Raw genomic sequence first — 144,179 nt, 5'->3', positions numbered from 1 at the left:
TTGCATGTGATACTGTAAGTAGGTTTCCAACTTACAGTATCGCATGAACAAAATAAATATTTCAGTAGTCACTATTTTGTGAGTAGAGCCGTCATTTTGTTATGTATTCTCTATTATATATACATCAACTAATCATTTTGTTGTGTGTCCAGTGATGAACATCCTTGCTTGATCTAACTATGGCTATCTGATTTCTTCTATGGTCACACATAAGAATGCATTTTAGTGGGAAGGCACTTACAATGAATGTGGACAATGTGAAATTCCTTTTATAGTGAAGGAGAAACATCCAAAAAGTTTCAGTGCAATACAGTGTGCAGATTGTAAATTATTTATGATAGTCAACCTTTGCTTAGAATAAAGTTGTTTTGTTTAAAAGGTTCAGATTTATAGGGCTTCAGAAAAACTGTTGTCAACCTAATGGTCCAATCCTATTCCAGTGACATCAATGGGAGTTTTGCCTCCCATCTTCAGTGGGGAAAGGATCAGGCCCAAGTTGTAATAGTGTTTATTGAACAGTATATGTATTTTCTATAGTACCTAATAACTAAGTGTTGGTACCAGTCTGACCATGCAGTATCTAAGTTCTAACAATTCCTGCAAAATCATAAGGCTGAAGCACCACCATACTTACATCATCACATATTTTTGCATAGTCATGTAGTCCTTTTGCAGTATTTGTATGCCATAATAAAAAAAATGAGTCTCTGAGACTCTGTTGTGAATTTATATTACATCAAAGTTCATGGGGAAAACTAGTGATGATTCAAAGTCATGACAGAGAACGAAAAATCAAAGCTATTTTTAAAAGTCTTAGTAAAATATTAAGTCTGATTAATCTTTCACGTATAATTAAATCGAGAAACTAATGTAGTTCTGAAGTTACATGCTATGAACTACTGATTTCTTTTCATTAGATGGTACAAATAAAGGTTGGAGTTAGTTTGTATATAAAGTAATGATACTGAAAAGTTACCTAATGCAAACAACTAGTAGAATTGTCTTTGAGCTCATGGGTTTTCAGACATCAACTTAACTATAAATAGTATAATTTTGCCATGTTTAGAGAGAGAAACTATTTTAGGCATTTATAGCACATCTATTACAGTATCAGCTGGGGCCTGGGCACCTGACAAGTTGGGCACAAGTGGCTAAAATCCACCTTTATACCTTTCTTAATCCTAGGGCTGCCAGGGACCAAAACAGCTCCCACAGCCACTTATAACAGTCACAGGGATGTTCCACTGGTTAGACATCAGCAGAGCACATAGCATTCAAGCACCGCTGCCTAGACCCTGTCACACTCCTGACCTGTCCCAGAATATCCCCATCCTATCCCAAGCTGCCTCATCATCACCTCTGGATTCTCCCATGCTCATCAACACTTTAGAGATGGTGCAAAGTCACTTTGTACCTCTTCAGTGGCCCAGGGAGCATAACAGGATCTGAGGATCTGATTTGTTATCTTAAAAATTGTGTTGGCTTTGGAGGATTTTAAGTAAAACTACTTACACTTATTCCTGCTTAGAGGCAAAATTGGGTAGTTGCTAAACTCCCTGAGATTGGTTGGGTGTTTGTGCTAAACCTTCCTCCCTACTCCTCAGTTCAACATACAGTACTTTGTTTACTCAGCAATAGATATTTTGGATCCAACAACATAAGGAGTCAATACCCTCCATTTACCTCTTTTTTTTCATCAGTAGAATTATAATCAAAGTACATGCCTAAAGTTTTAGTTAGTAGGTGGTTGGCTTTCAGATACCAAATGATCAAACCCACTGTAATGCCAGTCCTTGGTATATATTTAATGTTCCCCACGGTATATATCATTACAAGGCATATACATAGGATTTCCTTTATATAAAGACAGTGATATTGACTCTACTGACTTTTTTTCTCCACCAGGTTCTTGGTTTCGCTGCCACTGCTGGATGTTGACATGCAACAACTACTGAAGCCTGGGGCATCTTCAAACGACTCAGAGAACTGCGATAGGGAATGTGACTTGAGCTCCCTCTTGTGGAAAGATATTGGAATTAAACTTTCATGATTTTAAAAAACAAAACAAATTATGGCAACAGTTACCATGCCATTTGTTGCTACGTTCACCCCTCCAGGAAATGAAGAATCTGACTCTCTAATCGTGCTACATTATAATTATACAGGGAAGCTTATTCTAAAAGAAAAGGCAACTGATCACATAGGGTTAACAACTGTTTCATTTCTGATCATATGTAGTTTCATAGTCCTGGAAAACTTGATGGTGTTGATTGCCATATGGAAAAATAACAAATTTCACAACCGTATGTACTTTTTTATTGGTAATCTAGCTCTCTGTGATCTGTTGGCTGGAATTGTTTACATAGTAAACATTCTTATGTCTGGAAAAAGAACTCTGAGCCTGTCCTACACAATCTGGTTTATTAGGGAAGGAAGTATGTTTGTTGCCCTAGGAGCTTCCACTTTAAGCTTATTAGCCATAGCCATTGAGAGACATTTAACTATGATTAAAATGAGGCCTTATGATGCAAATAAAAAGTACAGAGTCTTCCTTCTTATTGGAACATGTTGGCTTATCTCAGTTTCCCTGGGTGCCTTACCAATCCTCGGCTGGAACTGTATCAACAATTTACCAGACTGCTCAACAATTTTGCCTCTTTATTCCAAGAAATATGTTGTATTTTGCATAAGTATCTTCATAGCCATTTTGGTGGCAATTGTTATCCTTTATGCACGTATTTACATACTGGTAAAATCCAGTAGCCGTAACGTCACTAATCATAGTAACTCAGAGAGATCTATGGCACTACTTAGGACAGTTGTTATTGTAGTTGGTGTTTTCATTGCCTGTTGGTCTCCATTATTTATTCTGTTGCTTATAGATGTAGCCTGCAGAGTAAAAGAGTGTGCCATTTTATACAAGGCTGACTGGTTCATTGCTTTGGCTGTCCTCAATTCTGCAATGAATCCCATCATCTACACTTTAGCCAGCAAGGAAATGCGTCGGGCTTTCTTTCGCCTTGTTTGTGGCTGTCTAGTGAAGACTAATGTGTCTAGATCTTTGCCTATTCAGCCCACTCCAGATCAAAGCCGAAGTAAGTCTAGCAGCAGCAATGCACAGAAACCAAAGGATGATTTCCCACAGATTAGTGTTCCCTCAAGTATAACTGAAAAAGATAAATCACCATTTCAGAATGGAAACTTGTGCAAATGAAGGACTCAGCAAGTCAAGGACTCGTCTATGGCTTTTTAGGATTCAATTACAAACTTTCATTTTTCATGCACTTAAATCATAGGGGAAAATACTAACCACTTATTTAACTGAGTGTCTATTTATCACATGACTTGTTTTGGTTTGGGTTTTAATTCTGTAAAAGATCTGACTCAGAAAAGCTTTTTCTACTACCCAACAGTCTGCACAAAATTCTTGTGTATCATTATTACATGTATAACATCAGTGTATTTGGTAAAGTCTGATCTTACAGTACATCTACATCACGTACAAGAAACGTCAGCTATTATACATATCCTACTATCCTGTTTATTGTTAATTGGGACAAAGGTTACTTACATTATACAAAGTGCATTATATTTCTCTATACATATCTTGCTATTATGTTAATAGCCTTACATGTATGTGGTATAAATAACTGTATATTTGTACATTTCTTTATTAAATAGTAATTGTATGGCAAAACTTTGTATTATGCTACGCATAGTATTACAGTATATAATGCAATAATACAGATTATACAAATATGTAGAAATTTCAAATAGTATGTTTGAAAATGTATGAAGTAGTAATCCGGAACTGAGCAGATGAAGATGCTATGTCTACTCAGTACTTTTTCTTGCACCCAGTAACCACAGATTGCTCATGTTTGCATAGTAACAGTATGATCACTAGGGCTGTGGCCAAATTTTTTTAGTTTATTTTAAGCAAACTGTAGCAAATAACCATTGACAGTGAGTATATATGTTTGTTATTCAAGGTAGTTAAAATATGATCTAACAATTCACACATATATCAAGTGTAGGTACTTTTTCAATGCATGTATTTTTACTTACATTTTTAAATACTGTATATTGCAAACAGTATGTTAACCTGTGAAAGTCTCTACGAAGTGGCATTCTTCCACAGTTAAAGCAGGCTTCCTTTTAAAAGGCAATGGACCATGACAAAATACTTTCAGAACCTCTGGAGTTCCATCCAGGAGCTAGTACAGCGTGAAGCTGTATTAACAGCTTCTAGGGACAGATCCAGCTCATGCAGAACTGTTCGTTTGGCATCATGCTGCACAAGAGAAGGGATATCAGAGTTTGTTCCTCTGGATGTGGAATGACTGCCCATGAGTCCACTGGGGACCAGTCCCTCTGCACCCACCTTGGCACCCCAAATCTATCCCCTCTGAGGACTTTGTGGACTTTTCCTGTCCCGCTGTCCCCTTCCAAATGCATTCTCCCAAGAGGAGGTAGTCTGCTCCATTGTGATTAACAGCTCATAAATATATGGGCCCAGAACCTCAGCTGGTCTAAATCAGCATAGCTTGCTTGAAGTCAGTGCAGCATGCCTGATTCAAACACAAGTATAAATGAATTGTGCTTTAAGGCGAGGATTTTTCAAAGGGACTTACGTGAATTAGTGCTCGAATTAGCTCCCATTGACTTTCAATAGCAGTTGAGCACCTAACTCCCTTGGACCTATTTGAAAATCCCAGTTTAAATTAATTAAACCAAGCATTAGAGTCATAGAGTTTAAGACCAAAAGGGACCACCAGATCATCTAGTCTCAGTGGCTGTATATCACAGTCCCCCACCCCACCCAGCACCCACACATTAAATTCAACAGCCAAAATTAGACCAAAGTATTACAGCCCACAGGAGACTAGACTATTATGTGCCATAGGGAAAGAAGAGGTGCACCACTGCCTGAAGCCCCTACAATGGCAGGAAATCACTAAGTAAGATATCGTAATCCTCAAACAATCATAACCCTTCTTAATTCACAACTTACAAAAACTGGTGCTTAGTTTTTTTCTCTTATCTTAATTAAAGCAGCTGTGTTTAAAGAATATGTCCAAGTATGTACAGTGCATAAACCGTGTAATGTATGTAGCAAACACCTTTCAACATATACTGTTTTGCCTTTTCATTGTCAAGTGCAAGGTAAGCGTCTACGTGTTAAAAATATCAGCAGTAGTCTTTTGACAGCTGTAAAAAGAAAGAGGCTGATTTTGCAGCAACTGTGAAGATACCAATAAATATGAAATGACTTGTATAAAATAGAGACTGCCCAAAGCAGTGAGTTACAATTTATTAGCCACTTGAAAGAAAACCTTGGCAAAGAGTGGCAAGAAAACAAGTGTAATGACATAGGAGACTGAACTGTGACTATGAAGTGAATCAAAGCTGTAGGATTTGTATGTGTATTCATTATAAGCTGAACTGTGGCTGTATTATAGTTTCATGGTTTACCTCTTTACATCTTGGAGTGATGTGTGGTTATACTCTCCGGTCTTGGACAGCTCTCTTGAAATGAGTGTCATTAAAAAAGTTTGCTAAAGTCCTTCTGTTACCTGGTTCTTCTAAATGTTTGATTTGTTTAAATGACCAGTCTTCCCCAGCCCAAAAGCTGCATTCTCAGCTATTGTAAACAGGAAGGGCTTTAGCAACTCAACTCCCATTAGTGTGAGGGAAAGCAGTGTGGTTGTTGTCTGGCTATGTGGAAAGAATGACAGGAGACATTAGATATGGGTTTAATCAGGCCACAACTTTATTATTAGATGTCTGGGACTAACCTGGTGGATAAAATGTGCAGTGCAGGTGAAACCCCCCACAATTCACCCGGGGGGGAGTGCTTTTTTCAGTCCCCCTCCCCCACCTTTCGGTTCATGTGCCTCCAGCAGATCCACTGCCGGAAACCTCCAATTCCAGCCAATTCCGGGGGGGAGGGGCTTCCACCATCTCCCTCCCCCCCCCTTTCATCCAGGTCTCTCCAGCAATTCCCTTGCTGGGACCTTACCGACCGCCCCCCCCCTCGTAGGAGGGGTTAAGGTGGACTATAATTATGGGTGGTTGGCTCCCTGCTGTACCAATCAGAGGAGTCCCCAGCTGCCCCCAGCTCACTCAATTACCAAGCACCTCTCCTTAATTCCTTTTCCAAGCCATTTATCTGTTCTTTTGTGCCTTAGTTTATGGAGTACCTGCACTGAACATCCACTATACACTTAAATAAAGAGTTGCGACATATGGCCTACCGCCCATCATGCTGTGCATAAACAGAGCCCACCTGAACCTGCTGCGAGGAAGGCAAAAAAACCCCACTGCACCTGGCCAGTATGGTCATAAGGGAAAAATTCCTTCCCAGCCCCCATTAATGGGGTGACTAGCATAATGCCCACCGCAGATATAGCTAATCACCGGCATATTTCTGACCTAAATAGGGAGGGAGAATGGGTGCTGCCTAGCCTGTTCCAAGTGATGAGGGGAGGGTCCAGGCCCAGGCTGACCTTTTTAAACCCCTCATTCCTAGGTAGTGAGTCATCCACCATGCTGACTGCTTTTCCAGCAGTTTTATGTCTCCTTCCCCCCCACCAAGCCCGAAAGCATTGCCCTCTTCTTCTGGCCAGCCAGACAACACCGTCCCCCTGTTGCTTAAAGTGCAGGGCAGTGAAACTTACCCCATGCCTCAAGTTAAGAATGTTATGTGTGTCTCCATACTTAGATCTGAAATAAGAATGAAAATACATACAGTAGAACCTCAGTTAAAAACACTTCGGGCATGGAGGTTGTTAGTAACTCTGAAATGTTTGTAACTCTGAACAAAACATTACAGTTGTCCTTTCAGAAGTTTACAACTGAACATTGACTTAATACAGCTTTGAAACTTTACTATGCACAAGAAAAATGCTGTTTTCCCTTTATTTTTTTTTAGTAGTTTACATTTAACACAGAACTATACTGTATTTGCTTTTTTTTTTTTTTGGCTCTGCTACTGCCTGATTGTGTACTTCAGGTTCCAAATGAGGTGTGTGGTTGACTGGTCAGTTTGTAACTCTAGTATTCATAACTCTGAGGTTCTACTGTCGTAGCCAAAACCCACATACATGTCCATAAGCGTGAGCTTAAAAGCCCAATTCCATTCTAAGAAACTATTTGAGTTAGCCCAATCTACAAGTTACATAAGCCATTCAACTGTTTGGGGTCTCCTGGTGCTGGGTTGACATGGCAACCTTCCACTCAACCCTGCTCTCTCCCCCTGATTCTGGCAGTGGATTCCAATGGAGAGGAAACTAATCATTCAGACACACACTTCCTGCAGCTCAGCACTGTGCTCATTTTAAAGCTAGCTATTCAGCCTGTGCATGCCTATGCAATAGCCAATATTACAATATATGAGGCAGTTATACACAAATGGATAAATCTAGCTCTATTCTTCATGGGAATTCAGAGCACTGCCCACTGCAGAACCAGCATGGCTCTACTGTAGATAGGGGAGCCTGGATTTAGGAAACCCACCTGGCAGTGCAAACAGAGTGGGGATTTAGGGGCAGGGAAACTAGGGGATTGGCAGTGATGATGGGACTACAGGTGCTGTGGAGGAATCCATCCTTAATTCTTTCACCCCAAACAGCAAAGAATATCTTCGAATGCAGTCCAAATAGCTGGGTCTGCACTGGGCCAAGAGTTGCACTTATGTGGGATCAGAATCAGACTCTTAGTCTGTAGCTGATTTGTTGTACACAGAGGAAAATCCACAAAAGAAATACACGCTTCACACTCATTGTTGCATGAACTGGAGCCTTTATTTTTGTTCCAGACTACAAAAGAAACCACCTAAGGAAAAGAGCTTTCACAAGAGTTGTTATTGCCAACAGTCTTACAGCGTTACAGTATTTTAAAATCATTAAGTACCATAAACATTTTAGAAAACTTTTTTTTAAATCTCAAACCTTTGAACCAAAGTTATGATGTAGCAGTCACCTTTCAAAGAAATGGAACAAGAATTTGTGTTTGTATAGCAAACTTAGTTAAATTATAAAAGTCATGCTTGAAAGCGCTGTATTTACACAAACAAAATGTCAACCAAATATGATAGGCTTTGACTCTGTTGCAGTCAAAGGGAGTTTGTCCTCTGATTTCAATGGGAACAGGCTCAGATCCTTAGTAATTAAGTTAAATGCTCTAAGGGTTTGCTACACAAGCAGAATTATGCTATTTCATAATAAAGGCACATTTCCCAGTAACCAATTATAATTAGAAGTGCAGTATTGCCCAAAAGTTCATTATTTTCATCTGCCATACTAATGAAAATGAAAACAAATAATGTTCACACAACTCCATCTGCTATCATAAAATCCACAAAGCTATGAACCCCTGAGAGGGGTTGATCAACTCTCACTGGGCCATACTCTTTGAGCTGAATTCCACCAATGTAAACCTGGTGTAGCACCATTTAATTTAATGGAGTAAGTAGGATTTACACCGATGTAATCAGAGCACAATTTCATCCATTGACTTCAGCAGGAGTTGTAGGTTCAGCCTCTCTCAGGAGCCTGGACAGCCCTTTCCAATGGTAAAGCCCATGGAAGTGGGCTAAATTGGAAGAAAACTCAAGGAGAGTTTTCTGAGTTTTGCCAGTATTGTTTGCCCAGACACAGAATGAACTGAGCTGTGGGCCTGCCCACAAACCTAAGGATTCCCCTAGCATCTACAGTAGTGCTGCCTCCACTGTCTCTATAGCTCCAGTTCCCCATCCACACTCCCTAGTGGCATGGCTGCAAGGAGCATCCCTGGCCACAGCTACTTCTGACCTCCCCTTAAAGGGGGAAATTCTACAAGAAAGCTAATACAAGGTATTGCCTTTCTCAAGTAATCTGTGAGATCAGAGGGAGGCTGGGTTGATGTGCAGTGATCCAACATGGGGCTGCCCACTCCCCACCCCGCAGCACACCCAATCAGTGCCCTTCCTCCTGCATGAATGCCAACCCTCAGAGTGCTCGCCATAGTGTCCAAGAAAAGAATAGGATGTTACTGTGGAGTTGGCTAACCCACCAACTTCATCCTTTTGCACACGAGAGGGGGAAATCTCAGCACACAGACCAGGATATTATCTGGCCCAGAATCAGAACATATAGCAGCAATTATTTGTGTTATGGAAATGGTATTTGGCAAAATCTTATTAATGGGGTTTGCTTCTGTTCTCACATGGATTCTTATAAATCAACAATAACTCTGTTGGAGCAAATGGAGCTACTCCAGTGTAACTGAGGCCAACTCATAACATATTATTTGGCCCTAGTGTCATTTTATTTCCCTAGCATGTTGTAATCTAAAATAACTGGGGTCAAATTCCACCTACTCTGCTGAGATGAGCAGTTCATTGACATCAGTCAGCCTGCTCAGTGAAGTAAGCCCTGTAGAATTTGGCCCTGGTTCACACTGGGCCTGATTCTGATCTCTCTGTTTCTGCTCTAAATCAGGAATGACTTCAATGAAGTAAAAAATGAGTTAAACTAGTGAGTGGAAAACCTGGATAAAGGGATCAGAATCAGGCTCACTGCCTACATTTAAAGTTTGTCTGTATGTGTGGCCAAGTTCTCCAGAGGGATGTGATTTGTAGAGTGGTCTAATCTTCTGTGTTCTTACTACCCCATATAGGCCATGCTGGCACACACTGAAAGGTACCTAGTTAATTGGCTACCTTTTAGTTCATGGCAGAAGAGTCTACATGGGGCAGTTAGAGCACCACATGTTACAGCACTCCACTATTCACTATTTCTCTCTAGAGTGCTTTGTTGTGCCATGTACACAAGTCCTTAGATTTGATAAAAGTAGTGGTAAGTTCATTATTTCCTGCACAAGTTGGAAAATCAAAAATGGGCTAGGTGACTAAATTCCATGGCTGAAGGATTTCCTAAGATTTCCTGGATTTCAATTCAGCTCTAAAATCAAAGTGGCCACTAGTAGTGGACTAATAAATACTTGGGACATAGTAGAACATTTCATGATAGGTTTCATTTTGGACTCACAACAGTTCCAGGGACAATAAACAACCACAGTATTTCCACACACCACTCATCTTTACAGAGAGACCAGTCTGTGCAATTCTCAATCAAAAATGTTTCTAAAGAGTAATACATATTGAATATTTTTTAAAAAAATTCATGACTGAAAGAAACATATTCATCTTCAAAAAAACCTCAGCTTGTGCCAGGATTTAAGTTATGTTTGGACTAGAGCACTTCACTTGGAAGAGAAGCCATTATTACACAAATCTAGTCACCGGGGGAAACAATCTATTTCCCATACCAACTATATTAATTATTTTTCATTAGTTTATAATGTATTTTCATTGGTTTTTAATGAATATTTTCTGGGTGGTTATTTTTACCTCACTAAAGACAGAGGAGGAACTGGGGGGGAAAGTTGTTGAATAGATCTTCATGTTAGGCATTAACACATTTTAAATTTAGCCACTGTATTTCTTAAATTTGAGGCTATCACATGTGTGAGAGTCAAATATATGATTTAGTGAACAGTTCCCCCTACTTTGATCAGCAGCAAGGTAGATAACCTTCACAAAAGTCTAACTGGAAAAAATATGTGAAGTAAAAACTCAATATTGTTGGTAAGTGTTTGAGGTGAGCTCTTTTATTTCGTATTCCTGGTGTGGGATTTTCAAAAGGATTGAGCATTGGCCTAACTCTGCTCCCAGTAAAATCAATGGGAGTCTGACTTTAGTGACAGCAGAGTTGGGTGAAGACTGCACGTCTGAAAGTTCCACCTTAGTGTACAGCATTGTTTATATATATTTACACTTATTGTACATATTTGGCTCTATTCACTGTGTCAAGTAGACATTGGAGTCCAGATCCTTAAAGGTATTTAAGTGTGTAACTAGTTGGACAACTAAATACCTTTGAGCATCTATGCCTTGATGCCCTGGACAAAAATTTGGAACATGGATTTGTAACTAAATGTTATTAAACAGTCACAAGTTGCAAAGTCCTGATATAAAGCTGCAAATTTCCTGGACACTGCAAAAATGTGCCAGCTTTAAAATGGGGGCATTTATCACTTACAAATATATAAATATGTATAAATTCCATTAAAAATAAATTGTAGCTGGCATCTGGCATTTTGTCTGCCAGCAATAATTGTACAAGGGTATAAATATTAATTCTCCTCTCCTAACTGCACAGCATGGACCCTGCAGACTATCATGCTAAGAAATATGAGAATGCCATTCCATGAGGGGAATAAATAATAAACCCCAGGCACAGAACATATAAAACTGGCAGGTGATACCTGCCAGATTTCTAGTATGTACCTACATCTTCTTCGTGCACTGCTTTATTTTCTATTCATACCTTATAATCCTTGTTCAGTCCTAAATTGCAATCTCCCATAGAAACCTATAGGAGAGGGCCACACAACCCCATGATGGGACACTTATGGAGTTTCCTTCTAATACTCTCCTCAGAGGGGAAGGGTTTGGGGGTTGTAGAAGAGGCAAAAGGCATGGGCCTCCAAACCTTCAGGCTGACCCCATTGATTTCAATGGGCTTTGGCTCAGCCGTCCCAGGAGCAATGGCACCATTCGCTGCTTACCATGCAGCTCCTTAACACAAACCTTAGGACAGATGCCATAGCAGTTAGTGCTGCTTGGGACAGCATTAACTCCCATTGGTGGTATCTGTGTGGTCTGCAGGACAACATGCTGTGGAATGCTGACTGACTCTGTCCTCTCCTGTGCCACACACCATCACCTGACCTACAAAATCTCAGCTCTGAGGGTCTTCCCCAGGCAAGGAGGCAGCATGCCATGGAAGCTGGCTCTCCTTTTGTGCTCCCCATCCAGACATGGCCAGCCTAGCTCTCCCACGCTTGCATTATTGAAGATGACCACAGGAGTACTTTTCGGGCAGAACTCTCATGGAAGTCAAGAGCTAATGGTATTTATTGTTTTCTTTGTGCCATCTAATGCTTGAAATTTCTGCAGCAAACAAAATGTCTGACTGAAACTTTGGAAACAAGGCTGAAATTCAGCTGCCAGAACTAATAAGGCCAACTTCACTGAAAAATTTGCATTGATCTCAACCAAATAATTCTTGCACACCTACAGTAAAATTAATGTGAAACATTTGGTTTACTTAAGAATGTCTTAGTAACATGGCCCTAAGGCATGTCTATTGCACATGGTTCATACAATTGTAACATAAATGCAAACCAAACTGATGGGCAGATTCTAGCTGTCATCACACATAATTTGGAATGTGTCTAGACAATAGGCCTGATACTGCAAGGTACCAGTAGCTTCCTACATAGTTCTGAGCATCCTCAACTACCCCTTAGGAAGGAAAGGAGGACACTCCAGTGTTGCAATACTCATAGTTTTATCATGTGTCTCGCAAATTTGGCTCTCTTTTGTTTGTTTGTTTTGTTTTTGTAAAATCCCAGCTCCTGGAGTCATGGGATGATGTGCTAATCTCAGCTTTCATTCTAAAAAGTAGCCTTTGTTGCTGCAGGGGGGAAAAAAGCTTGAAAACATGAAACCTAAAGCCTCAGACACCAGAAAGAAAATAAAAAGAACCCACAATTCTGATTTTTAAAAATCTCATAATTTTAAGGCCATATCCTGATTTTTTGGACCTGACTCATAATTTTTGAATGTTTGGGGTTGGCAACACTTCACAGGATTGAACTCTCCAACATGAAGGGCTTAATCGTGCCTCCTTCCACAGAAGTCAAATTGCTCACTGATTTTAATGACAGCAGGACTGGGCCCTTCGTTCATATATTTATATCCTTATTCTATTATTTTCACAAACAGGACCAAATCCAATGAGCAGCAACAAGAGCAGGTGATGGATCACACAAGGATCCATTCCAGGAATTGAGAATCACCATAGCACAGGAACAATAGACCCACCACCGCCCCCTTTTCTCCAGTCACTCTCCCTACCCCAGTACTACCTCACCTAGCGAAATTGTGAGCTGGGCAGATTTGCCACATTTCCAGCTTCTTCATGCCACCAGAGCTGCTCAAAGTAGCTTAATTATAGTGGAAGATGTAGCCCATGAAACATATTCTTGAGAATTCAGTAAAAGCGCTCCATCATTCTGTGTCTCCTTGCCACCTACCTGAAGGCTGATTTCCAAAGCATGTGTTAAAGCTTTCAGAGGGCCCATTTACAATTTCAAAACATAAAGTAAAGGTTGTGTTTGTGTGCAATTACAATTACATGGTTACAATCTTCCTGCAAATCTCTCATGTTTTCACTGTACCCATGTGATCTAAAAAATGGTAAGTTAGGAAAAGGGTCTGTTACATGCAGCTGATTGATTGCCAGTTTATGAAGGCTACAAATGGGACAATGCATACGATTTTTTACAAGTTTATTTTAATGCGTTTAAAATGCTTTCATTCATGCACCATCTCCCATCACTTTATTCTGTGGGCCAGATTTCCAAAGGTATTTAGGCAGCTAAGGATGCAGATAGACTCCTAATGGGATTTTCAAAATCACCTAAGCAGGTGCCTAGCTCTGAAATTGTGTGAGTTTTAAGTACCACAGAAGCCACTTTTCTCCTTGTGTTGTACCATGCTAAAAGTCTCCTGTGAGGTGTTTGGAGGCAGGTGGGATCTGATTCTCCATAGCCTTACACTTTTTGCAATCATCTTACACTTGTGCAAAGTACCAAGTGCAAAGTGTTGTGGTTTCACACAAAGTCCTTAAAACCTAAAGAATGAAGTGTTGACACACCGGTGCATTTTAAATAAAGTGAAATAAATGTGTAAAAATCTTTTAGTGTCCCAGCAGTAGTAATAATAAATAAACATGTAAAAATGGATTGCTATTCAGTTGTTTTGCGGGAAAAGACTGTTTTTTAAAAAGCTAAATAAACTAGAAGTCTGAACTTCAAACATTTACTCAGATGATTAGTCTTCATTTATGCAAGTAGTCTCCATGCATTATCTCCTGTATGCTACTGACATAACTAAGGGCAAGTCTACACTACAGTGCTACATCAGCGCAGCTGCACTGATGCTGTAGAGCATCTGGTGAAGATGCGCTATGCTGACAGGAGAGCGCTCTCCCATCACATACTGCACCTCGGCAAGAAGCTATGTCGGCAGGAGAGCATCTCCCACTGACATAGCGCTGGTGTGGCAGTGCAAAACTTGCGTTGCATGGGGGCGAGGGGGCTTTTTTACACCCCTGAGTGATGTAAGTTAGATCAACTTAAGCCAGGGGTTCTCAAACTTCATTGCACCCTTCTGACAACAAAAATTACTCACGACCCCAGGACCAAAGCCTGAGCCCACCCAAGCCCCACTGCCCCAGTAGGGGGGGCTGCAACCTGAGCCCTGCCACCCAGGGCCGAAGCCCTGGGGCTTTGGCCCTGGGCAGTGGGGCTTGGGCTTCAGCCCTGGGCCTGAGCAAGTCTAAGCCAGCCATGGTGATCCCATTCAAAGGGGGTCGCAACTCACTTTGGGGTCCCAACCCACAGTTTGGGAACCGCTGACTTAAGTGGTACTGTAGACCTGCCCTAAAAGTTTGCAGGATTGGGGTCCATGTTTTTCCTTTTAAATTCTGTACAAACAACTTTAGTTTTTATAGTTAGTTACACTCTGTTATAGCAGAATAAACCAAACAGAATTGCTAGCTAAATTCTAACTAAATCCCTCAGGAAATGTTGGTATTTCACAATAAATTTCCATTCTGCACAAACAGAGAGTCAAAATAGCAAAAAATTTCATGGAACAAAAAATTTTGAAAAGGTTTGAATCGGAAATGTTGAAACAGAGAATTTCGACAATTTCAATTTAAATTAAACAAATCAACATTTGAAATGGCATTTTTAGTTTCAAACCAACATTTCATTTTGACATGTCAACTCAAAGTGAACTTTTTCCCTTTGATTTCCCCAATCGTAAATTCAAAAAAACTTTGTCTAACTCTACATTTTTCTGCAGAAATTAGACAAAACCACATTTTCTGACAGGAAAATTTTCATCTAGAAAGTTTCAACCATTTTCACTGTTGAATCTTTCCTACGCGTGGTGATGCACAGACCAGAAAGAATCCAGTTTGACTTTCAATCTCAGGTAGAGATTGCAGGGCTACAAGTTAGAGACAACATTGTTTTACTAATAAACTTCAGAAATGTGATATGGAATTATTGAGAGACGATAAAAATTGAACCACAGGCTGTGCCAGATTAAAGCGTAGGCACTATTAGGGACATGTCTCATGTCCCAGCTCCTAGAGTGACACAATGAAGTCAGAATCTCAGCTTTCATTTGATTTTTAAAATAGCCCTCATGAATGCTAAGAAAAGCTTGAAATTGTGACCCAAAGGTAACCAGTGCCTGTCTGAGTCTATACAGAACCTGAAACAATAACTCTCAGAGGTGTGCTTGTCCCATACATCTTCACTCTGACACTTGCTGCTACCCTAAAGAGGATAGCATGTGAACCCATTGAAGGGTGTGCCTGAGGCCTTGGATTGCCTTAATTTAGCCCTAACCACAAGATGCCAATATTACAGAGTCACTTTGCACAATATAATCACAGAAAAAGCAAAACAAGACTTTTCTTTCCTAAAATCATGGTCATAGATACCAGACAGAGTGCTACTTAATGTTGTGTATTTGGTTGTCGTCAGGGCCGGCTCTGGCTTTTTGGCCGCCCCAAGCAAAAAAAAAAAACAACGGGGCGGCCAGAGCAGCAAAGCAAAAAAAAAAAACACCTGCGGCCGGAGCACGGGTGCAGGGGGAGGGAGCAGGCGGGAGAGAGAGAGAAGGGGGCGGCCAGGGCTACAGCAGGGGCACTGCCACGCGGCCCCTCCTGCTGCGCCGCCTCCTGCCGCGAGGGCTCCGCTCCGGTCGGTGGGGAGGGAAGGAAGAGGACTGCCCTGCAGGGTGCTCTGGTTCTCCGCGCCGCCGCCCCCTACAGGGCGGCCGGAGTGGAACAAGAACAAAACAAAAAAAAGCGGCCGTGCCGCCCTAGGATTGGGCAGAATGCCGCCTCGAACAATCTGCCGGCCCAAGCACCAGCTTGCTCAGCTGGTGCCTGGAGCCGGCCCTGGTTGTCGTGGTAATAGAATCTTGTGTTGCTATGGCAACTGAGTTAGATTATTAGGGGATAGCCCAGCCAGTTTTTGGCTGGCTGTTGGTTAGTTGTGTGTGTAGCAATAAATGGCTGCTCCAAGGTTTACAGCTCTCTGTGTCTCCAGTGATTTCTTCCTAAAACTGTTGCCCCCAAAGATATAACAACGTGGCGACGAGGATGGGATATCTGTGCTGCCCCAGCAACAGAAAGAAGTAGAAGTTAAGGTACAAAAACAAACAAACCTTGTTTGCTGCTGGAAGGGGTGAGAACTGGCTTGTTTGCACTGACTGTGCAAACTGAAACTAAAATCATGGCTACACTTACAGGGCCACTGGAACCTTTTGAGGAGACTATAGTGCAATGGCATGTATATACTGAGCATTTTGAGCTTTTTGTTATTGCAAATGACATTACAGAAGAGAAGAAGGTGCCAATAGTCTTAAGTGTTGTAGGGGCTAAGACCTACTCCCTGCTACGCAGCATACTACACCCTGTTAAGCCAAAGACTAAATCTTACAGTGACATTGTGGAAATCCTGGGGTCCCATTTTTCTCCCAAACCACTGGTAATTGCTGAAAGATATAGGTTCCACAAAAGAGACCAGAAAGAAGATGAAACAGTTGTACAATTTGTAGCAACTTTGAGAAAGCTTGCAGAACACTGTGAATTTAAGGAGATGTTAAATGATGCCCTACGTGACAGGTTAGTGTGTGGCCTGCACAGTGAAGCTATACGGAAGAGTCTATTGACAGAGGCTCAGCTTACCTTACAGAAGGCCATTGATATTGCTGTCTCCATGGAACTGGCTACAAAGGAGGCACAATCCATCGGTGCATCCCCTAGGGTGCATAAGGTGTCACAAGAACCTACCCACAAAACTGTGGGGAGTCAGGAATGTTACCACTGTGGTAAGCCGGGTCACCCAGCATCAGAATGCTGGTGTAAGGACCTGGTGTGTCGACACTGGCAAAAAAGGACACATTGAGTGTGCCTGTAAACAAAAGAAAAAGAGGCCTGTGGTCTGGCCAACCAAAAAGGGAAATCTGCCTACCCTAGAGCAGACCCAGGATGACCAAGGAGATACCCCCTCACAAGAAGAAGAGCCACTCCATGTTTTGTCTTTGGCAGTGGGCTCACATGAATACTGGGTAACCCCGTTGTTGGACGGCAAACCTATACGCATGGAACTGGACACCGGTGCAGCCGTTTCGCTGGTCTCAGAGACTGTGTATAAAGAAAAGCTACAGCATCTTCCGCTTAAAGCAACAAAAACAGTGCTGAAGACATATACGGGAGAAGCTGTGCCCTACTGACGTTAAGATGGAGCTCAATGGACAGGCTGCTAAATTGCCACTGTTTGTGGTGAGAGGTAATTACCCAGCCTTAATGGGTAGGTCTTGGCTTAGGAAGATCCAGCTGAATTGGGCAGAAGTGCACCGAGTGACTAAAGAAGAAACCGGTCTGACTGCTATACTAAGGAAACATGCTGTTGTTTTTGGAGAGGATCTGGGAAGTATGAAGGGAATCACTGTGACATTGAACATTAAACCTGACAGTCAACCAAAATATCTGAAAGCCAGAACTGTGCCATATGCCATCAGGCCGAAAGTTGAAGCGGACCTGGAGCGCCTGGTCACAAATGGAGTCCTGATACCAGTTACCCATAGCCCATGGGCAACTCCTATCATTCCAATAGTGAAGAAAGATGGCTCCCTCCGGATTTGCGGTGATTTTAAAGTCACTGTCAATCCAGTGTTATGTGCAGAGCAATACCTGCTTCCCCGCATCGATGACCTCTTCGCAGGCCTGGCTGGGGGACAAAAGTTCAGTAAGATTGATCTGAGTCAAGTGTATTTACAGATGCACGTTGATGAAAAGTCCCAAGAGCTGTTGACTATTGTGACGCATAAGGGGCTTTATCGATACTGTCGCCTACCCTTCGGAATAACATCTGCTCCCGCCCTGTTCCAGAGGGCTATGGACCAGATTTTGTGTGGCTTGCCAGGAGTCCAGTGCTATCTGGATGACATCCTGGTCACTGGAAGGAATGAGGAGGATCACCTAAAGAATTTAGAGGCTACCCTACAAAGACTGGAAGAGTATGGACTGCGAGTCCGCAAAGAGTCCGTGAATTCTTCCAGCCCTCTGTTGAATATTTGGGACACATCATTGATGCTACAGGTCTTTGTAAGGCCCCTGCCAAAGTTAAGGCTATTGTGGAGGCTCCCCCTCCTCGAAATGTTAGCCAGCTTCGCTCGTTTCTAGGACTATTGAACGATTATGGAAAGTTCATCTCACAGTTAGCCACACTGCTAAAACCACTTCACGAACTCCTTGGCCAGAACAAGGCCTGCAAGTGGACTGAAGCCTGTGATGTTGCATTTAACAAAGCTAAGGATGCACTGCTAAATTCTGAAGTTCTGACGCACTTTGATCCATCCTTACCCCTACTGTTGGCCTGCGATGCATCCCCTTATGGAGTGGGAGCAGTCGTGTCACACATTATGCCTTCGGGAGAAGAGAGACCTATTCTTTTGCTTCACACACTCTAAGCAAAGCAGAAACTAACTATGCCCAAATCAAACGTGAGGCATTGGGAATCATTTTCGGAATTCGGAAGTTTCATCAGTACCTGTTCGGACGGAAGTTTACTCTTCTCACAGACCATCGACCCCTGACTTTAATTTTTGGACCTCTCACAGGCATTCCTCCATTAGCCACTAGTCGTATGCAACGGTGGGCATTGTTGCTTTCCGTGCACACATATGAAATCAAATATCAGAAATCCACTCTGCACGGCAATGCAGATGGTCTTTCAAGGCTGCCTTTGCCAGTCAACCGTCGAGATATTGCCCAGAAGGAAATCTTTTACTTTAAACAGGTAGAGAATACACCCATCACCGCTATTCAGGTAAAGAAGGCAACTCACATTGACCCAGTATTGTCCCAGGTTATGGACCTGGTGATGAATGGAACATCTTGATGAACCTCTCTGGTCTCACACGACCTTGTTACCTACATGTCCAGGAGGACGGAGTTATCAATCCAATCTGGTTGTTTGTTGTGGGGGAGACGTGTCATTATCCCACCACAACTGAGATCACAGATGTTAGAACAGCTCCATTCCGGTCACTGTGGAATAGTGCGCATGAAGGAAATTGCACAAAGCTATTTTTGGTGGCCTGGATTGGACAGTGCTATTGAAGAGAAGGCAAGAGCTTGTATGTCATGTCAGGGTGTGAGGAATGCACGCCAGTGGGCACCCCTACATCCATGGGACTGGCCTGAAAACCCGTGGCAACGTATTCACGTTGACTTTGCTGGCCCCCTTGAAGGAAGCATGTTCTTAGTGGTGGTAGATGCCCATTCAAAATGGCCAGAAGTCTCTATAATGCAGTCCACTACTGCAGAGAGTACTATCCAAAAACTACGAGGACTCTTTAGTCGTTTCGGTCTGCCAGAACAACTTGTGAGTGACAACGGACCGCAGTTCATCTCTCAGGAGTTTCAAAAGTTTATGAAGGCAAATGGGATACACCACATCACTTCAGCTCCATATTATCCATCCACCAATGGATTAGCTGAAAGATTTGTGCAGACAATGAAACAAGCTTTGAAATCGGCAAGGGGACAATTATCCATTCAAAAGCGTCTGGACACCTTCTTACTATCCTACAGAAACACACCTCATGCTATGACCAAGGCATCCCCGGCCTTTCTAATGATGGGATGACAGCTGCGCACTTGCTTTGATCTGCTGAAACCTTCTGAACCCCGACAAATTGTGCAACGTCAGCAGCAAGATCAAGTCATCAGGCATGCACCCAGAGCAAAAGACCGAACTTTTAGCCCGGGACAGCCGGTTTTGGCTCGGAATTATACTTCTGGAGCTAAATGGGTCCCTGCCACTGTCATCGCTCAAACGGGACCTGTTTCCTACACAGTCCGGACTGCAGAGGATCTCACCTAGTGGCGACATGTAGATCAGCTGCTGCCAGGTCATACCAATCCTCAGGACACATCTTCAGTTGAGTTGCCTGACTTCACCACCTCCGGCGAGACACCAAATCAAGAGTCACCTGTTCCTGACTTTTCCCCCCCATTACTGCCAGCGGCAGAGATACCCCTCTGCCCGGCACGAGCTGATACCCCATCCTCACCCCTTCGCCCTACGAACCCTGAGCCCATTGTCAGGCCCGCGCCCAAGACAGTTTTGGGTGCAACAACACCAGAAGTCCGCCGTAATCCACCTAGAGACAGAAGGCCTCCTCGTCGGCTGGATCTTTAGCTAGCGCGAACCCACGGTTACGGGGCAAAATAATCCCCGGGATTTAGCCGGGAATGGAGGCAGTTAGTGTTTGTTTTATTTTGGGGACATTCTTATTAAGGGGGGAGGAATATGTTGTGTATTTGGTTGTCGTGGTAATAGAATCTTGTGTTGCTATGGCAATGGAGTTAGATTATTAGGGGATAGCCCAGCCAGTTTTTGGCTGGCTGTTGGTTAGTTGTGTGTGTAGCAATAAATGGCTGCTCCAAGGTTTACAGCTCTCTGTGTCTCCAGTGATTTCTTCCTAAAACTGTTGCCCTCAAGGATATAACACTTAAGTATCTCCATATTTCAGCCTTCTGTATTCCAGCATCGAACAGGGCAGACCTAATCTGAAGATTTCCATCCATGCCATGGGAGACTGTTATGATGAATCTGACTCCTTTTCTGTGCTCTCTGCTCCTACCCAAACCTACTGTTCTGTGCAGAGGAGATGGGAACTGAAGCAAACAGCTGTATCATCACAGCAAGGAGGAAAAGGGAAGGATGCAGCCATAATTCCCTGCCTACTAGGAGGCATAAAGAAGAACTACTTCCCCCCACATATAGGGAACGGGGGGGAGAAAGAAGATTTGGGTGTGGTCTGATGGGGAGAAGGTCCAACTGCTGCATGGGGAAGTGGTGGTGATAATCAGCCTCTGCGGCCTAGATGTAAAGATGTGTCAGGGAGTGGTTAGTGGGGATCCAAGAGAGAAGCCAGATGAGTGATTTAGTGTGAGATGCCAGCTAGGGTGAGTCTTGAATGGCTAAAGGAGTTCCAGGAAGGGATCAACATAGGCTGGGAAGTTTCATGGGACTGGGTAGACAGGGTGATAGGGGCTAGCTGTGGGCTGGTCCCATGGCAATGCATTGGGAAGTGAAACATGCTGAGATGGAGAAATTAGAGGTGAAAATGTAATTTTGAATTCTCAAAAACCTTTGAAAGTCAATTCTTCCTCTGATAGCTCTTTTCAGGTAGTGAGCTCTAGACCAGCTGTGGGATTCCTTTTTGAAATTAAAGATTAATCCTAAACAAACTTGCAAAGTAATGACCTTTGCGTAGTCCATGGCACAAGGAGGACATTATTTGGGAGTTTTAAAACTGCCATCCTAGGAATGGATTCTAAAGCAAATCCTGAAGTCAACTTGGCCCCATTTCAGCAAAATACTTAGGCACATGTCTAACTTTAAGGACATGACAGGTCTATTGACTTCAGTTGAACTAATATACTTGAGGGTAGACATGAGTGTAAGTACCTTCCTTAATCAGGGCCTTTATTAATCAAATCCTGAAACTTGGTTTAAATTTCTGACTTAGAAATTCTGAAGTTTAAATTTTGCTCTCAGTTACAGTGGTGCAACCTTCACTGAAGTCTATGGGAGTTGCATCAGTTAAACAGAGAGCTGAATTTGGCCCTCAGTTAGATATGTATAACTGAAAGACAAAGTCCATTCCAAAAGAAAGGCAAATTAATGAAGTGTGTGTGTGTGTGTGTGTGTGTGTGTGTGTGTGTGTGTGTGTGTGTGTGTGTGTGTGTGTGTGTGTGTCAGAATGCATTTTTCAATGTACACTTCCCAATACCAAATGTTAATGAAATATCTGCCAAAAAAGCAACTCTAATGTATATCTATTTTTTCCACACTGCTAATTAGAGACAACCAATAAATTTATAAAAACAATCACTTGCTAAAGGTTAACTTGAAGCTGTACTTTAGGGAGAGGCACATAAAAACTAAGTGAATCAAAGTTAGATCATTTAAATGGACTAACATTCTAGGTATTCATTTTTGTCATTGTTCTATGAGAAAAAAAAAACTTTTTTGTGTGTGTCTTTGACCAACCACAAGCATCTTGCACCAAATATATTTAAAAAACAAGCAGTTTGAACCCTCTTAGTCAATGTATGACATCTCATTGGTGACTGGCAGTCAAAAACAATTAATTCTTTAGCACAAGAAGTGAACTATTTGTAAATAATCTTAGTATTGAATTTAATAAATCAAAGCTGCAGAATATTAGTTCAATTATATTATTGTTAGAAAAATCAAATGCATACACCTTGTACACAGAGAGATCACACCAAGTCATTGTCAAAGCAAGTTACACATATCTTGAGTAGCATCATATAAGAATTCAAACTGGACATCAGAAAGAGAAAATGCTTTTGAACTCAGTGACACTGAATAATGCTTTTAAAAATTGTTTCAAGCTAAATTTCCGTTAGAATACGAGCTGCTGAATTTAATCCCCTCGACTGGTATTTAACCAATGTAATCCGCCTGTGTTCTCACCATAATTGTGCTTATTAGATAAAATTACAAATAAGACTTCTAATATTGTATTCTCAAGGAAATGAGACTGTTGAATTCTATTTTTATCTGAACAATCACAATGGGCATCTTTTTCAGTTAAAAACACATGGCACAGAACATTAGTTCCATACCTTCAACAGACTGACTTGAAAAATATAAATATATTACTGTATTTATATATAATGTGTGTATGTACACTGTCAATATTCACATTAAAGAATCAGAATAATTTTATTGAAATTACATTTTAAGAAATCTATCTGTGTTTTTAATCATACTTCATGTCTGCATAAAGCAGTAAGAAATGTCAAGTGGTACTGTACGGGATGGGGCTTTTTAAAGCTCAAGAAAACATATTGGTGATAGATAGATAGATATATGTGTGTATTTTTAATGTACATGTTTCCAGGTTTGCAGTGTCCACTGCAGTGGTTATAGCTTACAAATGCTGAACATGTCACCCTGGGTCACTGTTTCCTCTCAACTGGCTGCTGGAGGCAGAGTTCACTTCCAGCGGAAACTATTGGCAAATTGTTCTCAAGATGATGGTTGATGAGATGGCTTATGCTGTCAAATACACGATCCTTTGTACGAACCTTAAAAGAAGAGCATGGAAAAGTAAAGGTTAAATATGGACCAATCTTTCCTTTACCATTAAACTAAAGTTAACTGAAAATAAGACAAAATATTTTCCTTTTATATCTGTATACACGCGCGCTCGCACACACGCATACACACAAACACTTTTAAGGGTCTGAGCCGCCTCCCATTAAAGTCAATGGAGGTTTTGTCATCTCCAAATTAGTTGTTTCACCTCCTACTCCCTCACTTCTCTCCAAACTTCTGTTTTGCCTGCTCTCTTATTGGCCACCTTTACTCACACTGAATAGGCCGGGTTGAAGATTTTCCATCACAACTTTTTTCAACAGAACATTGACCTTCTGATCAAATTAAACATTTTGGAGATAGTGTTTGCTCTCTACAAACACTTCCAATTTTTTGTTGAAAAATTGAAAACCAAAACATTTCAAACAAAATCCAAACCTCCTGGGGACAGGCAATTTTTGGCCCAATTTTTTTTTCATTTTTTGGTGCCAAAATCTGAAAAATATTTGGCTTTTGGTTTTTCATCAAAAAGTAAAAAATGTCTGCTGAAAATGTAGGCAATACTAATGAAATATTTTGTGTTTGTCAACAAAAAATCCATTTTTCTGACCAGCTGCATCCTGAGTAGACCCCAAGTTGTCTATTACCACATGAGGAGCCTCACTTATTTAAATGAGGTTAATCCCAGAGAAAGGTGTCCCTCAAGGTCAGTAAAGGTAGCAGATCCTAGCCCTATCCTTCATACACTTGCATGTTTCATACTGCACCTTCTACTTAGATGTCAGTGGCCTCCCTCTCTTCTGTCTCAAAACCTGCTCAAGGAAATATTCCAGCTACAAAGACCATTATCTGTATTTGGCTCTGTATATGTTTCTGGTCTGCATAGTACCCAGTTGTGTCTTTGGACTGTAAGCTCTTCAGAGAAAGGAACCTGTTATTTGTCTAGCACAGTGGTTCCCAAACTTGTTCCGCTGCTTGTGCAGGGAAAGCCCCTGGCGGGCCGGGCCGGGTTGTTTACCTGCCGCGTCCGCAGGTTCGGCCGATCGCGGCTCCCAGTGGCCGCAGTTCACTGCTCCAGGCCAATGGGAGCTGCTGGAAGCGGCGCGGGCCAAGGGACGTACTGGCTGCCGCTTCCAGCAGCTTCCATTGGCCTGGAGCAGCGAACCGTGGCCACTGGGAGCCGCGATCGGCCGAACCTGCGGACGCGGCAGGTAAACAACCCAGCCCGGCCCGCCAGGGGCTTTCCCTGCACAAGCAGCGGAACAAGTTTGGGAACCACTGGTCTAGCACATTTTACCAGTATTCTGTACAACTGCTGTACTTCTTCAATGATTAAATAAAAAAAAATCTAAAAAATCTAAAAGGTTGCGAAGTCAAGCACTCAAAGGTCAGACAATGCCAGATTTAAGGTTGCTCTTGTGCGTATGCATTATGATAGTCTTTAATTACATGATAAAATACTATTTTTCCCCCGAGGACTCTTGCATCATTTGTGTGAACTGAGATTTTTCAAAGGCTTACAACTTGGCCAATTTGGGGCAGATTTTCACAGGAACAGCAAAAGGCACATCCCTGACACATAGACAAGCTCTTGCCAAATTTCAAGTCCCTGCTTCAAAGCGAGGAGCCCCAGATGGTTGTAAGATTTTTTTTAAATGGGGAAAACCATGTATTTTGTCTAATCTCATGCTCAGAAACAGCTGAACAAATTGTGCTGAAACTTTTAAAACAAAAATCATCCTGAGGTAGATACCCTCTTTTTATTTATTTTTTCTTGTCTCTTCCCTATTTGGGGGTCAACAAATCCAGATGCAGACACACAGCATATTTAGTTGAAGTTTTGCAAAGTTGTAAAAGGGTCTTATAACGGGAAGTGCCAGGCAACCTTAACTATAGCAATGCTACCAGCTCTGCCTATAACAATAACGCTGCTGAAGAAAGTCTGCAGACTTTTATGATTTCTAGAGTCCAACTAGCATTCCAAGTACAACATGATCTAGGAGGAAAACCTCAGTTCCCACTAGTTGCTTTGAAACATCAGCTTTATGTAACCTATCAGGCCCATATTTTCAGAACTAAGGGCTTGTCTTCACTGCAAGCTTGAGTTATCTGCATTCAAGTTAACTCCTCTTGAGTTAGCCTAACTCAAATGAGACCAGTCACATTGTGAAACAACTCTCTCTAGCATCGGCAGCACTCAAGCTTCCATCCATATCCCCTGATGGCCCGCTAGTTCAAATTTAAAACACCACTTAACTTTAACTAGAGATTTGTGTGTGTACATGGGAGTCAGGCTGGAGGTAACACTCAAATTAGACTTTAAGATCACAGTGCAATGAAGACAAGCCCTAAAAAAAGGCCCCTGAATAATTTGCACACAAATGACCTGTTGGGTGCTGTTTGTATGTAAAGTTATCTCAAATAATTCTGAAAATTTGGACCTCAGTATGTCTAAGAAATGCAAACTGTGGAAAAATGGCCTCTTCAGGCTTGCAATATGTTTGCATTTTGTTAGCTATGCTCATGACGAGCCACAAATCAAGCTGCCAAAGGGCTGAGCTAGTGGCTCACAAATCATAAAGCCAGCACAGTAAAGTCTAAATACAGAAATAGGCAAGCTGCTCCTATGGGAGCAAATTTCTCAAGTGGTGTGTAACTTGCAGTTAATACCTCCTTGAGGTGACTCTTCACTGAGCAAGGTCCTTGAAATTGCTGATGGCTCCTGAAGAGACATGCAAGACAAAAAATCCACTTGGAGGAGAATTGCAGCTGTGCAAGATGCACATGACCCCTATGCCCTGACTTGGCCAATGTGACCCCAAAGGTGGGACGTGATGGCTGGCAAGAGGGCATGGCCAGTTCTCTCACAGGTTGAGCTGATTTGTTCGTTTGGAGCTCAGCTGCAGTTTAAAGCTGCCTAACGAGTGTTGGACATGCAAACACCCCACCCAGTGAATCCCCACTGAAGTGCAGGAGCCCCCATTGAAACACAGGGGTGAATCAAGCCCAATAATATTTATTTGTGTGAGGCTAAATTATTTAATGTGTGTGAGGCATTTTGAAAAAGCGATACAGCCATGGTGGTTGTTGGAAGGCAAGGGGTGTGGGTAGGTGGTGATAACGGTGATAAGTGCACACAGCCAAACACTAGCCACTCAGCACAGTGCCCTCCATCCCTAAAGTATCAGTGTTTTTCTATGTGGACATCCAGAATCTGATAAATAAGTACGTGAAGTATGAAATGTGTAAAATGATGCTTTGCAATGAGGGAAGTGGTGGTGGGGGATATGTTTCCATTTGTATTGAAAACTCTGGGGCTAGATTGTAACTTGGACTGCAAGCCTATCCAACGGAACACAGAGGGAGTGCACCAGGGCCCACTGCTTCCTGAGTGCCCCTTTCTGGCTTCAGGGAACTTGGGGGTGCCCTGCCTCAGTTTCCCTTGAGTCAAGGCCCCTCATTCAATAACTCCACTAGAGGCTTTCTTGTGGCCAATAATACCCCTTCTTGGCATCTGGGTTTATTAACATAAACAATTCAAACTGCCCTCAATCCCAAAATACATTCTATTATTACAATACCTGTTCAGCTCTGCCAGTCCCAGAACACCTGTTCAGTCCCAGCCTGCTTTTTATCAAGTAGCCACTCCAGCCCCTTCTAGCTAGAGTCTGACTCTGCTCTTCCCAGAAGAAACCTTCCTGTCTTCCTATCTGCAGTCCTTTCTTCCCCAGAAGAGGGTCCAGCACTCTCTCAGTGTGCTCTATTCTCCAGCTTGGGAGGTCAGCAGGCAAACCCCTCTACTACTCCCCTGGTCCTCAACTTTCTTCAGCCCTCTGCCTCTGGCTTCCAGGCTTGAGCCCTCCCACATGGCCAAGGCTCTGCTGCAGGAACCTCCTGCTAACTGCCACTCTCTTACCACCTGCAACTCTGCAGCTGCCTCTCACTCTCTGTCAAGCAGCAACTCCCAGGGCCTCCTGCCTGGAGAGTCAAGTTTGGAAAGGCCCATCTCTGGCTCAGGGAATCTCCTCCCCAGCCAGCAAACAGCCACTGGCTTTCCTCCTTTTAAACCTCACACTCAACATAAGTGTAATGGAGTGGGGCTAACTGAACAGAGCTGGCTGACCCAAGCCCTCCTGGCCCTTAAAGAGGCAGGCCACCCTGTTACAGAAATCAGAACCTTCTTCCATCTCTGCATAGGTTACATGGATCTTGAACCCAGATGGGTATGAGATAGTAGGTAAGACATCTCAACTACTCCTCACCTGCAGGAGGTATGTTGGGAAGGTAATGACAGGATCCTTGGCTCTTCCATCACTTCTTGCTGGCTGGCACTGAGCAAAGGGGTGGGATTGGGGATGAGTGCTGTAATTTGCTAAGTATTGGTAGACCAACAGCAAATTACTACTTCCCCAGCCCCAGAGCAAGGAGGAAGCAGCGTAGCCATTGTGACTCAGAGGTGCATTACAAATGGACTCAAGTGGAGAGAGGTGATGAAAGGAGATCCTCATGCAGGGAGGGGAGCAGGATCATGTTTCCTTAAGGGGAAGGAGTGGAAGGATGTGAGGCCAATATCCTGGTTGGGCACAGAAGAGAATATGTGATGCACCCCTGTGTAGCAATGGCCCCATGCTCCCTGCCTACCAGAACTCCAGCTGGGACACTGCATCTGTGCACCAGCCATATTGCAGGCTTGTGCATTAAAGGTATCATAGGACCCTACTATTTAATCCTCATGGCACCCCACTCAAGTGGTAGCTATTTGTATGTGTATTGCAGATAAACCAAAAGGTCCTTCTGCAGGGTCACAAAACACTGGTAAACTTTCAGTCAGAGAGTCGAAGAGGTTCCTATCTCAGAGATTCAGCACTCATTTCCGCTGGCTTGCCAAGGCTGACACAAGCCCATGTAACCTCAGGAGTAATCCAGTTATAATGGAAAACATCTTAATAATATTCTTTGACTGCCCTCCTGTGGCAAATACAATGACAGCATGTACAGCAGCCTTCTCTAGTCAAAGCTTTTGTGAATCAAACCTGCTGGCCTTTTGCAAGTTTCTCTGTGGAAGTCAGCAGGAGTAAGGCCCAACAGGATTGGTCCTTCTGTATATATACCATATACACTAGTTTGTCAGGAACCTGTTGCTCTGATTCTTATGATTTAAACTAGCATTTTACACAGGAATAGAAAGTCTTGTATTAAGTGCCAGACTGGCTAGCCACTAGGAACAGGGAACTGAAATATGTTGCTTTCCACCCTCTCATACCAAGTGGAGCCCCTTCACAAACTTTCACAGATGCATAGATTCCAAAGCCAGAAAGGACCATTGTGATCATGTAGTCTGACCTCCTCTGTAACATAGGCCATAAAACTTCCCCAAAATAATTCCTAGAACAGATTTTTTAGAAAAACTTCCAGTCTTGATTTAAAAATGGTCAGTAATTGAAAATCCACCATGACCTTTAGTAAATTGTTCCATTGGTTAATAACTCTCACTGTTAAAAATGTGCACCTTATTTCCCAGTGAATTTGTCTAGCTTCAACTTCCAGCCACTGGATCATGTTATATCTTTCTCTGCCAGACTGAAGAGCTCATTATTAAATATTTGTTCCCCATGAAGAGAGTTATAGCCTGCAACCATGTCACCCCTTAACCTTCTTTTTGTTAAGCTAAATAGATTTTGCTCCTTAAGTCTATCACTGAAAGGCATGTTTTCTAATCCTTTAATCATTCTTGCATCTGTTCGCTGAACCCTCTCTAATTTACCAACATCCTTCTTGAATCGTGGACAGCAGAACTGGACACAGTATTCCAGCAGCAGTTGCACCAGTGCCAAATATAACCTTTCTACTCCTCTTCGAGATTCCCTGGTTTATGCATCCAAGGATAGCATTAGATCTTTTGCCCCTAGCATTACGTTAGGAGTTCATGTTCAGCTGATTATCCACCACAACCCTGAAATCTTTTTCAGAGTCACTGCTTCCCAGGATATAGTCCCCTATTCTGTAAGTATGGCCTACATTCTTTGTTCCTATGTATATATATATTTACATTTAGCTGTATTAAAACATATTATTTCCTTGCATCCAGTTTACCAAGTGATCCAGATATCTCTGAATCAATGACCTGTCCTCTTCATTATTTTCCACTCCCCCTATTTTTGTGTCATCTGCTTACTTTTTCAGTGATGGGCAGCTACAAAAATACCAAGGACCAGTTTTCATGCCCAGCTCCGGCTACTTTATATTGCTCTGCTGCTAGAAAGCCAATTTAACCAGCTAAGGGAATCCTCAGGTAGCAGAGAGACAGAGTATGCCATTTCTCTCCCAGGCCTGAGTGAGAGCCTATTCCCAGAGAAGGAAGTCACGCCCCTATGCTCTGGAGATCACTCTTATCAGAACAACTCATTGGGGCCTCAGGCAGCTGGGTGGAAATAAGAGCAGTGCAAAGGCTGTTCTAACTAATACGAGGGACCAGACTGCTCCCCAGACAGCCATGGGATCTGGGGGCCACAAATGTAACTTAATACCTTTGACTGCCCCTGTATTGCACTAAGGACTAGACTAGAGGAAGTGGCCTCAGAGCTACCTCGCCATGTAGAAATGCTGCAGCAGTTCTTCAGCTAAGCGTCGTGAGTTGAGATTTAAGGTTAGGTGATGGGAACCTTACAAATGCCTGTAATAACAAATAATTGTTATAAATAGGTTTCATTTTCTGGCTTACAGAAAATATATAGAGTCGGACTCTTTTTTACTCTCATCCAGGAGTCAACACTTACAGTTCCTTCCGGATCCACTAAAAGAAGATGTTTGGCTTGTCTATTGTGCATACCAGTCAGCACATAGGAGCCTGGATTTGTGGTGCTTTTCCTGACCAGGAAGTCTCCACATTTCTTTAACAGCTGTTCTGCTTCTTTCCTACTCATCTCTCCTTGATACCAAGGCTCTGTATTCAGCTCGTTCATTATAGTGCAGTTAGCTGCTCTGGGTAATGGAGGACTGGTACACTCGACCGAGGGAGCCTTATTCAGCGCAGGCACAGTGGCCTGGTTCTTGAGAGCATCTTCAAAAGGTTCTGGTTACAGGCACAGAAACAAGTGCAAGATCACTCACAGGTAAACTGCATTACAAAAAAATACAATTCCGGTCATTTTAACCCTGGTTTATTTTCTTGTAATAGCCACTTCCATTTATCCTTAAGAAGAACAAACACAGTATGGTGTATTACTAGTCCCACTAGTTTATATAATATATTAAGAACATAGAGAATATTGTTTGTAAACAAATATATTAAAAATCAGAGACAATTTTGACTAATTGCTAAGGGTCACATATTTGTAGGTTCTGGACAGGATCAGAGCTCTCTTATTGTTTAGCCAGTTAGAATCATAGAATATCAGGGTTGGAAGGGACCTCAGGAGGTCATCTAGTCCAACCCCCTGCTCAGAGCAGGACTAATCCCCAGACAGATTTTTGCCCCAGATCCCTAAATGGCCCCTTCAGGGATTGAACTCACAATGCTGGGTTCAGCAGGCCAATGCTCAAACCACTGAGCTATCCCTCCCCCTGAAGTTAAGAGGACTTCATTTTAAATAAACTGCATAATCTGCATAGTCACATATATTACACAGATATCTGCTCTCTTTTCAAAACAGAGTATTAATTTAACAAAGATCCCTGATGTTTAATTACATACTATGATAAACTCATGAGTCTACATCCTAAATTAGGAAAAGAAGTCTAGGTTAGATCAGTGTGAGCTAACACATGTTACCTAATCCCAACCTTCTTCCTAGTGTAGATGCAGGTTAACACCTTTTACCCTGATTTAGCTTCAAAACTATAAGCACCCATAATTTCAACCTCAGAAAGATATGGATCACCTTCATTAATTCAAACCATTTTAGGAATGAATAAATGGCAATTCTGTTGGTCCAAAATAAAAGACTAAGTATGTAGGATCTGTCATTAGAGGTGAGAGTTAAAAGGGAACTCACTCATATCAAACAGATCTTTTCTTGGACTGCTGTCTTTGGTACACTCTTTTGTTCCACTGAATGCACTTTCAGCATCTGCCTGAAGTGCAAGTAGAGCTTCCATGTTTATATGTTGGGTGTTCACATAAGCTGGCACCTCTCCTGTTGGGGTTACCTGAGGCTTCCCTTCTGGCACGCTGTAAATGTCCAAGGACCCTGGAAAATTCAAAAATTCTCTTTAACATAGCATTTGGAAGGATAAAGCAGTATTGTTTAGAATAAACATAGGAGGTGTCACTAACCAAAGTGCAGACTCAACAGTCTCTGGAAAGAGAGATGAAAAGACAAACAACATGCCTGTCTATTAGAGCTTGGCACAGTGGAAAAATCATTCTCGAATAGTCATTCAAATTCAAAACTGATTTTGATTTGACTGCATTCATGGTCCTTTTGTCTTCACTTTCTGCCTATTGTTTACTAGCACAAATACAGGAGGAAAGTGAGTTTTAAGCCTGACTACTGGCTGTATTTGATTGGAATATTCAAAACTGGGGCAGCGTTGGTTAGTTACCTATGTCATGTGATCAGAGAACTGAAGTAAGCTAATCTGATTTAGGTAACCAAACAACACAGCATCAGTTTTGAAATTTAAATATCAAATATCTGAAACAATACTGCAAACTAGCCAAATGAGGGGGAAATTTCATGAAGACATGCAAAAAAATTCTGAATAATGAATATATTTCAGAATATTATGATTTGCTCATGACGTTCACAAAAAGCAAAACAGGAAAATTTTAGAAATCAATTATTTTTTACAAATAATTTGCTCAACTCAGCTCATAGATGCACATACGTGCATGCACAGACACTGTGATGGACTGTACCCCTGTATTCACCCTTTGACCATTACTGTAATAATCTTTGTACAAAGTATGCCTTGTAAGGTATCCTTTAAAAACTCATAATTTACTGGTCAATAATTGTCCTGAACAACACTGTATATAAAATTCCACTGTACAGTGTTATTAACACATGTTCCAAACCACAACCCTGCCCAAACAGAAAATGGCAAACAGGTCTGTCTCAAACAAAAGAATGTGTGCTCTGCTTAATTTGCATTTAAGCAGAAAACAAAGGGAGTTCCAAGGGGTGGGAAAACCAGCAGGAGATATAATACCCTTAGGCCAGGTCTACACCCAGCCGCTAGTTCGGCGGCTGGGAATCGAAGTTCTGGGTTCGATTTATCGCGTCTGGTCTGGACGCGATAAATCGATCCCGGAAGCGCTCGCCGTCGACTGCGGTACTCCAGCTCGGCGAGAGGAGTACCGCGGAGTCGACGGGGTGCCTGCCTGCCGCGTGTGGACCGCGTCTGAACCGCGGTAAGTTCGAACTAAGGTATGTCGACTTCAGCTACGTTATTCACGTAGCTGAAGTTGCGTACCTTAGTTCGAATTTGGGGGGTAGTGTAGACCAGGCCTTAGACTTTTTGTCTCCTGAATCTCAGCTGGAAACATTTCTGAGAGGGGGAGTGACTATAAAAATGACACCCCTCCTCCTCCTCTTACTCTCTGTCCATCGATTGACCGCACCAGAAGGACAAAGGAAGCAGCCGTTACACAGAAGACGGGGCCCCTGGTCTAGAAATTTGCCCAGCAAGACTATTGAGAGCATGTGGTGACAGAAACTTTGCTTTGAATGTAACATAGTTTGTTAAGTTAGGCACTAGTTGCGTTTTATCTTTATTTCTCTTGTAACCATTTTATGCCTCATTACTTGTATTCACTTAAAATCCTAGCTCTTTGTAGTTAATAAACTTGTTTTATTGTTTTATCTAGACCAGTGTGTTTGAATTGAAGTGTTTGGGAAACTCCATTTGAGATAACAGTATATGTGTATATCATTTCTATTAATAAAATGGCAGACTTTATATTAGCTTGTATTGTCCAGGAGAGGAGTGGGCAGTAGAAGATGTACAGTTCTGGGGAAAAGTCTGGGACTGGAAGTGTGCTGAGGTCACCTTCCCGTGTAAATCAGGTTAGTGAAAGCCTGAGTGTGACCAGCAGGTTGCAAGTGCACACAGACATAGCTCGGAGTGACTTACATGCTAGAGCAGTGGTTCTCAAACTTTTGTACTGGTGACCCCTTTCACATAGCTAGCATCTGAGTGCGACCCCCCCCACCCCATAAATTAAAAACACTTTTAAATATATTTATCACCATTATAAATGCTGGCCGCAAAGTGGGGTTTAGGGTGGAGGCTGGCTGTGAGCAGTCCAGGAGTGGAGGCAACAGCAAAGCAGTGTAAAGGTTAGAAAGCCTGGGTGTCACAGCTATTCATCAGTGCAGAATGTACCCTGGGTATAACTCACACACACAGACCTACATTGTCAGAAGTAACTACTGATTTTGGTTGCCTGATTTGATTTGTAGGACCCAACTGGAGACACCTTCAAAAGGTCAGATTTTCAGAAAGTGCTGAGCACCCACCTCCTGAAAATCAGGCCCCTTAAAGGTGTGTCAAGCTGGGCAGCCAAAGATTAAGGCATCCAAAATCACTAATCATATTTGAAAACTTAGGCTTTTATATACATATATAAAAAAACCTAAGTTTTCAAATGTGATTAAATAAACAGCTCTGGGAACTGAAATCCAATATATATTCTGAAACACACACACAATCCAATATATATTCTGAAACACACACATATATATTGGATTTCAGTTCCCAGAGCTGTTTATCCAATACCTTTCACAATCACTGATGCTAAAATCCACTTTAAGAAAGAAAATAAACTATCAATTAACTATAGTGTCTTGCTGCGAGATTTCCATGTATCAGACTTTCACTGTATGGCCCCAATCCACCTAATCAAATCCAACTCTATGATTGGGGCCTATATAATGTCTACACTAAAAAACAAAACACAGCAGTGTTTCAGAGCCTGGCTCAACTGACTTGGGCTCACGGGGCTTACACTGCAAGATGAAAGATAGCAGTATAGATGGTTCCTGCTCAGGATGGAGTCCAGGCTCTGAAATCCTCCCCACTTGCCAGGTTTCAGAGCCCGGGCTCCAGCCCAGGCAGGAACGTCTACACTGTCATTTTTAGCCCCTTAGTGTAAGCCCCATGATCCTGAGTCAGTTGACCCAGGCTGAGACTCTCAACAAAAAAACAAAACAAAAACAAAAAAAAACCCAACCCCGCAGCAGCAGTGCAGACATATCCTTTGAGAAGTATAATTACTTTAAAGTTTAACTCACCTTGTTTAACAGGAGCATGCTGCCAGTCTTCACTGAATTTGTCTCCGAAGTGTCGACTCTGGTAATATGTTTGTTCTCTTCCTGCTGCTGCTGCAGACTAGAGTGGACATACAAACAACAATTCTTCAACTACTCCTTCCTTTAAAACACTGTGATGCACTGTTCATCTTTGAGGCTTTGTTCGGTTCTGTTCTACTTACACCTAGTCTTCTTTTCATTCCTTATGCATGACACTATGATTGAGCATTCTGTCTTGAATGTGTTTGTGTAGGGGAATGATAGTGTGAGTGACCTTCATGAGAACCTCACTCCTTCCTCTTTTTATTCTATAAAATATGCAGCCTTCTTTATTTGGCAAACCCTGACAACCTATTGAGGATGCGCTGCAGAAAACAGGTGCTAGAATACAAGAATGAGCAAGCGTCTTCAAAAGGATTAACAGAAAGATTCACTCACTGGTACCTACTGACTGTATGGTGGGAGGGGGTTCTCAACAGACAAGGTATCTCTGGGAATTAAATAGAGATGTGCTGCCAACATTACAATCTTTGGCTCAGATGCTGAGTGCTGTTCCACTCAGACCAGCAGAGATCCACTGATTTCAGTAGAGTCTATATGGGCAGCCTCTTATAGCTGCTCAGCCCCACTGAAGTCAATGGGACTCCATATAGGTGCAGGGACCTGTCTTCATGGATCAGCTTGAAGGAGCACAGACTTTGAGCCCAATCCTTGTATTTTTGCCTGAATGAGAACAGTAGGATTGGCCCTGTAAGGAAGTGCCCTGTTCTTAATCCAGCGCACAAACAACTGGATGGCATCCAAACTACCCTTTCCTGGGGTTTCCTTTACTGTTAACCGAAGGGGACACCACCAGCTTGAAATATTAGTCAATTTAAAAACTAGGTAAAAGTAGTTTTAGGTGCTACCCCTGCCCATGAGTCCCTCTGCCAATTGGTTTGGTTAGAATCAAAGTATCCTGTTTCAAAAAATGTTTCTCTCCCCTGTTGTGGAGGGGGAAAGTCATACATACAGCAGGGGATAGTGACTGTACAGGAGAAATATGTCAGCAATGTGAAATGAGTCGGCAATGTGACGTGGCCGTGAAAAAAGCTAATGCGGTCTTGGGATGCATTAGGCGAGGTATTTCTAGTAGGGATAAGGAGGTGCTGCTTCCGTTATACAAGGCACTGGTGAGACCTCATTTGGAGTACTGTGTGCAGTTCTGGTCTCCCGTGTTTAAAAAGGATGAACTCAAACTGGAACGGGTACAGAGAAGGGCCACTAGGATGATCCGAGGAATGGAAAACCTGCCGTATGAAAGGAGACTCGAGGAGCTCGGTTTGTTTACCCTAACCAAAAGAAGGCTGAGGGGGGATATGATTGCTCTCTTTAAATATATCAGAGGGATAAATACCAGGGAGGGAGAGGAATTATTTCAGCTCAGTACTAATGTGGACACGAGAACAAATGGATATAAACTGGCCGTCGGGAAGTTTAGGCTTGAAATTAGACGACGGTTTCTAACCGTCAGAGGGGTGAAGTTCTGGAACAGCCTTCCGAGGGAAACAGTGGGGGCGAAAGACCTCTCTGGCTTTAAGATTAAGTTTGATAAGTTTATGGAGGGGATGGTTTGATGGGATAACGTGATTTTAGTCAATAGGTCAATAACGTGCCATCGCTGGTAATTAGTATCAATGGTCAATGCGGGTCTGGCTGGAGAATCTTGCCCGCATGCTCGGGGTTTTGCTGATCGCCATATTTGGGGTCGGGAAGGAATTTTCCTCCAGGGTAGATTGGCAGAGGCCCTGGAGGTTTTTCGCCTTCCTCCACAGCATGGGGCAGGGGTCGCTTGCTGGAGGATTCTCTGTGACTTGAAGTCTTTAAATCATGATTTGGGGACTTCAACAGCTGAGTCAAGGGAGAGAATTATTCCAGGAGTGGGTGGGTCAGCTTTTGTGGCCTGCATCATGCGGGAGGTCAGACTAGATGATCATAATGGTCCCTTCTGACCTTAAAGTCTATGAGTCTATAAATAGTAAAGCTGATATACGAAAAATCAGTTGCACAAAGCAAGCAAATGGAAAAATGTGTAAAAAATTCCCCTCCCTAAGCATGTTCAGTTATAGCATTCTTAGGTGTTCCATGTAATAATAATAGGAGGTGGGGGGGGGGGAACAGGGAGAAATATGATTTATAAGGAAATGGTACCTCTTTAAATAAACCTTCTATCAGGACATGCACTTGAGCTCGGCTATTTCTGGATTTGCTGCTGCTGCTGCCTGTGCCTCATACAGAGGCTCAACCTTTTTTATGTCATGGGTTGGAGCTAACAGGACCCACCTGATCCAGTTGCCTAGGCCAGCCAAGAGAATAGCTCTGCATCCCTATGCAGGCTTCTAGGCCCAGATCCACAAAGGGACTTAGGAACTGTGACATTGAGCATCACAACATCTAACTGTTAGGTGCCTAGAAAAATCACAGGAACAGCACTGCAACCCACAAAACTGAGTTAGGTACCTCGGCTCCTATTCAATGAATGGGGAGAGATAGGCAGCTTAGAAAACAACCCACAAAGCCACCTAATCTAGCCAATAGGAGATGCTGATAAAATGGATGGGTATTAAGCCCCGCCCCCTCACAGAGATAGGTGCCTAAACCCAGGTTGCAGGGAGGCACCTAGCTCTGCTAGTGATCCACAAAGCAGGGGAAGATAGGCACTACTCCACCTAACTAACATGAAGGGCCCAATCCACTAGGTGTGCTCAGAGGCCACCTAACTCCACACAAAACAATGGGAGAGGGGACGTGGAGGAGGAGAACCTCTCTTATAACCATTAGCCCAGTGGTTAGGGTATTCACATTGGATGTGGGAGACCCCTGGTTCAAGTCACCTCTGCCTGATGAAGAGAAGGGATTTGAACAGGGATTTGCCACTTCTTAGGTGAGTGCCCTAACCACTGAGCAAGGGGATATCCTGATGAGGAGCTCTTAGTGAAGTTGTTCCACTGAAATTATATAATTGAATAATTAAATGTTAATTGGACCAGAGAAAGAGGAAAAATCACTCTACAGTCCAGCCTTTAGGGCTTTCAGAAAGCTCCATAGGGCTGGTCCAAAAGGGAACAGTGTACACTATCTTTCCTTCTGTGTGTTAACAGGGAGTGGGGACTTTATAATTCCTCCCTAGTTACTTAGCTATGTCCTATTGAGGACAACAAATGTTGGCCAGTGACCACTCCCACCTAGCATTCTGTGATCTGGAAGGCTATGATTTTGCCTGTCTACTGAGCAGGTGTAATGGGTAAGAGGTCATCTTCAGCCTCTTCTCCCCCAGCACACCCATTGCAGGATGAGCCAGAATTTAATAATAAACAATATAGAGCCATGTTTCATTTCTTATTCAAGTCCATGAATGAATATGAAGCAGCAATAAATAAGGTGCCACAGAACAATGCAGCCATATATGAAAAGTTACAAGATATTTAATATTGTCAGTGCATTGATCTGGAAATAAAATGCTGCTTTCAAATTTTTGATTGAATAAGAAACTAAGCAGGTAACATGTCACTGACCTGAGCAGTCTCTGCGGCATTTGGGATCCTAGTTTTGAATCTAGCATCAATAAAGCCACCAGTAGGAGGCATTTTATTAGGAATGCTGTTGTAATAGGGATGTTCTGCTGGCTCTCCATTTTCCTCCATCCAAGGTTCATCAAAACTCTGCATCCTGTAGAAAGGGATGATGTTACTCATCTTGCAGCACTCGAAGCGCTATAGTACTAGCTACATGGGCCATATACTACCCAGCCCTTTGACAATTAAGCGACGTTTACAAAATAGGATGAACCAAGCAGCACTCCACCCCTGTAATGAGGCTGATCCAAAGCCCACTGAAGTTGATGGGAGCCTTCCACTGACTTCAGAGAGCTTTGGATCAGGTCCTACATACCCCTATTAATGACAACCATTAAAAACTTCTTTACAATACCTTACCATGTTATTGGTAGTATTATTTGTGTGATTGATTGGCTGATGATAAAAAAAAGTATCCTTCATAATGTCTTGGGGCCTGATTCTGATCTAAATAACCCTGCTGTGAATCAGGAATGACTTTGGTGAATTCAACAGGCCCAATTCTCTGTTTCACTGCACATCAAGCTGTCATTTACACCAGTGCAAAGGGAAGGTAAAATTCTTCCAAATCAGAATGGTAGCATTCTACACTCACTATGCGTAGGGTTGCCAAAACTCCAGGATTCTCCTGGAGTCTCCAGGAATTAAAGATTAATCTTTAATTAAAGATTATGTCATGTGATGAAACCCTCAGGAATACATCCAACCAAAATGTTGCTCACACCAATGCAGCTGATATGGTGCTAGCGTTGGTGGGAAAGTTTCTAAAAATGTTACTGTAGACAGAGACTGAGGTGGGGGAATGGGATGTGAAAATCAGTGTGAAGGCTGAACCATAGGTTAATTTGGTAATCCAGTTCCCCTTTTAGAACAATCACACATAGGGTTTCCTCCCACTCGGCCCTTCCATATGCACTTTTTTCATGGGGGGGGGCAGTCTGACCTGTGCCAGTCTATGTATGTGTTTTTAGAAAGCCTGTTTCTTTGACTTTAAGTAAGGGTTATGATGATTTTTATGACTTGCAGCAAAAAGAAAAATCTCTAAAACGAGCAGACCAAAATCTGTCATGACCATTCATGACTTTACAAAGAAACCCTGCAGGATAGATTCCAACCTTCCTGGGAAGTTCCTCCACTTGCATTACTTCAAGGCTCCATCCACACTGGGTATAAAGCTGGATTTAAAAACAAATTTTAAATAGATTTAGGCTAACATGGCTTAAAGACCTTCAGTGTGGATATGGGCCAGGGCATAGCCATTTAAAAACCATGCTTAAAATAGTGCTTTGACCTGGGGCCAAATATAGAGATGACTCTTAGCTGGTGTAATTTACAACTTGTTCTGGTCACTCACTATGTAAATTAAACCAATTTAGCCTCCCTTCGTCTCACTTAGCGATGTGCAATATACCGCCTATAGCACACATCACCTCTGAATTTGTGCACCTGTCTCGATCTCTAACAAGCGTTTGACTAGCCAGTATGGGCAGGACATTATAATTTTAAAACAGTTGATCCTAGAGGCCATGTTTAAATGTGATTTTAAAATGATTATGGCCCATCCACATTGATCAGGCAATCCATGTTTCACTCATTTATCAGGAATCTGTTTTAAAGTGTGTTTAAAATCCAGTTCTTCTAAGACAGTTTCATCCACAGCACAGCCATAGATTCACCCCTCACTTTACCAGCTGGTGAAGGAAACTGAGGAACTAGAAAAGATTCTACTGCAATGTTACTCACCTATCATGGAGAGCAGGTATCTTAGAGGGACACCGTAAATATTGCTTAAATCGAAGTTCAAATGCTTGCCCTATGGTGCTGATAATATCCTGGGCCAGGTCATCACAGCATTCCAGTATATGGCACGCTAGAGGAAAGAAAGGAAGATGCCGACATTTACACAACATTATTTTTACAGTCTTCACTGTGATGCAGTAATTAATGGCACAAGGACCTCCAGGCCAAGGACAGTTGTTCTTTTCATGACATATAAATTTTATTAAAATCTGAATGAACAAAAATAGCAATTAGCTACAGCTAACTTAAGACATTGGCTTGATTCTCCTCTCACTTACACCATCTGAAATCAGGAGTGATTCCACTCCAATCCAATGGAATTATCGTACAACGGTGTAAAACTGGTGTAAGTGAGACCAAAATCAGGGCCCATAATTTGAAAAACTCCTTCAAGAAGAGAAACCTTAATGAATGTCATTCATTATCACCTGACTGTAACTGCGTGCAGCAAGTTACAGGAGAATTCTGAGCTTTCTATTAAAATAAGGAGATAGACACTAGAGAACATTTTCAGATCATTCCAAATTAAACTTACCTTTATTTCTCTTCAATCTGTTTTCTGTAATTGTATTGCCATTTTAGTTGATTTTCTAATCTACTTATCATGATGTGTGCCTGTGCGACAAAGTTTCCAACTGGTTCTGAACTTCCGCAAAATGAGGTGTGAGGGAGGTATTCATATACAAGATACCAGCCAGATCTTTGGCCCTGCTATGGCTCCAGTGATGCAAAGGTGTGGTGTGTTGGCATAACTGGCTATCTGGGAAATCCCCGAGTGGCATACAGCCAATACAGCAGCTCGACACTGACCCCCCTCTCTGCACTCTTCCAGGCTGATACTCTGGAACTGTGTGGAGAGAGGCTGGCTACACCAGTTTTACACCTGCTGGGGGCCGAGAAACCCACTCCCTTTCCACTAACTAAGCAATAAGAATCTGCGCCTGCAATATAGCTGGATCAAAGTTGGCTCGAGTATGTCTACACACGCTGCAATTACACTTCCTGATTGCAATGTAGACAAGCCTGCATGTCCAGTGCCTAGCACAAGGGGATTGGGGCCTCTAGGGACTAATGTAATACAAATTAGGAATGATGCTGACATTTGTGTGTGCTTGTACAATTTTGTTAGTAACAATCACACAGCACTTGAAGAGCATCTACACAGTGGTCCCACACAGGCTGGCATACAGGAAGGATTTGTGCATAGACCAGGGTAGGACATCATGAGATCTGCAATTATGCAGACACAGTGGCTGCAATTCCTGCCCATAGAGTTGTGTGATGTCTTGATGCAGGGCAAATGTTCCTGGCCCTGGGTTGCAGATTAATTTTTCCCCCAGGACACTTCACCTGCATAAAGACTGAGATGGACACCACTGGCTTATGAAGTGAATTTGCCTTACATGAATAAACTGTACGACCAGCTGTGTTAGTCATTCAGCACCAAGGGATTCCCTAGGCAATGTGCGGAGGTCTCCAAACGTGTGGACTGAAAGAAGTGAAGTTGAACAAAGGACTATAATATGTATGCATGCAATACTGGAAGTGGGTATTTAAAGAGAATATGTTGCCTGCTGCTAAACCTGTTGGGAGCTGAAAAGAAACTTAAGTCATATTAAAAATAACATAATGGATAAACTGTCTCCTTAGATACAAGGATGGCTTCTGGGCAGGTGAGAAGTAGAGGCAGGATCCACAAAGGGACTTAGGTGTTGCAACCCTCAGCATCGCAGTGCTTAACTTTTAGGTACTGAAAATCACAGGAATAACACTGCGATCCACAAAGCCAAGGGCTGGTCCACACTAACCCCCCACTTCGAACTAAGATACGCAACTTCAGCTACGTGAATAACATAGCTGAAGTCGAAGTATCTTAGTTCGAACTTACCGCGGGTCCACACGTGGCAGGCAGGCTCCCCCGTCGACTCCGTGTACTCCTCTCGCGGAGTAGGAGTACCGGCGTCGACGGCGAGCACTTCCGGGATCGATCCGGGATCGATTTATCGCGTCTAGACAAAACGCGATAAATCGATCCCAGAAGATCGATTGCATACCGCCGGACCCGGAGGTAAGTATAGACGTACCCCAAGTTAGGCCCTTGGGCTCCCTATACAATGAATGGGGAAAGATAGAAGCCTAAGAATGGGAACCACAAAAGCCAGTATGCTAGGTAGGAAGTCACCTATGCTAGCCAATGGGAGATGCTAACAACAGGGATGTGTTCTAAACCCTGCCCCTCTCTCAGAGATAGGTGCCTATCTCCACTAGTGATCCACACACAGGAACCAGCCACCTGGAGTCAGGTGGCTTAGGTGTTTACTTGTGGTAATGAGTTAGGTGCCTACCTTACTCCATACAAAATGGCTGGAAAAGGGGGCAGTGGTGCTCACCTTACTTACAACTTGTAGCCCACTGGTTGAGCACTCACCTGGAGATGGGCAATCCAGGTTCAAGTCCTCACTCTGCCAGAAGGAGAGAAAGGATTTGAACAGAGGTCTCCCACCTTTCAGGTAGGTGCTCTAGCCACTCAGCTACGGGATATTCTGATGGTGGTGGACTCCCTCAATCTCTCCTGTTGAAGCTGTTCTACTGTGGACAAATAATGAGAGAGTCATTGGAGCAGGGGGATTGGACCCTAGGTCTCCCCTCCTCCCAGGTGGATGCCCTAACCACTGGGCTCTCTCTTTCTCTCTTGCCCAGTGACTATTCAAGTATTTATCCACAGTGGAACAGTTATTGGCCTCAGATTAGGCTTTGCATGTGATTTAGGCAGCTGAATGCCTGTCTTCCCCTGATTCGTGAATCACTCTGGGGCTTACACAGTATAGGCACCTGGGCACCTAAAGGGAGGCAGCAGTGCATATGCCCCAGGGTCGAATACTTGGGCGCCTAGGGAACTTTTACAGAAGGAAGTTAGATGACGAGTGAGCTTAGGCACCCACAGGGTTAGGTGGCAGCCAAGCAGGAGTTTCATGAATCACAGTGGTGCTGGGCACTGAGACATAGGCACCCAACTCTGGAGTTTAAGCATCTAAATTGCTTCCTGGATCACACCCTTAGGTTTCTTATACAAAGAAGGAGAAGTTTGGCTCACACTGAGATATTTCTTTAGGGTTTGTTACAAACTGGTGACTGGAAGACAGACAACCGCTGCACTGCAAGAGTGAGAGCATTAGGCTGTGAGAGGACAAGTACCATTTTAATCTTTTTAGGGAAAGAATGAGTCTTCTTATATGTGTGTATAATGTGGAGCATGCTGTGGGTGCTAATTTAAATGATAACAACATTTTCATCAGTGATGTATAAGTACATATAAAATCACTGCTGATAAATGTTGTGGGTGACACGAAGACTGGGAGGGTGGTAAATAATGAGGACAGGACAGTCATACAGAGTGCTCTGGATCACTTGTTAAACTGGGTCCAATTCAAACAAAATGTCTTTCAGTACAGCCAAATGCAAAGCTATCCATCTAGAATCAAGGAATGCAGGTCATACCTACAGAATGGGGGACTGTATCTTGGAAAGACATGATTCAAAAAAGGATTTAAGGGTCACAGTGGACAAACCTGAACATGAGCTCCTAAAGCAATGGTGTATCAATTGGATATTGTGAGGGGGTGAACCCCATCATGGGCGAGAAAAGATTAAGGGCCAGTTAGGCACATTCACTCCACCTGCCAGAGGCTGTTGGAAGCTAGAGGCCTCAGGAAGACTTAGGACAGGACTTGACACCAGAGCTGGGGAAAAGCAGTGAAACCGCTGGAACCCAGGGCCCAGAAGATAGGTGGATACTTTGGACTCCGCTTGGACATTTTGTTACCCTAGAAGGGATTTGGCACAATGGAACTTCCCACCACAAGAGTAAAGATTGTCTGTATGTGAGATAGAGCCTTCTTCTCAGCCAGAGAGCTGGGTGGTGTGCAAGATGGCCTGAAGGGGACACTGGATATGAAAACTCCTGCTATATTGAGGGGGCACTCTTGAGGTGAGAACGCACCATTACAGATGTATAATAAAAGGAGTAGTGAGGAGGTGATTTTACACCTGTACATGGTGTTGGTGAGGCCAATTCTGGAATTCTGTGTCAAGTTCTAATGACCACATTTTAAAAAGATTATTGAAAAATTGCAGAGTGCAGAAAAGAGCCACAAAATGATTTGAGAGCTGGAGAAAATGCCTGACAGTGAGCGACTTATAGAGTTCAGTCTGTTTAGTTTATCAAAAAGAAGATTAAGAGGTGACTTAATTACAGTGCATAAGTACCTTCATGGGGAGAAAATGCCCAGCTGTAAAGGGCTCTTTAATCTAGTGGAGAAAGGCAGAACAAGGACCAATGACTGGAAACTGAAGCGAGAGAAATTCAAATTAGAAATTAGGCATATATTTTTAACAATGATGGTGATTAACAACTGGAACAAACTACCCCGGGAACTCGGAACATAGAGGATTCTCCATCTCCCGATGTCTTCAAATCTAGGCTGGATGCTTTTCTGAAAGATATTCTATAGCCAAGCACAAGTTACTGGACTAACACGGGGGTAAACTGAGTGAAGTTTAGTGACCTGTGATATGCAGGAAATCAGATTAGATGATCTAATGCTCCCTCTGGCCTTAAACTCTACCGGAGAATCTATTTATTATTAATATATTATACATTATTTTGTAACTTAAACTTAAAGCCTCACAAAGCTTTCTGTAATACAAGCAGATGGTAGCCTTTTGTACCTGTCTTTCTAGATTATGATTTCTTCTCTCTCTTTCTGTAATTTGCTTTTATTTATGAGAATCAGAACTGGATCATAAATCCCATTTGTTGGAGGCAATCACTAACAGGTGCCTTAGAGAGAAACCATTGTCTGACCTCAGGGAAAGTAGAAGGAGAACTAGGTAACAGCTTGAATACAAGATCAGAGACAAAGAGGGTTATGATCTCCTTCCTCACGACATTCAGCAAAGAGGCTAGGAAGGTCCAGTCCAGGCACGAGGAGCATCCAAATGATCTGAAATATATTAATCATGGCAAAAAATCTGCTGGACTAATGTGTGTGGCTGCTGATTATTGCTGTGCTGATTGTTCCAGTGATCATCCCTAATGTCAACTTTTTATTGTGTTGCATTTACTTTTTCTGGAAAAATCCAATAAAATGAAAACATGAATTTATATTTTTTAATGGAAGGCACTAAATATAGAAAATACCTTACCTCTGCGATTAACAGGGTCCTTAGCTACATATGCAACATAGTCTGTTGTATCCTGTAAAAAATGGATATATATATATAATGAATTTGCTTTTGCACTGTAACAAAAGAGCAGAGCATATCACATAAGTATTTCCCATGAAGTGATAGCCTGGTGGTGAGGGTGGGACAGATAGCTAACCCACCATTTTACACACAGCAATATGACTGAGTACTTCCTCTGTATGGAATCACTCTGAAGGCCATGTTCACAATATAGTTAACACTATGCCATCAATATCCACGTTTAAGCATGCTAGTCTGTAGCAGGCTTCCAGCATGGTTTCCCTGACCAGTGTGGACAGTTTTTGCAGTCCTTTCTTATATGTGAGTTTACTCATGATATAAAACCATGCTACAGACTAACTCTCAGGTAAACCTAACACAAGGATGCAAATAAAATGGGAATAAGGAAAAATAAATTTTTATTTTACATGTCTTCCAGGCTACCTTTTTATGTTCTGTGACTACCTTTAACTAATAAATAAGGCTAGGGAATGCTGGCCAGATAAGCAAAATCCTTTTTAAAAAGCTCTTCCATCTTGCCCTTAAGCACAGCTAATGCTGGCATCTATTCAATTTTAATGTGGACAGGCCCTAACTATGCCCTGTTGAGCACCATATTAATATCCTGTTTGAACATCTACAGCTCAGACAGCAAGCATGTGCAAAAGCAACTCTTGTTTTATTCCAAAAACATTTACAGGATTGGTTCTGATCCCACTCACTCTGGTTTCACTCCATTGACTTCCAAAGCATTACCCTTAATTTACACCAGTGCAAGGACCTCTTCCAAAGCCCTCGAAATCAGTTAAAAGACTCACATTGACATCAGTGGGCTTTGGATGAGGCCCCAATTGAGAGAAGAATCAGGGTCTCGTCCAAGACACTCAATATCTAAAAGATTGCCTGAAGCCATGGGCGGTGGGTAGCATAGGCAGGGGAAGGCTGTGCCTCCCCAAACAGCCTGGTGTGGCCCCGCCCATGCTCCACCCTGAAACCCCCTCCTGCCTGCTTCCAGTTTCCTTCCTGCTCTTCTGTGGCCAAGAGGCTAGGGCCAATGTGCACAAGGCCCGGGGCTGGGGGCACTGGGGTTGGGGGTGCTTCAGCTGTGCTGCTTGCATGCCCGGTGAGCTGGGGCTGCTCCGGCCTCGCTGCCTGCCTGCTCAGCGCTGGGGCTGGAGCCGGGGACAATCCAGGGCTGGGGGCACTCCGGCTGCGCTGTCTGCCCGCCCGGTGCACTGGGACTGTGGACACTCCGGCCCCACCGCCCACCTACATGGCACGCTGGGGCTTGGGGCGCACGGGGGGGGGCATCAACCATGGAGGGGGTGCTCCACGCTCCGTCGGGGGAGCAGAAGGGGAGGAGTCGGGCCTCCGGCAGAGGGAGAGGGGGAGCGGCTAGCCTCTCCCAACGGCACATTCACCCGCCACCCATGCCTGAAGCTCTGGTATGAAGACCATAGTTGACAACTATGGCACAATGGAACTTCCCACCACAAGAGTAAAGCTTGTCTGTATGGGAGATAGAGCCTTCTTGAGAGCCAGTCTAAGGGCAGGTCTTCACTACCCGCCGGATCAGCGGGTAGTGATCGATCTATCGGGGATTGATTTATCGCGTCTCGTCTAGACGTGGATAAATCGATCCCTGGAACGCACTCCCCATTGACTCCGGAACTCCAGCTCGCGAGAGGCGGAAGCGGAGTCGACGGGGGAGCAGCAGCGGTCGACTCGCCGCCATCCTCACAGCCAAGTAAATTGACCTAAGATACACTGACTTCAGCTACACTATTTGCGTAGCTGAAGTTGCGTATCTTACGTCAACCCCCCCACTAGTGTAGACCAGGGCTGAGACTGTGGAACAAAATCCCACAGAAGTAAAGATATCACAGACTTCAACACCTTCCGCTCCAAATGCAAGTCACACTTCTTCAACTTCGCCTACCAAAACAAAACATTATATTGCATACACACTTCTCCTGGGGAAAGGATGAGAGCAAGAACAAACCACATGTGGCAGATGTTAGTCCCTGTGACAGATATGGCAATTTCCTACAATATCCTTGAAAAAAACCTTAATGGGTTAAGTTTAAGTATCTTTTGAGTCCACTGTATTAAATGCAAAGGTTATGTATTATCGTGGGCCGGGATTGTATGTAACCTCTCTAGGGGGTAGATATGATGTGAACCTTGGGAAGTGTTATGAACTTCAAAGAACTGTACTGAACAATGTGTAAGAATGGGCTTTTGGGGACAAACATTGTCAAGTGATTTACCTGAGGAATCTCTAAGGGGAAATGAATGCAAATTCCCTACCTCCAGTTATACAAAAACTCAGTCTTTTGAAGTTCCACCCTGAGGAGAGGGCCATTATCTGCAGCTTACCTGTTCTTGGAGTCTCAAGATCAAAGGCCCAAGCTGCATACAGGAAAGACTAACCTGTTCGTGGGGGTGGTAGTTCTGAGCTAATGCTGTTATGAATTTGTGACCACAGAAAAGCTCCATTGTGGGGTTCGAAGCACTGACTCTTAATAGAGCCAGGAGGAGTTGGGAGGGGTGAACTCTGATAAACTTATTAGAATGTGTGTAGGTTCTTTTGTTGTTTTAATGTTTTCTCTGTACTGCTTTCCCCTTAAGAATAAATGTGCTTGCTTAGAAAGAGTCGTGTAGTAACTTGTGACTGCTGGTAATTACAGCTGTTCATAGCCTCTGGAGAGAAAGCAAAGTGCAGACACTGGCCTGTTTAGGCAGTCTGGCTTGCTGAGAATATCACAGTGTAGACAGGGAACTGTGCAGCCTGCAATAATCACTGTCAGGAGGGAGAGAGATGTGGGTCTCTTCCCAAGAGAGGTGATGGTTGAGGAGCTGGGAGTTTAGAGTGGGTGCCCTCAAGGGACCACTGTGAGGGAATACTGGTGCAATTGCTCTGAACTGTAACACTCACATCAGTTAATGCACTACTGCAATGCACTCAGATACCACAGTAAAAGAAGGTGTATAGAACAGAACAGAATAGCCCTGTCTCTCTGTTCATGCATCTCTAATACTCCCAGTGACCTGATGTATGGGGAATGACTTTGGTGGGAGTGGTGGTGGATTTCACCCCTGAAGAGGAAAGAAAACAATCAATACATTTATATTGGGATATATGCTAGGCTGGTTTGGTATGTCAGGTGTATCAAGCAGTAATTAAGTTTAGCTGTGAGAGACAGGAACCACATGAGCAAGCTCTTTCTTTTATTTAAAGTTATCCCAACTAGGAGCCTACTGTGACAAGCCTGCTGAATGTCAATGGATGCTCACACCTACTCTCCTCTCCACCCCCAGGATGAGCTCATCATGCAGTGGTCTTGTTGTGTGAATGCTACTTTACAGTTTCACCAGCTCTTGTTGGCTCCTGTACTTGGTACGATTTGATTTCTCAGTGACTCAGTGGCATGACTTTCATCTCACTAAAACATTTGATAGACCTTGTTTATTTCAATTCAAATCTCTTACTGCTGTGCTGGTAATGCTGTTACCTGGTAAATCACTCTGCCAATGGGTGGGGGTGTTTCTAGGACTTAGCATGTGGGATGGCAGATGGGGTGGCAAAGAACTTTCCTATGGAGGCAGGCAACTGTACTAATCACTCCTCTGCCCGCTGCAGGAATTGTTCATTTCCAGTATCCATTGCAAGCTGTGGTATTTCAGAGGTGCTGTTGATCAATTTTTACTCCCTGAATTATTATTTTACAATGGCCCAAATTTATCCCTGCTGTATCCCCATTGAGTTTAGCAGAGTTACATCATGGATGAATTTGACCCATTTAGCATATTGATAACAGTCAGTTTGCAAACATGTCAAGGATATTTTGCCCTGAAGAGCTGGTGTAGTTAACTCATCTTGCAGTTGAGGTGGGAGAGCTATTTAATAGAGAGGGCTATATGTGCCATGTAAGTTGACCTGTCCCTGACAACAGGGACTGGGTTGATCAATCTAGAGCAGGGATCGGCAACCTCTGGCACGCGGCTCACCAGGGTAAGCACGCTGGCGGGCCAGGCCGATTTGTTTACCTGCCGCGTCGGCAGGTCCGGCCAATCGCAGCTCCCACTGGCCGCGGTTCGCTGTCCCAGGTCAATGAGGGTGGTGGGAAGCCGCAGCCAGCACATCCCTCGGCCCACGCTACTTCCCGCAGCCCCCATTGGCCTGGGACGGTGAACCGCGGCCAGTGGGAGCCGCAATCGGCCGAACCTGCCGACGCGGCAGGTAAACAAACCAGCCTGGCCCGCCAGAGTGCTTACCCTGGCGAGCTGCGTGCCAGAGGTTGCTGACCCCTGATCTAGAGTAAAGGTTTTCAAGACTCAGGAGGGACTTTTACTGTTTTAAGTTTTTCTCAATTCTTCATAGATAGGACATATTCTGAAGCGTATTTAGTATGAAATTGGGAGGATAGCTCAAACAAATATGTAGATAAGTAAAAAGCCCAGATCTGCCCTCTGAATTGAATGTGAGTTGCACGGAGGCATCTGAGAGGAAAACTAAACATGGCAAGTGTAGAAATGCAGAACTGGGCTTCTCCTAAAAGCCACATCCTCTCCTCAAACATATGAGTGGAATAGACATATCTGAGGACAGTATTTGGCTCTCCGTTTTCATAAGATAGAGTTGAGGAAAAAGAAAGGAAAGAAAAATTACCTGGGGCTACGAGGCTAGAAATACAGCCACATCCTCAGTCCTTTACTGCAGGAAGGGCAAAATGGATAACAATCAAGATGAAAAGTAAAAGGATATCCATATGAAAATACTGTGCTTACTTTGAAAACCACAGGGCCCTACTTACAGGATTTATAAGATTTATATGAAATGCTCCAGGCCCTTTGACACTTTTCCTGACACTCATTCATAGAGGAGGATTTGTGACTGCCTGTCAGTGGTTTCCCTCAAAAAGAGCTTGATGGCAACAGTCCAGAAGAGCTTACAAAATAAGAAACAGAAGCTATCATGCTTATATTTTCCTTTGAGTAAGACATGAGATAAATCCTGGCATAAGGTCCTCCTATAGCAATACGTATGGAAGGAAATGACTAAAGAAATGCTTACCGGATCACCTCCAGAGGCAAAGGAAATAGACTGCATATGATGATTTGCTATGATCTGTTTGGATCAGAAAAAAAACAAAAGTATGAGTCAGTAGATTCTCTTTTGCAGATTACCCCCTTTGGTTTTTTTTTTTTTGTGTGTGTGTGTGTGTGTGTGAGAGAGTGAAGTAAAAACCGAAAACAAGATCAAAATAAATTCTTGCCTTTCATCTGTGAGGAGTTAGTCACAGAGAACATGCTGCTGATGTAAACAAGCTTAAGAATGTTAGATATCCCTACTTCAGGTTTTCCTTAAGTTGAAGGACAATGAAATTTTAGAATAGCAATGAATGAACATAAAAATGTGCCCAGCATTCAAGTAAATTATATAGTCCTGCCATACAGTATCTTATCTGAAAATACAGTTTCCTGAAGATATTTTGGAGAAACTTTAATCTGTTGAAGTGAGTTTTTGTCACAGGTAGTGATGAATGTAGCAAAAGGGTACACTTCACCCAAAATACAGAGCTTCCATATCCTGCATGGCTATAGAGGGCAAATGTTAGGGGCTTCCATAACCTCCTGTGGATTTGAACATTGTGGACACCAGATAGGCTCTCTGGCTCAATGGGGTTAACTGTCAGAGCAGTGGAAAGGGAGTGGGGGGTCATAGAGAGAGGCATTCCCTGAGCTGACTAATTTTCCTTTCCCCTTTTTCCCCTGCACCTGAAAGACCATGCCTAGCAGTACCTCCCTCTCGAGAAAAAGGCTGTCTCTTGGAGTTCCTTCGCTGAGTCAGAAAGGGTCAGAGAATAAAGTGACGTGCTTCCTCCATGTAACGCATGCTGCCTTCATAATACTTCCAGCCCCATCTGCTCACCCAACTATAACCTTTAAATAGATCTTTCATTATTTTTATTCTCAGTGGAGGACTGTATTCCTCTTTATCCCCAAGGGAAGGTTTCTCTCCCCACTATCGCTCAAAGACCTGCATCACGGTGGTCTTTGTACCAGGAGGTCTGAACAGTAATTCACTCCGTGTCTCAATGTCACTCCTAACTAAGGTTACAAAGTAGCAGCCGTGTTAGTCTGTATCCGCAAAAAGAACAGGAGTACTTGTGGCACCTTAGAGACTAACAAATTTATTTCAGCATAAGCTTTCGTGGGCTACAGCTCACTTCTTCAGATGCATAGAGTGGAACACACAGACAGAAGATATTTATACATTCAGAGAACATGAAAGGTGGAAGTACGCATACCAATTGTAAGAGGCCAATCAATTGAGATGAGCTATCAGTAGCAGCAGAAGAAAAAACTTTGAAGTGATAATCAAGATGACCCATAGAAGGTGTGAGGAGAACTTAACATGGGGGGGGGATTCAATTAGTGTAATGTGTAGTGTAATGACTCCTAACTAACATGGTCAACTCAATGGAGCAACTCAACTGGTCCCTTACCTCCCTACTCCAAACTAAGAATGCTGTTTTTCCATTCTCTCCAGTCCAAAGCTGATCCACGAACAAGAGACTAGTAACAAGAATCAAGCCTGTCTTTCTTGGATAGCACCATAAAGAACTAATCAGAAAGCCACTTGGCCAACCTTGCTTTCAGTATTCTGAAAGGTATGCCACAGAAAGCAGACCACATTTTTATACATTCCAGGAATGCTCTCTGGGGTAATCCAACACTCCTAGTATAAACCAGAAATGAAGGAGCCCTCCACCAGAGTGCTGGTTTGTCAAAGACCCCTTCATTTCCCAGTCCTCCATCATCATAGCTTGTGTAGTGAATATAGATACACATGATATCAGTCATCTCTTCTATTTCCAGTTAATGAAACTATATTGTGGAGAGAAGCCAAAACATTTGGGGTTGACCCTCAGCTGGTGTGAATCAGCATAGCTCCATTGCCATCCCCAAATCTCTGCTGCTTTACACAGAGCTGAGGCTCTCGCCCTTTATTTAAAATGACTTCTTATTTTTAAAATGCCTTCCGTTTTTTGTATGTTTTGCAGATGGGTCATACTAAGGGAAAGCTCCTTGTGCCAGTAGTGAAAGCTGGGGACAACTGCCCTTATAAAAAGTACTATCAGATGCTTTAATAAGGTCCAAAACACTACAACATGCCATAGTGCTGCTACTACAGTGCTTGAGCTAGTACTGTAGTAGAAGACTACAGCAGCTTATCTATAAGATGGTGGGGAAAAGACAAATAAAAAGTAAGAAACCTTTCAGGTGTGTGTGTGTGTTTGTAGTTTATTTTTTATCTTGCGGCACAGCAGGTTTTTTTCCTTGCTGTATCTAGGCACATCTAGGTACGTAGCTCACAGCAAATAGCACAGCAGTGATTATGCAACACTATCAGCTTTCTCTATATACATAGCGAGCAAGATTTTTTCTCATCTCATACATCATTCACAACCCACTGCAGTGATTCCCCAGAGTCAGTATATACCTTCAGCACAAAGGAGAAGAATAAAGGGGTTGGTTGACACAGGCTTCCTTCTTCTGAAAGGCAGACATTTCACTGAAGTGAAAACCCCCCAAAGCAGGATTTTTAACATCACCTTATGAATAGAATGCCTTCTAACACAATATATAGAAAAAGAAAAAAAAAACACTGGGGATAGGCATTCATCTCTGTAGATTGGTCAGAACCAAAATACCTCCACCCAAACACAGCCAAAGTTTGGAACTGGACCTTTTTCTGCCAGAAAACGCCATTTCACATTGTAAAGTGGACCTTTTGAGAGGTAATGACAGAATTACTGTGAAAACATTATTTTCACCAATCTATGTTAAATGTGTAAACAAACTAATCTATTGCACTTTACATTTTCATTCCTTTTTTATTTGATAAAGAAATAATACTTTAAGCACAGGAGCATTTTATCAAGTAGCAAACTTTACACGATATGCTCTTCATCAATGGACTTAGGGATTTTTATACACAAACCTGTTTTGAATCAGGAGTCATTAGATTTAAGCTGGTGGTGGATATATTTAGAGTTATGTTCATTCCTGCAAACTGAAGATTGCTCTTTCCCAAGACGCTAGAGAGAACTTTGCTTGGTGGCTGTGAAGTAAAGTAATACATTTTAGTTGATTCGCGACGACAACTTACTGTAATGGATTGCTAAACTGTATTATACTGTTCAGCCACGTGGGGACACTGTGTAACAAACCCCATTTAAACTAACCTCAGCCATTCCTGGCAGTTCATTAAAGGATCTTATGGAAGGCTCATATCTGGTGTACCTCTGAGAAGGGAGCTCTGTAGCCAGTCTATACCCAGTACAGGAGCCTGACTTGCTAATAGCAGCCCTCCAACCTCCCCTGTACAAGGTGTACATGGCACACTTCATGCAGGCTCAGCTGACATCTTAAGAGCTGCTATTCAAGAATGACAACTTTTACTCTACTCTAGTGATCACTTCATTTGGGCAGCTATTTTTCTCTGTAGGTCATTCCTCATAACACAATTAACAAAATGGTTAAAGCATAAGTGTGGAATATAGCATCAAACCATAGATTGCAAAGCATTATTACTGTGCAATTGTCAGTGGGGATCAAACCCTGGACTTACAACACCAAAGCACATAGTCTTAATATTTGAGATGAAGGAATAACTTTGTTAGCTATAAGTAAGTAGCAAAGTCTTATTCTCATTAGAGATAGAAGGAGATATAACTGCATACACTAAGCCAGTGTACTTCACATAGAAGAATTTTTATTACTATGTAATAAATCCATATTACAGACTAGAGACAAGAATTTGCCCTAGCCATGTAAATTAAGATACATGAGCTGAAACTGACAAAAACATGAGAGTCACCGTGAAGACAGGGCGGGGCACAGACCTGCAAAAGTTCATGTGTTTTTTGTTGCTGTTGTTAAGATTTAGCTGCTACCAGCACCCTTTCCCTTTCCAAAGGGTTGGTTTGTTTTAAAAGTAGTTCGAGAGAGTGCTGAGAGAATGCGGAAATGGTCAACGCTACACTCGGCTGATGCAGCAACTCATGGTGTCGGACGCCATCAGGTGGTCGAGGGACATCGGCAAAGTAACTGAAATACTTTCCTCATGGATTTTATTTTCTAAATGGACAACCTACCTAATTCTCAATTACTGTGGGACAATCTCCACTCATTGATATATTTTGCTTTCCACAACCAAATCTCTGTACAATTTTTCATGAGTGATGAACCCAAGTATTCAGATTCTAATCTCTCAACAGGAGATACTGCTCTTAGACACACTGATTCAGCAAGATGGCTCATTGGGCACTAGGAACTTCCTTTCATCCATTTTCCCAGTGTTATTTTGTGGCATTTTGTTTTTCAAGAAAAAAGACATTTGCCTTTCTTTTACTTTCTGATTAAAAGCCCCCATTAAAAAGGCTGAATATGGAAGATATTCTTTGAAAAGACAATTCTGTTCTGAAGCAGATTCTATTGTCGCTGTGGTATTTGTTGTTTTAGTGTTTGCATATGTCTCACTGGGAGTTAAATACAGTACCCCCGTTGTGACCACGAGAGCTAAATATATATTACATGGCTCTCAGCTACAAGAAAAAGGCCACATTCAGCAAGGACGGTGTGTGGGTTCTTGTTCTGAACCCTCCCTCATACATTCTATTTCTGTTGATAGTGCAGCAGTTATCCATTTCAGATACAAGCTCATGTCACTGCAAACTAGACTTCCTAAGAGCTAAACTGTGGCTTTGCCACAAGCCCTGAGTCAGGGGCAGTTCATAGTTGTGCTGCTCCAGAGATAGAGCCGGGATCGTACTGGCACTCAGAGTCACAATATGGTGCCTGGATGGTTCTTTCCTTGCTCCAGGAGGGCAACAGTTTGTGTCAGCCATATACCTAGCACAGTGTACTTCCCCCTTTGCTGTGGCCAGTAGTGTGGGGGCAGACCCAAGACTTCACCCACTCCCCAGCCACTTCCCCACCCAGCTATGCTACTAGCCATGATATGGATATCCCAGGCAGGGGAGGAAGGAGTATCCTTACACTCCCTTACTTTGAACTCTATGAGCGATGCTGACCGGAAGGGCAGTCGGTGCAATCTACAGTGGCTGCACACAGACAAGACTCTGGAAGATTCTGCACCTGCAGTTCTCAGGCTGACTTAAACACACCTGCCCACTGCATCTGGTTTCTGCTATGCTGAACTAAGGAAATATGTGTCACTGACAAGAAAGAAAGAAAAATACCTTTCTTTTTTTGAAGGCTGCTTTGGCTCCAGGTACTGCTTCACAAACACGGCTGATTGCTTCCCTGTGGAGACAGAAAATAAGCTTTATAGGAAATGGATGTGTTGGTTTCTTCATTATATGTTCAAATTGCACTGAAGGGGAATATTTGACAACTTAGTTCTTTATGGCATTCAGTCACAAGTGAAGACCCGATAACTAGTGAGTCAATTCGTTCTTTTCTCACCAGTAAAGATATCATCTCTGATCAGCTTTAAAACAGACTCAATTTTTTTTAAAAATACAACCTGCCAAAAACATTTCCCTACTACCTTCCTGCCCAAATGTGGAATTTTCTCCAAATTTGGATTATTCTGCTCTGAGGTACAATACTCATTTTTGGTTCAAGGTGCAATAACATGAGAACCATCAAGGATAAAAATTGACTCTTTACACCATTGGAGAGCTGGTATATGCTGCACAAGTCTCATTTTTTTTATCCTAGTGAGATATCAGGTCTTAAAACAATGCTACTATTAATTATTAAACACCATTTGAGACCATTTTTAATATTTGTGTTTATTTTGTTTTTTCCCCTAAATTTAGAACATAGAGACGGTTATTTTCCTCCCCCTCTGAGGCTTGTGCAGAGCCAAGCCAGCCTGGTTTCACATAGTATCAAAACTCTCTAAAATATTTCTGCAATCATTTTGCTGCAAAATGTATGTTGTAAAGAAAATAAATGACAGTGTGTTGTGGTGTAAGGATTTTACTGGTATTTGTTCATTATGACCCACATAACTTGTGGCATTACTGTACCACAACAAATATCTTTATATCACCAACATTATGGTTTTTTTCTAATCAGACTTATGTAATTGGTAAATTAATGCTGGCAGGCTAAGTGAAAGAAACATACACTCACGAGGAATTTGAATGAAGAATATGATTGTATTTCAAAATGAAATTTTGCTGATCATGCAGCTGTAAGTGAATGTCTTTAGGCCCTATCGGTTTTAAACAATAGGTCAAATGCAACAACCAAATTGTTAATTCTTGAAAATCCATAAACGTGCATGCACAGTCCTTCTTAGTCATGTTAATATCAGTGTTGTAATGGATGTAGCCTTGATTGATGCAATACATTGTAATGGCTCCACTGGGACTGTTAAAGATAAACTGCAAAATATTGTTTAACAATATTAAATATTGAGGGAGATTTCAAATTATTAACAGAATAGTATGTGTATACTTCCAAATGGACAAATGACATTTATTTTATACAACCAAATATTTTTTTAAATAACAAAATTGGAGGGAACCCACCGCAAACTCGAAAGCCCACAGAGCCAGAAATAACCAAAATCTCAAAGCCAACCTAAAGGATCATTAAAAACCGAAATATTACTTTAATTCTACTCTGACACAATCTGTGTTACTGTTTCAACCCACAGTCTATGTGAATGTATGTGATCAGTGTGCATATGGGAGGGGGTGCACACGTATGTGCAAGCGCACACACAGAGACTGGCCTAACAAATGAAGTTATTGATTTATTATGGAGGAATCAGTAGTGACTCCATAGTTAAGATTGGGGCATGCACTGAAATAAAAATTTGGCCACTTTTGGAGGGGCACTTTCTGTGCCCCCCTTGGCCTGAGGCGCTGGCTCCCCTCTACCCCCCCATAGCCCTGGGGCCTGTGGCGCTCGCTCTCCCCTGATGGCTAGAGGAGCTGGTTCTTCCCCTCCTCCCCCACGGCCCCAGGGCTGGAGGAGCTGGCTCTCCTCTCCTCCCCCTGTGGCCCATGGAGTTGGATCTCCTGCCCTGACCCGGGGCAGGAGGAGCTCACTCTCCCTGCCCCGGAGGAGTTCTGTACCCTGGTTTTGTTGACTGGGGGGGTCGTGCCCCTGCTTGCCCCCCTTGCGCATGCCCCTGGTTAAACTTGTGTGGCACTTCTCACCTAGGGCCCAAACCAATGCACCTGAAGTCAGTGGAAAGACTCCCATTAACTTCAACAGATTTTGGATCAGGCCCTTAAAGCAAGACTAAATCCCTCCATTTCACTGTCCAATGATTGAATTTAGTCTCCAAATCTATCCCAGTTCAGAACCCCGATGAATTTTCTGCAATGTGTTTTGTGTAAAATTGTTACTAACTCTCCCAGATACAGCAGTTAACAATCAGGCCAGCTGGCAAATGACACCTGACATGACTCACAAGCACAGTACAACAAAACATCCCACTCCTAGACATAATCCCTGCACCTCAAACAGAGGCTACTTTTGAAAAAGTAATGTCAGACAGAAAATAATATTTCCCTTGTTCATAACAACTGTTTTCATTAACCCCAGAAAAAGCCAACACATACGTCTATGATCCAATGCTGCCTCCTTAGCCCTGCTGCCCAGCCATGAGCACCCCTGGCTCCTCAGATAGGCTCCCAGCAAGCCCTGGATCCTGCAAAAACAGTGAGGAAGACTGGGTAGCAGCTGGGAGTCCTTCTCCCCAGCCCCTGGCAGGCTTCCCAGACTTACTCCCCATCCCTTCCCAGTGTGCTTCAGAGCAGGTCTGGGCAGTTCTTCAGCTACTCATCCACTCTGACTGCAGAGATACAAACTGTGCTTATCAGGTAAATTTTCCAGCAACTCTCCCTGTCTGCTCTCACAATCTCCCAGCTACTATCAGCAACAGAAGGCGTGGAGGGGACAGGGAGAGTTGCAGGCAAATTTTCCTGACAAGTGCAGCTTGCATCTTTGCATTGGAGACATCTCCATCTCAGATGCTGAGCTGGGGTCGGTACTTCTTTGGTTGCCTGGCCTCTCTGCTGGCCGGCTACTGAGTGTCAAGAGAGGAGCCCTACACTAAGGAAACTCAGTCAATCCATCAGATTGGGACTCCTGCTGGCTACCCTTATCAGGTCTGAAGTTGGGGAAGTGAATGTACTGGAATGAGAGGAAGAAACCTAGCTTGAAGGATTGGCTGGCTGGCTGTATCACCAGCCTCCTGTTGGAACAGCCAGCCAATCGAAGCACTGCACACTTTAGCTGGGAAGTGGATCTGGAAAGGGGGATGGAGGACAGCTGGGGAGCCAAGATGCATATCAGCTTAGGCAGTAATAACACACTGCAGACTTCCAACTGCAGGTACATCTGTCCATAAAACACCTTAACCTTGCTGAGCTTGGAGTTCAGGTTGTGTGTCTGAGTGTGTGAAATGAAAGAGAGTGTGCTGTGGATCTCAGGAGGACAAGAGTGCATTTGGGTGTTATGATATTGAGCTGATAAGACATGTTGAAACTAGTCTGGACCGTAGTATTGTTTTAACTAGTGACTTCCTTGATTTTCAGTAAATACACTAGAGCAACCTCAGTTCTAAAGTTAACAATGGTTTTGGTGGGGATATTAGGAGCTTTGAACGAAATACTAGCTTATCTTTGAAGCATGCTGGTGAAGATAGTGGAGCTGGAGAAGAAGTTCTCCAAGCAATTTTGCCTGTGGAAGACAGGATGGCCCAAAGAAATCTGGGGTCAGCTGCTCAGCAGTGATCCTTACAGCTGCTGCAAAAAGGTGTAGCATTTACTTGGCCCGTAGGCATGCAGGAGCTCACGTACTGAGGTGCTCATATAGATCCCTGATTAGATAAACAGATGAAAGAAAACAGCTTGCTGGTCACCTCCACTTTGGACCTAGGAGGCGGGGAAGAGACGGGGCAGGGCAGGGCAGGAAGAAGCAGGGAGGGGTTGGGGCATTGGAGGAAGGGGTGGAGTGGGGGCAGGGCCTTACCAAAGCTTGGGGGGAGCACCCCCCGGCAGATTAGAAATTAAGCGCCTGTGCCCCAAGGTCTCTGCCAGTCTGAAAAATTCCTTCCTGACCCCAAATATGGCAAATCAGTTAGACTCTGAGTGTGGGTGAGAACCACCAGCCAGACACCTGGGAAATAATTCTCTGTAGTAACTCAGAGCCCTTCTCATCTAGTGTCTCATTTCCAGCCATTGGAGATATTTGCTAACAGCAGTCACAGATGGGCCATATGCCATTGCAACCTCATTATAGCATCCACTCCATAAACTTATCAAGCTCAGTCTTGAAACAAGTTAGGTTTTTTGCCCCCACTACTCCCCTTGGGAAGCTATTCCAGAATTTCACTCCTCTGATGGTTAGAAACCTTCATCTAATTTGAAGTCTAAACTCATTGATGGCCAATTTATAGCCATTTGTTTTTTTGTGCCAGTATTGGCCATTAACTTAAATAACTCCTCTCCCTCCCTGGTGTTTGTTCCTCTGATATATTTATAGAGAGCCATTATATCTCCCCATACCCATCATTTTGTTACACTAAACAAGCCAAACTCCTTAGGTCTCCTCTCATAAGAAACTAGGGGACAGGGATGAGAGGAAGAAACCTATTCCTCTGATCATCCTAGTAGCCCTTCTCTGCATCTGTTCCAGTTTGAATTCGTCTTTCTTAAGCATGGGAGACCAGAACTGTACACAGTATTCCTCATCTGGACAAGGTCTCACTGATGCCTTGTACAATGGTAATAACACTTCCTATCTACTGGAAACATCTCACCTGATGCATGATTGTATTAGACTTTTTTTCACAGCTGCATCACATTGGGGGCTCATGGTCAATCTGTGATTGACCAATACACCGTGGGCTTCTCTTCTGTCACTTCCAACTGATAAATCCCCAGTTTACAGCAAAAATTCTTGTTGGTCCCTAAGTTCATGATCTTGCACTATTAAATTCCATCCCATTTCTATTACACCAAAATTCCTTGTATGATATTCCGGTCCTCCTCTGTATTGGCAATACCTCCCAACTTTGTGTCATCCACAAATTTTATTAGCACACTTTTTGTGCCAAGGGCATTAATGAAAATATTAAATAAGATTGGTCCCAAGACCAGTTCCTAAGGAATTCCACCAATAACCTCCTTCTGCCCTGATAGTGCTCCTTTCAGCATGACTCATTGTAGTGTCCCCTTTAACCAGTTCCTTACCCACCTTTTGATTCTCATATTAATCATCATCCTCGCAATTTTGCACCCACCATTCCCTGTATAGGCACACATCAAACCAGATTAACTGTGCATACAGCTGCTAGTTTGAGCGTGCACTTATCTGACTTGTGCATACAAACACGTATCTGAACAGGAAAATACAGAGGTTTGTGGCACATTTGCATGACTAATCAATTGCATGGACTTTGGAAAAATTGGACATAAATGTAATTTCTTGCTTGATGTGGAAAAGTGGTTTTCAATAATATGTTTAAAACTTTCTGGACCCCATGCTCTTACGGTAACCAGGCACTGATTTCAGCTATGTACAACATAGTGCAGCACTTATCTTGATATCTTGTAAAATTTGTTTCTGTTGCAGACTGCAGTAAGGACCACATACTGAGTTCTAAATCTGGCCCTAAATATTTTCTGCTTTGCAGATGGTCATATCTGAAGTAATTTTCTCAGCACAAAACACACTGTATGTTTTCAGTATAGATTTCAGATGGCAAGTGTATCGAGTGAAATGTTGTCTATATGCAATACTGAATTTCTCCAGTCTTACCTACAGTGCTCCATGATGATCTGACATTATGGTGAGAAAGAAAAGCATGTCTTTCACATTGGCATCATGTTCCATTTAAAAGGCCATAGTCCTGTTGTTTGTTTTTCATAAGTTTAACCATCATACTTTGTGTGCACTTCTAGCTCTAAGGAAGCTGGAAACTGTTTCTTTATTAAACATTTTGTTTTGACAATCACACGAATGTACCCTTGCTTGTTTTATTTTGGATTTTTTAAATTTATTTCACTCCCGCAATTGATTACTTTTTATGAAAAGAGAGTACTGAAGCTATTGTTTTGTGGGAAAAGACAGACATGTAAAAGTTGCATTGACTTTTCAATTGAATTTTAAGAAAAAAACTGGTAGGTCACTTTTGAGACTAGAAACCCTGACCAATTTGCACACACAAAATGACTTGCATGCCACGGCCATAAAACTTGCTGTTTTTTCTCTTGTCTATCCATGTTACCCCATGCTTCCATCTATATCTTTGCCAGCCTAAACAAAGAGACAAACTATTGTATGCAACAAACATTAAATTAATTTACTTAGAAAAAGAACTGCACATTTTTGGACAAATTGTGGAGTCTGCCACTATTTATTTCTGAACACTCTATCTTTGCCAATCCTTTTAATAAACAAATTACATAGCTACCACCTGCCAAGGAGAAAAATGGCCTATATTAAAATTAATATTAACACTTTAATTCTGAATAAATCCCACAGAGGCCAAAAGTAAACTTTCAGAAATATATTTAATAATCAGAATATTTGTTCATTTACAAAACAGGCACAGTAAATTTGAAGTGTTTGAAGTGGTTAAGGGAGGATTAAGAAGCCTTAAAGGCTAGTGCTCACATATTATAGTTAGTGGTGCTTTAAAGGCAGAGAGGCAAACGGGTGGGGTCTGATAGAGGTGAGGATGAAAAAGTAGCTAATGAACATGGAACTGAGAGTATGGAAGAGAATGATGAAAGGACGGTGGACAGGTCTCGTGATATAATGGTGCAATGAATAATCCTGGAGCAGAGCTGCTTGTACAAGGGGTGAAAGGATCTAATGATGTGAACTCACAGAAGAGGAATGTGAACTAGCCTACTTATTCCAGGTCACAGAAAGCATGGAACAGAGGGGAGGATTTATAGAATAAACTGGTGGTGATGAATATGGCAAACAAATTGTGGTAAACTTATACAGCAAGATATAAAGCCATTCCTCTTTTTCTTCCCTTCAGCTTCTCAGTTTGTTTCTTGCAATGTGGGATTCTCTCTATGTGTGATAGATCTGTAAGGGGGAAACAAAAACAAGCTGGCCATTCTATCCTTAACACATTTTATAAACCGTATACACAATCAGGACTGTGTAATCGACTATAATAAGAGAAATACATCTTTGGCAATGATTAGCTACAGAACATAACTTATGGTTAGATATATGTTGAACTACACAATAGTAATTCAAGTGCATTGGCACAATTAATACTCTTGATCTCAGAGTTTTCTATATGCATTTGAAAAGTGTTTTCTAAATTAATGACAGAAGTCAGTGCACTCAAGCCTTAGGCTATTTCAGAGCACCCTGTGTCAACAATTCATGGATGCTTTTTTAATACCTTCACTGCCAAAGATATTTGTTACCCATTGATTTGGTTTAGTGGTGTTCAGTTATTTTCAAACTTCCATAGATGCATATTTATTAAGCAACACACCAGACAGAATATCTTAGAACAACCAGTACTTTTCACTCATGTCAAGCCTTTGTGGGAATCTATTCACATATTTACTAAATTCCACACAAAATGTGAATAAAATGCAGATTTATAAAACCAATGTCTTTAGGCTAATATGAGCTCCAGAAAATCCTACTGTTTTATACACCAGCAGCATAGAGAATTACATATTGTTAAATCCTACTTCTAATAAACTAGTTTAAAAGTGTGATGGTGTTCTGATTTTCAGAAATGTGGAATTGTGCATGCAATTACACACCTAATTTGTATTTATAACCACACAATTTGCATGCACACTGGGTCAGTTTTGCACCTAACTGGCATCTTAGGAGCATACACATCTGATTTTTGTGCACAGCTATGGCAACTGTACATGCCAATTAGACACAGAACTCCATTTTTGTGCACACAGTTGTGTGCATATTTCTGACAATAACACCCTTTATGTTTAAGCATCATACAGACTCTAAAAGCCCTTCCAGTACAAGGAGTAAATTTTCAAACAAGCTTCTAAAAACACCTTTTAGTGTACACAAATAGTGTGTGTGAAAAACCCTGTATTTGCAATAGGGATTCTCTTTTTGGAAGATGAGTTCAGTGATGCCAGCAAACTAAAGGAAGAACCTAAGTCTAGATCCGTTTAGTTAAGAAGGCATAATTCTCTAACCTCCTTTGCAGGCCATTCCAGCATGGCCTCTGGAAGTGTAGACCAGTGGGGAGGACAATGGATTGAGACACAGAAGACATAAACTCTATTCCTAGCTCAGCCATCGGCTCACAGTATGACAGTGGGCATAGGAATTGTCATGAAAGATCAGACCCAAAGTTTGTCTAATCTAGTCCCCTGTCTCTAAGAGCAGACAACACCTGTCACTTCAGAGCCCTTGGTAGGCAGATATGGGATAATCTTTGCCCCAGGTGACTCCCTCATTAATTGCTAGAGATTATTTTAAATCCTGAAGCATGAGCTTTTACAACTCTCCCAAAATCTCTTGGTTTTGGATTAATGATTATAAAACTGGCTAGCCTTATTATTCATATAAATGTCCAATCCCTTCTTTGCTGCCTGATAAGTTCGTGGCCTCAACAACATCTGGTGGCAATGAATTCCACAGACTAATTATGCATGGTGTAAAAAAGTCACTCAGCTTCCCCACACCTTGGTTTTCCCCATGTGTTTGAAGTCCCATGGCCCATCTGCTGTTAAAAATTTGACAGTCTCCTAATTGTCAAATAATGACTCCACAGTTAACTTTGCACTGAAATTTGCCTTTAAAAGCAGGAATAAAACCCCTCTGCTTCACACTAACTACTAAATGAGTCCCCAGTTTTTATCTGTTTTTGCTCCAGTAAAATGTTCAACTTTCAAAATGTATCCCTGAGAAGTCTCACTTCTTTTTGCCTCCCTCTGGCTAAATCCACAGTTGCCATAAACTCCAAACATTACACACACAGACATTTTCATAATATCTCAGAGACAGGACACATTTTGTATTTTATACAGCAGTACAGACACAGTTATTCTTGAACTGAATTTATTTATCTCTGCTAAGAAAAAGCCAACAGAATTGCTCAGGTTCATCAACCTCTTGTCTGATAGATCAGGGTGCAGCTACATCCATAGGAGAGTTGGCAGCTCCACGTCTTTGGCAATTTGGTCTTCAACTCTCCCCCAACCCTGTCCTCTCTGTAGCTCTTTCTTACTCACAGAGGATAGCAGAAGGAGACAGGGAGGGCTGCCCAGGCTTAATAAGTTATCATTATTGTCCACTTTTGTTCATTATTGTTGAACTACCATAGGTCAATCAAATTAATCCAACACTACTGAAAAATGTTTCCATTAATAATAAATTAAAATTAAAGATGCTTACAATGTAAAGCACATTAAAAAGCCTGTTTGTTCCAACACATTTGCATGCTACTTTATGGGAGCTAAATGGGCAGATGTAAATTATTCCCCATCAGTATTTGTTACTCTGTTAAGCATGAGTATCAGGTATTATAAATTATTAGTTATCCGGGTATTATTCATAATTCTGGTGCATATGAGTAACAGTTATTCACCTATTGGGCACATTTCCTAGTATGAAACTCAACAACAATAAATTACTACTTCTACTACTAATCTGCCTTCCATTGAAGGTTCTCAGAGTATGTAAAGCATGGGCTAGACAATGACTTTTGAGTCACAGACCTGAGGAGGGGGCAGTCTGTCTGGAGCTGCACTGCCCCAAGCTCCGCCTTGCATAAAAATGGGGCAGATTGCTCTCCTTCCACAGCCTGCTGTTACAGGTTATGAGCACAGCCCTGTCTCCTCCCTGCCCTGAAAAGGGGAGCACTAGCAAGCAGTCCCTGTGCTCCCCAGAGCTCAGCCCCTGTGTAGCTATTCAAAGGGAGAAAAGCTTCTTGATCATCCCTCTGTCCATGCACGGGTGTGCTGGGGTTACATACAATCTGAGTCTATGTATGACACACCCCCTACAGTACCATCCAGATGGCAAAATCCATGGTCCATTAACCACAGGTGCTTTCCAAGCAAAAGTAATATTTTCCAAGTAGCTGAGGGGTGAGGAGTGGGGAGGAATTCAGTGACTACATAAGACTTATTGTTTGAAATACATGTTACCTAAATTTCTTCATAAGCTATAGTGGAGCCATTTTCCCCTCCCTTCTTCCTTCCTTCTGGGTGATCTTTGCTGGCAATAAGTTTCTGTAAAGAATACAAAATATGTAAAGAAATACTATATGAATTGAAATGTCATCAATATAAATTAGTGGTGGGCCTGAGCCTAGTTCTGTACCTTGGATTTGGATTTTGAATACCTCCTCTCCAAAAGTCGGGGCTGGGGGAATGGATGGAAAAGTGTGTATTTATGGTTTTGGTTCAGCCCCTTATGAAGGTAGGGTCCAACCACAAGATCTGGATCTGGATTGTGAGCAGGGTTCAATACCTTATCCCCACAAAGCTCATGGGGGACTAGGATCTGGATTTGTATTCAGGCCCATCGCTAATATAAGTTATTCCACTCCTGTGATCTACTTATTAACAGAACATGCAACATAATGTTTCACTCAGTATGGTGAGATGTTCTTTCAGATGCTGCATGCACTAAAGTAATTGCACTCAATTAGCTAACAACAACACTGAACATGCAGGCTTGTAATCCAGATACCTGTAGTATGACAAACTGTACATGCAACATAATTATAATTCGGTCCATGCATGCAACATGGTAGCTAAAGCTCATTATAATATAACAAATTTAACAGTAAACACACAGATGTAGACACTTGTGTATTAGATGAACAGTAAACATTGCACGTGTTGCAAAAATATTTTACCTGATTATTTTTTTAATAAAAAGTTTGAGGACACAAATGGGCTGGCCAAAAAACTTTAAAGGTGGCCCCTTTCAGTGGCGATGGTGGAAGGAGTCATGGTGAATTTAGGACCAGTTGCCAGCTGCAGTTAGTTCAGTTGTCTGGCTCCTTCTCTACGTTGAAAATGAAACACTTCTGTTCATCCCGCTGCCCAAGCAAGTTAGCATTACTTCATGTGTGTGCCAAGAATTGCCAATGCATAGTTAATTATGCAATTTGTGGATTCAGTTGGCTTTTATTTTACCATTATCTGTACCTGCTGACACTTCTGCTTGCACTTTCATTTAAACGTTCAAAGATTCATGTGGAGATTACAAAAGAATAGGTACAATACAAGTGACAATACAATAGCACTCTAATTCTCACATTTGTTCTGTAGTAGAAGCCTCTGGCAACTTCATATTTCACAACGATCAAGGAAAAATCTCATTCAACTTATACTTACCTTTTAATTTCTGCATAAGCCATAGCCACAGAATAATATAATACCACCTTTTTCTGGGTAGCACTGAAACTGTTGATACCCTTCTAATAACAGCATGGTAAATGGAAGCATCTGTTCATTGATTTCACTTAAGGAGAAAGTATATTAACTATTAAATATTTAACATTTTAATTTTTAAGAATGATAAACAATTCAAGTTAAGTGTTAGACACACAAAGCGCCAACTGAAACACAGTGAAAATAGCTTACATTTTTCACAAGTGACCTTAAGAGAAGGAAGATCCCTAAGCAAATCATATTTATTCTGGGCCTTCAAAAGGTGCAGCCAGTTTTTCATGTGTTTGTTTTGCCCAAGCATATACTTGGATTTGGGTATCTAAATACCTGGTTAATAATAATAGGGGGGATGATTTTCAATACTTTTTAGGGGATTTGGACACCCAAGTCCCATTAAAATTTCTCATGGGACTTTGGCATCTAAATCCATTAGGCAGCTTTGAAAATCTCAGCCAGTATTATTAATTGTTTGCACTTCTACAGTCCTTTCCATCCAAAGATTTCAGGTGCACTTTACAAGCATTAACTTATTTAGTCTCACAACCCTGTGAGGTCAAAACAGATTAAGTGGTTTGTCCCAGGAGACACCAGAAGCCAGAATCTATAGAACCCAGGATTCTGACTCTCAGTTTTGTGATTTGGCTAAAAAAACCCTTTCTTCCTCTCTGCAAGCATGCATCAATGTAGCAGGTATGCACAAATCTATATGATTTTGCATAGGCAAAAACTTAGATGTGACACATTGTGGGCACAATTTTAAAAGCTGCTTTAGAAATTTTGGCCCTTGAGATCAACAGAACCTCCCAGTGAATTACAACTTTGTTTTCATTTGATTACGGGCAAGACTGTGGAGTCTTTTACAATCATCATGATGAGCACTTATTAGACAAGCCATAGACTTCAATAGGACTATTCATGTGAATAAAAGTTTGCCAGTAGAAGGAGTCACAAACCATCTGGCCCAAAGATAAATTCTATACACCTGAACAATATATATGATCAAATATGACATTTACACAATCTTTTAACCTGACCTCTTGTTTAGGAACTTTATCTCCCTCCCATTCCACCCCATGGTGTTATTTTAATGTGCAATAACTGTGTTACCTATTTAATTTAAATTTTCTGAGCTCTTGGGTTTTGTGCCTCAGATAAAGCTACTCCTTGGCCCCTTTACCTGTGATCATGTCCTCAGGAATCTCTTACCTCTCCTTACTCATTATTGATTTGGAAAAAGACAGGAGGAAGGAATTACAGGGTCAGATTTTTCAAAAGAGCTCATCTCTTTTCACTATGTGGCCACTGATGGTGATTCCTAAATGGGAGCTGAGCTCTTCAGAAATCTGGCCCCAATTGTAAGAACTGAAATCTTTTGAAAATCTGCCCCACAGAGAAGAGGAGTGTGCAATGACAGATATCATGGTACTGCCACGGGAGCAACTGTTGATGTAATGTTAGAAAGGGAGTGACTACGCTACTGTCCGTGCACACATTCATGTGACAAGCCTTCAGCATGGCCACCGGGAAATAGATGTTTCCAGAATCCTGGCAGACTCTGACTGGGCTCATATTCTCAAACTGGACTCCATAGTGCTTACTAAACATTACCTGACGTCAGAAGTTATATCAGGCCAAAGGTGGAGCCATTTCTTCTTTCAAGTCTATAGGATTTGCAAGGAGACCTCACAGCAAAATGGCACCAACTAAAGCAAGAGCAATCCATGCTTACAGCCAGCCAGGAAGGTTGCATTATAACTAGAGGTCCATACATGGATTTGAACTGCTTAGACATTTGAAGCTCAGTGTAGCTTCTCCTGCCAAGAGGAGTGGTGCAGCCACGCTTACACAGCATGACTCTCTGTCCCCTTCCAGTGGCTAGTCATAGAGCAATTTATGGAACCTGGGCTCTTTAGCTCAGGCAGTAAAGGCACCACAGGTCCCAGCTTCAAACCCTGCTGCCGATGATCCACTACACAAGGGTTTTCAAATTTTAAAATGATTCTCACTGGTGAAGGAGCTGCAGAGAAATCAGCTAACAAGCAAGCACTGATAATGCCTCACTTGGCAGGCCCAGTAGCACAGCAGGTATATAACATTTATACAAGAATCAAGGACAGTGATTCAGAGCATTTGGCACTGATTACGGATGAACTATAGAATTACTACAATCCAAGAATAAATGTGACTTATTAGAGACTTCTGTTTTCTATTTGTAAGTGAGGTCAGCAGGAACCAGTTGGTGCATATGTGACATTTTACCATGAAGGTTAAAGCTCAAATGTGAGTTTGGGGAAATATGTCACTTCTTAATCAAACATAAGCTTGTATGATGTGAAATACAAAATTACAAAGTGAGGCAGAGACTGCGTGTGGTGATTGCTTTAACCGCAACCCAAGCCATAGGCATTTCTAATGTCCGTGATTATTTCTAATGTTAGTGAAATGCAGATTCAGGTTCTAGCATCTGATTCAAAGCTCATTCAAAGCTCCAACTGACTTCAGTGGACTTTGGATCAGACCCTATGAATGAATCCGAGGAGTGAGTCTATGTGGCATCATTTTTTTTAAAAAATCAGAAACCCCAAGCAACATAAGGTTTTCTGCCTGCAACTTTTCTTATGTTTTAGAATCATAGAATATCAGGGTTGGAAGGGACCTCAGGAGGTCATCTAGTCAAACCCCCTGCTCAAAGCAGGACCAATCCCCAGACAGATTTTTGCCCTGATCCCTAAATGGCCCCCTCAAAGATTGAACCCCCACCCTGGGTTAAGCAGGCCAATGCTCAAACCACTGAGCTATCCCTCCCCCCACTATAATTGAGAGGGTCACCCTAAACTGAACCTTGCTTGCTAAGCAGGGGGTATATATGGAGATATACCTATCTCATAGAACTGGAAGGGACCTTGAAGGTCATTGAGTCCAGTCCCCTGCCTTCACTAGCAGGACCAAGTCCTGTCCCTGACAGTTGTTTGTTTTAGATGTGGTCAAAATAATATGAGCCAAGGAAGTGCCCAGCATGTGATCAGCTATGCTACAACTTCAACAGAAAAATGTCATTTTCTAAATGTATGTTTCACAGTTAAAGCCAAAAAATAACCATGAGCTCAGAGAACACTGAAGCAGTGACATTTTGCATGTAAAAATGACTGCAGATTATACTGCTTTCTGATTGGCAAATAAAGGTTGAGTTTTAGGGGCAGAGTGAGTCTTTAAACTAGTTACTGGAGAAAAAGGCAATGCTAAACCAAGGAAAGTGTATACCAAAAAACAAGTGCTTCATATTCAGATATAAAATACCAAAGCAAGTAACTATTACAAATTGTTTTATAAGCCAGTGTCACTTAACTTTCGAAGTGGTAAGTACAAATGTGCCACCTGTGTCAGAACTAAAATTCTGTCTGGCATGAAGTCACTTAAAAAAGGCCATTATTGTGAATACTGGAGAAACACATGCAGAGAGACCATGGAGACAGCTTACAAGAAATATTCTCAAATGTCTTCTAAGGCTTAGAATGTTTGACACGAAAATACAATGTTCTGTCATCTCTCTCTCTCTCTCTATTCCCCTCATCATCATAGTATCTGAGCACCCAGTTAAAGGACTCATAGGGTATGCCTACACTGCAGCTGGGACTGGGAGCAAGCCTCCCAGTCCGGGTAGACAGACTCATGTTACTTCAGCTTAAGCCAGCATGCTAAAAATTGCAGTGCAGAAGTTGTGGCTCTGGCGAAAACTCCGGCTAGCCACCTGAGCTCAGACACGGAGGATCGGATGGGCTTGAGAGTTCGAGTCACAACATCATACTGCTACTTTTAGTGGGCTTCCAACTGCAGTGCAGTCATACCCATGGGGGCAACTCAAAGCTGGTGCACACAGGTGCAACTCTCTTAAGTCAGTGAAATTACACCCATGTACAAGAGCTCTGAATCTGGTCCATGGAATCTACAAGAATGACATCCAAGCACGAGAGGTATTAGTTTCATAACAGATTCATCATGTCTTCTTTGATTGAGATAGACGACTAGAAACTGGGAGGTGTTTTCCAGAATCACCCTTCACAACCCATCTCCCTGAATTCAAAAAGACAACAGTCTTCTCCACTAATCCCATTTTATATTTTTCTTTTCAAACAGAATGGTTTATTGCCATGGATCTGTGACACCTGATTTGGCTATGGTTTTTGGAAGCTGTACTGTCCAAATGCTAGAAGATACCGGCATCTTGCCACATTGGAGGCCTGATTCAAAGTGAATGGGATCAGGCCCTAAAACTAGAATGTATACAAACAAACATTTGCTGTATTTCTCCTAAAGAGTTTCTTTATAAATAAAATTATTCATGGATAATGTTTTAAAAGAAGTATAATCTTTTAGTGATGAATTTAAAAAAATGCTGTGCTTACAAATTCTAATGTCTACCCAGTATATGTTTACTATTTATTATGGATTGTCCAGAAAGAATAATAGGCTTGTATTTGTTTCTATTGCCATTCTACTGATTTCTTTCCATTTATATTTTCTGTACTATAGATTTTTTAATTTAAAAAAATATTAACCCTTCTTTTGTGTGGTTTCAGAAGGAAAAATTTAAAATATATACACAGAAAATTCCTAAGGCTTTTTAGCATTTCAAGCATTGAGGCCCCAATTCAGCAGTCCATCCCTATTCAGTGAAGTATTAAGTATTTGTTTAACGGTAAGCACATGCTAAATTTCATTTACTTCAATGGGACTTAAGCACGTACCTAAACAAGTGCTTTGCTGAACAGGAATGTACTTAAGCAGATGCTTAAATGCTATGCTGAATTGGGGCCTGAAAGGGCAGAAGAACAGGCAGAAAATACTCCGTAAGTTCCTTTGGAGCTACACTGATATAAGATGCCCACTTTTAAATGCAAGATATAAGAATGGGCCCGAAGAGTCTAAACATTCAGTTACATATTTGCTCTTCTCCAATCATATGCTTGACTGTTTGAAGATAATACAAGAGTTAACTATGTGAATTTATTTGCAAAAAGTCTTACCTTGTAATCTGTGTTCTTGTATTGAAGTCAAGAGATCTCATTGAGCGTAAGACCTCTATACACCCCAAGTACTGCAGGAAGAAAGAAAAGTTATAAAGTATGTATTATACACATTGCTGAGCTCTAGGAGAAGAAACAATTAATCAAGAAAAGTTATTGTGCAATCTTTGTTTTACATCTGATTTATCATTTGTAAGCTAGCTTTTCATAATTAGGTTCTCTGGGTCACAGGGTTCTTCTACAAATACTGCATTTTATTTACAATTTAGGTATATGTCAACATACCTTTTTATGCCTAATCTCATCTTAATACACAGTACATAATGTACTGCTTAGTAGTTCATTCACATTCATATTCTTTACTAGGCTTGAAGATATTCAAAGAAATACAAATAATATCAATATAAAAAGGGGTTAAATTGAAAAATATGCCAAGCTATTGTCATGTCTATCATCAATTTGTTATAAACAAATCCATATATTACGGGCCAGATGATCAAAAAGTCAGGCATTCAATTGCATGTAACTACACCCCAAATCAGATATTTGAAAGAGTAAATGGTCAGTGAGAAAAACAATTGAGTATTTGCATGTGCAAACATCTGGTCTGCACATGCAATTGCAATAAGTGGATGTGCACATTATCTGCCCTTCCCCAAACTCCTATCTTATGGTCACAGATATGGGGTTCTTTATAAAGCAGATGATGTGAAAAGCAACATGTTAACCCTTTAATCAACTGCTTGTAAATTCAGTTCAGAAAACCCCTGAAAAGACATATGGACAGCCGTCTATCTATTGTTCTAAAGATAATCCTGCAAAATTAGAAATATCTTACTCAAGCAGATTCTAGCACATGGCTGTCTGAATGCAATCTGCCTTGCTGTCGTGTTAAAAAAAAATCTAACTGCAAAAATAAAACGGGTGGAATTCGAAAATGTTCTAGGAAATGGTCATGCCAAGCAGATCACTTTCAGACAAATGCAAAAAAGTATTATTGACTTGATTGAAAGCAAAGCATGTAATTGTACATGAAAACTCTCCAAATTATTATAAGCCCACATCAGGTATTTCCATGTGCAAGTGACCAGTTAGACATAGATGCTCTGATTCTCCATTAGGTCCAACCTCTATCCCACCAGTGGAAGACTGAGCATGACAGAACTCAGTTCTACCACAACTCCACCTTGCCCCACACCAATATGACTCTTCCTCCTGCTTACGCTAGGAGTGCAAAGGGAGCAGGGGTGGGAGATGGCTATAAATTCCCCCTACGCAGGGGGAATTATCCACTGCATATCTCTGGCCAGTTTAAAGCTACTTTGCACAAGCAGTAAAGTGGCCTTAGCAGACTGGAGAATGCACTTCTATAATTAGTTATTTGCGTGAACAAATACCTCCTCAGCACATGGACATTAGGTGCACGATTATCCACTGGACTTTTTGAAAATCAAGCCATACAAAATACATAGTTAAAGAGAGAGATCTATAGATAACAGGCCTGATCCTTCGCTCTAGTACATTGTTTTTACACCAGTGTAACTCCAATGAAGTCAACTGAGGTATGCTGGTGTTAAACTGGTGTAACAAAGTAGAGAATTAGACCAGCATTCTTTGGAATAATGGATAGATGGGTGTCCCAAAGTCTAATCAAGAATTTTTTTGTACTGAAGTTATGAATTTCTGATTAAATGATTATTATGTTGTAGGGCTGTCGATTAATCGCAGTTAACTCACGTGATTAACTCAAAAACATTAATCGCAATTAAAAAAATTAATCACAATGAATCGCACTGTTAAACAGTAGAATATTTAATACATTTAAATTGGTATTTTTTGATGTTTTTCTACATTTTCAAATATATTGATTTCTATTACAACACAGAATACAAAGTGTACAGTGTTCATTCTATATTATTATTTTTATTACAAATATTTGCACTGTAAAAATGATAAACAAAAGAAATAGTATTTTCCAATTCACTTCATACAAGTACTGTAGCCCAATCTCTTTATCGTGGAAGTGTAACTTACAAACACAGATTTTTTTTTGTTACATAACTGCACTCAAAAACAAAACAATGTAAAACTTTAGAGCCTACAAGTCCACTCAGTCCTACTTCTTGTTCAGCCAATCACTAAGACATACAAGTTTGTTTACATTTATGGAAGATACTTTTGCTTGTTTCTTATTTACAATGTCACCTGAAAGTGAAAACAGGTGTTCGCATGGCACTTTTGTAGTAGGTGTTGCAAGGTATTTATGTGCCAGATATACTAAACATTCACATGCCCCTTCAAACTTTGGCCACCATTCCAGAGGACATGCTTCCATGCTGATGATGCTTGTTAAAAAAATAATGTGTTAATTAAATTTGTGACTGAACTCCTTGGGGGAGAATTATATGTCTCCTGATCTGTTTTACCCACATTCTGCCATTTATTTCATGTTATAGCAGTCTCGGATGATGGCCCAGCACATGTTCATTTTAAGAACACTTTCATAGCAGATTTGACAAAATGCAAAGAAGATACCAATGTGAGATTTCTAAAAATACAGCACTTGACCCAAGGTTTAAGAATATGAAGTGCCTTCCAAAATCTGAGAGGGACGAGGTGTTCCTGTTCATGGGTTCATGTTCGTGTGCAGCATGCTTTCAGAAGTCTTAAAAGAGCAACACTCCGATGCAGAAACTACAGAACCTGAACACCAAAAAAGAAACTCAACCTTCTGCTGGTGGCATCTGACTCAGATGATGAAAATGAACATGCGTCGGTCCGCTCTGCTTTGGATCGTTATCAAGCAGAACCCATCATCAGCATGGACGCATGTCCTCTGGAATGGTGGTTGAAGCATGAAGGGACATATGAATCTTTAGTGCATCTGGCATGTAAATATCTTGTGATGCCAGCTACAAAAGTGCCATGTGAACGCCTGTTCTCACTTTCAGGTGACATTGTAAAAAAAGAAGCGGGCAGCCTTATCTCCTGCAAATTGTAACCAAACTTTTTTGTCTGAGTGATTGGCTGAACAAGAAGTAGGACTGAGTGGACTTGTAGGCTCTAAAGTTTTACATTGTTTTATTTTTGAGTGCAGGGTTTTTTTGTACATAATTCTACATTTGTAAGTTCAACATTTGTGATAAAGAGATTGCCCTACAGTACTTGTATTAGGTGAATTAAAGAATACTATTTCTTTTGTTTTTTTACAGTGCAAATATTTGTAATAAAAATAAATATAAAGTGAGCACTGTACACTTTGTATTCTGTGTTGTAATTGAAATCAATATAATTGAACACATAGAAAACATCCAAAAATATCTAAACAAATGATATTCTATTATTGTTTAACCACGCAATTGATCATGCGATTAATCGTGATTAATTTTTTTAATTGCTTGACAGCCCTATTATGTTGCTTTTTACATTATCTGGAATCTTGACAAAGTGTCTTATAAAGGAGCATACAAGTTTAGAGAGTTTCTTGTTTGTTTTCATATGTCCAGCATATATTGTCTTTTAATTTATCTCTATAAAAGGTTATTGGAGTCATTATATCTTGGAGTAAAATTAAAGATGGAGTAAAATGAAAGATTGAGTGACTACTGTGAGTTAGTTGATTTTCTGTTGTTGTAGTATAAGAAACTACAGTTTGGGGGATAGATTTGTTTCAATATCTATTTTTTGTACCATTACACTTCCCTTGTATCTCACCTTCTGGTTTTTGAAGTTTGTAAAATCTTGATGCAAAAGGCGTCAGCAAATATGAAGCCAAACTTTAAAGGTCAGATCCTCAGTTGTTTTAAACGAGCACAGCTCTACAGAAGTTAGTGGAGTTACACTGATTTACACGAACTGAGGATCTGGCCTAACCACCTAAAATTAAAAATGCAAAATATATTTGAGAGACCAACTGCATGTTTCTGCAGGTGCCATTACCTGTTTGTATCCACATATTTTGCATGTGCAACCCAGGCACCTACAACAACATTTTCAGGCTTTAGACCATAAAGTTAAGATGCTAAATTTATATTTAGGTACCTCTGTAGGTGGCCTGATTTTCCTGGGGGCTGAACACCTAAAGCCCATTCAAGTAATCAGCTGATCTCAATGAAGCTATGCCAATATACATCAGCTGAAGATCTTTGGTGCAGCATATTGAGGAGTGTCTGGAATTATTTAGAATCAAACTCTGAGAGGTAAATTAACAAGCACACACGCACACGGCACTGTAGGAATAAACAACAATAAAGTAGTGTACCTTACTTTAATGGAATTGTTTTTCTATTTTCTACAAATTATGCCTGATGATTCTACAATACGCTGATGATTACCTGTTTATAAATACCTAAAAGGGAAAATCTAGAAAGAAGACTGTGGACTTTTCATGAATCATGGAAAACCAGCATGGTAATACAAAATCATGGGGGCTACTAAAAGCAAAATGGTAAGACTTGCAGTATTCCCTATGTATCTAAGCTAAGATGGCAACTCAAAAAAAATTTTTTTAGATCAGAAGATGCCAACCCTTAAACATCACATGTTTTCAAGTAACAAGATGGCTGTAAATACTAACTGCCACCAGAAAGTACAGATAAAGTCCCAAGAGCCAACAGCAGGACGTATGTACATCTCATATGTTGTCATCCTCAAATCACTCCCCAACACTAATACTGACCGCTGAGAAATATCCACTTGAAATATACATACAAGGATCCACCAAAAGATAAATATAGTTAACTTAACAAAAAAACACATACATTCATTTATTTTAATTTGTACTCTCATTCACTGAAAAGAGTAACCTATCTTTTGCTCCTGGCACTCCATGAAACACTTAAAAATGCAGTTATAAAAACAGACTACTCCTGTAACCTCCATCCTTCACCCAATACTTAGCAGCTAAAACATACTGATAACCTTAACAAGCTTCCACCAGAGTCTTACCAATACCTCACAACTCAGGAAAACTCGTAGGGCTTGCAGCACATTCTGGAGTAAGATTATTCTGGACTAGCACAGAGCACGTTCCAAAACTATGGGACTTTTGTGAACAATGCAATGCTGGCTGATCCCTCTGTCAAGCAACTGTGGCAGTTTGGCCTGGAGAAAGAAGCAGTCTTTCCAATAGGTAGGTTCCAATCCACTTAGGGTTTTGTAAATCAAAATCAACACCTTAAATTCTACCCAGTACCTAGAAGGTAGCCAGTACAGATCCCAAAACATGGCTTCTCATGTTGCTAGAAAGATGTATCCATTAGCAAGCAAGATGCTGAATTCTAAACAAGCTGTAATTTCTGGATAGATTTTAAAGAGTGGCCATATGTCTCAGAGAACTTCTTTCAGGCCACCTGAAGTATCCCTTTCTTACATCAATGTTATTTTTTAAATAACTAGAAAATGTTTAGTCAAGACTTATTGCTAGACAGGATAGAAATTTTTCTGTGTTTACAGGGAACAAACGGTACCATGGAATGAGTGTTCAGTGTAATCAAGTGTTTATAGTGAAGAGAAAAGTCGAAAAGTGTAAGCACTATCAGCCAGTTTTTGCTCAAAGGGAATGTTAAAAATTATTGTTCAGTGTTTCAAAGTAGGCTTATTCATCACACTACATTTCTGGAAGAAATCCTCCACGCCAAGAAATAGGCACATGTTACTGTTGAGTCAGAATCTGGCATTAGAAATACCAACATTGTTAATAAAAATGTACAAAGATGTAGCCCCACGTAGAGTGGATTGCAACATTCTAGTCTGGCAGTGACAAAGGCATGGATGACAGGTGCAACATCTGCATCCGAAAGAAATACCAGAGCCTCCTGGCCATATATAGATGAAAAAAGCTTACCTGCCCATAGCTGCTACTGGATTTTCGAATAGCAGGTGGGAGTCCAGGCAGATTCAGGGCCGGTGCAACCCATTAGGCGACCTAGGCGGTCGCCTAGGGCACTAGCATTTGGGGGGCGGCATTTCGGGTCCTTCGGCGGCGACCGGATCTTCGGCCGCCCCGGTCGTCGTCAGCATTTAGGCGGAGGGAGCTGGGGGGGGGGGCCACCTGCAGCAAATAAGGGGGGGCAGCACGCAGGGGAACTCCCCGCCCCAGCTCACCTCTGCTCCGCCTCCTCCCCTGACCACGCTGCCCCGCTCTGCTTCTCTCCCTCCCAGGCTTGCAGCGCCAAACAGCTGATTGGTGCCGCAAGCCTGGGAGGCGGGAGAAGTGGAGCAGCGACGGCATGCTCGGGGAGGAGGCGGAGCAGAGGTGAGTTGGGGCATGGAGCTGCCGCACGGCTCCCCGGGCCGGGGGGAGCTGCCGCAGGAGGGGCTGCTGCAGGGGGGTGGGCGCCTCAGGGCGGAGGGGGGGAGCTGCCACGGGGCGGGGCGCCTTAGGGCGGGGGGGGGGCAGAGAGCTGCCACAGAGCTCGCGGGGGGGGGGGGCGCAAGGTGGAAGTTTCACCTAGGGCGTGAAACATCCTTGCATCCGCCCTGGACAGACTACTATATTACACAACTCTCTCACAAATGTTGAGCAAACCCCTTCAATCAGTCCGAAACAGGGTTAGAACGCCCATCCTCCGCAGCTGAGCTACTGGGACATCAATACCTAGCTCACCGGTACTATACAGGTCTTCCTAATGAGCTAAAATGGACTAGCAACATTTGCTTAACAAGATGATTGTCATCAGTGAAGTCCCATAGCTCATGACATTACAGATTGTACCAACAGTACATAGCACCATGGACAAACTATGTCAGAGATAGCATGGTTGTGTTAGCAAATAAGACGTGCACCTGCCATGTATAGCCTTTAAGTAACCCAGTGCCTTCAGATCCTAACACATGTAAAGGCTGATATAGTTTTTGTGTAAACTACTGACGATAGCTCGGTGGTGAAGTAGCCTCAATGTTCTTGGATTCTGGGTTGAAATTCATCTAATATTTGAAAGAAGAATGGTCTAAAATATATTGGAACATACTCTGTAATAAGCCCACTAGAAGCACAAGTTCTTGATGCTCAGGCTTAAAGTATATTTCTATTTTGTAAATAGAAAACTATGTAAAAATGGCACATACGTACTCACCACATCTGTTCCTTGTGTGTAGTCAAAGTGATATCACTTGACTTTCATTATTAAATTGAGTTTGTGCTGCATTTTACTCTTCTTAGTACTACACAATATGACTAAGAGTGAATGAACAGGATTTGGTTCCTGTTTGTGCATCAACAAGATTGTTCACTAAATTCTAGCTGCAGGGACCATCGTTAATAGCTAAAAGGCAATGGGGTTGTGAAAATGTCACTAAAGGGGCGGTGCATAATCTGAAAACAATAGGATTATACATGTGTAACTCAGGGAATAATTTAAAGGCTACAGGGTTGACCAGGTGTAACTGAGAGCCTAATTTGGGCAGTATACATTTTACAACTGGTGTTGATACATGATCATAAAAGAACCCAGACTGATTCTCAGGTCCCAGGTTGAGTTTCCAGGGTTGGCAGTTACAAACATCTTGTATAATGAGCATATTTGTACTTGACATCATTGAGAAACAATAAGCTTACTGCCCTGCAATGCCATTTTTACAATCTCTTTTCATAGTACAACTGCACTTAAAGTGCATCCTGCCTAGACCACCACCAAGGAAGCATAGTCAACAGGTTGCTACCCTTTTAGTACTCAAGCCACAAAGCTATTTTGGTAATTAATGTTTTTAAATTGTTGTTTTAACTGAACATTTATTCTGTTGAGCAGCTCACTAATTTGCACTGATGGCAATTGGAAAATACATTGCAAGTGACTGAATTTAGCCAATTAGTAAGAACAGATCATAAAAAAGTAGAGATAATGCATCACAAAATACATTTGGTCATTTACTTCACAAGCAGAGCATAGCTTAATTTCAAATATTTATGATACTTCATAGCATATCTTTCTAGTAAACTCTGTATTTGTAAAACTAATGATGTCTTAGTCACATAACCCTTCTATAGCAATTGCTATTAAACTTTTGTGGAGAATTAGGGGGAAATCACTGATTTCTGTATTTTGAGACACTTCTCAGGTTATACAATCCATGCCAAAGCATAGTCCTAGGCCTGGTGACTGACAGCTTGTTGGGAACCTCAGAAGACTGGGCCTTCAAAGATATGGTAACAAGCCACTAGGCAGTGTTTGTCTAAAGAAACACAGTACCAATATATCCGTTGACAGTTTTGATGGCAATAATATTGGAAATGGATTTCTAGGATTTGAAATAATTAGCAAAAGAGGTGACCTGTTTTGTTATTCCTTGCAGGGTATTTTGCTCTACTTATAAAAATAGATACCTCTTTCACTCCAGACTGAAAGAGCTTTGAGAGTACACCATTGTCTCCAGGATGAATGTGCAATTGCTTTAAGTTCTTACGTGGCCACGTCTGCTATCCTTACTTGAGTAATAACTTATTCTGGCATTAGTCCCATTTAAGTCAATGGGATGACACATGAATTAAAGCATTACTCACTGTGACTTGAGGGGGGACAAACCAGGCCAAAGTGATTATCCCAAACTATTTAATTTATTTGAAATACATTTTTCTTAGCAGATGATCCCTCATAGATATGCCTTAAAGCAGTGGTTCCTCAATTTTTCCATCCTGTGACCCTATGTTATAAGAAAAGAACGTTTCAGGCCTCCCTCCTCGACCCCTCCATAGTTTTGGGATCCTACTTCCATCCAGCCAGTGTAAAAAGAGAGATTGGTCACGACCCCTAGAATGAGAACTCATGCTTTACAGGCACTCCAGATAAAGCAGAATAGGAGAATCTCTGATCTGTTTTGTGGGAAATAATCTTTATAACGGGTAAATTGTCAAGTTCTTACTTAGGCAACCTCCTATGGAAGTCAGGGTTTGTCCTCTCACTCCTCAGAGCTAAATTGTGCCTTAAAAGGCATGTCTGTAAGCTGGATGAGATGTGGAGGAGCTATGCTACAGTTGGAATCCCAGGAAGAATACTGGCTAACTCATTCAGACTCCCTCCTGAGGTTCTCAGGGAACGTATGATGCAACAACACTTTGTCACACTTTAAATGGATAGTGTTCACTCCCCTGCATCTGGCTAGCACCTCCTCTGGTGAAGAAGTAAGTGGCATGGCCTCAAATTCACCCTGTCCCTTGCCACTAGACTCCGTGGTGGCTAGTACCACTGGCAGCATGGAACAGTGACTCTACATCACACTCTGACCGGCCCATGCACAAGGTGTAAGCTCCCTGCACTCTTCTTTACCTCCCACGTTTGTGAACCCACACACAACCTGGTGCTACATTTGGAACAGAAACAAATGTCCTATAACAATTAGGAGGCATTTGTATCTGGGATGTTTTAAAGTGGGTGGAATACGGGCCTGGTCCCAGATTGTGAATGGATCTATTGAGACTGATTGCATCATTTAGCATACAGCAGATAATGATACTAGAAAATACTGCAGGTAGAAGTAAGAGTGGAGGTCTGAGAGTAGGAAGTAAATGCAGGTGAGTAATAGCCAGTCTGTTTTAGGTCAGCACTTAGAATTTAGTTTTTCTGGCGCTTTAAGATGTAAATATTTGGCTTTAAATGTTCTATTTAGGTTCTAAGTGAGATAGCTATTGAAGCCTCCCCTATTTTGAGTCCAAATATATACATATAACATTGTACATTATATAGTAACAAAGTATTTATGTATCAGAGGAGTAGCCGTGTTAGTCTGGATCTGTAAAAAGCAACAGAGAGTCCTGTGGCACCTTTAAGATTAACAGATGTATTGGAGCATAAGCTTTCGTGGGTGAATGCCCACTTCGTCGGATGCATGTCAGTATTTATGCAGTCAGATTCCTTGACTTCTAATGGCCCCTCTTCACAAAGATGCACTGTGCCTCGTGTAAAGAAACATATAAATTTGAAGAGAGCTGATTAGTTACGACTTTTTTTAACTTGAAATTTTTTTGTCTTCACATCAAGACTTCAGCATATTTTCTAAGGGTTCAGCCATGCATCATATTCACATTGTGCTCTGGGGGGCGATGCAGCGGGGCATCTAGTCCAGGGGAGCTCCAGGCAGAATTCCCCCTGCAACTACAGAGGGTACAGGGAGAGGGAGCCGGCTGCTCCATTCCTTCAGGCAATGCAGCATACTCTAGCTGCTTTGCTGTTTGGTGCATAGGGTGCCACAGAGTACACTGAGGGAAGCATAGGGACTGCACTGTGACAGGCTCTTGCACAGGCTGGGGGAGATTTCTTGTGCATTCCCATTCCCTCCCTGTGCACCTCACTGAGTCATGCACTCACTAATATTGTGTTAATTAATAAATGTTCACAGCCTCACTCTGGGTGAGATAAAACGATTTATCTTGGTCTTATTTAATAGTAAAACAAGTGCCAACAACATCTATATTTACAGTATAAAAATAATAGCATGTAACACACTGGAGTTGAAAAGGAAAAAAAGTACTATTTAGTGTTTCCATACATTTGCAGTTTTCGGTAAATCTTATAGCAATATGTAATCATACACAAAAGTTTACAAGTCAATTTCTCATTTTCTTTTTCTCATTAAGGACTATACAGAATGCATGTTCTAGCCCAGACAGAAAACTCTAAGTTAAGATTAATTGAATAGAAATGGAACAGAAAATCTGAAAACAAGTCTTTAGAGTTTAACAACAAATGACTTGACCCCTTCAGCTGTGGATTTATTGTCACAAATTGCTCCAAACAAATAATGCAATATTGCAGTACAGTACTTCTACACTAGTTTAAACCACTATTAAATATTATTGTCAATAATTTTTCATGCCTCTTAAATGGAGAAAATTATCACAAAAATGCAGTCAGCTAACAGATGACATAGCTCTGGAAAAGGGGAACTAGTTAACTAGTTTTTTACTACTAACTAAAGTTGTACATAATACAATTACTAGCTTGTGCTAACTACAGATAGAAAGAATGTAATCTATATGGCACATGCTTTATTAATCCTTAATTGGTGAATAACAGTCTATTGTTTGACTGCCACATTCTATTTGAACACCAGGATAGTTTTGCATAACTGTAATAGCAAATGGATTTAGGAGACATAGATGCATTTTCTGTGGATGAGTTCAATGCCTCCCAGAAATCACTTTAAAAAAAATCAATTGCTGCAAACATTCCATAGTGTATGTATGCTTTTTTTTTTTTTTTTTTAAATGGTACCTCATTACTTTCATTTGGGCTTTCTGTGAAGTCTACAATTCGGCACTTTCTCCATTTTGTTCTCTGAACTGTCTGCTTGGTTTTCTGATAATGAGGTCATTACTAAAATTATATTATTAAAATTGTTATGGAAAAGAGCTCTAGATTTAATTAGCACAGTAGAAATAGACAGCATTTTCATAATGGACTTCAGGGGAAAAAAGAGAGATTCCAAATTTTCTTTGAATCAGTCCAAGATATTTTTTTAAATTCACTTTATAAAACAGTGGATCTAGACAACAGCACTAGGAACTTTAGTATTTGTTTAATACCCAGTGTGCAAATTCTTTAAAAAAATCAGGGCCAGTTTTAAAATTTTCACTGCATGACTGTGAGTCACTGCATATTATTTGAGGCTGTGCTTTAAATAGCTTAAAAGCTTTTACAATTAATTTCCTGTGAACTCTTTTGAACGGGAACCTTGTCTTCATATGCATTTTTTCAGGTACCATAGGGCTCTGATCCTGACTTGGATCTCCGGGCTCTACTAGAATATAAATATTCAATAAGAATAATATCAATAAGAATAGATGATGAGTGACTATACAATGTTTTTGTCTAGATAAATCTACCTTATGGCTAATCTACTGAATCAGCTTCTGACCAAAGAATGACAACCATTTTGTCCTTTCTAACATACAAACCCTGTGTGTTTAGTTGTTTAAATGATAAAAAGATTCAGCCTCCTATGACAATGCAAAAAGTTATCATAAATAAACTATAAGTTCCTTCAATTAATATATGGACTTCACACACACACACAAATATATGATGTCATGGATCTTAAAAAAGCTTATTAAGAATAATTTTGTGAGTAACAGAACTATTTTTTGTCCTTCTAAAACAGACATACATATACATAAGTATCTTACTATTTGAGAGAAAGCTAGGTCTTGATACTAATAAGTGAGATATCCACTTATTAAGAAGATATCAAGATTTACTAAAACCCTAAAGAGGATCAAAATAAGCAAATAAACTGTCATGGGAAAAGAGGGAAGGTCCTCTCATGGATCAGTAACTGGTTAAAAGATAGGAAACAAAGGGTAGGTATAAATGGTCAGTTTTCAGAATGGAGAGAGGTAAATAGTGGTATCCCCCAGGGGTCTGTATTGGGACCAGTCCTATTCAACATATTCATAAATGATCTGGAAAAAGGGGTAAACAGTGAGGTGGCAAAATTTGCAGATGATACAAAACTACTCAAGATAGTTAAGACCAAAGCGACTGTAAAGAGTTACAAAGGGATCTCACAAGATTGGGTAACTGGGCAACAAAATGGCAGATGAAATTCAATGCTGATAAATGCAAAGTAATGCACATTGGAAAACATAATCCCAATTATACATATAAAATGATGGGGGTCCAAATTAGTTTTTATCACTCAAGAAAGAGATCTTGGAATCATTGTGGATAGTTCTCTGAAAACATTCACTAAATGTGCAGCGGCAGTCAAAAAAGCTAACAGAATGTTGGGAATCATTAGGAAAGGGATAGATAAAACAGAAAATATCATATTGCCTCTATATAAATCTATGGTATGCCCACATCTTGAATCCTGTGTGCAGATCTGATCGTTCCATCTCAAAAAAGATATATTGGACTTGGAAAAGGTACAGAAAAGGGCAACGAAAATTATTAGGGGTATGGAACAACTTCCATATGAGGACAGATTAGTAAGACTGGGACTTTTCAGTTTGGAAAAGAGACGACTAAGGGGGGATATGTTAGAGGTCTATAAAATCACAACTGGTGGGGAGAAAGTAAATAAGGAAGTGTTATTTACTTCTTCTCATAACACAAGAACTAGGGATCACCAAATGAAATTAATAGGCAGCAGGTTTAAAACAAACTAAAGGAAGTATTTCTTCACACAACGCACAGTCAACCTGTGGAACTCATTGCCAGGGGATGTTGTGAACGCCAAGACTATAACAGGGTTCAAAAAACAACTAGATAAGTTCATGGAAGATAGGTCCATCAGTGGCTATTAGTCAGGATGGGCAGGGATGCAAAACCATGCTCAAAATTTCTCGGTTTTTCCATAGAATTTAGCTAATCTGTACAGTCCCTCCGCTGTAGGTGGCAATTCATGTAAAATTGTGTGCACTGGAGAAAGTGAGCACCTCTTGCAAGGTACTGAGTGACTAACTCTCACTGACTTCAATGGGAGAAGAGAGTGCAAAGCCCCTAAAAGGAAATACAGCACACCTCACAGAACTGGGCACTGGATAATAAAGGGATAGGTACAGCACATAGTTCAATGTCAACAGGAGATGGCAGTTTTGTATGCTCAATAAATAACACTTTTCATGTCTGGTAATATGGTTCATGAATAATCAGGCATAAAGGATTTTATGCAGTAGAACCTTTTCATCTACTGGGGGAAGAGGTCCCAGAAGAATTGTTGTGCAGTGATGTAGAATATTTTCACCATACATTTGAATACATTTTCCCCCATGTTGTCAGGCTATTTACCCATTTCTTCCACACCTGGTTGTGCTCTTAACTGCTGAAATTTAAATCCTGTCCTTCATTTCTTGTGTCAGCAGATGCAGACAGGGGAGAACAGACTGGTTAGGGAAGTTACTACATAGCACACGAGCAGAGGCATCAGGGAACAAAAGGGCTATCCAGTAAACCTCAAGAAGAACTGCAGAGACCCTTTACCAACTGGTATATCTCTGCAAATCTAACTACAACCTCAGATCTTTATAATGAGTTAGTGGCTTTAGATTTGTCCCCAGTGAAATGGTCTAACACCATCTCAAAACCAACACATACTGATAATTCAGTACCACTTAAAAGAGAGAGGCCATGGAGTCAGTTAATGGACGGAGAGTACATTTTGTCTCATCCCTAAAGGGCAATTCCTCTAAGTCAACACTAAGGTTTCATTTCATTTCATGTTAGAGATGAAGTACTGCTGAGAAGCAAATTTCAGCTCCCAGTTCTGAAAAATTTCTAATCTTTATTAGTGTGGATAAATACATGTTCAAAATAAATTTGGCGTGAACACTTCAGAACCCTATTCTAATCTTTTTGTATTTCCTATGCTTGTGTACATGAATTAAAATCACTATCACTATAGCTCAAAAATACACATGCAGTACAAAAAAAATCAATGGGTCACAATTTCACTAGCTGCCTCTATAACTGCACTCACAATTTTGCATATGCAAACTTTTGTTTGTGCATTTTTTCACCCATTTTTGCATGCAAAAACTTAGTGTAGATTTTGACATGCACATATTGGATAGTTATAGATCTACCTATTTTATTTTATGTAAGCAAATGCATTTTGCATCATGCATCCAAGTTTTTCTACACAAATATCACCTGTGGAAAACTGCACATGCAAAAAACTTTAGTGTGCCAAATTTCTGATGCAATTTTCAAGTCACTCTGATTATCAATGAGTGTGAATGTAAAAATATGCACTATGTAATACTGTATCAGCAATGTATTGTTTATTCTTCATTAATGCATACTTAAATAAGATGAACTACTCTGCCACAGTTGTAAGAGTATTTTGTTGCCCACCAACCATCTCTGACAAGATACATTTTCTTAAAAGCACTGTGCAGATTAGTTCTAGCAGCTTGTGTCACGCATCAGAAATCCTTTAATATGAACATGCAAAAGCTTCTGCAACCCAAACATTTTGCTACAATAGAAGATCCTAATGACATATGTTAAACCACAAATAGTGTACAGTATATCTAGATTTATTTAATATTAGTATTGCCGCAGAACCGGGCAGCCCTATTCATGGACCTGGACCCTATTGTGCTAGGCGATGTACAAAGACAAAACAAAAAAGATGGAATTTGCTCTAATCTAAACTTGTTATTCTGAACATCATCAGACAATACAGTGGCAAAATGCCTGAGTCCTATCTGTGCTACAACCTCTCCCACTTTTACTTTCAATGTAGCTTCAAAGGTCATAATGAATTTTGGATCCTGAAAGTGCCAGCATAGATGCAGCTCAAATGTAGATAGTAAATCCAACCTGTACTCATACTTCAGATGGTTTGCAAAATTCTTGTCAGTTTTCTTCATTTGGCAAAAACAAAAATTGTTAGCGAGCACACCTTTTTAATGTATTACTCATGTAGGGCAGTCAAAAAGTTTAGTTCCACATCACAACAACTTGGCTGTATATCTTGGGCCAAATTCACTGCTAGTGTAAGCTGCTGAAACGCTATTAAATTCAATGGCGTTAAACCAGTTTACACTGGGGTCAGGGTGGATAAAAATCAATGGTGTTTTTTTTTTAAATAAAAAAAAACGGATTTTTTTGATAAAATGCTTTTTGAGGAAAAAACCTATCTAAAGATAGTTTTAATTAAGATACATTATAGTTCAAAGATACCTCATAATGGAATAGGGATTATAAATTCTAATTCTATAGTATGAGACAATATATTCATGTAATGTTTAAAAAAAGTTTTGTAAATGAGTTCCAATAGTTCATGGATTAGGGACCCAATTTTATGGGGTTCCAGGAGCTTCTGTATAGATTATTTAGGTTAATCTTTCTATCTACCCAATGGGACTCAGTGCTTAGTCTAGAACAGGGGTCAGCAACCTTTCAGAAGTGGTGTGCCGAGTCTTCATTTATTCACTCTGATTTAAGGTTTTGCATGCCAGTAATACATTTTAACCTTTTTAGAAGGTCTCTTCCTATAAGTCTATAATATATAACTAAACTATTGTTGTATGTAAAGTAAATAAGGTTTTTAAAATGTTTAAGAAGCTTCATTTAAAATTAAATTAAAATGCAGAGCCCCCCGGACCGGTGGCCAGGACCCAGGCAGTGAGAGTGCCGCTGAAAATCAGCTCGCGTGCCGAAGGCGGCACGCATGCCATAGGTTGCCTACCCCTGGTCTAGAAGATACCATCAGAGATGCTTAGTTTTACAGTTCTCCAGAGATAACATGCTTGTTAACAGCAAAAATGTTTTAAAATAAAATAAATAAATAAATAAATAAATATATAGAGGTGTGAAATAACAGACCTCAACCCTATTGTCCCTCTGCAAATTTGTGTGCACAGAGTCAATCCCTTACCTCTCTCTAAAAGTGCAAAGTTTCAAAAAGTTCAATGAAGAGAAGATTGTTGGGGGCGGAATAGATTTGGACAAGGAGAAGAAGTCTGGAGATAAATATGAGAAGGGACAGGCAGTAGAAACAAAAGTGAAACTGCTTGAGCAGCATATTCCAGAAGTCTTGAGGTCTTTCTGAGTGTAGCCTTCATTGATTTGTGATCTACCATACCATTCTCTCACTAGCAGGGAAAACCTATAATGGCAGCAGGCCGTAAAAGAGACCCAGTTTGGGAATATTTTAATGAAGTTCCTCTACCGGTGGGTAAGACAGGGATGTGTGCAAAATGCAAACAGTGCAACAAAGAAATGCAAGGCCTGGTTGCCCGAATGAAACAACATCATGAGGAAGCTCAGGAGGAAACTGCATTGAAGATGGTGAAAGGAACATGTCTGAACATGCAGGATCTTCAGGTTGGTAAAAAAATTTATTTCATACTTCTTTCTTAAGGACTGCCTGTCTTCCTTCTGAACTATTCTTGAATTCTCATGTTTGAGCAAAAAATATAGTTGTTACTCTATGGTACTATCATTTTAGATGCAGTTGTGATAAAAAATAAATAGCTGAAATAGGCAGTTCTTCCTTTTACAATTTCACCTTTAAAGTAGTACTGAGTGTCAGTGAATGCAATGAATAATACTAAACGAGCAGTATGGTAATAATAATTAAATAACTGCATTGACTTATTTTGTTTAGGAGAATCCATCCTCAACATAAAGGATTCTGAAGACTATCCACCTTCAAGATCACCATCATTTTCTATAGTTTCAGAGTTATCTGCCAGTGATAGTGTTTCAGTCACATCATGTATGTCACATAACCACAGTATATCACCTGTAGCAAAAAGAAAAAAAAACATCTCTATCATCCAGAAACAACCATAGATAAGTTTGTGATAAGAACCAGCAGATTACAAAAAGAGGTAATTGATGAAAAAATTGCCTCGTTTGTTTATGCAACAAACTCTCCTTTCCGTATGATTGAGAACCCAAACTTCATTAACATGGTTCAGTCATTAAGACCAGGATACAGTCCACCCAACAGAGCAGATGTCGCAGGCAAATTGCTGGATAAAGTGTATGAAAGAGAAATTGAGCAGTGTGCAAAAGGTCTAGAGGGTGAAATTGTTAACTTGAGTCTTGATGGGTGGAGCAATGTCCACAATGATCCTGTTGTATGTGCTTGTCTGACAACTGAAGAAAGGAATGTCTTCCTTACAGAAACAATTGAAACATCAGGAAATGCACACACAGCAGAATACTTACAAGAGGTAGCAGTAAAAGATATAACACACTGAAAAAAAATTCAAATGTCTAGTACGCAGCTTGGTCACAGACAATGCTGCAACTGTATCCAAGATGAGAAGATATTTAGAAGAGAGTGAAGAGAGTCCCAAGCTAATAGTGCTCATTTGATGCACCTCCTAGCCAAAGACTTCAGTGTTCCAGAAATAAAAGTTAATGTTGTTGAAATTGCAAAATACTTCCAAAACAACCACTTTGCAGCAGCTGCTCTGAAAAAAGTGGGAGGAACCAAGCTAACTCTCCCACAAGACGTGCGATGGAACTCAGTAGTGGACTATTTTGAGCACTATATCAAGAACCGGCCTAATCTGATGACAGTTTGTGAACAAAATCATGAAAAAAGAGATGACACTGTCACAGCCAAAGTTCTCAACATTGTGCTTAAGAGAAATGTTGAACACATGCTGAGTACCCTGAAGCCTATTTCAGTAGCCTTGAACAAAATGCAGGGAAATAGCTGGTTTTTTGCTGATGCTGTTGAAATTTGAAAGGAATTGAGTGAGATCTTAAAAAGAGAAATATGCAATGACAGAGTTAAATTACAAGCATTAAAAAAACGAATGGGACAAGCACTATCTCCAGCTCATTTTCTTGCAAATATTCTCAGTACTCGGTACCAGGCTCAAACCTTAACTGCTGAAGAAGAGGAGTTGTCTATGACATGGACATCCAGCAATCATCCCTCCATAATGCCAACTATAATAAACTTCAGAGCTAAGGGTGAACCATTCAAGAAATATATGTTTGCTGATGATGTTTTAAAGAAAGTCACACCAGTGAACTGGTGGAAGTCACTTAAGCACTTGGATTCAGAGACTGTTGAAGTGATAATCTCACTTTTAACAGCAGTAGCTTCTTCTGCTGGTGTAGAAAGAATATTTTCTTCCTTTGGACTGATTCATTCCAAATTGAGAAATCGTTTGGGACCTGAAAAAGCAGGAAAGCTTGTTTTTCTTTTCCAGATTATGAACAAACAGGAAAATGAAGGTGAAGATGACTGAGTTAGCTGCAGAAGCCAATATTTTAAGTTTCTCGTGTTGACCTCGCTGACGTAGTCAATTTAAATTTTTTTTTTTTTTAAAGATTTCATTTAACTATTTTAGTTAAAAACAATTTTAACAAAAAACAAACCTGATATAAAAAAACTTGAATGTTTAACTAAATTCAAAAATTCATATGCTTGTTTTGTTAAAATATTATATGTTTGCGGTTGAAGAAAAAAATCCAGAATACATAACGTTGTCGTTTTAGTTAAATAAAACAATTTACATGTGTGTCTGGTGATGTTCTCCTTCTAATACATGGCAAGAAAATCCTCAAAATATTAATGATTAACCTGTTGAACTGGAGATAGTTCACCTCCCAATGATTTCATAAGTATCTGCTTCAATTACCTTTGGTAAATGAAATAACCAACAATCATTAATTTTCTGATATAGCTGTAAAACTAATCTGAAAGTTTACAAAATAAATCACTTTAAAAATGTATAGTCTGTACCTTCTAAAAATGAAACCTATATTGTTCTCTGAGTTGTGAAGAATATGTATTAAGGTTATAACAACCAACAAGAATGCACTTTTATGTAGAAATCCATGATTAAATCGAGTCTTCCTGACTAGTGATTTAATTCATGATTTAAATCAATTTGATTTCAATCAAATCCACCCTGGCTGGGGTGAACTTGCCTTCTTGTCTTTTTCGATGTGTTAGAACCGTCACCAGCTCTTACACCAATATCAGTCTGATATGCTAACAATCAAGTGCTTTCAGTACACGTAAGCGCATGCACGCACGCACACACACACACGCAGAGATGTGCAAATAAAACCGATCTTAACACGAATTAAATAAATTAAAATAAATAATAGTTAGGAGAAGTTATCTATCCTGAGCCCAAATCTAATTCAGATTTCAGTCAAACACTAGAAGTATTTAGCTTTTCCTTGTCTGCCATGAGAATATCTTTGGGCCTGATTCTCATTTACAATAAAACCACTCTACTCTGCTCTGGCAGGATAAGAAAACTGAGAGCACTGTGGCCTAGTGGATAGAGCACTGTGAATTAAGGGAAGAGAGGAGGGATAGCTCAGTGGTTTGAGCACTGGCCTACTAAACCCTGGGTTGTAAGTTCAATCCTTAAAGGGGCCATTTAGGGGATTTAATTGGGGATTGGTCCTGCTTTGAGCAAGGGGTTGGACTATATAACTTCCTGAGGTCCCTTCCAACCCTGATATTCTATGATTCAAGTCTTAGAAGACCTGGGTTCTGGTACTGAAGACAACATCAAGCTGTCACTGTTTTAACAACTACGTTGTATAGTGCTTGCAACACAATTCTTCATTTAATAACTTTTTTTTTAGAAGGAGGCTCACAGACATGCACTTTAATTGTTTGATCTTTTCTCCTGACTGCTGCTTAGATTTTAGATAGTATTAAGTTAAAATGGCTGATGTCTTATTTTACTATAAAACATGGCATCTGCCCTCACTGTGAGTCATTCGGGTTTCTGAGGAGGTGAAGAGAAAAGGATCTATTTAAAATGCTTGGACTACAATACCTGTGCTGCTTAACAGGTTCCTGTGCAAGTCAACAAGAAGAGTTTTGCTTTTTACAATTACCTTATTGTGGTGATATGGTGTCGGAGATAGTGAAGATGTTACACTTTACAAACAATAAAGGCATTTCTTGGTATATAATTCTGTACTAACAAATAAAAGGGTAATAAAAGCAGATCAGCATCGAGATACATGCAGCATGCATACTATACAGTGTACGGCATTTAGAAGACCTTCAGGGAACAGACAGGATTTATTTTCTTTTTTGTTCTTGTTTTTCTTACTTCCTGGCTTTGTAGAATTTAATGTATTTCCCAGATTTGATTTAAAATGAAAAAACAAACAAAAAAACCTAACTTCTGTGCAAGTATAAATGTAATGGTGTCAAGGGGAAGAGATTTTTAACGATTTTCTTATCATCTCTTACATTATCATCTTTGGATCTATTCCTTGTCTTTCACTGCCCTTTATCTTAATGTATCTTGTTTGCTGTGCAGGTAGGGACCTTTAAATCTTTACGCTGATTTCACTATATACATTTCAGTGCTGGCTGGGATTCTTAAAGCAGGCTGATGAAGTTAGGCACCTAACTCCCATTGACTTTCAGTGGGATTTGGGGGCCTAATTCCTTTAGGCCCCTTATAAAGTAAACTTTCCAAATAGTGAGTCAGATATTAAGCCATAGCAAACTGACACATGCAATGTGGTTATACTGGGCCAGATCAGATCTTCAACCCCACAGAATGAATGGAATCTACACTAGATCTGGCTGGAATGGGTGGAAGTAGGAGCAGTGCCAACCTACTCTCCTTCAAACCTCTGAAATTCATTCCCTGGTCGCATCATGCGGTTGATTCTCCATGGATAGGATAGGCTGTGTCAGTTTTGAAAAAAGGGAAGCGTTGGGGAGATACCTGCACTGTGTGATACCATCTTCTGGCAAACCTGCAGCGTTTCCACTGGAAATGTCAGCAGGATTTAACACTGACATTTTCAGCATTATGCCACTCTATGCCTTAAAATGGAGTGAGAATAGGGTATAGGTAGTCTGCCAATCGAAGTAGGCTCCTCAATGGGGTATGTTGCCAGGGGACAAGGGCATGGGTCCTTGAGTAGTACTGAGGAAAGGAAGGGACTCTGCACAAATGCCCATATAAGTGGAGGGCTGTGCCTCTTTTAATCTTTAGCAACAGATATTTAAATAACCTGCACAGAATTGCTCTTGTGATTGTGATGTTATCTGAATGTAGCGAAAGTAATCAAAAATCTAATTTCCAAAGGGGAAAAAAAAAGGGGGCATCTGGGTGCAGATTTGCCATCTAAACTAGTTAGTTAGTTTTATTTGGGTAGTTTATATTGTAAATAATCAGCAGGATTTCATACTGACCTTTCTTTAAACATATATAATTGAGACTGTATAAAAGAATCATAAATATGAAGAAACATGCTGAAACTTCTACAGCATTTTGTGAATCTAGAGATCAAAAGTTCTCACTGGGGGCCTGATCCTGCAATAATGAAGTCTATGCATGCTTTGCTTTTGACCTAAAGGCTGCTAGCAAAGTCCCTAGTGAGTAATAATCTCTGATTGATGGAATAAAAACAACATTAGCATTATGGGCTGTCATCTATGATTTCTGCCCATAGGGCCTGATCCAAACTCAGTGGCCATCTTTCCATTGACTTCAATAACCTTTATATCAGGTCCATAGACACTAGATCAGAACCAATAAGCTCAATGGGAATTTGGACTGAGCAAGAAACACAGGGTTTACTTAACTGTAGACAGTCTTACCATTCAAGCAAAAGTGAAGACTACAGATTGACCACAAAAGGGTTGTAGAATATTAGAAAAATTAATCTCTGAGATCAAAGTAGTTCTTTTTTAATTCTGCCTTATCCCCTACCCAAGTTTTTGAATTCAGAAAACAAAACTGAGTTGCCACCCTTCTGGTGTTTTTCGTAAAGCTCCAGCACCCGGAGTCATGTGATTACATTTTTCTTTAAATGAAAGCTGAGAGTCTCACGTAAGTTTCTAGTTCTCATGGTTGCTGAGAAAAACTTGAAAACATGAACCCTAAAGACTCAAAAACACAAAAAGAATCCAAAATATATTTTAATGTCATGATTTTAAAGCCAATCTCATGATTTTTTTTGAGTCCTGGCTCACGATTTTTCAAAGCTTAGGAGGTGGCAATAGAGGAATTTAAATATAAGGAATTCACCTTCATCCCTGTTATTATCATAAGGACAAATTTAAAACTTGGCCTGGAAACATGCACACAAACCCCACATTTGGATTTGCAAATTGAATATTTGGGAATTGTGTGCCTAATTACTTGAATTGCATGTACAAATACCTGTTGAATACCCAAATACCCAAATTTGGCATGTGATAATTTAGAGGCTGCCACTGAAAACTGGATCTATAGTTAACATGCTTAGGACCAGTTATTCTGTAGTTAGTACAGGTGCATCATGCTGGACGTAAGGAGCAATGAAAAGCTGACCAAAAAAACCCACCCCACACAATACTGTTATAAAGAAGAAAAACAAATCTAGCATCAGCCAAATGCAGCAGGCTGCAACAAACGAAAGCAAACCAAAAAGTCGTGTTTCAATTTTACTACTCTACAAATAAAACCAAGGGCTAGATTGTAACTTTGATTATATGCCCCTGCAAGGCAGTAAGGGAGGGTAAGAATACCCCTTCCCTCGCTGCCTGAGCTTCCTAAGGGTAGGTGGGCAAAGACTCACCAGAACAACTACACGGATACAGAAGTTGTTATAATCTGCTGCTGGTGTAGGCCAGTAGCAAATTATTGCCCACTACAGCATAGGGGAAGAGAGGGAACTGTGCCTCAGAAGTGTAGCCCTTAAGTACAACGCCTCCCATGGAAATGAAATGGGTGGTGCAGTTTACACGTCAATCCCTTTTCAGAGCTGTGCTTAAAGGTATGATTTAGTCCCAAAAGACGGAAACAATTCCCTAAATTCAACAACTGCCTGCAGAATGCTGTTAAAATCTCGTATAACCTGCTTGTGGTCTGACATGGATCCTCCAATAAGATCTAAATGGATGATGATGCATAAGCATTACCTCTCCTCTAAACACATACACAGTTTTAATTTTACGTATGAGAGTAGTCACGTTGATTTCACTGGGACCACTCCTGTAAGTAGAGTTAAGCATGTGTGTAATAGTGTGTATAGGATTGGGACCTAAATTTGGTTACACTTTCAAATTGCTACACAAAAAAGTATCCACCTGTTTCCATTTCAGTTTTAAAAATTTTCTCCCACTCAAGACTGCAGTGTGAGTGTGGTGACCAAACTTATTAGATATCATTGCCAATTAGGCATTGCACCTATGTATTTTTGCAATATGATTTTAATGTACTTTAAAATGTTTTATCATTCAAATTTTTGTTTGTGGTGTCATGTTCTTATCCCTTATATCTGGAACTCTTGTCCCTTGATCTGAAAGACTGATCATATATTTGGGTTTTTTTAAGACCTGGTTTACATAGTGCTTTTTCTATGTTTTATCCACATTAACTGGCTTGTTTTGATGCCTAGTAAAGCACTTTCGGCTGCACTGCATGAAATGTTTTCAATATAAGAATGGATTATAATGCAATATTATAGCATTTTTTGTTTTGTTTTACTTTAAAACTGCTGAAGGCCACTATTTTAATCTCATCGGTACTTATTACAAGACTAAACCACAGGTTGTCTAAAGGCTAACATCTATTTACTTCCTATCATGATTGTTGACTGTGTTGTCAGTTAAATCTACAAATAAATAAAACATCTATGCCATTATCACAGTTAAGATAATCAGTAGACTTCTATAATTTGAAACAAATGAGTTTCATTGAAACACTTAACTGCTGTTAGTTGTTAGATTATGCAGTTTTACACTGTTTTATTACATGGATTTATTTTTCTAACAATATGAACATTTGTAATCACTCTATATTAAAATTAGGCTCTATAACAGAAACCATTGAGATCTTCAAGGACATCCATTACTACAAGCCATTTTTTCTTTCATTTTTTTCCTTAATTCACAAGTTGTCAAATTGTTCACCAATGGTGTAAGTAGAATACCAGCGCCCTTCAGTATTTTGTCTCCATACATGGCTGATGTCAAGAAAATGAACTAAAAAGTCAAATATATTTTGAACAACTATAAGTTGTTACACAACCTTTTCACTGTGTTTGTGATGAAATTTTACCATTAAAAAATCCATAATCAACATGAAATTCACAGGAAAAACAGATTATAGATAGCATCTGTTTTTTTAGGTCCAAAAAAATTCCACCGCAACAGAAGATTGTATCACAGCTCCTGTGCAATATAAATCCTACCCATTTTTAAATATTGCACTTACGTTGTCCATTTCAAAATGGACAATGTGCACAGGCTTAAAAAACTGGGATAGCAATAAAGTCTGGCAAAAAAATGACCAGTGTCATCACTGAGGAAAATATCTGCCCATTTTTCTTTTGCAAATTATATGTTGTTTATAATTGTGGACTTGAAAAAAAGCAAATTGAGGAAAGGGCATATATTTTATATTGCATATAATACACATGTACAGTTCAAGTCAACATAGGAATATTGCTCATTGTACTTGGAGATGTTCCAACATGGTTTACATCAAACTGTCCACTGGTGACATTTTGCCCTCCTCCTTGAATAATTTCCACATTTCTGATGTGAGTTAAAGAAAAATACTAACCCTATGCCAATACACACATACAATGATAAAAGCTTTACTGGTTAACAGCAAATCTAATTTTTGTTTCATTTAACTAATGGCATATGGAATGCTCAGCAAGGCATATGGTACTAATTAAACACTGTACAAGTCCCCCAGATATTCAATATAGCCATGAGGTATCCAAAGACTGTTTCCCTTCAATGTACATTATCTATGTATTGATTTGATGTTTTGAATGTACAAAAGCCTGGGGAACTAACAGTGTTTAATGATGTGGGAACTGCACTTCTGTTCTTATCTATGTGAATGCTGCAGTTGCTGAGGAAAAAAATTCAGAGAGACTTAATGAACAGGCAAATTATTAACTAACTATGATGGGTTTTAATTTCATTCATACATTATCCTTTGTTTTTTATACTATTTTTAAACTTTTGACATTTACAATACATTTTTATCTATGAGTGAGTATTCCAGACAGCAAAAAGTTAAAGATCTCATCATCCTATTTTTAATAGAAATGCTAAACATCATAATGTTATACATTTTGATTACATATAAAACACAACTGAAATATAGGCTGTTTAATGCTAAAGCTATTTTTTTTTAAATGTCCCAACATACTGGTTAAAGCATGTGACCCTAGCTGCATAGAGAGAACATTAAATATTCGTTAGTTTTTGAGAGTTCACTTTTATTTTTAAAAAATCATTCCTTTCATCTCTTTTCAATCAAACTCAAACTTTCCAGTTTCTTCTAGCATGCTTGTGGTCAATCAATCTACATATTAGCTCAAGAAAATAAATGTTGTATTTGTTCTGCTTCATAATTATTACTTTTGATTGTACTTGTAACAGTGAATTCCAAAAGCCAGTAACTTCATGTTTCTGATGATATCTTAAGCAGAAAAAAATGGATTAAGTTTCATGAGCTAAGATGAGGACAGTATATGATCTTTTGTTAACCAGAATATTGTCACACAAGAGAACAACAGAGACCCGCTACTTTAACATCCAAGTGTCAATTTTACCAAGAGACTTCTTGCAGAGTAACAGAAAAGCAGTGTGCATTCAGAAAGGTGATACTAATTCATTTTCCTTTATGTCTCACGGTAAGTTTGAGACTGACAAAGAATGACAGTACTTTTTAAAAAGGGGTTTGAACTTGTTAAATCTATCATCAATCAAAAACCTACTTCTCAAAACTCCAATTGTTAAAAAAGTGCTCTATTTTTAACATTGCTTACCTCACATTATTCTAAATTCAGTGTAGCTTTAACTCATTTAAAACATTGTGGATTAAACTTTATGCTGTAATTTTTTACTCGCTGAATAAACTGAGATAAAAATAAATCTACATTCTGCTTAACACTGTTACATAGTAATTTAACTCTTAAGCATCAGAGCTGTTACATATGTAAGAATTTGTGATTTAAGAGGGAATTTTGAACAGTATAATTATTTTTATACCTACTATATGCTATGTTTGAAAACATCAACTGGAATCTTCCACGACAGAGATACTGCATGCACCCCCTTCTTACCAAAGGTACCATCCTTTTTACTGTACATTTTAAATGCTTTCAAAAATACAACAGTATTAGCCTGGACATTTATGGTTCACTGCTCTGGACATAAAGCATCAATGAACTGAAAAGAGAAATAACGTTTAAGGTAGCCAAATCCCTATTATGTAAAACGAGTCTGCATTTTGCCTGCACGACTGAGATAAACAATATTCTTATTTATGGAATGAGACAAAACGGTAATCTGTGGTTCTCTCACCATGAGATTGCAAATACAACTTCACTCAAAAATGCACACTTTTCTTTGAAGTAATTTGTAGTTTGAAATATGGTGCATGATAAACAGGTCTCACGTAAAGGTGTTTCTCCTTCCTCCTGTATTACAGATTGCACCAGACATATTGAAAATCTATGTATCAGAGACGTACACAATATGACAGATAAAACCAAAAACCTGAATTCAGAAAAACACTGAATGTAAGAAAAACAGCTTTTTATCTTGAGAAATAAAATCATCTACATAGCTGTAAAACATGCTAACTGATAGAGCCAACGTGCCTGTTTCCTCTTCTCTAATATAACAAATTAACACTGCTTTCTAATCCTGCCTTTCTACATTTGCATTCTATGCATTCCACAGAAAAAAGAACATACAAATAGAGATCCTTTCAGCTTCACTAGTCTGTCATCAAAACCTGCAGAGAAATTTTCATTGATTAAAAGAAGAGAATGGAAGGAAAGCAGACCAACCTTCACAATGTACGTCACACCAGGTCCCAGGATCTTCTCATTTGAATGCAGCCACCCTCGGGAGGGTTTATTGACAAAGCTGCTACTTTGATTCCAGTCTTCACCTCCCAGGTGCATTTCCTCTGACCGTGTTTTTTTTCCTGTACTCATCTTGCTCATGTCCTGCTGAGAACACGGAGTGGCAGAGACAAGGTTACATGTGTTTTCTGAAGCCCCTGCTGCTGAGCTAGAAGCGCTCGAGCTTCCCTGCAATTTGGAGACAGCAAGCTCCTTCACTGCAGAGGAGAGATTTTTGATACCCAAAAGGCTGCCTGTGTTGGAGAGTTTCAAGTGGGACACCTTATGGATGAGGGTACAAAAGGTGGTGGGTCCATCTTCTTGGTCTTTGCGGAGAACTTCAGGCGAGACCAGGTATGAAGGTGCTGTTGAGGTCGTAGCAACTGCTGAGACTTTGCTGTTCATGGACAAATTGTGAATAAGATCATCAACTGATGTCACTGAATCATTCCTGAAGCGGTTATACTTGGTACGCTGAAGCATGCCCTTCTATCTGGTTTCCTGCATATGTTCTGGCAAATCTGATGCCAATGCAGGAGATGCCTGTGCTAACATAGCAGGCGATTCATAATAATGAGGACAGAGAGTAAATTTTGGCTTAAAAATATTAAAGAGTATAAGGAAGTGCAAAAAAATTTTAAAATAAATTTATGGTTCCACGTTAAGGTTGGGTGAAGTAATAATTTTCTATGACAGAGATCCCAGTCCTGCTTAGAGCTGCCAAGTCGCTCACAGCAAAAGCATGACTCACACAAATGAGAAGGACCCTTTTCAACAAAAGGCTCAGTGAACACTGCAAATCACTTCCTGTAGCAAAAAAAAAAAAAAAAAAAAAAAAATATCCACCCACTTACAGCACACTAGCACCAATCAATTCTCAAATTTCCTTTTCCTGTCTTCTCAAACAGATATTTCCTTCCAATCTTTAATTTTTCCACTTTTTCTTACCAAACACAAATACCTCTAAATATCTGTATTAACTTTAAAAAAAAATACTCCACTCTATTCTTCTGTTAAAACGTTCTTCCATATCACATATTCGTCAATCTGTTAAAAAAAAAGGTCACAGTTAGGTATCAGATATTATAACAATGCTTCAACATACACAAACAAAACCGGATTCATATATCTTGAAGGCTTTCAGAAAATCTTGACATACAACAGCATTCAAAAAATTGGGTGGACATACTACACTAAAGAATATACTCATTTTCTTTCACAAAAGCAGCCTAACAGCCTTAACAAATACCTTTGTGCCAATGCCGTTTCTCACAAAAACTGTTACATCACAGCTTTTGTACAGAAACAAATCCTTCTGCCCTATATTATTCAAGAGCAAGCTTTTTCTGTTTTTAATGCAGTGTTACACGAAGTACCTGTGTCTGAAGAAAAAAAAAATTTCTGATGTACGGCAGCAGGCTTATGAAATATGCCTTCATTCACCACTGATCTTCACTCTAAAGCAAAAACTGTAAAATGGATCTTCAGTACAGTTGAATATTTGGCTTAGCTCTGAAAAATTAAGAAATACCAGAGGAATATTCAAAAGTCCTTATAGCAGCATACTGATGCCCTGCAGTAAAGAATATAAAATGCACTAGCTCCTGTGAAGCATAAATGCCAGTCAAAAACACCTAGGAGGAATAAGAAAATACATGTAAATACTGACATTTGCATTTCTTTTCCCTTTTATTGTAAAAATCCAAAATGTACAGTATAATGAAAATACACTGCAGATTATAAACCATATGGCTCTTTTTTGTCAGTTGGTCTGCTTTGCAAATTATGGATTTTGGACATTATACTGCACTGTAAGAAAGTGAATTCAGACAAAAGAAGTTTAACGGTTCAAGTTCTCTTAAAAGAATCAGTATAGCTACAGCATATTTGTGAAGGAATTATCTTGCGGGATTCCCTCCCTTCCCCCATGACTAAGGCTGCAGTACTTGAAGTACAAATACACTAAAACAGCTTTAAATACAGGTATTTAATTAGTATAATTTATGACACATTAAGTTAAGTCAGCACCTCTTATCCCAGCAGTGACGAATAATGGAAATGTCCTATTCAGTGTAAAAACAGATTTCTAGTGATCTGCAGAATAGCCTTTCATCACCACACTGCAAACCTGCTACAGTATCCACACAGCATTCATTTTTCTCTCCATCCTGCTAGCATAGCAACAGCAAATATACACATCATAGATTACTTCTACTGTTCTCTAATGCACAGAAAACCCTGTAATTTCCAAATGGCTCTCTTCATTAGAAGCAGATAAAAAAAAAAACCTGCAAAATGTGAATGAAATTCTGTGTATGTGAATGAAAGGACTGGCTAGCATACCAACATTTCTGTGAATGAAGCAAGGCCTTGCAGCCTCTGCCAGGCAATCCCTTGGGTGCTAACCATCCCAGCCAATAAGAAACAGCTTGGATGACTCATTCAACAAAGGCTTGCTAAATAGTGGAAGATTCCATTTCAAACACAGGCGGGATCTTTCATACAACAACCTGAGAAAAAAAGGCTGCTTACAATGATCTAAAGATGACTAACACAATTGTTTTGCTGTAAAGATATTTCACAACTAAATGTAAGGGATTTTTATTAGGATGGGGGTGTTAGCAAAACTGTTTTCTTGAATGTGTATTTCACCCCAAGACATTCATTCAGCTGTTTCTTTTACATCAAGGACAGCAACATGAATGCGCAGATTTTGTTTGATTTTTTGATTGCTACAAATGTACATTGGCAGATTCCAATTTTTACAGGTTTGCCTTTAGAGATCCTCTGGTTCGTATTAGCCTTTTGAAAAAATGGAGCTAAATATTTAACCCTTTGGCAAACTGGGTATTTTAAAATAGTGTCATCTGTAGTCCAGTGAAAGAGAGAGGCAGAGGAAGGGGTAGAGAGTGAGAGCTTATGGACTTTTAATGCACTGACAGCAGATCCTTTTCTGAAACTGACCTAGAGGGTATAGAAATGTTACCAAAGCAACTAATGAAGGCCTAGCTCTTTTGAAAATCTGGTCCTGGGTGCTGCACTGAGAGCTGCTGAGTGCTGAATACTTAGTAGTCTGGCCCTTATTTCAGTGTTGAATGGGAGCTGAGCCCTTTTGAAAATCTGGCCTCAATTGTAAGTAGTGAGCACTTGAAAATCTGGCCCCACATAGCTCCTGGGACTGATAATTGTATAAATCTTTCAACCACACAATTGGTTCAAATCCAGTTCAGGTGAATAGTGATCAAAAGTCACTCCTGAAGGATGGTCTGATTCTCATTTACACTAAGGATCCTGTATACTGCCCTGGCAGTGCTATAGAGAGGCCTTCAAGTGGGCATAAATTACAATTAAAGACCACTTTACAGAGCAGTGTAATGGAGTCTTATTGTAAATGAGACTAAAGCCTTAATAATTGTTTAATGGTTTAACTGATTTAAACTATTCTCTCTCCAGGAAGCAGTAATTTGTTACCCTCATCTTCATAACCTGCCACATTTTATGGAGCTCCATGTGTGATAATTTAAATATGCCCACAAACATCAGTTTTGGAAACACTGTGTGGCTTTAGTGCCAGTGAAAGGTGTTGAATTGAGAGTACATTTCCCTTACAGAGCTCCCTGACAGTGGGTGGCAGGACCTTATTCCATGCACCCCTCAAAAGAAGAAGGCAAGGACTTGGCGGAAACCAGAAGCAGCCTTGGGGAAGCTCGGGGTAACCTAAGGAGATGTTGGGCAGGAGGGAACCTGGGGGCGGGGGGGGGGGGGGGTGGCTGCTAAGGGATGGCATTAGGCCCTTTAGCTCAGGTCCTCTCTATTAGGTACTATCCCTCTCCTGTCTCCCCTGCTATTCCCCATTTACCTCTGCTCCACACGATGGCTCCTGCTCCTCACTTAGCTCCCACCAGTGGCAGTAGCTCCTGCCTCACCTTCCTTCCCCTCAATAACTCTTGTCCCTCTTTTCCTCCCAGTAACTCCTCACTCCCCTGCTGGGGCACTGGCAAGGCTCCACCTGGTTGAGAACCAACAGAAAAAGTGGGGAACAGACAAGAGAGATACATCTGGCTGCCTGCTCTTCGGGCACCACAGTGACCCCTTGCTTCAACCAGGATAAATTACAGCCCTGGCTCTTCCGCATACTCACAGCACAACTGAATGGTGACTTTCAATGTATAAGTGAGTGTCACACAAGATGCATGACACTTGGTATGTCTGCATACTCTGACATGTTAATTGGTTTCTTATTCGTCTTTTAATCCATTTCTAAATTGCCCTCCTAGTTTCCAGAACTCTCCATGGATGTGCTCCAACTCACTTGTGACAGTGAGCTACCCTCTGATGTGAATGATACCTGATATCAGAGGCGACACATGGAGGGGCATGGGAGGTCACATGCCCCCCGCCCCCAATTTGCTGCTTGGCTTGTACTGAGCATGCTCAGTAACACTGCTGAAGCCAGCTGCCCTCCCTCTGCCCCCCTCCCCAGTTCCCCCCCCATCGGCAGGCACTGATCATCTCTGTCCGATAAACAAACAGCAATGATTAATTTAATTTGTGTGTGTATAAAAATCAGGATCATAGAATATCAGGGTTGGAAGGGACCTCAGGAGGTCATCTAGTCATCTAGAATGCCTGAGATTTCTGACTGAATAAACATGGGGACCACTTGGGGTGAGAACATAATTAATATTCAAAAAACACTCTTCACAAAGGGTGAATGTTTGTGCAAAAGCCACCCCGAAGGAGAGGGTCTTATGGAAAGATGACAATATATAGAATCAAAAGAACTCTGCAAGTAAATATTGATATGCTCATTTGACCCCAAAAAAACAAACTGGGAGACTAACTTTCTACACTAAAATTACACTTATTCCCCCTTTAATTCTTCCATCTTCTTAGGCAAAGTATTCTACTTCTCCTTTATGGAATCACACACCTACAACTCCAGCCAACTCTTCACATGTTTGACTCTCCCTTCACGCCCTACCCACATATTATTCCCTCCTCCCCTTCTGCAAAGGGTCTTGCTGATTTCTTCAAGAAAAAATTAATATGATCCAGCTTGACCTCCCCCTCCACTTTTCCCCTTCTATCCTTTTCCCCAGTACATGCCCTTCCTTCTCTCCTTTTACTGACTAAGAATTCCAATCCACTATTTTCCTCCACCCCCTCTTTCTGCCCAGGTAGCCCCATCCCCTCTCATCTTCTAACCTCCCTTACCCCTGCTATCACCCAATCTTTTACTTTTCTCCTCAGTCTCTCATGGTGTTGGGAACTGTAGCTTAAAGTGGTTTAGTTTATCAGACAAGAAGTCTGTGGGAGTGCACTACAGAAGCCCGCATTCTGCAATGCGGAGGCAGTTGGGAAACTGCATCACAGAATAAAGAGGTTCTCTTTCAAGCACCTTAGTCCCAATGTGATTACTAAACACCACATGCTATTGGGAGTAAACAGAAATTAAAGAAAAAAAACCCGAGTGGAAGAAGAAGAAAAAAAAACATATGGGAGATTTTTTTTTTTTTAATCTGAGGGTAAAAAGAAAAGTGAAACTATGGAAGGGTTTCATACTGATTTATGGATTAAGAACCAATCTTGAATTTTTTGTGGGGGAAAGGGGCTACCTGAGTGCATGATAAGTAGTCTGGCAGAATTCCAATTTCATTTGGAATTGGGGTCAGATAATTATCTAATGACAGTAGACATTATGATTAAAAAAATTAAAGCATTATCAACACCATATGTCAAAATATTCAAAGAAAATAGCCTCAAATCAAACTCTAATAACTCCTCAAGCAGATTTTTTCTTACTTTGCCTATCTGTAAAATTCAATTATTATCTACAAAAATATTTTTTTCATCAGTTTGTGCGTGGATGGTGAAATCAACATTTACCAATAAAAATCTAACCCTTGCAAGCCTAATAATAAGAGACTGGATTCTGATTGGAATCCTCAAAACTTCAGAGAGGTCTACGGAGAGACCCAGAATTAAACCTTGACAAGGCAATTAGAATTTGCCAACCAGTGGAAGTCACTCAGTCCAGAATGAAACTTATGGAGGGTGGACAGTGCTCTGACCATAAACCCAGTGGCATGCCAGGACAATTTTAGTAAGGCATGCAACAATTCACTTGCATGCCTTAGGTAGTCCAAAATGGTGTTCTCCAGGCAGCATGATCATGCTGCATAGAGGACACCATTTTTTTCTACAGAATGGCACCATGCATGGGAATCTGACAGAATCATCCCTTGGGCCAGATCCAGCCCATGGGCCACTGCATAAACCACTTATTATCATTGCCAAAAGGGGCCTAACAAACACCTTTCTGAGACTATAGATATTCTTTCGGTCACAAATTTATGATTTGCAAATTGAATGCAAACCTAGTAGAGATTTGGTGGCTGCAGACACACACTGTAAAGCATTTAACAAAAGAGCAGTGGAGGAATGTTCGGACTTAGACAGTGAACATATGAATTTGATTTAAAAAAACTGTCCACTCAGACAAAATGTTGACTGTGATTGCAACAGTTTAGGATGAGACCATTCAGAAAGGGAGTAAGGCCATTATCACAAAGTAGTTGGAACACCATGTTCTCAGTCCCTATCACCAACTCAAGGGGGAGCTCTCAATCTTAGATGGGATTTTGTTTAGAGACACCAGATGGTGAGCCCTAAAGGTTAAGATGAAATATGTTAAAGAGGATAAATAGATGTCACTTAAGATAGAAAATCTACAAGTTTTGTAGATGTTTTATACTGGCCTCAAATGAACAGCACCCTTGAGGAAATTATTAAGGCTTGTCACATATACCAAAAATACAGGCCAAGTCAAGCAAAAGAGCCCATGTTAATGGCATAGGAAAAATTGGCCCTGTGGAGCAAATTAGGTGTAGATTTGTTTATGTTGTTTGGGAAAAAATATGTACTCATTCTAGACTAATATTCTTACTTTCCTGGGATAATTTTTTTAGAAGATACTATGGCTAAATAGCAACAAAGAGTCCTGTGGCACCTTATAGACTAACAGATGTATTGGAGCATAAGCTTTCGTGGGTGAATACCCACTTCGTCAGACACATGGGGCTAAATAGGTGATCAAGCATATCATATTTGTTTTTGCAAGACATATTCCTGACATAGTAATGTGTGACAATGGGACGCAGTTTAGTGGGCATGATTTTAAGCAGTTTACAGTTAAGTTTGTGTTTAGACATGGAACCATAAGACCCCATTATCCCCAGTTCAATGGATTGGTGGAAAGTGATATTAAAATAACTAAGTGCTACTAAAAATGGCTGCAGAGTCAAACTCTGATCTATACTTAGCATTGTGAAATTACAGGATAGTGCCAATGAAACATGGTTGGTCACCTGCAGACATTTTGTTTAACAGAAAACTGAGAATGAGAATAACTGTAAAGATAGAAACTGACATCAGAAGAACTGGGGATGTGCAGAAATATAAGAGACAGACACAGCTAAACAAAAAAAACCCAACATGATTTAGAATCCCAGGAGCTAGCACTTCTTGATCAGAATGCAGTGTGCATCTCAGATGAAAATCAGTGGTCACAAACATCAGTGGTTTCACATGAAGTTGCCCCAGTGTCTTACAAGATTGTCATTCCAGACACGTACTGAGGAAGAATAGGCAACGCCTTCTCCAGCTTCCTGAAGGGAGAGAAATAAGGGGCACTGAGTTTGCCCCTTTGCCTGAGAAGATCTCAATTAGGCAACAACCACAACAGTTCAAAACAACCAAGGCTTAGGACATGACAGCACCAGAACAAATGGACTTACGCGCTCCTGACAACAGTAATACCAATATTTCAAGGGCAACCTGAAAGTCCAAGCGACAGCGCAAGGCACTTCAGAGGTTAATCAAACATTGGTAGTAAGTTTAGTTAGTAGGTTGGTTATAGAAGTTTTTGGAATTGTCTGTTGAGTGTTTTTGTTAGAGTTTTGGCTGGAAAAGGCAGATGTGGTATGGGAACTATATGTTGAAGTATAGCTTCCCAGAAGCCCATTTTCTGTTATGCAGAGGGAGTTTGAAAGAGACCCTTGTTATTCAGTGAGGCAGTTCCAAGACTTTGGGCCCATCTCTTATCTGCAAGTATGGCTTTAACTGATTACTGAACACCACATCTCTCACTTCAGGTTTCTTCCTCTCCCCAGTACCAGCACAATCCCTATCTTAAAAAACCCACCCTTGACTATACCTCCTCCTAAAATTTTCACCTGATCTCTCTTCTCCTTTTCATCTCTTAACTCACTGAAAATTGTGTCTACATCTGCTGTCTGGAGTTCTTTTCTTGTAATTCATTCTTAAACATCCCCAATCTGGCTTTTGCCCTCTACATGCCACTAAAGTTTCTGAGAGACTTTTAGAGAGTGCTCTCACTAAAAGTCTCTAAGAAACTTTGTGTGGCTAAAATTCAATATTCTATCCTTATCCTGCTTGACCTCTCCCTATTTCTTGAAATTTTGTTCCTATTGGCATATGTGATTTTGTCTTCTCATGGTTCTTCTACTTCTCTGATCAGTCTTTCAGTGTCTTATTAGTGGTTCTCTTTTTCTGTAGGTGTCTCCCAAAGCTCTGTCCTTGTTTCCCTCCTTTTCTTCCTCTATATCTTAACTTTTGATGCTCTTATCTGCAAGTATGGCTTTAACTGCCATCTTTATGCTGATAACTCACAAATCTACCTATGTGTAATGCCCAGTGGCTGAAACTGATTAGGGCCAATCAGAGCCATAGTCAAGTGGTGCACAGGTGATCTGGTAGCGGGGAAATCCATTGGTATTAGAGGCAGTCAAGGCCAATGATCAGAGTTCTCATGGGGGTGGGTAGCCAGGAGATCCAATCCAAGGGTTTAGGTCGGCAGGATAGGAAGACAAGGCTAAGCCAAGTAGCAGGGCAGAGTCAGGCAAGGCAGCAATCAGCAGACATTGGCTGGTTGCTCAGACAACTTCCTCTTCCTATTGAGGTGTTTATGTAGTCCAGGTATCCAGTGAGAATGCTGCCTGCCCAGCCAATCAGGGGCTTTTGGGGTGTGACTTCTGTGGAACTGTAGACCCCTAGCATTAAGGCTGCTAGTCAAGGGAAGTGGTTCAGCATTGCTGCTGTGGCACAGAAGCTAGTGATGCTGTCTAGGGACCTACCAGGCCTGGGTTCAGTAGCAGGATCCTGACATTATCTACATCTGTTCTACTATCTCAGCCTGTCTTTCTGATATTTCTTTTTGGAACTCCAGTTACCATCTTAAATTTAACATGGCAAAACTGAATACTTGATCATTCCCCATCAACTCTCCCACATTCTCTATCACTGTGGACACCACTACATCTACAAGTCACAAAGGCCTGTAGGCCTGTTATCATTTTTGACTAACATCTGGGTAGCCCTAAAAATGTGGCCTTACAAATAGAGAAATCTATTGCCCCGTATTCATCTGCATTAGGGCAAGTCACAAGCTAGCCCTATATGAAATTCTGTGTTACGTGTTCAAAATAACCCTGCCCACTACAATAAATAGCATTAGATCTGTTCCTGTGTGCTCCTGGATTTACTTCTTGCAATACTTTATTCCCAAATCTATGTATTAAATTGAGTAAACCATGTAAAAGTAAAGAATTGCCACATCAAATTCTATACTAACCATATCTGATTCTGCCCCCATTAAAGCTAAATAGACAAGTCAGAAATGAAGAAACAGGTGTGAAAAAAATCCTTATAATAAGAATGCATGGCCACTCTAATTTTGTGCCTTTCATGTATGTGGATTGACAGAGTCCTCCAGAAGGTACTCATGTTGGAACTTGAGAGATGATATCACCTGTCTGTGCCACTGAGAACTGCATCCATTTACCCTTTTAAAATATTGGCACAATTAGCTTTCTTCTAATCTTCAGGAACTTCCCCAGTGGTCCAAAACTTATTGAAAATAAATGTTAACAGTCCAGCAAGCTCCTCAGCCAGCTCTTTTAAAAAACTCTTGCATGCAAGTTATCTGGACTCTTTGATTTAAAATGATCTAATATTAGTAGCTGTTTAACAACCTCTTGAGTTACTGTTGGGATGGAAAAGCATCATCATGATGTCATATGATGAAATCATCTGTTACACACACACACATACACACACACACACACTCCAGAAATATTTATTGAACACTTCTGCCTGATTATTGATAATTCTACCGTTATGCATATAGACACTATTACAAACAAAAATCTACATTAAAGGAATAAAAATATTGCATAGTGAAATGTAAAAAAATGCCAGAATTAAGACTGGCCATGCAACCTTAGTCACTCCTTGTCACTATGCATCACATAGGAAGTCTGTGGTACAGCCAGGAATAGAACTTGCCTTTCCTGGGGCCCAGTCCAGTGCCCTAAGGAACATCCTTTCTCTTCTTAATGCACTCTACTTCATTTGCTATCCATCCTGTGCACTGAAAGAGACAGGGGTCCCTGTAGAACCAATAGGATGTGATCATGTAATTAGAGACTATCATAGATTCATAGACTCTAGGACTGGAAGGGACCTCGAGAGGTCATCGAGTCCAGTCCCCTGCCCTCATGGCAGGACCAAATACTGTTTAGACCATCCCTGATAGACATTTATCTAACCTACTCTTAAATATCTCCAGATATGGAGATTCCACAACCTCCCTAGGCAGTTTATTCCAATGTTTAACCACCCTGACAGTTAGGAACTTTTTCCTAATGTCCAACCTAAACCTCCCTTGCTGCAGTTTAAGCCCATTGCTTCTTGTTCTATCCTTAGAGGCTAAGATGAACAAGTTTTCTCCCACCTCCTTATGACACCCTTTTAGATACCTGAAAACTGCTATCATGTCCCCTCTCAGTCTTCTCTTTTCCAAACTAAACAAACCCAATTTAGTTTGGAAAAGAGAAGACTGAGAGGGGACATGATAGCAGTATCATAATACATCTCCACAAGAGAGACCAAATTAAAGTTGCATGGACAACTTTAATTCTAGCATTTCCTAACTTTTGAGTGCCAGACTTTGCAACATTAACATTCTTTTATGAATGATTTTTTCTAGTAATTTCCTATGTATTTTTAAAAGAAAACTGATCAAACAAATTCTATAATATGGAACTATGGAACTAGAGATGGATGTGAAACACATGTCACTAGTAACTTTTCACCAGTATTTGCTACACAGCAGTAGTATGCTGAGAATCAGGATTCTTGATTTCTATTCTGGGTTCTCTAAGGGAATCTGGTCTAGTGGTTACAAATAGAAGCCAAGTACATAGAGACTTGGCACATTCATTCTGAAAGGCACTGTGGCTGTAGATGAAACTTCCACCTGCTATATTAGAGAGAGAAAGAGAGAGTTCTATTCCCATCTCAATCAGATGTGACTTTGTACACCTTGGGGAGTAATACTTAACTTTCTCATAAATTAAAGATATGAGGTCTTGCCCAATAAGAGCTGTCAAGTGCACAGAATTATTATCAGTCAGTGGAAGAGCTAGTCTCCTTCTGCCACCCGGCACAGCATTCATTCCCCTAGGCCAAAAGAGTGGTAGCTACTGTTGTGGAGCTAACGCTCCAAGAGACATGTTCAGTGCCAATGATGGATCAGTGAGGCCTGGGAGTATGTTCAATGCAGATGGAAAGTATGAGAGTTTAGCAGTGCTTTGAAGTTGCACCATCCAGATAACTAGGCTTCAGAGCCGGAGCTCCAGCCTCAACCACAACTTCAAAGCACTGTCTTGTACAGCTATCTTTAGAGCAGTAGTGCAAGCCCAGCTAGACCAAGTCTTTTGACCCAGGTTTGGAGGCTCACTCTAAAATGCTGTGTAGAAATACCCTCAGAGGCTCTACTGAGCATGTGAAAGAGGTGATTTTCAGGGACTTATAACTTAGCCAAATCTGAGTTATCATCCTGGGTCAGTAAAAGATACTTCTCTGATCCCAGTACCATTCCTGCTAAATTTCAAATCCCTGCTCCAAACAATGGCGTGCTAGAGCTCTTATAAGAAACTGTTGCAAAATATTTTTACCATTAGTTAAACCACCTATTTTTCCATAGCTTCATTCTTGTAGGTAGCTGAACAGTTTTTGCTGATACTTTCCTGAAAAAAAGCAGAAATCAAGCATGGAAGCTTTCAGCCAAAACAACTTACAGTTTAGCAAAGATACAGGTAACTGTAAACAGGGACTTACAAGGAAAGTGTTAGGCAACCTGAAATACAGGCATCGGCGCTACTAGTTCCACCTACAGTACATGAAAGTTGGCAGTTGTTTAGTGCATCATAGCAACACTATACAGTTTAGGAAAATGTGAGAAGAATGCCAGGTATGATTGCAGAGTATTTAGGTAGACAGAATGTTATTTCCAAATTGTAATCTGACAAGGACATTAAGGTTAACACACTACTCTTGCAAAGTGTCTCATGGGACTTTTAATGACCACAAATGATTGATCAATGCCTCAGTTTCACTTCTCAAATAAAAGACAGCACTTCCAATGCTACTGAGCCCTCTGGCACCCTATGGGGACATTGGTTCACAATAAGAAGGAAAAATGCCACCTACTGAATCCATTTTCTACCCTATCTAGATTTTATCAGCTATCTCTTATCCAAGTACAAACCAGGTCCAGTCCTACTTAATTTATGAGATCACAACTTCAGGTAGCATGGCTATAGCCAAGAAAAATACTGTTATGATCTCATCTTCTTGGGAAGAGAAGTAGCTTTTTTAATAATGTAAAAACCCCACAACAACTTCAATGTAGCTATTCTAAGAAATATCTCTGATATAGCATATTCTTTCTCTCTCACACACAAGCACACGGCCCTATGAAATTTCAAAGGAGAATCAGATAGTTGATGTAAATATTCAGAGAAATCACAATCCCCAGCAGTGTTGGAAGCAATAACTGGTGACTGTACTCTATTTCAATTCATTTTGCAGGAAACAAACATGGAGTGGGCTCATATCATTTAGATTTTCCATACTGAGCATTTGGTGGTTGCAGAGCTAATACAGTATCATGTTTATATTACCCTATGAGAGCAAAAAATATCCTTTTGCATTTTCTATTTCACAAATTCAAACTCAGTTGCTTCAATGAAAAATTCCTGCAAACTCACCCCACCCCTCCCAGAGTTTCATTGTGTTTCCATGACAACCTTGTTGCTAAGGTTGGACCCTGTGAATACATCAGAGTACTGTGTAGAGCTTTGTAAGTTGATCCTGTGGAAGGCCAGGTTGGTGGAAATATTGTTATTTAATGGTCAGCTTCTGATCTCAACCGCACCAGTGTAACTTGAAATACCTCCACTGACTTCAGTGGAGTTACTCAAATTTTAAACCAGTCTAACTGAGATCAGAAGTTGGCTCTAAATTAGTATCACTTTCCTTCCTATACAGAGTGTTTCCTAAAAAACATTAGTATTTTACATGCTAATGTTCTTGTTGCAAGATATTGAAATACTTTTACTCTTAAGACAAGTAATTCTGTGAGATGACTTATGAAAATTGGTAAGCAAATTAAAGCTGTAACTCATTGTTCTCCACTAGTGGATCCTCTTTCATTGTCCTATTGTTAAAAGCCATTATTATGTAAAAAGGTAATAGTAGAGATGGGCCAGAACTAGCTCTAAATCTGCATTTTGTGGCACAGGCCCATCTCTGATAAAGAATTAATTTCTTTTTTTAACTCTTACATGCTCCATTGAGTGGAGAAAAAATAATCAACAATATAGGGAGACTTTCTTTTCAAAAATCAAACCACAAGATGCAATCACATTTTCCTCAGTCTTCTTCCAACCCTCAAAACTCCTTAATGGACTCTCTCCCTACTTCCCCCAGTCCAATCCCATTAGGGAATATTTTCCCCCCTACCTTCCCCATAGGTCCTACTCCTGCTCCATTACTGATCTTAAATCCCCTATTAGTTTTTTTATTCTTGAGTTCTGACCTTTATACTGTGTCTTCCTGTTTTTATGAGTTTTCAAATTATCTTCCTTTCTTTTCCAAGTGCAGGCCCAGTCAAGACTCCATAGACTTCAGGAAGTCTCCTGCTCCAGGCTCCAAGTTGATATCTAAGATTAGACGGGAGCACTGTTGGTTGCAACACAGATTTTCAAGTCTCTCCTTCCACCTTGCCTCCCGTTATGCTCATAAGCTTAAGGTCACAGTCTGTGCTGCACCCTACAACCCCATAATGACCCCATATTCTGTGTCCTGCTCTTACATAGCCTCTCACCCTGCTGGAAATTGTAGCTCCATGTGGGCAGATATGTATTCATGTGCTAAATATCAGCCGCTGTCACAATCATCAAAGAGACAGGACATGTACTGCCCACACTGCCAGATTTGCATTGAAATTTAGAAGCCAAAAAGATGCAAGATGGCAACTGAGACAAAACATTAGATTTTTGTAAAATTCTGCCTCGGAGCTAAGACATGTCCCTGAAACCAGACGACTCCTGGAAACCCAGGGCAGAGGCTTACTCTGCTCCAATATGACCACTTTGGTGTAAAACAATTTGAGAAGTCCTAGATTTAGAAAAACTAGCTTAGTGAGAAAAGCAACGATTAGGTGATTATATTTGCAGTCTGGTTATTGTTGATTAAGTGTAGTCACAAAAGTAACTCTCTGGTAGTCAAGTCCACATAATTCAATTCCTTTTTATTTATTAAATATGTAAAATAATTCAGTAATTCCCTTTTCTGCTTCATTGCTCTGTTCCTGTTTACTTTCTTTATCCTCTGTGTTTATAGCCTGTTTTTGTTTGAAACGTAGTTTGACATATTTACAAACTAGTCTAGTTCTATTTGCTATTGTTTTTAAAACTGGGGGTGAAATCCTGGCCCCACTGAAGTCAATGGGAGTTTTGCCATTTACTTCAATGGGGCCAGGATTTCACCCTGGGTCTTTTTCATCAACCAATATTAGTGCTGTAATAATGTAACTACAGAAATTGTAAACGTTTCTGAATTTGCATTCAGAGACAAGTTTTGGGAGCTTTCACAGGTACTCTGAATACCTTCCCCCAATCTGAAGAAGAACTCTGTGTAAGCTCAAACGCTCATCTCTTTCACCAACAAAAGTTGGTCCAATAAAAGACATTACTTCACCCACACGTCTCTCTAATATTCTAGGAACATCACAGCTACAACAACACTTTTATGGAATTCTGAAAATACTCCACAATATGAAAATATTAGTGCACATTTACAATGTGGTAGAGATACTCTGCCTGGTGTATGCCTAGCCTATGGGGGTTGGCTGAGGGATCATGAGAGAGACTGGGGCTGACACTCCTTTAAGTTAGAAGGACAGATAGTGAGCGGGAGGAATCTGCTGTGCTACAAGGGAATGTTTGTGCCAAGGAAGGAAGAGGTGCTCAAAGCTCCTAAGTGGATGTGTGAGCAAGGAACAGGTAGGGATCATAGAAGAAGAGAGAGCATTAGTGAACCAGGATGGAGAAGGGGAGGCTTAGAGTGCAGAAATAAACCACCATGCAGAGCTAAGACTCCCAGGAGGGAAGTACCATTCCAGTGCAGTGTGAGCAGTGTAGGAGCTTCACATGATTGCAGTGATTTCTTCTCCTTTCCAGAACCTAAGCTGCATGAGAACAGAATCCCACCCCCTAGGGTAGGAGCTGTGTAGAAGGGGAAAGCAATTGTCATGTGGAGCTCTTAAACTGTGCAGGAGCGAAAACAGCATTAACTCTTACAGTGTTCCTTCTGGTGCTACTACCAAGTGGCCAATGGCAGCACAGCTCTTGAACAGGAGGAGGTAATCCACCAGAGTAACAAGTGCTTTCTCTGTCTGATGCCATCTCCAAAAGCCTGACTGAGAAAGATCCAGGATACTGGCAGCTGGTCGGTGGTTATTTTTCTCCCAAATCCTTTGTTTCAATAAAAGTAAAAGGTATAAAGGGACTAGCATGTGTGTGCCTAAGGTATAAAATTATGCTCCAAGGCCCAGTTCATTGAGAAATAATCTATGACTGGTGATAGATGCATTTTGATGGTATCAGAGCAATAATGACATTTAACATATTAATTAACAAAATGTCAGTATGGAGATACAAGAGCCTGTCTCCTGCCCGACTGTATAATCAACATGATTGCTCACATTACCTGTAAATAGGCTGAGTCCCTATCTATCCTCAGCAGACCACCTGGACCCTGATTTAGCATCTAAAACGCCCCTCCTAACCTCCATTTTTCAAAAGGTTTATTTTTATTGATAACTATATGCTTAATCTGATTTTTAATGTTCTAATGTGTGCGATTTTGCACACGTCCATCATTCTCCTTTCATCAGAAAGTTCTGATAATGCATCCTCCCCTTTGGATTTATGAAATTATGTCTTTTCATTCCTACTCTAAGTTCCTCCTCAGTTACAAGTGCCTCAGTTACTCATTTCAGCCTGAATCCTTTATGGAAGGCAGCTTTATTTTTACTTTAAACAGCAGGGAAAACAACAATGCTAAAATGAGTATTTATCATGCTTGCTGTCAGATATAAAATGGTTGGGTGCACAAGACTGTGTAGTGCATGCACAGAGACAGGACACTCAAATAACCTTGTGAATGTACATTGTGCATCATCACAATCATCTAATGGAAAGGAAACACATTAAAAGGGGTTAGTGCTGTGATGTGTGGGTGGACTGGCAACATTTACAATCACCGTTCCTTCTACTTTTGCCAATAAAATTTTCATTTATTTTTTAACATTTTCTGACCAAAAAATGTCTTTCTTTCAAAAGAAACACGAAGAGTTTGGTACCCCAAGAATTATTTTACTAGGATGGCAATGGTATTTGCAAAAAAAAGGTGCAGATTGTATTTAACTGTTTTCATCCTACAGAAGTCACAAAAATAGAAAACAGTGCTTTCATCTTCCCTTTCATGGATAAAGGATGACATTCCATATTCCAATAAACTTATAAAAACATAGAAGACTTACTTGCTCCCTCTGCTGTGTAAAAGGAGGAAGAAAGCATAGGAAGACTGGGTGTGTCTACACTGCAGCTGGGAGGTACGATTCCCAGCACAGGTAGACAGACTTGTGCTAATTCAACTCAAACTAGAGTGCTAAAAGTCTCAGTATGGATGTTGCAGCACTGGTGGAGGATTGGGCTAGCTGCCTAAGCTTGGATACTGGCAGCTAGCTACACCATGTAAGCTACAGAGTAGGTTAACTCCCTCTAGGCTGCTAGGAGCAAAGACTAGCTAAAATGCTCCTCTGAACATACCTTAAGAGAGAAATGGTCTGTTAGTTAAAGGTGTATTAGTATTATCAATTATTTGTATTACTGTAGTGCCTAGGAGCTCTAGTCATGGACCAAGACCCCATTGTGCTATACTCTGTACAAACAAAACAAAAAGACAGCTCTAAGGAGCTTACAATCCAAGTATAAAAAGAGACAGCTGGATACAGACAGGTTGTTTCCTTGTATTCCCCCATCAATGAGACAATACTGGTCAACATGATAGGCAGTGGTCTTAGCCCAGCAATAGCCTAACTGTGGTCATGTATTATCATGGCAAAAGAGCATTTCTGTAACAATGCTGCCCTTGGTGGGACACTTCTGAGAGTATCAATTCAGGACAAATTGCTTAGAGCAGGGCAATTACAGCCCAAGGCTGGGGTTTCTGCACTTCTAAGGCACACCAAACCAGCCAGACAGAGGACTTTGGTTTTACCCCACTGGCTAACCATAAGTCACACAACCATAAGTCACACACTGGAGTGTCCCTTAGACACTCCAGTTTCCCCGTGTCACCACCAGTGCCACTCATTATGGGGACGAATGGTTATGAAAACCAATGCCCCAGTAAAAGAAAAAAAGAGGTTCTCCCGATCCCAAAGGACCAAGCCCCAGACCTAGGTCAATATATAAATCAGATCTTACCCACAAATCACTCTGTTGCCAATCCTTTAGAATCTAAAATCTAAAGGTTTATTCATAAAAAGAAAGAAATATAGATGAGAGCTAAAATTGGTTAAATGGAATCAATTACATACAGTAATGGCAAAGTTCTTGGCTCAGGCTTGTAGCAGTGATGGAATAAGCTGCAGGTTCAAATCAAGTCTCTGGAGTACATCCACAGCTGGGATGGGTCATTCAGTCCTTTGTTCAGAGCTTCAGTTTGTAGCAAAGTCCCTCCAGAGGTCAGAAGCAGGACTGAAGACAAAATAGAGGGGTTTCCAGGGCTTTTATATTCTCTGCCCTGTGGAAGATCACAGCAGCAGGATGGAGTTTGGAGTCACATGAGCAAGTCACATGTCCATGCATGACTCAGTTCTTTACAGGCCGACGCCATTGTTTACATGTTAGTTTGAACATTCCCAGGAAAGCTCAGATGTGGATTGGCGTCTCCCAAAGTTCATTGTCAGTTAAGTGTTTCTTGATTGGGCACTTACTGAGAATAGTTCTTTCTCAAGAAGCTGACCAAATGCTTCACTGAGGCTCCTTAGAATCAAACACATTGAGATACAAATACATAGCCAATATTCATAACTTCAACTACAAAATGATACACACATACAGATAGCATAATCATAACCAGCAAATCATAACCTTTTTATAGACATCTCACACGACAACCTTTGTACAATATTTGCTGCAAATATATAACAGTGGTTGCAGTTTATGTCAATAACGTCACATAGGTATCATGGCAAAAGAGCATTTTGAGGAAGGATTTGAAGATAGATAATGAGTTAATTTTGCAAAATGTTCCCTGGGAGCTCCTTCCAAACGTGAGGGGTAACATTGGAGGAAGCACAAAGGTGCTTGTTTGAATTTAACAAATGGGTGATGGAGGCTGGTATTGTGGGCCAGTCAGAGGCAGGGGAGCAAATAGGTAGAGTGGGGTCAGGTTTTGAAGGTCCTCAGAACTGAAGATAGGTAGCTTATGTTTGGTGTGACAGAGGAAGGGGAGCCCATGGAGGGACTCAAACTGAGTGGATGACAGGTTGAGCTGTATGAATGGATGGAAAGGCCATGTCTTAGAGATGTTATGCAGAAAGAATCTAAAATATTTAGATGCAGCCTGGATGCAAACACCTAGAGAGGTCCAAGTCAAAGATGACACCAAGGTTACAGGCCTGAATCACAGACAGAATGATGGTGTTGTCCACGGTGACCGAGAAAGGAGGGAAGAACTTAGGAAGAAAGAGTTCTGTTTTATCTGTTTGTTACCTGAATAAGTGCTTTAGTTTATGAGCACCCTCAACTCCTACTGTCTTAAATTAAAAACTAGCCAATGTACTAAGGAAAGGCATGCCCTCTTTGCATACCTCTACAGACTCCTCCAAACAAACTGCTTGTTTCACTTTCAAGGACCTCCACAGTCTATCCCCACCCAACCTATCCTCTCTCATTCGCTCTCAAGCTGTTGACTTCCCCTCCAAGCGGCCCATAATGCCAGCCTCCACCAACCACTTGTTAAGTTTTCAAACGAGCTCCTGCATGCTTTCTCCCATGCTGCCCCTCACAATTAGGAGGAGCTCCCAATAAATGTCTGCAAAGCTACCTCATTATGCAGCTTCTAATCCCTCCTCAAACTCTTCTTTGCCATGTTACTTACAAAAATTTGACAATGATTAGGCTGCTGGTGTATTGTGACCACTGCCTATCACCAATATTGTCGCATTGTTTCTGTTGTCTCTTGTCTTGGACTGTAAGCTCCTTGGGGCAGGGACCATCTTCTGTTCCCTATTTGTATAGTGCCTAGCACAATAGGCTAGTCCTGGTCCATGACTAGGGTTCCTAGGCACTATGGTAATACAAATAATAAATATCAAATGTTGTTTACCAAAAGTAATCCAGCCCTACTGTCGTGTCAGTAGTTTTACTAAAGTAATTACCCAATAAAAGAATATTGTTTAAACAGTTGCTCGGTTCCTTAATGTGACCTGCACTTATTCTATAGATTATAAGATTTTTTTTCTGAAACAAGAGTGTGCTCAAAATAAATAAATGTTCCTGTCCTGAAGTTAGTCATAAGGACAATTCCTTCATTTCCTTGACTTGAATCTTAATGAATGGTCTTGCAATAACATTCAACCTCCTTCTCTGATCCTTTTTTATGCAGAAAATAATTATTCTTCCTAGTGTTTTAGCCACCATGCCCTCTTCTTGCATTTTTGCTTCGATGACTGTTCTCTTACATCACCATCTTTCTTCCTTCCTCTTGTGCTTCCATTTTTTATAAAGATGTTTCTTTTCTATTACTGTGGGTGGTCCTACCTCTACCACAAAACTCACAGCTATTGAGGTACCCAGGTGAGATACATGATAGGGGATAGATGTGGTATGTCTTGACTTAAGTAAGGCTTCTGATATTGTCTCGCATGACCGTCTCATAAACAAACTAGGGAAATACACCCTAGATAGAGCTACTATAAGGTAGGTGCATCACTGATTCAAAAACCATTCCCAAAGAGTAGTTATCAGTGGTTCACAGTCAAGCTGGAAGGGCATATCAAGTGGGGTCCTGCAGGGATCAGATATGGGTCTGTTTCTGTTCAATATCTTCATCAATGATTTAGATAATGGCATAGAGAGTACACTTATAAAGTTTGCGCACGATACCAAGTTGGGAGGGGTTGCAAGTGCTTTGGAGGATAAGATTAAAATTTAAAATGAGCTGGACAAACTGGAGAAATGGTTTGAAGTAAATAGGATGAAATTCAATAAGGACAAATGTAACATACTCCACTTGGGAAGGAACAATCAGTTGCACACCTACAAAATGGGAAATGACTGCCTAGGAAGGAGTACTGTAGGAGGGATCTGGGGGTCACAGTGAATCATAAGCTAAATATGAGTCAACAGTGTAACACTACTACAAAAACCGCAAACATCTTTCTGGGATGTATTAGCAGGAGTGTTGTAAGCAATACATGAGAAGTAATTCTTCTGCTCCACTCCACGATTCAACTGGAGTATTGTGTTATTGTGTCCAGTTCTGGATGCCACATTTCATGAAAGATGTGGAAAAATTGGAGAAAGTCCAGAGAAAAGCAACAAAAATGATTAAAGGTCTAGAAAACATGACCTATGAGGGAAGTTTGAAAAAAATTGGGTTTGTTTAGTCTGGAATAGAGAAGACTGAGAGGGGACATAATAGTTTTCAAGTACATAAAAGGTTGTTACAAAGAGGAGGGAGAAAAATTGTTCTTCTTAACCTCTGAGGATAGGACAAGAAGCAATGGGCTTAAATTGCAGCAAGGGATGGTTAGGCTGGACATTAGAAAAAACTTCTTAACTGTCAAGATAGTTAAGCACTGGAATAAATTGCCTAGGGAGGTTATGGAATCTCCATCATTGGAGATTTTTAAAAACAGGTTAGACAAACACCTGTCAGGGATGGTCTAGATCAGGGGTGAGCAAACTACGGCCTGCGGGCCAGATCCGGCCCCTGAGGGCTGTGAATCCGGCCCACGGGATTGCCCCCCGTGGCGCCGCGGGCCCCGCGCCGCTCTCAGAAGCGGCCGGCACCACTTCCCTGTGGCCCCCGGGCGGTGGGGCAGCGGGCTCCAAGCGTTGCCCTTGCCTCCAGGCACCGCCCCCTGCAGCTCCCATTGGCCGGGAACGGGGAACCGTGGCCAATGGGAGCTTTGGGGGAGGTACCTGGAGGCGCAGCAAGGGCAGCGCATGCAGAGCCCTCCGCCCCCCCCCTTAGGGGCCACAGCGCTTCCTGGAGCGGCGCGGCGTGGGGCCAGGGCAGGCATGCAGGGAGCCTGCCCTGGCCCCGGTGCGTGCCACTGCCACCCCGGAGCCGCTTTAGGTAAGCGGTGCCGAGCCGGAGCCCGAACCCCGCCTGCACCCCACCCCACAACTCCCTGCCCTAAGCCCCCTGCCTGAACCTCGCACCACTCCTGCACCCCAACTCCCTGCCCTGAGCCCCCTCCCGCAGTCCGCACCCCTGCTCTGAGCCCCTTCCTGCACTCCGCACCCCTCCTGCACCCCAACCCTCTTCCCTGAGCCCCTTCCTGCACACCGTACCCCCTCCCATATCCCACACTCCCTCCCCCTGTCCCAGCCCTGCATACAATTTCCCCACCCAGATGTGGCCCTCGGCCCAAAACTTTTGCCCACCCTTGGTCTAGATAATACTTAATCCAGTCATGAGTTCAGGAGACTGGACTAGATGACCTCTCGAGGTCCCTTCCAGTCCTATGATTCTATGACTGTTGTTACAATACATCAGCAACATGGCCAGTAGGGTTAACAATGAGCTGTGTTGTCACGGCGTTGCAATCTGATGACACCACATTGTGACATCAAGTAGCATTCGGATTTAAGGGTTTAAACAGCATTAAGTTGTGATACAATGTTGGGGCCTCAAACTTCATTCCTTTGTTCTAAAATCCTAACATTGCTAATGTCAAGGCTGTATCCCCACTTTGAACTTTAGGGTACAAATGTAGGGGCCTGCATGAGGACTTCTAAGCTTAACTACCAGCTTAGTTCTGGTCCGCTGCCACCATTCCCTACCCTGGGAAGCTTTTAGAAACCTTTCACCAATTCCCTGGTGAATACAGATCCAAACTCCTTGGATCTTAAACAAGGAGAAATTGACCCTTCCCCCCTCCTTCCTTTCACCAACTCCTGGTGAATACAGATCCAAACCCCCTTTGGATCTTAAAACAAGGGGAAATCAATCAGGTTCTTAAAAAGAAGGTTTTTAATTAAAGAAAAAGGTAAAAATCATCTCTGTAAAATCAGTATGGAAAATAACTTTACAGGGTAATCAAACTTAAAGAGCTCAGAGGACTCCCCTCTGTCTTAGGTTCAAAGTGTAGCAAACAAAGATAAACACTCTAGTAAAAGGTACATTTACAAGTTGAGAAAACAAAGTAAATCTAAGATGCCTTGCCTGGCTTTTACTTACAATTTTGAAATAAGAGAGACTTGTTTAGAAAGATGGGGAGAACCTGGATTGATGTCTGGTCCCTCTCAGTCCCAAGAGCGAACCACCCCTTAAAACAAAGAGCACACACAAAAGCCTTTCCCCCCCCCAAGATTTGAAAGTATCTTGTCCCCTTATTGGCCCTTTGGGTCAGGTGTCAGCCAGATTACCCGAGCTTCTTAACCCTTTACAGGTAAAAGGATTTTGGAGTCTCTGGCCAGGAGGGATTTTAGTACTGTACACAGGAGAGCTGTTACCCTTCCCTTTATAGTTATGACAGCTAATAATCTAGTTGATAAAATATGGCAACCTTAAAAAAAATTTTTTTTTACCCCTACTTGTCTTCTTGAAAGCAGGGATAAGTCTGCTATAAATGCTAAAGAGAATTGATTTGAATATACCTCACCATATCTCTAAACATTTGTCCTATTGTTTTTAAAATTGTGATTCCAGTTAAGGGGGTGAAGTAGAGGCTGCAGCTGTGCCATGTTTCCAGCTGTCATTTTGAACTGACGAACAGGGTTGGGGGGAGGAGGGCATGCATTTGCTGGGCGGGACAGAAGAGGGCAGGGGAAGAAAAACAGATAAATGGGCATATGCCTTACATGTCATAGGCCTAAAAATGGTCAGGGGAGGCGGGGGGCGGTTAGCATGAGACAGAGGCCAATTGCCCAGCCAGAGCAACTGCCATTTTCGAAACATGTATGGTGGTGCGAATGGATAGTGTGGGACGAGGGAGGGAGGAAGGAAGGTGGGGGCCTAGGAGTCTGAAAGGCTCCTAGTTCACATCCACCTAAAATGGCTGAAGACATGGGGCACCCAGAACAGAAGCTAGCATGGGAGCATAGCACAATAATAATAAATTGTAAAGACAGATACTTACATGTCAAGGTTCCCTCCATAAGATGTGCCTCCTCAGTCCCAACTTCGGTTGCTGCAGGGCAGGGATTGGGCTGGCCTTCTACCTGCCTGGCCACAGGGTCCTGAGTCCTGAAGAGATCCTGGCTTTCTAGGGAGATCTCTTCACTGGCCTCCTTGTGCTCAGCCTCTGATGAGTCTTGCTGGTCGTGGAGGTGCAAAGAGAGAGAGAGAAGGCACCCACAATCTTCTTGGATTGGGTGGTTGTGTAATCGTGCAAAATCTGGTCTAGCTCTTCAAAAAAATGCACAGGATCCATGTTTCTTGTTGGATTTTTCTTTGCATCCCTGGTTTTAATGTAGGTCCTCCTGAGCAAGATTGCTTTTTAGCCAGCAGTAGTTGGGGTTCTAGCCATGACCCCTCACAGACATCTACCTAACAATGTCCACAAACAAACCTTTATTCCTGTAGCTGGCTGCAAGGCCTTCCTGTACTGATGCTTCTCCCCAGAGCTCTAGGGTCTTGGCATGATTCCAGGTGGCTGCACAAGGAATTTTTTAGGGCAGTGATACTCAGATTGAGGTTCGCGAGCTGCAAATGGCTTTTTAATGTGTCTCCTGCAGTCAGGGCCAGATTAACTCTCCTGTGGACCCAGGGCTATTAGATTTTGTGGGGGTCCCTGTATACAAGTCTTTTTCCTGGGAGGGAGTTTGGTGCAGGAAGGGGCTGGGGCAGGGGATTGGGGTGCAGGAGGGGGTGCAGGGTCTGGGAGGGAGTTTGGGTGTGTGAGGGGGTTCTGACCTGGGGCAGGGGTTGGGGTGCAGGATGAGGATTCTGATCTGGGGCAGGGGGTTGGGGTGGAGAAGGGGGTACAAGGTTCAGACTCCGGCTGGGAGGTGCTTACCACAGGCGGCTTCCAGATGGCGGTGCAGCAGAGCTCAGGCAGGCCGCCTGCATGCCGTGGACCCACGCTGCTCCTGAAAGCGGCTGGCTGCTAGCACGTCTCTGCGGCCCCGGGGGGAAGGGGACAGCGTGTCTCCGTGCACTGCCCGCGCCCGCAAACGCCACTCCCGTAGCTCCCAATGGCTAGTTCCCAGCCAATGGGAGCTGCTGGGATGGTGCTGGGGGTGGGGGCAGCACACAGAGCTACCTCCCTCCTCCCCTGCCGGGGCCACAGAGACATACTAGCAGCCAGCCGCTTCCGGGAGCGGCATGGGGCCACAGCATACAGGCGGTTCAATGGCTCTCAGCAGCCCCATTCTATAAATTGTTCCAACACTCCTGATAGTGGGGAGCCCCCTGCAGCTCCAACCTCCAAGGCAGCAGGTGCTGGACTTCCTCCCCTCCCCTTCTGCAGCAGGGCTCAGGCTCTCACAGTTATCTTTAGTCACAGGCTTCCATGAATTTTTGTTTATTGCCTGTGACCTGTCCTTGACTTTGACTAAAAATAACTGTGACAAAATCTTAACCTTATTCATAGATTCATAGATCGGAAGGCCAGAAGAGACCATTTCAATCATCTAGTTGAACCTCCTGTGTAACACAGGCCATAGAACTTCCCCAAAATACTTCCTAGAGCAGATCTTTTACAAAAATATCCAATCTTGATTTAAAAATTGACAGTGATGGAGACTCCATCACAATCCTTGGTAAATTTTTCCAATGGTTAATTGCTCTCACAGTGAAAAAGTTGTATCTTATTTCTGGTCTGAATTTGTCTAGCTTAATTTTCCAGCCATTGGATCATGTTATATCTTTCTCTGCTAGGTTGAAGAGCCCATTATTAAATACTTATTTCCCAGGTACATACTTATAGCCTGTGATCATCTCATTTCTTAATCTTCTCTTTGATAAGCTAACTACATTGAACTCCTTGAGTCTGTCACTATAAGGTCTGTTTTCTAATGCTTTAATCAATTTCATGGTTCTTCTCTGAACTTCTCCAATTTATCAACATCCTTTTTGAATTGTGGGCACCAGAAATGAACACAACTATTCCAGCAGCAATTGCACCAATGCAAAATGCAGAGTTAAAATAACCTCTCTCCTCCTCCTTAAGATTCCCGTTTATGCATTCCAGGATCACTTTAGCTCTTTTGGCCTCAGCACCACAATGGGAGCTCATGTTCAGCTGATTAAACACCCCAATCCCCAAATCTTTTCCAGAGTCACTGCTTCCCAGGATAGAATCCCCCATCCTGCAAGTCTGGCTGACATTCTTTGTTCCTAGATGTATACTTTTACATTTAGCTGTATTAAAATGCATATAGTTCACTTGTGTCCAGATTACCAAGCAATCCAGATCACTCTAATCAGTGCCTGTACTCAGAGAATAAACAAACAGTCAAATAACCCACAGAAGACAGACCAAATGCACCATTCACCAAGTCCTGCTATGTCCAAGCACATGATCTGCACTATATTGAATTGTGTCATGTGTACACAAGCATTTTCAAATCAGATTCACTCCACTTAATCTAGTTTAAACCCCCCCATGTGCACAAGTCTTTAGTGTGCACTCTGTGTTCCCAAAGTTCAAAATATTAAAGTTATTACCAACCATTTCTGTCTGGCAGTCAAAAATCCATAGAACCATACTACGATTACTGTTGTTATTTGGTATGCAAACCTCAGGATTCCTTAGTGTTTTGGCAAAACCCAGTCATTAATCCAGTTGCACTTCCATTACTGCTGGCAACCTGACTACCAGCAAGATAAAGTTCTCTAATAACAAAATATGATTAATATTATATAGTCAACAGTTTAGCACTAGGATTAAAAACCTAACCTTAATACTCTCAATTCGCAGATCCCAAGGCCAAACGGGAGTCTTGTGATCATCTAGTCTGACCTTCTGCATAATGCAAGACTTCCCCGAAGTAATTCCTGCTTGAACTAGAGCATCTCTTTTAGAAAAAAACCCACCCAACCTTGGTTTAAAAATTGCCAGTGATAGAGAATTTACCACAGCCCTTGGTAAATTTTCCAGTGGTTAGTTCCCCAATAAATTGTTACATTCTTATTGTTTATATGTATACCTTACCTAAAATATGACTTCAGAATATGACCTGACAATCATATTTGCAACATTTTAATATGAAAATATTTTGTTGACATTTGGCGCAGAATGATGTATATCTAGTGATTCATATAACTGCATCAGAAGAATGACGATACTATGTTAACAGAACTTGGACAAAATCTAAAAGTAAAAAAGCATACTAGTCTCTGTGTGTGTTTTTGATGTGTGCTATTTTACTGTACTACTGTTATTTTCTGATTACTGTATATCAAGGCATTTAATGTACCAGTAATACTTATGATTTTTATATGCAAACATGGAAGCCTTATCTAAAGAATGAACGGAAATTTATCAGAAGGTATCATAGGCACTATTGGAGAAAAAAACCCTATTATTGCTAAAGAACTAGCTGTGGCGGTATATTCTAATATTGGCATTTTAGGGGATCAGTTTTTAAATTGCAGTCATATAACAAATCCTTGTAGTAAACAAAATGTTAGCATTTAAGACCATGTTATTTATTGTTGGTTTAATGGTTCTCTCACTCAAAACAACTATACATACAATTTAAAAAGTATATTGCCAGTTTATTTCTAAGAGCTTTTCCTTTTAAGCTATGTTGATTAACTGACTATTATACATATAGCTTGATAGAAGATGTGATCTATGATCTCAGATTACAAAGAACTGAATAGCAAAATTAGTGAACATTTTCTTCTGTAATCCAGTTCATTTTCTCATTAATATTTAGTACTGTATGACAGCCAATTGTGTATATATTTTGACTAGTAAATATAACCCTGCTTTCCCCATTACTTCACCATTACTTCCTTAAAATACATATTTACTGCAGAATGCCCATAGTGTTTAGAGCATATTAAACTCTTTTAATTCTTTAAAGTCTACACATTAAAATTAGCAATAATATTAAATCAGTTTTAATTTCATCAAAGGCAGGCTGGTAGACTTACAAATAACTAGCATTTAAAGCCTGCCTTGTTTTTCATTTTAATTAGGAATCATGTCACTTCAAAACTAACATTTGATTCCATGAGACATTTGAGTCGGCTTGATATGGAAATGAAAGTCAGTGCTTGTAGGGTTAATCTGCTGAGTCGTGACTACTTGTAACTGTCAAATTCTCTCCAAGGATAAATAATTAAAGCTTCAGAAAGAATAAGCACACAGGAAGCAGTGGAGATTGGATGTACGTAGGTGTTGAGGGCATTCATTTTTACCCAATCGCTGAATAAAGAGCGCATTATTCATGCAATCTTGTTCATTCACTGCTACGTGACCTGCACCACAATAGGAGACTGCAGCATCCAGTGCTGAACTGAACTGCATTAGAGACAAGAAGGAAAGAACTGTAACTGTACCAGTACAATATTTCAAACACAAGAACAAAATGCTACCCTGTAGGTGTATACATAGCCTGTGGTTAATGTTACACTGAGATGAGTTACAGTTCTGATGACTAACATTGAAGCTGCTCATAAAAAAATATGTCTATTCTTTGTCATAGTTTTTCTTCATACTCTACAATATGACTAGCAAATATTAGCCTTAAAGTGAAATCTCTCCCTCTCTTTTAACCTGTCTCTTAAATTTGTGATTAAATAGTCTCTTCCAGACTTTTAAAAAACCAACCTAACAGATGGATGTTGATCATCTATTTAATAATTCACACAGAAATGAAGAGAAAATATTACAGCTTATATTGTAAAATATAAAAGCTGTAGAAAGGCACCTTAGCACTACAGCTTTAAAAATCCTCTGTTGGGTCTTTTTAAAAGCTGAAAGTCTTCCTGTCCTTTAAACAGTTCCTTTTTTCTCCATATACTCCATGGTATATATACCACTTTTACTCATTCTGATATCCATCTTTGACATTATACATCATATCCCTTTTTTCAGAGTGGTAGCCGTGTTAGTCTGTATCAGTAAAAACAACAAGGCGTCCTTGTGGAACCTTAGAGACTAACAGCTTTATTTGAGCATAAGCTTTTGTGGGCTACAGCCCACTTCATCGGATGCATGTAGTGGAACATACAGTAGGAAGATATATATATATATAAATATACACACACACACACACCATGAAATAATGGGTTTTGCCATACACACTATAAGGAGAGTGCTCAGTTAAGGTGAGCTTTTATCAGCAAGAGAGAAAAAGAACTGTTTGTATGGTAATGAAAATGGCCCATTTCCAGCAATTGACAAGGAGATATGAGGAACTGTAGGGGGGAGGGGGGAAATAAGCCTGGGGAAATAGTTTTACTTTGTGTAATGGCCCATCCACTCCCAGTCTTTATTCAAGCCTAATTTAATGGTGTCCAATTTGCAAATTAATTCCAATTCAGCAGTCTCTCGTTGGAGTCTGTTTTTGAAGTTTTTTTGTTGTAATATTGCGACTTTTAGGTCTGTAATCAAGTGGCCAGGGACACTGAAGTGTTCTCCAACTGGTTTTTTAAGTCTTCTCCAACTGGTTTTTTAAGTCTGTTATTGAGTGACCAGGGAGGTTGAAGTGTTCTCCTACTGGTTTTTGAATGTTGCAATTCCTGATGTTAGATTTGTGTCCATTTATTTTTTTGCATAGAGACTGTGGTTTGGTTTGGCCAATGTACATGGAAAGGGGCATTGCTGGCACATGATGGCATATATCACATTGGTAGATGTGCAAGTGAATGAGCCCCTGATGGTGTGCCTGATGTGGTTAGGTCCTATGATGGTGTTCCTTGAATAGATATGTAGACAGAGTTGGCACCGCGGTTTGTGCAGGGTTTGGTTCCTGTGTTAGTGTTTTTGTTAAGTGGTGTGTAGTTGCTGGCGAGTATTTGCTTCAGGTTGGGGGGCTGTCTGTAAGTGAGGACTGGCCTGTCTCCCAAGGTCTGTGAGAGCGAGGGATGGTCCTTCAGGATAGGTTGTAGATCCCTGGAGAGGTTTTAGTTGGGGGCTGTAGGTGACGGCTAGTGGTGTTCTGTTACTTTCTTTGTTGGGCCTGTCTTGTAGTAGGTGACTTTTGGGTACCCTTCTGGCTCTGTCAATCTGTTTCTTAACTTCACCAGGTGGGTACTGCAGTTTTAAGAATGCTTGATAGAGAGCCTGTAGGTGTTTATCTCTGTCTGAGGGATTGGAGCAAATGCTGTTGTATCTTAGAGCTTGGCTGTAGACAATGGATCCTGTGATGTGGTCTGGATGAAAGCTGGAGGCATGTAGGTAAGTATAGTGGTCAGTAGGTTTCTGGTATAGGGTGGTGCTTATGTGACCATCGCTTATTAGCACTGTACTGTCTAGGAAGTGGATCTCTTGTGTGGTCCAAGCTGAGGTTGATAGTATGTCTTTCCAGATATAATTGTTGCTTGCTTACATATTTCTAAAACCAAAGTAAAAAAAATGAAATTACCTCCCAAACATGACTAAATCAGCTAATACAAATTTTAAAATGCCATAATATAGTACCAAAAATCAAGGGAAAATATCATCAAGGTAGGCTTTGACATACCCAGAGGCACCAGCACCCCTCAGAGATTATACCTTTTTTTCCCTAACTATGTAGTTTTAGATACCAGGATCGACTACATCCAGCTTCATCATCTTTGGTAGTAGATTTTATATCCCAAGTCTGGACAGATCATGCAATGGTTGCAACCCTATTTAAAAATCAATAATGATGATCCTGTAGAAAAGACTTGGAGACTGAATAACTCTAATGAAAGATTCAGTTATTTTCAATGCTGTAATAAACAGAAACTCAGTTCTATTTTGATATTAATGATAATGGTCAAACATCTAAAAACATTGTCCAGGATGCATATAAAACAGAAATAAGAGGAAGATTAGTTAACTTAGCATCCCAGAGGAAAAAAGAAAGGGAAGCAGAAAAAGGAAAAACACAAGAAATTGAAAATGTGCAACCTTTGTGTACAAGAACTGGGTCTAGAAGTATATTAAACACCTCTCCCCTTCCTCAGAGGGATAACTAAATGCCATTCTTATAGATAAAACTAAAGAGCCTCTCAGCTGGCTAAAACAGAGTATTATGAGCGGTGGAATAAAGCTCGTAAATTCCTCACCTATAGATTAAGAAAAGGAAAGGAAAAGTCATATTCAAACAGTCTTAAACAAACAAACAAACAAGCAAACAAAAAAAAGGAAAATGTAAGACCAGAGAGATTGTTCAAGAATTCAGGAGGTTTTATACAAATCTTGATATCTTCAACTATAAAGAGCCTATGGGAAAAATTAAGGAATATAATATTAATGAAGATAACATCCCAGGGTTAATTCAGAAACAAGTGATTGAGTTAGAAAGACAAATAGGAGAAGAGGCGGTTATAGAGGTGAATAAATCAATGTCAACGCAAAAATTCTTAGGACCAGATGCGTCCTAAGTAGAGCTTTATAAAATATCAGTGTGACAGCGTACCCCATAAGGCTTTATGGGGGGGTGTTTATAAATGTATGTATGATATAACTGAAATATGTTTTGTGCTGCCTGTGCCATGTAACATATCTCCGTAAAGGTTATGGTCTACTATATCTATTCATCCTATTTGTACATATATATCATTTTCTACTTGAGGTTAAGAATATGGGCTGTATGCTTGCTTGATTTCTAAGTAAGCTTTGTGAGGCATTTGGTCAGCTTCTTTAGGAAGGAATTCGCCAGGTTAAGTACCTGATCAGGAAACACTTGGGGAACAATGCATCTTGGAATGCTCCAATCCACATGAGAAGTCTTCCTGGAGACATGCAAGATACCATGTGGACAATGGCGTCGGCCTGTAAAGACTGAGTCATGCAGGGGCATGTGACTTGCCCAGGTGACTCCAAAACTCCATCTTGGAGCTGGACTTTGCATAGGAGGGAGGTCTCCACCCACAAGAGAGAGTCTATTTAAACCTGTGGGAGACCCCTCCATTTTGTCTTCAGCTGGCTAAAGAAGGAGCCTCTCCACCCCCCCAGGATACTTGGAGGAAACTGAAACAAAGGACAGTAACTACAGGGGTTGTGAGAGATTGCTGGATCCAGGCTAAAAGGAGATTAGCCTGTAAAAGGGAGCATTCTGGAACTGGTGAGGAACTTATCTGTATCTAGTTTGATTAGACATAGATTTGCGCATTTTATTTTATTTTACTTGGTGACTTACTTTGTTCTGTCTGTTACTACTTTGAACCACTTAAATCCTACTGTCTGTATTTAATAAAATCACTTTTTATTTAGTAATTTACTCAGAGTATGTATTAATACCTGAGGGAGCAAACAACTGTGCATATCTCTCTATCAGTGTTATAGAGGGCGAACAATTTATGAGTTTGCCCTGCATAAGCTTTATGCAGGGTAAAACGGATTTATCTGGGTTTAGACCCCATTGGGAGTTGGGCATCTGAGTGCTAAAGACAAGCACACTACTGAGAGCTGTTTTCAGGTAAACTTGCAGCTTTGGGACAAGTGATTCAGACCCTGGGTCTTTGTTAGAGCAGACTGGAGTGTCTGGCTCAGCAAGACAGGGTGCTGGAGTCCTGAGCTGGCAGGGAAAACAGAAGCAGGGGTAGTCTTGGCACATTGGGTGGCAGCTCCCAAGGGGGTTTCTGTGATCCAACCCATCACAATCAGATATCACTGCAGGTAAATTAACTACTCTAGGTAATGATTTGTAGAGAATAAAGAGGTTCCATATACACTGAAAGAGGCAGATATATTAATAATACCAATGCTACAAAAAGACAAGCTGCTATCTCACTTCTTAATGTAGACATGAAAATATTTTCAAAGACTCTTGCCTGAAGAATAGACTTAGTCCATCCTCAGTCAATACACATTGATCAAATAGGGTTCATACATAACAGAAAACTGAATGATAACATTAGAAAAATTATTAGAGTAATTCATGATATACAGAATTTTAAAAAGGACTACTGCTATCCTTTGACACTGAGAAGGCCTTTGATAAAGTAGAGTGGTCTTTTCTAAAGACACTGCATTTGATGATGGATTTTGGAGGTGATATGACAACTTGGGTAACTATATGACTTTCTTTCTCTACTAGGATAAAAGTTAATGGAGAATACGGCAAAGAATTACAAATAAAAAGAAGAATCAGACAAGGCTGTCCTCTGTGTCCCTTGTTGTTCACCTTCTTTATTGAACCTCTGACCCAAAAATACATCATAATAATAGCATAACAGGGGTTACCATTAATAAAAGAGAACATAAAATTGAGCGGTAGGCAGATGATGTAGTTCTAATGGAAACCAATCCACTACAATGTATGATTTGCATTCAGAATGTTAATAATAAACTCAGTGATATATTATGTTATAAAATTATACTAAATCTGAAATTTTAAATGTAGGACTGGAGGAATGTATGATTAAATAACTACAAAATACATTTGAGTTTGTGTGGTATAAACAAATAAGAATTTAGGACTGAATATTTCTCCTAACCTCCATTGGTTCTATGAAATATATTTTCCTTTCATTATTTCAAAATGGAAAAATGATTTCTTTGAACAGAAAAAAAACTATATTTGTCTTGTCTTGGCTCTATAGGTGTGGTAAAAATGAATTGGTTGACAAAAAATAATTTCCTATTTCAGGTCCTACCAATATGGATACCAGAAAGAACTCTAAAGGAAATTCAAAGAAGAATTGTTAAACTTGCACAGCACAATAAGTTCCCAAGAGCAAATAGCAAAAATCCCTATAGACTCACTCTAAAAGGTGGATTGGTAGTACCTATTTCACTAAAATATTTATTGCCAGCTCAGTTAAGATCACTATCAACCTGACACCATAATGACCCCCATAAATGCTGGGTGGAAATCGAACAGGACTGAAATATAAATTTAGTGCAATGATTTTCTTATCTAAAAGATTTAAACCAAAGCAACTGGGAAATAATCCAGGTGTCCTAATGACACTAGATAAATTCACCTGTTTTTTGTGGCATACAAATCTATATGTTGTGTAGCATTGTGTAGTTATACATATCCAAACTTTTGGATAAATTAAATGAAAAATCAGGTCATCCCAAAATCTTATTCGGATACCAAGACAGCATATAAAAAACTGTGGAATGGAGAAAACTGAGACATAAGGGGTCTCTTTACATAAAATAGTAATTCATTCTCCAGGCCCACTCAGGTCTGACATATTGCTATATATACATGCTGCATGTGGGAGGTTTCCAGGTTCAAAGCTCACCTTGTATTTCTGTTATTTTGTTTGAGCTTGTCTCCTAATCCATAATTCAGACTCAGATAATTTTCATATTTGGGGTCCAAATATACGAATATTCAGAACACCAAGTATAAATCCCATCCAATTTGTAAAATGAGCTATCATACTATCCTCCTTCATATCAGTATCTCCCTCCCACACACTCTTCTCTTTAGTTAAGCAGCCCAGCGGTCTTCTAATCACCTCGCCCTACAATGTTTATTGTCTTCAAGAGAAGACTGTTTTTCCCATTATCTCTTCCTTATGTGGCAACTTGATGATGAGCTCCTTGCGTCTCTGGGAGATTGGCAAAGTAGACCTATTTAACTTTTTTCTCAGGTATCTGCAAGTGGGTGAGTGGCTTGTCCACCCACCTCAGTCAGTAGACCAGTGCACTCTAGGGGTGAGGATCTGCTGGCATCTTCAACCCCCACCCACTAGGAAGAGACAGGGCAGGAAATAAGAGCACTGCCAGTTGCCTAGCTTTATGCCACAGAGTTTATTGAGAGGGTCTGAAGAACCTCTGACAAACAGCCTGTTGGGAGTTATATTGAATTGTTTTACAGGATACAGGATGGTATCGCCAGTCTTGGAAAATGCTAAGAAGAAAGAAACAAGAAATATTCAACTTTAATGAAGCGTATTTTATACCCATTCTACTCACCTAGCAACAGATTAAAAATATTAATATTGGAGACTAACCAGTTGATAGTTTTCTTAGCCAATTTATAATTAGACAGTAAGGCAAAAATAGCTATTATGATTATTGTAAACACAGCCCTGAGCCTCTTCAAGAAACAAAAACTTGCTGAACTCTAACATCTTTAGATATAATTATCTCATGATAAACTAAGTCACTGGAATTATCCAGCTCCTCAAATTTATATTCTGAAGAAAAAAATGTGAATTTCCTATGATGAAAGGATATATTCAATCATAGCTCGAGCTCTACATGAGCTACATAGTCTTTGCAGATTAACCTACTTCTTAAAACCATCCTCAACACCAACTTCTGATGCAGTGCCTGTAAAAAATATCAGGCATTTCTTTTAGATATTAAAAAAATATCCTGCCCTACCATGCTACACAAACCCTTACTGAATACCACATACTCTCACAGATAGAACCCCTATCAATCCCATCCCCCTGCTCCTCTTGTATCATGGATGTAGTTAAGCCCCAATCCTGCAATAAACTATGCATAGGTGGACTTGCATACTCACACAGAAACCCAATGGCTTTAGTCGGGCTCCGTACACAGTTCACTGTAGGTGACTAAAACTATTGGGAGCTATAGTAATACAATAAAATAAAAAAAAATTAAAAATACCTTTCTCTCAAGCACCAATCAGTATATTATTTCACTCCTTACTTTAATTTTATTTACTTAACATTGTTGTCAGTAAGATAGTGTAAGCCAGTGGCTCTCAAACTTTTTTACTGGTGACCCCTTTAACATAGCAAGTCCCCCCCCCTTATAAATTAAAAACACTTTTTAATATATTTAACACCATTATAAATGCTGAAGGCAAAGCAGGGTTTCGGGTGGAAGTTGACAGCTCGCGACCCCCCATGTAATAACCTTGCAACCCCCTCTGAGGGGTCCTGACCCCCAGTTTGAGAACCCCTGGTGTAAGCAGAGTCTGAATGAGCTCTCCCCTGACATCTAGTGGTGATCTGTAGAAAGGGACTTCAGAAGCTGATCTCATTTGCACACCCACCCTGCCTAGGTGCTCATCAAGATGGGATTGCTTGCACAAATGGTCACTTTTGGCTAGTGTGGGATCCCCCGTCTCCTTGTTATTGGGGCACGAGTAATAAAGTCACTGATACCTAGGTCCAAGTATTAGACCTGCTTTGGGACAGTGTCTCTGATGCAAAAGACTGCCCAGTGTGCACCAGCAGTGAGGCTCCCCCACTAACAACTGAAATCACTGAGAGCTGTGTTAAGTGGGGGGCCCTGAAGACACCTTGGTGCAGCCAGCAAGGTGGCTGGTGGAAAGGTGCGGCCAGCAGGGCAGCTGGCGGAGAGGTGCAGCCAGCAGGGTGGCTGATGGAGAGTACCAGAGCAGAGCCCCTCAGAGACTTGTGGCAAGTGAGTGCCTGAGCACCAGAGCGAGTAAGGTGCCTCCTTATTTCCCCCCCCCCACACACACACACACCCAGGGTGGGAGGTGAACTCTGAAGATGCACCTCTGAACTCTGGGTCTGCACTGTCCAAAAGACAGCAACTGTGAGTGTGATGCAGAGAAGGGACAGGTACGTTAAAGGGATTTTGGGTTGCTGGACTTAAGAATCTGAGGGGAAAAGGACACTGCCCAACTTACTTGGTGGTGGGTCTTTTGCTCGTGGTTTATGTTTATGGGTTCAGGTCCTGCCCCAAATAGCTTACAATCTTAAGTAAATTCTGTACAGTTTGACAGGGACCTGATCTATTCAGTGAGGAGACTCAGGCTAGTGCAGTAGAGACTCATGAAGATCCAGAAGGGTGCAGGCAACTTATTCAAATGATCTGCATCTGAGCAGGTCTCCACAGACCCTGAACTTTTCAGAAGAGAGATCCAGAAGAGATCCACAGAAGGGCAGCAATAACCCAAATTAAAATCCATATCTAGGGACGAGAGAGGGACCAAGTGGTTGGACAGCTGAGAGTGGAAAGGGGTTCAGGCAGTACATTCAAATCTTAATTGGAGGATGGGGAATTGGATAAGTCAAGAAAGTGGAAAATGTGATGGTTTCTCCGCTCCCAATTGCCTGGGTTGTGGAAGAGATCAACCAGTTCCTTTCTCAAGAGGCAGATCCTTTCATGTGGCTCCAGGTCTAGTTGGATGGGGTCATTCTTAGCCCTTGGGGTCTCCCTGGTGGAGAGACACAAAGGAGCCCGCCCCCATGTTGGGATGTTGTGGGGAGACACCTCCTCCACAATGTCTCTCCCCTGGTAATTCCTCCACCGAGAGCCAGTGCGAGGCATAATCAGACTAAGGAATTGCTTAGGGCCCCAAGCAGCTCAAGGGGCCCCTTTTAATTGTTAGCATGTGTTCTGGGGGGGGGGGAGAGAATATTCCTGCTTAGGGCCCCCACAATGGGCTAGCACTGGCACTGCCTCTACCATATGGATCAGTCAATGGGAAGAATCATGGGCTCAGCCACTGGAGGGATGGGCAGAGCGGATCAGCCACAGACCACTCCACAGACACTGGTGAGGAGGGCTTCCCTCACTTGAGATGCCATTAGAATTTCATGACAGTGAATTTTAACAAGGTTAGAGAGCTGTGGCCAGTCTCTGTATGCACCGAGGATATTTCATTTGATTTTGACAGTCTCATCTCTAATCCAAACAGCTTCCAACATTTTTTCCTGGTACTGAAGACAAAGCAAAGCTTATGGCTTTGCAATTACCCTCTGCCATTTAATATGTGTGCGTGTGTATATTTAGTGCTCTCGAAAGGTGTCTAAGTAATAGCCCTGGAAACTGAAATCCTCTATTTAACCATAGAAGAGATCAAACATTGTCAGTGCAACATGCAAGTTGCACCATGTGACAGTGCACCTCAACCCTCACCTAGAAGGATCATGCCCCAAGCATAAGATTAAGGAGACTTTTTTCAAATCCAAAATCCAGGACACTTTCATGGCAACATTTTTACAGGTACAAAATACTCAAGTGCTCTGCATTCTTCCTCTTTCCTTTGATCTGCTTCACCTGGTAGAAAAAGCTCTAACTGGAGCCATGGAATAGATAAGGCAAGGTTGATTTCTTGCTCTGCGCTCCTTTTTCCTACCTCCGTCCTTCACTTCTATACTATCTCTGGATCTGGTGCCCATGAAAAAAAAAAAGTGAGATACAGAAGGACTGCCAGGTGCTTATCCACCTTCCTCTCCAACTCCCTCCCCATCTTTTTTGAGGATCCAGAGGAGGGGTTTTGCACTAGCTAGCCTGTGTCATTGACTCAGGTTACAATTTGCAAAGTTGGTGCCTGAAAAGCTTTGGCCTTGAACAACGGATGGTTCAAAACACCTGCTCACTATGTAACAAGAGTGAAACAGCACATACAAAAGTTTCTATAGTGATGTAGCATTGTGTAGTTATAAATATCCAAACTTTTGGATAAATTTTATGAAAAACCAGGTCATCCCAAAAAGTTCTTGAGACATCAAGACAGCATATAAAAAAATTGTGCAATGGTCCTGAGAAAACTGAGACATAGGAGTACCTTTAAATAGTAATTAATTCTCCAGGCCCACTCAGATCTTGACCTCTCTGCTGACACTGCCAACAAAGGTAACAGCACTAATTTTGGTAGGGATTAGTTTTGGTCCCAGTCCCATGGGAAATGACCACCAAACAGCCATAAGATTAAAATTTCCAGACACTTTGAGTTGAGCTGGATGTGAACTGATCTATATGTAAAAAGCTCTCTTTTACCCCTATCCTCATCCATCCAGTTCACTAGCTATACTTTTTAAACTTCATCTTCAGGGGGAAATTTTTTTTTTACCCTCCCAGAAATGTTTTGGGGAAAGCTGTTTAGGGTTAAGAAAAGCTTGTCATTCATTCTGGTATTAATTTTGATTTATTGAATTTTCTGATGTAATATCAGATAAATGAGGGAACATGTTTAACTGCCAGATGATAAAATTAAAGCAAATAATCCAGTAACATATCAATCATATGAGGCATGATTTTTTGTAACAAGTTTATTTTGGCATTATTCTGTTCCAAATTTCTGCACCAGCAAAACCCTTTTCTCCATGTAGCTCCATCTGCTAATTGAAAAAAGTGTTACAAGGTACCATGGCAACGCTTGCTATGCTGTAACACATATTGAAGAAATACATTTCAGGCTCATGAGGCATAACTAAGACATACAAACATGCACAAACTCTAAGAAAAACACCCTGGAGCAGGATTACTTTGAAAAAAAAATACCACTTTTTTTTGTTTTAAATTAAAAAAGACAGTGTACTGAAAAAAATAGCTTGCTTTAATAAAATGCAGTTTTGTGTTTTTAAAATGTATTAAATTGTGCAGTTTGAAATAAAATTCAAGAACTTGCAGTGACTTGAACTGACAGTTTTGATGCCTAGGCTTTACAGCTCGGTGCTCATCAACCAGTTCACAACTCCCCATGTTATTAAAGGCAAATCCAGTCCTGTTCCTCACAAAATGCCCCTTAGCAGCGGCAGAGTGTGGCAATGGAGAGGAGGAAACAGAACCTAGTCTAGCCAGATGACATTAGAGGATCTACTTGGATGGAAGCAAGCAAAAGCATGAAAAGGTCCGACAGTGTCTATCTCAGCCAAGTGGAACCACTGGAGGAAGGATTCCTCCTCCTGACCCAGCTACTCAAGCTAGAAGTTGGACTCTGCATTTACCCCTTGCAACGTTGTAGAGCAAATGTCAGTAGTTCATTAATATGAGAAATGCTATTCTAAACAGTCTCTTCTTTGAAGAAATGTAATGTGCTTTTCACTGCTAAAAATACAAATGTTTTATATAGAATACCACTCTTGAATTTGTGATTTCAATAGGATTGTGGCTTATCGTTTACTTATATTGTCATGGATATACATGACAACGGATAGACAAGCCTACAAAAGAAAAGAAAGTTCATACATGAAATGGAAAGCATTTTATCTGCCAAGATCTGAATTCAGGGCTCAGAGTTTCTCCTACAACAGCTGGTGACATCTCTAATACAGAGAACGGAACAGGTTAGTAAAGGAGGAAATAACTGCCAAATATTTGGTTTTTAAATTAGAAGTAGTCCAAATAGTCCTGTACATCAAGTAGAGCCCCTCACCATGCCCCAGCTCTGCAGTACTACCTCCCTTTCATCCTTCAGCTCCAAGAGCTAGAAGACATCTCTCTTTGCTATTCTCAGCCTTCAGTTATCACCTGCCTTCTCTGCCCTTGGTTCTTTGGCTCAGAGAAATCAGCAGGCTAGCCCCTCCTCTAGCTTCCTGATAATTCCTTCCTCTTTCAGGGAGAGAATGGCAGAGGGAGGGAGTCTTCTGACTCTCAGAGAGCTCCCTTTTCTTGATGAATTTCATAGACTTCTGACTCAGCTAGTCTTCCCCCTCATAGGGTACATCTACACTAGGATTGCTACAGTGGCACAGCTGTGCCAATTTAGTGTGAACACTTACTACAGTGACGGAGGGAGCTCTTCCATCACTGTAGAAATCCACCTCCTTGAGAGGCGTTAACTAGGTCAACAGAAGAATTCCTTCATCAATCCTGAGGCATCTATAGCAGGGCTTAGGTCAGCTTAATTACATTGCACAGAGCATGAAATTTTTCACAGGCCTGATCCATGTAGTTAAGCCAACCTAATTTTGTAGTCTAGACCAGCCCTCAGGCTCTCCCTGATTCTTTATAGCTCCAGGTGCAGCCCCACCCTCTTAATTCACCAGACTGGCAGCACCTGTTCTGACAAAAGGGAAGCTGAACCTGCTTCATTTACAGGGGCCAGCAGCCATCCTGTGATAAGAAGGAAGGGTGAGTCTACCAGATTTGGGTGTAGTTTTTCCATGGGCAGGAAAACACTGACATAATGATGCAGGGTTGCAAGAGGGAACAATCTGGTCCTTGGTGTTTATTCTGTGTTGTTTAGATCCTCCTACCTTTGGAAATGTTCCTACACCATGAAACTTAATCATATAGATTTTCAGATGAAAGAATATCACTATCTGTACCCACAGGTACCAAAAGTAGACATACACAAAAATTATCTGCAAAAATTCCATTATCTTCCAATTTTCTCAAAATGTTTAATACATTTTGATCTCTTGATATTACCAGAGCCAAAAACTAGGGGAAATATTTGCTTTTAAAGACCTTCTGGTCATTTAATATGGAATCCGTGAGCCCTCCAGTGGCTCTTTTAAATGTTGCACATTAAAATGCATATTATAATAAAGTGTGTAAAACAAAGAACCATTTGTGACACTGCAACCCATATTCTTCATAGTTGTATGATTATGATATAATTATGTCATGATTATGATGCATTTTGTACAAGATATGTCTTGTCAGGTGTCTATGGAGAAACAAAGACTGAACTTGGGGAAGTGCTGGTCCCAAGGTAAAGGGATTTCTAGCCTGTGTATGGAAACTTGGTGGACTGCTTGCATCATCAGCCAGAGTGAGAAATTGCTAATTCATATCAAATCTATCTAGTATGTTAGGCTTAGTTTGCGGTTTTGTTTACTTATTAGGTGTGACCCGGGGTAACACCCTGCACCTCTATGTTCATCCTTATAATATGATCGTGTGGTATCCAATGCAAAGTTTGTCATTTTGGGTATCTTCTGAAGGCTCATGATGCACTAAGCATTGTTGTTATAGTAATTGTGATAAATGAAGGGTGGGGGGATAGCTCCCTTTTATGGACACCCAGCCAGCCAGTTAGCTATAAAATCCCTGTTAGTAGCTGTTCTCTACTTGCTTTACCTGTAAAGGGTTAAAAAGTCCATAGGTAAAAGGAAGGAAGCACCTGACCAAAAGAGCCAATGGGAAGGCTAGAACTTTTTAAAATTGGGGAAAAAACTTTCGCTTTGTCTGTGTGTTTGCTCTCCCGCAGAGGAGAGACAGGGCAGCGATGCTGTAAAAAGCTGTGGGCCAGGTATGAAAATCATCAGATCATACGTAGAAACTACTCATTTGAAACCCCCAGATATGTAGGTAGATTAGGAAATGTCTAGGAAGACACAATTAGGTTTATCTCTTTTTATTTCTTTATGGCTTATGGGCTCCTCTGTGCTAACCCCAGGTGCTTTAGGTTCAAAATGATCCCACCGCTGTGCCACCATGTCAAGGCTGATTCCCCACTCTGGCACTTTGAGTGCAGAAGATGGGGACACACAAGGATTCTAAAAATTAATACTGACCACTCCAGGCTTGTATTAAACTCCCAAGATTACAGCTTCTCTCTGAACTTGGGTGGGTAGATGCTGCCACCACCCAAGTGCAACCCCCACCTTTTGGAACCCAGGAAGGCGCACTTGGGAATTCCTTCCTGTGGGGTACCCTCAAGCCCTTTCACCCCCACTCTGGGGAAGAACTGAGAAAGGAAATTAGCTGTTGCCACCAGCTAATTAAACAACATATACACAAACCTCTTAGGACACAAATATCCAATCCTGCTCTTAAAAAAAAGGTAAATTTTATTAAAAACAAAAAAGAAAGAAAATACATTTGGAATTTAGGCTTTTTGCTAGATTAAAAGAAAACAATTACAAGGATTAAGCATCAAGATAGTTTTCTTGAGGTCCATCTTAAAGGCTACAAGCAAAACAAAAGCACCTGGTTTAGCACAGAGGAGTCCACAAGCCATAAAGAAATAAAAAGAGATAAACCTAATCGTGTCTTCCTAGACATTTCCTGATCTAGTTACATATCTGGGGTTTCAAATGAGTAGTTTCTAAGCATGATCTGATGATTTTCATACCTGGCCCACAGCTTTTTACAGCATCACTGCTCTGTGCCTTCTCTCCAGGAGAGCAAACACAGACAGACAGGAAAGTTTTTTTCCCAATTTTAAAAAGTTCTAGCCTTCCCATTGGCTCTTTTGGTCAGGTGCTCGCTCCCTTCCTTTTTACCTATGGACTTTTTGACCCTTTACAGGTAAAGAAAGTAGAGAACAGCTACTAACAGGGATTTTATAGCTAACTGGCTGGCTGGGTGTCCATAAAAGGGAGCTACCTCCCTCTTAATTTATCACAGTAATGTTATAGGTTGTAATTTCATGTATATAATTATGAGGCTGTGTAGTGGGGTGGTCACCCCACTCTGGGCCTGAAGGGGTTAAAGCAGCCCTGGAGAGGGCTGCAGCTGGGAAAAGGGAGGCTGATGGGGAAAGCAGCCACAGCTGTGGCCAGCTTAAGCAGGGCCCAGCTGGCCCTTATAAGAGGGATGTGGGCCAGAAGCTAAAACACACATTATCTCTCAAGCTTTTTGAAAGAGAAGGACCTGGCTGCCTGGGAGCAGAGAAGGGTACCTGAGATGGGGCAGTGCTGGGGAAGGGTAGAGGGACCTGGGGAGCTTTAGCCAGGAAAAAACACCCCAGGCTACAGGCCTTGCCAAAAGGGCTAAATAGTTACTGGTGCTGCAAAGGGGCAGCCCAGAGACAGGCAAAGGCAGCAGGTCCTAACCCCCTTGCCGATGATGAGTGGTTTATAGACTGCAGTTGGCCCGAGGGAGCGGGGGCTAGATGATGACTGGCAGTAGTCACTGAGGCAAGGTGGGGATAGAGGTGGGGAGACCCAGATTGTGGGTTACTGCTGGGGGCAGAACCCTGATGTAGAGGGGAACCGGGGTCCAGGAGGGACACAGGGGGCCAGCGGCAGGCGAGACACTGGCCTGCAGAGGGCGCTCTGAGCTGGAAGAGCTAATTCCCAGGATGACCAGTAGGAGGCACTGTGCCGGTGAGTCGTCGCCCTGCCACAGGCTGAATATGTGTCCTCATGGCTTAAAACAAACCCAGGCAAAACTCTCAAAGGGCAGAGGAGCAGTTCACACCTCCTCAAGGCATGTATGGGACAAACCCAGCTCAGCCTCACAGGAACAAAGGACACTGGCCTAGGCAGCAACAAAGGATCTGTTGGACTCTTGAGTGAGTCACCCCCCTTCCCTTGGTCAGTTTGGACTACAATGAGGTAATGCTCACCTGACTCTGAAGGGGGGGGGGCAAATCCAAGAGGGAAGAAAGAACATGATAAAAGGGAGAGATGTTTGCCATGCGCTCTCTCTTCCACCTCTATTTACAGACACCACCACCAAGCGACGGAAGCGCTGATCAAAGGGGAGAGCCTGGCTAAAGGGCAACCAGCCAGCCTGTGGTGAGAAGCATCTAAGTTTGTAAGGGCACTGACAGTGTTAAGATCAGCTTAGAATGCGTTTTTGCTTTTATTTCATTTGACCAAATCTGACTTGTTGTGCTTTGACTTATAATCACTTAAAATCTATCTTTTGTAGTTAATCTGTTTGTTTATTCTCCCTGGAGCAGTGTGTTTGGTTCGAAGCGTATCAGAGACTCCCCTTGGGATAACAAGCCTGCTACATATCAATTTCTTCGTTAAATTGATGAACTCATATAAGCTTGCAGCATCCAGTGGGCATAACTGGACACTGCAAGACGGAGGTTCCTAGGGTTGTGTCTGGGACCGGAGATATTGGCTAGTGTCATTCGGTTGCACAATCCAAGCCACGGCTGGCCAAAAGTGCTCACTCACGTAGCTGGGAGCAGCTTACATGCTAGAGCAGTGGCTCTCAAACTTTTTTACTGGTGACCCCTTTCACATAGCAAGCCTCTGAGTGCGAACACTCTTATAAATTAAAAAAAAACACTTTTTTATATATTTAACAGCATTCTAAATGCTGGAGGCAAAGCAGGGTTTCGGGTGGAGGTTGACAGCTTGCGACCCCCCATGTAATAACCTCGCGACCCCCAGTTTGAGAACCCCTGTGCTAGAGTCTGTGCATGAACAGCCCGGAGGTGGGGTTTCTCTCAGCAGAGCAGGGCAAGGCTGGCTCCCAGATTCGAGAAGTAGTGACCTAACAGATTACCAATCCAGATAACGCCAGGGGAATGTCACACTAGGTAATCTGCTTTGATCTGTTTGCTATCACTTAAAAATCTATCTTTTTGTAGTTAATAACTTGTTTGTTGATTTATCTAAACCAGTATGCCTTTGAGTGAAGTGTCTGGGGGAAAATCTCAGCTTGGTTAACACAGACTTGTTGCATATCTTTCCCACATCGAGGGGAAGGCAAACTTTATTAATGAGCTTACATTGTACAGATCCCTGTGCAGTGCAAGATGGTATAATTTTGGGTTTATACTTCAGTGGGGGGTGCGAGCCTGGGGAGCTGGGAAATTGGCTGTCTGTCTTTAAGTGGCTTAGGTAAGCACTCAGGTAGCTCAGTTTGGGTGTGTGGCACCACCTGCTGTCATGTTGGGTGATAACAGGGCCTAGTGAGGCCGGCTGTGTCTCCAACCAAGAAGTGTGGGCAGGGCCAGCCCAGCTGGGTGATTAGAGGGGCACAGAGGTTCCCACAGCTCCCAGACTGCATCCTAGGGGTGACAACCCATCACAATATTCTTAAATTGTTTTTATATAGAAGTGATTT

The 144,179-nt window shown here is 41.1% G+C and overlaps 2 protein-coding genes across 2 annotated transcripts; one reads left to right on the top strand and one right to left on the bottom strand.

Annotated features, from left to right (window-relative positions):
- Positions 1 to 2,071: 2,071 nt before the first annotated feature.
- Positions 2,072 to 3,214, top strand: S1PR3 (sphingosine-1-phosphate receptor 3). The gene has a single exon (XM_065406759.1). The coding sequence runs from the start codon at positions 2,072 to 2,074 to the stop codon at positions 3,212 to 3,214; it is 1,143 nt and encodes a 380-aa protein (XP_065262831.1).
- Positions 3,215 to 23,207: 19,993 nt separating this feature from the next.
- SHC3 (SHC adaptor protein 3) lies at positions 23,208 to 99,484 on the bottom strand. The gene is made up of 12 exons (XM_065406404.1): positions 98,945 to 99,484; positions 71,727 to 71,797; positions 55,537 to 55,600; positions 53,274 to 53,393; positions 50,340 to 50,393; positions 45,221 to 45,272; positions 39,959 to 40,085; positions 38,152 to 38,309; positions 34,584 to 34,667; positions 31,341 to 31,535; positions 30,123 to 30,418; positions 23,208 to 23,336 (listed from the first exon to the last, which is right to left on the bottom strand). Exons 1-12 carry the CDS (start codon positions 99,482 to 99,484, stop codon positions 23,208 to 23,210), a joined length of 1,890 nt encoding a protein of 629 aa, XP_065262476.1.
- Positions 99,485 to 144,179: the final 44,695 nt, after the last annotated feature.

This window comes from Emys orbicularis, chromosome 6 (genome assembly GCF_028017835.1).
Source record: "Emys orbicularis isolate rEmyOrb1 chromosome 6, rEmyOrb1.hap1, whole genome shotgun sequence".
Lineage (NCBI taxonomy): Eukaryota > Metazoa > Chordata > Testudines > Emydidae > Emys > Emys orbicularis.
The sequence above is the reverse complement of the archived record's forward strand: the minus strand, read 5'-3'. Positions and strand labels throughout refer to the sequence as shown.

Coding starts and splice junctions, on each gene's coding strand:
- S1PR3 (XM_065406759.1), top strand. CDS start 2,072: ATGGCAACAGTTACCATGCCATTTGTTGCTACGTTCACCCCTCCAGGA.
- SHC3 (XM_065406404.1), bottom strand. CDS start 99,484: ATGCTTCAGCGTACCAAGTATAACCGCTTCAGGAATGATTCAGTGACA. Junction 38,310..39,958: donor ATACCTGCTCTCCATGATAG/GTGAGTAACATT, acceptor CCCTTTCTACAG/GATGCAGAGTTTTGATGAAC. Junction 31,536..34,583: donor GCATGCTCCTGTTAAACAAG/GTGAGTTAAACT, acceptor TGAATTTTCCAG/GGTCCTTGGACATTTACAGC.